Source organism: Cupressus sempervirens, chromosome 8, assembly GCF_028749045.1.
Source record: "Cupressus sempervirens isolate cs-2001-9-10 chromosome 8, ASM2874904v1, whole genome shotgun sequence".
In the NCBI taxonomy this organism is placed as follows: domain Eukaryota; kingdom Viridiplantae; phylum Streptophyta; class Pinopsida; order Cupressales; family Cupressaceae; genus Cupressus; species Cupressus sempervirens.
Genome location: NC_143125.1, coordinates 196,277,938 through 196,422,116, shown reverse-complemented (window position 1 = coordinate 196,422,116; position 144,179 = coordinate 196,277,938).

The following is a 144,179-nucleotide window of genomic DNA, read 5'->3' as shown; positions in this document are numbered from 1 at the left end:
TTCCTTCTTTCTACTATTCCATTTTGTTATGGAGTTCTAGGTGCTGAAACGTGTCTTTTGATTCCCCTTTCACTGCAAAAGTTATTGAACTCATGTGAAATGAATACGCCACCTCTGTCAGTTCTTAAGCATTTCAGTCTTTTGCATGTCTCCTTTTCTACATTGGTCAAATACCATTTGAACTTTTTAAATGCTTCTAATTTCTCTCTTAGGTACATGATAGTCATCATTCTTGAATAATCATCAACAAACAGAATGAAGATTTTTTCACCCGTATAACTTTCAATGCCAATAGGTCCACACAAATCAGTATGCACAATTTCTAGAACTTCTTCAGTCTGATAGTTCTTGCTTTTAAAACTAGTCTTTCCCATTTTACCAATTTGACAATTCTTGCATAGACCAACCTTAGGTTTCTTTATGTTAGGAATACCTCTTACTTTCCTAAATTTACTGATTTTTATTAAGTTGTCAAAGTTTACATGACACAACCTCCTATGCCATAACCAACTTTCTTCAATTTGAGCAATGAAACATGAACATTCATCAAGTTCAAGATAAAATAAGTTACCTTTTGTTTGAGTGCCTAATCTAATCAGCTTTCCTTTGCCGTCCAACAATCTTGCTTTTCCATGCATAAATTCTACTTTGAATCCATTATTGAGTAGCTGTGCCACACTCAAAATTTTTTTTTTTAGTCCTTCTACCCAGTATGCATTATCACATACAAGTTCCTTGGTCAGTGAGATTCCTTCTTTTCCTCTTATACAACAAGTTTCATTGTTACCAAATCTTACATTGCCACCATCATAGTCTTCAAAGTATTCAAACTTAGTTTTATCACCAGTCATGTGATGAGAACAACCACTATCTATGATCTAGGTATCATCTCTGCTCATATGATAAACGAGTGCCATTTCCTCATCATTATCATACTCATCTTTCACAACAATGTAGACAATTTCATCTTCTTCTTCATCATCGAAATCATTAGAATCTTTAGCCATAAAACATGTTTTCTTACCTTTATCCTTGAATGATTTGAAGTCTTTCTTGCCATTGTACTTGTGACCTTTGTTGACATCTTTTTTCTACTTATTTGGGCACCTAGCAGCAATATGTCCAATTTCTTCACAAGAAAAGTAGATTAGAGGAACCTTACCTTTGTATTTCCCTTTGCCTCTTGACTATTTTCTTGCTAGTAGAGCTTCAACCACTTCAAGATCACTGTCTGAACTTTGTTCTAATTCTTCATCACTGTCTGATTGTGGATCCTTCATCTTTTTCCTTTTTTCTTTGAGTGAAAGCTTGGCTTCAAATGCTGATTCAACATTCTTGGTAGTTGGAACATAATTTTCATAGTTGTCTAGCTCAAATGTATTCAATCTTCCACCTATGGCCTCTAAATTTATTTTATGATTTGCCTCACATCTCCTTTCTTGAATTGCAGAGACTCTGATTGCATAAATGGGAAGTAGAGTTCTAAGAAACTTTACTTATAAGTGTCTCCTCACTGATATCTCCTCTAGATGCTTTGATTGCACTAACACATGCTTTAACTCTTTCAACATACTTTGCAATGTTTTCATCCTCTCTCATCCTCGTTTGATCAAATTGTCCTCTCAAACTTTCTGCTTTTTCTCTTCTTACATTATCATCTCCTCCATAGATTTCTTAAAGCTTGTTCTACATTTCAAAGGCAATTTTGCAATCCTTGATGTCATCAAATTCTTTATAACTCAGAGCAGATTCTATACCTATCATCATGTTGTTGTGAGTCTTCTTTTTAGCAATATCATTGACAAATAATGTACCAAAAGGTTCTTCATATTTTTCATCAAGGTACTTTAGCCCTATATCACCAATAGAAGCTAGATGAAGCCTTGCCATGCTAAGAAGTTGTCTCTATTGAGTCTTGGAATTTCCCTTTAGTAAGACATCCTGATCTTTAGCTTAGATCCTTGCAATCTTTTCCTATAAGCACCAAAAGCTCTGATACCAATTATTGGGATTAAAGGTAGAGTAACTAAGAGGGGTGGTGAATTAGTTACTTACAAAAATTAATCCACAGATCCCTTAGATGTCTTAAAGATCTAGTTACCACTGATACTCGGTAAACATAACAAAAATGCTATAACTCGGTAATTTAAACTATTACTTATCTTCAAGCAAACATGCATGCAATTGAAAACAAAATGAACATAAGAGACACTAGATTTAACGTGGAAACCCAATATGGGAAAAATCACCAACTAGTCACCAATTTTTCACTCTTCTGAAGTGAGCCCTGTTAGGAGCCAACCTTGTTAAAGGTTACAATACACATTGTTAGGTGTGACCTTGTTAGAGGATTTAATCACCCTATTAGGAGTGGCCTTGCTACAGGTCTTTAGAACAATTCAACTGAACTTTCACCTTGTTAGAGGATTTACAAAATGGCTATTAAACCAACTTTGTTAAGAGATTTGAAATCACTGCTACAATGGTTAGAAAGCAACAATGAATTGACCTAAACAAGATGCAACTAAATTTTTTGGCTACAGGTCTTTGTTCAGCATCATTAGATCCTCCTTGATCAAATATGGCTCTGCTACTCCTCAATGATCTCTGATCATCCTTCAAATTTGCTTCCACAGTGATTAGTCTTCATATTAATTCCACACACTTCCACACACTTAGAATTCACAAATTGACCTCTTACTTATACCATTCAGATTATCAAGTCAACCCATTTACATGTTACATTTACCAATAAACCATACATCAATCAGCTACATATATTACTCTAAACAAATAAACGTTATTTCATAAAATAGTGAAATCCTTTACTGGCTGACCCTGCTCGAGAAATATTGCTTCTAGAAATTCCCTAAGTTAACCTTCTTGACTCGGTTAACATTGCAATATCCGTAAAATCTTTTGGCTACCAAGTTTACTTGGTAAGAACTGAATTCCTTCATGAGAGCTCGGCAAGAACTGCTTCTGCCACATTCCCTTTGATGACCGAGTTAGCTTGATAAGAACTATTTCTGCCACATTTCCTTTGATGACTGAGTGAGCTTGGTAGATTCTATCCTTTTGCCTCACTGACCATCTGAGCTCGATTAACACTGTCTTTTGCCTTGCTAACCTTCTGAGCTCGATAAACACTATCCTTTGCCTTGCTGACCTTTTGAGCTCAGTAGACACTGTCCTTTGCCTTGTTGATCTTCTGAGCTTGATAGATTCTATCCTTTGTCTTGCTGACCTTTTGAGCTCAATAGACACTATCTTATGATTGATATGACATTTGTGTGACATCAAAGACAACACACAATTAAATAATTGTATCGAACAATAGGGTATGCTATGACCGTTTATGACACATTTGAACACAACATGTATGTCATTAAGAGTCTCCTACGACCCATTATCACTCATTGGAACACAACATGCATGTCCCTATGGGTCCTAGGATCTCTGGGAACACATGTTATCATATGAATGGTCAATAGGGGTCATAGGGTAACATTTTACCCCTTTCGACCCATTGGAACACAACATGAATGTCCTTAGGGGTCCTAGGAAGCCTAAGAATACATGTTGTATGACCCATTGGAACACAACATGTATGTCCCTATGGGTCTTATGAACCCTAGGAACACATGTCATTTGAATGGTCGAAATGGGTCATAGAGCAATCTATGACCCCTTTCAACCCATTGGAACACAACATGCCTATCCTTAGGGGTCCTATGAGCCTTGGGAACACATTTTGTCATGTGAATGGCTGAAAGGAGTGATAGAGTAACCTACGACCACTTATGACCCACTAGAACACAAAATTTATGTTCCTAGGGGTCCTAGATGTTTTCATTTGAATGGTTGAAAGAGGTTAGAGGGTATCCTACGACCACTTACGACCCATTAGAACACAACATGTATGTCCCTAGGGGTCCTAGGACCCTTAGGAACATATATTTTAATGTGAATGGTTGAAAGGGGTCATAGGGTAACCTACAACTAGTTTTGATCCATTGGAACACATATATGTCACTAGGGATTTTAGGACTCCAAATAACACATGTTGTCATGTGAATGGTTTGAAAGGGGTCATAGCATAACCTATAACCCCTTTTGACCCATTGGAACACAATATTAATGTCCATAGGTGTCCTATTGCCCCTTGGAACACATGTTGTCATGTGATTGGTAGAAAGGGGTCAAAGGGTATCTTACGACCCCTTATGACCCATTGTAACACAACATGCATGACCATAGGAACACATGTTGTCATGTAAATAGTCAAAAGGGGTTGTAGGATATCCTACCATGCCTTATAACCCATTATAACACAACATGTATGTCCTTAAGGGTCTTGGGACCCCTAGGACCACATGTTGTCATGTGAATGGTTGAAATGGGTTGTAGGGTAACCTAGGACTGTTATGACTCATTAAAACAAAAAATAAATGTCCCTAGGGGTTCTAGGACCCCTAAGAATACATTTTGTCATGTGAACTATCAAAAGGGATTATAGGCTAGCCTACAACCCCTTATTACCCATTCAAACACAATATGCATGTCTTAGAGGTCCTAGGACCCCTAAGAACACATGGTGTCATGTGACTAGTCTAAAGGGATCTTAAGTTAACATACAACCCCTTTCAAACCATTAGAAAACAACACGTATGCCCCTAGGGGTCATAAGACCCCTCAAAACAAATTTTGTCATGTGATTGGTCAAAAGGGTTCATTGGGTATCCTACGACCCCTTATTACCCATTTTAACACAAAATTCATGACTTTAGGGATTCTAGGACCCTTAGGAACACATGTTGTCATGTGAATGATTAAAAGGTACCCTATGACCCCTTGTGATCCATTAGAAAATTCCATGCATGTCCCTAGGTGTACTAGGACCCCTAGGAACACGTGTTGTCATGTAAATGGTTTAAAGGGGTTGTACGATAACCTAGGACCCCTTATGACCCAATTGAACACAACATGCATATCCTTAGGAAGAGACATTTCCATGTGAATGGTTAAAAGGGTCTTCGGTAATAAGGTTAGGAAAATCCAATTAGTCATTAACAAATTAGTGTCCTTGCCAGATTATACTAGTGGCGGGCAAACCATCATCAATTTTGGCACCTAATTCAAACTTCTTCTAGACATCACTTATTTTCTGCTTAGGGAAGTATTTGTGCACCAGAATCAAGGGAATTTGAATGAGAGTCTAATAGAAGTATATGTTCATAAAAAACAATTAATTTTGATCCAAAGTCTCATTGAAAATTTTGTTTATAAATAACAAAGGATTTTGAAGGAGGGGGATGATGGTGGATTTTTTTTCAAAGGTACTTTTGATCTATGATTTCCTCAACCTGTGAATTCTAGTTTCTCGCAAGTGATTCTAATTATTCTATTATTTGATAACTATGCTCACATAAAGTTGTTGATTCAATAGTTTTTGTAATAGTTGCCTCAAAGTGTTGTTCTAGATAGGTGAAGTGTTTATTGTTTCATGTTTGGGAACTTGGATTCAGTGGGGATTGTGTGAAACATTATTGGTATTTTCATTAGCAAATTTGTATGTTGAATATGATCTTTAGAGCTCTCACATTGGATCTTCCAAGGATAATTTCCATTTTGATTGATTGAAAAGTTGGCATCAAGAATTCATGGATATTCTGAATTATTGATGATTTGGAGATTAGGTTGAATTAGATTTTGATTGCTGAATTCAGTGTGGGTAAGTACACCAAGATGGTGTGCAAAAAGGGGGGTATAACTGGGCACCATTTTTTTGAAATTTGGTATATCTAATCTTGGAGGACCCATTTGAGGGTCAGGCACTCAAAATCAAAAAGTGTGTAAAACATAAAAAATGTAGTACTATTAATCTAGATTATGTTTGGGTAAGTAGATCAAAAGTTCTCAAAAAAAAAAGAGAAATATATATATATATATAGTCAAGACACTGATATAGAAAAATCAACTTTACAATGCTGATCTTGTCCAAAAATAAATTTTTTATATGGTTAGAATGGTAAGAAATTGTGTGTGATTATGGTGGTAATTTTAGAGATACATACTTCACCATTTGCAAACCTAATGAAGTCAAAGATGAGAATTGATCTTAGAAGTTGAATACATGTCTAAACCAACAAAAATGGAGGGGAAACATGAATCCAAGCCTTTGGGTAGTTAAAAAGTCCTATTATCAAGCCTAAACGTGATCGTGCTTTTTTGTTAACAAAAAATGATCACGTTATTCTTTGTATGACTAAACTATCATACTAGACATAATGTAATAGTGTTATGTCTAGTATGACTTTACTAGACATAACATAACTCTATTATACCTATATAAAAGTATATTCAATTGTTAAGAGGCCTAATTAGGACCAACTAATGAAGAAACCACTTGAAAATGAATTAATTTAATAAAATAAATGATTGGAGGGACAATGCATAATGGATTTTATACAAAGAAAGAGTGTGGTGGAGGGACAATGCATAGTGGGTTTATACAAAGAAAGAATGTGGTGGAGAGATGATGCACAATGGGTTTTGTACGAAGAAAGAGTGGTGGAGGGATGATGCATAGTGGGTTTTATACAAAGATAAAATGCCAATCCTATCAAGGAAAGTTTTGCTTCTGAAACTCACATTGTGGGTCTTGAAATCATCTAGTTTGTTGTTCATACAATTGGTGACCCTTACAAGGTAAACCTAATTGCAATGCAACAATACAATGCAAGGTCAAGATATAGGAGAGAGATTCTTGTGGTTAAACCAACAGATAAATCATCTTCTGAAGAAATTAAGGAGAGTTCTTATGAAGGATCTAAGGTACATCAATTCATTTCACTCAACTTTCTCTTTGATTTTTATCATGAAGGAAAATTAAGTGATGTGTAAGTCAAGAATAGGAAGAAGAAGGGTCTAAAATCAAGCCAAGGGTGCATTGCCATGGAAAATAAGGAAACTTACAAAAATATTCTTCTCGAATAGCCAAAAAATTTATTGGAGCTCTTGCTGAGATGAAAGAAAAATCAATGCTTGACATTGATAGCCAATTTAGTGTAGATATTGAAACAATCAAACATGTTGATAAGCACTCTGGTGAATCTAGGTTCCATCTTCATCACAAGTTTTCCAAGATAGACTAGTAGTTGGAGGTATCATCTTCATCACAAGTTTTCCATGGCAGTCCTGTAGTTGCATGTCCCATCTTCATCACATTGTTTCTAAGTATATGTGCACTAAAGGCCTTTTGTCACTACTTGAGCTACTAGTAGATGGTGAGTATTCATCATCATCATATGGCATAGTCTCACATGCATATCATGTGTTAAGTCCAACCAAGGTGAATGTTAACTAGGTCTTCCCAGTCTCAACAATCTCAGGAATCATTAGAGCCCATCAATATGCCACCACCACTAGATTTGGAGGGAATGGAAATGAAGCCATCATGATCATATGGTATACACTTAATTTTGCATTTTGCAAAAAAAAATTCACTTGTAAAAATGAGCTTGTTTCCATTGTAAAACATTTTTGTATAAATATTTGGGTTTAAGTATGTAGTTATGAATTTGTATGTTAATGGGGTATGTAGTATGGGTTAAATACTATTATTTATGAGAAATAAAGATTTCTTCTGGATTTCTCTTGAAGCTTATTGATGTAACACCCCAACCTTGCTTCCAAACCCCAAGCTCTCTCTCAGGGCTACCTTAGGTCATTCACTAGACCCACTAGGGCTTCTTCACACCCTATAATTACTAGTACCTTGCTCAAGAGATCCTAATCCTTTAGTTGGGGGTACACCAACAAAGTAACATCAAATTTCTTACTAGCCGGCTCCAGTCCGCTATTAACCCTCAAGTCCATCTATAGCTCCAAGGGTACTAGTTCTTCATCTAGGGTTTTTTTAGACTCTTTCTAACATCCATGACCCTAAACAATGCTGATTTCATAGGCGCATTCAATCTACTAGGGAAGATACACCAAATTGCTCCAAAAAGGCTACTAGGAATTAGACCTCCTAAATAGCTGGAAACAAGATTTCTTGAAAAAATTCTTAACAACCCTACAAAAAAATTATATTTTTGGATACCCTTTTTAGAGTACTTCAAGATTCTGTAATTTTCTAGCCTCCAAAATTTCCATACAATGAAAGTACAATTTTAGGCCAAAAATGAGGATTTCAAGTGCTTTATCGCTGTTGTGATGGAAAACCACCTTAGATACCTTTCCAAGACCTCTCCTTTCGACTGGATCAAGGTTAGACCTTCTCATTACTCACTGTGTAGCCGGATTAAGGTATTTGTACACTCAATCCTCTCCATAACTCATTTTCCAACTGTGATTCCTAGCCAAGTTGCATTTGGCTTGCCTAGGGCATCACCTTAAAAATGCTTGCTGATGCTTTCAAGGGCCCTCCTTCTTGATACATAATGTACATGGATCCTAGTTCCAAATCCCAAAATACTAGAGGTTTCCAATGGTGGGAAGTGGCCCTAAGATCCCATTTTCTAAGTGCAGCCCTGTTCAGATCAGCAACTTGCCAAGAACAAAAAGATTTTTCTACACTAATGCAAACGAATTCAAATGATCAAACCAACACTAAAAAAAGATTAAAAACAATATTTTAGAACTTTTCCAACACAAAAATCAGGCCATTCAATCCTCCTCTATTAAAAATGCCTTCAAATGCATAAAATCGGCAACAAAATACTTGCTCAATTCGTACAAAATGCAAAACCAACTTGTCCAACCCCCTGAAAATGGCTGTCCTCACATTTTTAAAGGCTCCTCCATCAGTTCCATAACTGTTATAAATAGTTAGGACGTTCTAAACACACAAATGCCAAAAAGTTGCTTTTTGCAAGAAAATGTTGTCATGACAACATGACAACATTTCAGCAACTTTTGTTCTACATGGAGTTAGACCTCCAAATTTGGCACAAAAACAAAGTAGACATATAATATGCATAAAATGACTTCAAATAAACAATTCAAAGCCATTGGAACCTTTCTAGACCATTTTAGCCTTTTCTGGACCTAAGTCACCTAGTTGACAATAGTCGGCAACTTCTAGCAACTTGGTCACTTTGGGTCTTGCCAAGTCTCCTAAACACACCTAAGGACCACATAGGACCTATTATTAGAATAGTGATTTGGCTAGCATCACTACAAGCCAAAAATAAAGAAATACCTAGGTTTCACAATTAGCCTACCTAGGTGCTCCTGCACCATACTCCCCCCTCCAACAAAGAACTCAAGGTGGATCAGTTTGCAACAAATCTAGAGGTATGACAACCTTCTTGAACTCTGTATCAACAACCCATGTAGCCTATGAAATTGGTTTCTCCTTCCATTTGATGAGGTGTTCCATGTAAACCTTGTGCCTTGTAGTCTTCTTTACCCTTGAATCTAACACCTTTTCTACCTCCAACTTGTTGTTTGTAGGTGTTGAAGCAAGTTCAAGATCTTCATGAACATCGGGACTGAGCTGAGATGGGTCACCTTTGTATGCCACCAAGTCTTGCACATTAAAAATAGGGGATATGCCCAAATCGGAAGGTAAATCTACCTTATAGGCATTTGCTCCATATTTAGCCAATATTTTGCAAGGCCCTACCCTCTTCATTTGTAACTTAGTAGGAATGCCTTTTTGAAGCCTTGCTTTGTTCAAATGGACCATCACATAGTCCCCAACAGCAAACTGAACATCCTTCTTCTTTTCATCCACCTTGGCTTTGAGTTTTAGAGTGTTGTCTTGAATAGTCTTCTTGACTTACTCCTGAATCTCCTTCATGGTTTGTACAAAGTCTTCAGCTTGACCACTAATCTGATCCATGTTTCCAAGACACCTTAGTTCACACACACCTCTTGGGTGCATGCCATAAACAATTTCAAAAGGACTCTTTCCGGTAGTCCTATTCTTGCTATCATTGTAGGCATATTCTGCTTGTGAGATGATAACATCCCAAGTCTGACCATACTCCTTAGTTAGGCACCTAAGAAGGTTACCTAAAGTTCTATTAACCACCTCAGTTTGACCATCATTTTGAGGATGGTAAGCTAAACCAAAAGACATGTTAGTGCCAAGCTTCTTCCATAAAGTCTTCCAAAAGTGACTCATGAATTTCACATCTCGATCCGACACAATGCTTAATGGAAGTCCATGAATCCTTACAACCTCTTTGAAAAAAAAATGAGCTATATGACTTGCATCATTAGTTGTCTTACATGGAATGAAATGTCCCATTCTACTGAATCTATCAACAACAACATAAATGCTATCATACCCTTGCTTAGTTTTAGGCAAACCAACAATGAAATCCATACTTACACAATCCCATGGTCTGCTAGGAATTGGTAAGGGCTGGTAAAGACCTGCATTGCTCATTCCTCCTTTTGCCTTCATACACACCATACATTGCTCCACATACTTGGTTACATCTTTGACCAATTTAGGCCAATAATAGAACCTTTGCACTAGTTCTATTGTCTTGCTGATACCAAAATGCCCACTCAAGCTGCCATTATGCTTCTCTTGTATTAGGTTCTCTCTCATGGAACCTCTTGGTACACACAACTGGTTACCCTTAAATAGCAACCCATTTTGCAAAGTGTATTCTGAAAATCTGCTATGAAAGTGGTTTCCAAAATCCATGCATACCTTATAGGCTTCAGCAAAGTCCTCATCATTCTTGTAAAGATTCTGAAAACTCTCCACTCCAATGCTATGGAGCTGAATCTCTTGGACTGTTAAAACCCTTCTACTTAATGCATCAACAACCTTGTTCATTTGTCCTTTCTTATGCTTGATTGTAAAGGTGAAGGCCTGCAAATATTCCATCCACTTCAAGTGCCTGTTGCTCAACTTCTCCTGTGTGTTGATGTAGCTAAGAGCTTGATTATCTATAAACACAACAAATTCTTTTGGCAACAAATAGTTTCTCCACTTCCTAAGACACTGGACTAAGGCATACAATTCTAGATCATAGGATGAGTATTTCTTCTTGGCCTCATTTAGCTTTTCACTATAGAAGGCTACTGGTCTACCTTCTTGACTCAACACCCCACCCACTGCTAGGCCACTTGCATCACATTCTAAGGTGAACAACTTTTCAAAGCTAGGCAATTTTAGGATGGGTTGAGTAGCTACTTGTTTTTTTAACATATCAAATGACTTTTCAGCCTCTAAAGTCCACCTAAACTTGGACTTGACTCCCCCCTTTATGGTATCAAGAAATGGTGCACAAATACCACTAAAGTTCCTAATGAACTTCCTATAAAATTGAGACAAACTGTGGAAACTTCTTACCTCACTAGATGTGGTAGGTGTAGGCCAACTTAGGATAGCAGCAACTTTCTCCTTGTCCTTCTTCAAAGTTCCTTTAGACACCACAAAGCCTAGATACACCAACTCTTGCTTGAAGAAGTCACACTTCTCAAGGTTGATAGATAGCTTCTCCTCATGAAGCCTCTTCAAAACCGCTTCTACATGCTTGACATGTTCCTCTTTGGTCTTGCTGTAGATGAGGATATCATCCAAATACACCACCACAAATCTGCCTGTGAAGTCTTTGAGCACTTCATGCATGAGCCTCATGAAGGTGCTAGGGGCATTGGAAAGACAAAATGGCATCACAAGCCATTCATAAAGACCATCAGTAGTCTTAAATGCTGTCTTCCATTCATCTCCCTCCTTTATTCTAATTTGGTGATACCCACTTTTCAAGTCCAGCTTAGTGAAATACATAGCACCTCCTAGACAATCCATAAGGTCTTCAATTCTTGGAATAGGAAACCTATACCTGATTGTAATGCGGTTAATGGCCCTTGATTCAGTACAAAACCTCCATTTTCCTCCCTTCTTGGATGCCAAAACCACCGGGACTGCACAAGGGCTTATGCTCTTTTGGATCAAACCTTGGTCCATCAACTCTTGGACTTGTCTTGCCACTTCAAGGTTCTGATCTGGAGTTAACTTGTAGGCTGCCTTATTAGGTAGTGAGGCACCTGGAACAAAGTCAATTTGATGGCTGATAACTCTTCTTGGTGGTAGGGTAGCTGGTGTACCATCACTAACAATCTCCTTATACTTTACAAGCAACTCTTGTACCTCTGTTGGTAAAGGTTCTTGGACTGGCTTTTCTTCACTTGCAGCCTTTAGTATGACTGCAAATCCTTGGCTCTCCTCATGCTTGAGGTCTCTAATAAACTCTTTCTCTCCACATAGCAGCACATTAGGCACCTTGGACTGTGGTTCATCCCCTTCTAACAATGACTGAATTTTGAAGGTCTTGCTTCCTTTCTTAAATGTTATGGTATTTTCCTTGCCATCATAGACCACTTCCCTATCAAATTACCAAGGTCTCCCTAGCAAAAGATGACAAGCATCCATTGGCAAAATATCACATAATAAGCGGTCTTTATATCCTGCAATTGAGAAGTCCACCCATGCTTGTTCATTCACTAGGATGCTTTGCCCTTTGTTAAGCCATGTGACTTTGTAAGGGTTGTCATGAGGTATCTTCTTCAGTTTGAGATTTGTAACAGCCTCCTTTGATATTACATTATCAGTTGATCTAGAATCAACCACCACCTTGCATACTTTTCCTAGGATCTTGCACTTGATCCTAAACAATGCCCTTCTATGTCTAGGCTCATTAGAAGCTGGTTGCTTGATCAGCACCCTCCTAAACATGAGGTTCTCACCTTTTTTAGACTCAATATGGTCTATTTCAACATCCTTGCAACTTCTATTATCTTCTTGTGCATATGCTAGCCTTTTATCTTGGCTTGAGGAAGAGGGTTTGTCTGGGCACCTATAGGCAGGATGGCCTAGTTGACCACAATTGTAACACTTCATTGTTGCAAAGTAAGAGCTGCTCCTACCTCCTCTACCCCTACTTGATCCTCCTTGATTGCCTCTCCCTCTATTATAACCACCTCTTGAAGAGTGGTCAATAGTTTGCTCCATGGGTTTGCTTTCACTTTGGCTCTTTTGATCACTACCTTTGCCTTGGTAGCCTCCTCTTTGATTTTTCTGATTTCTGCCTTTGCCTCTATCTTTGAAGTTAGAATCTCCTTTCCTCTTGTTCTTTTCTTCTACCTTCAAAGCTAGCTGATGACATCTTTGGATAGTGGTAGGGGCCCATAAGCTAAGCTCCTCTTGAATGTTCCACTTCAAGCCACCAAGATACCTTGCCACCTTGAGTGACTCCTCTTCTTGCTTCTTGGATCTCAAACACAACCTCTGAAATTCTTCAGTGTAGGAGGTCACATAAAGATCTTTTTGCTTCAGTCCTTGCCTCTTTTTATGGAGTTGGATCTCAAAGTCTTCAGGTAGGAAGTTCTCCTTGATTTTGTTTGCCATAGCACTCCAATTTGCAATTGGATTCTTGCCCATGCTGACTCTTTCATCTTGTACATACTTCCACCATGTTAAGGCTGAGCCTCTAAGCCTTGACTTAGCAACCTTAACCTTTTGTGCCTCTGAGATACCCTCACACTCAAAGTCGTTCTCCATACCCTCTAACCAATCCATAACTGCATCAATATCCATCTTACCACTGAAAAGTGGCACTCCTTCCAAAGCTTTACCTCCTAAGGCTTTGATTGCCTTCAAGAAGGGCTCTTCTTGCAAGATAGGATCAGGTTTAGGTACAATATCTTCCTCTGCTACCTTTTTACCATTCCCATCTTCTTCTTCATCTCTTTTCTTGGCTGCCTCTACAACTGCATCTAGTTTTTGCTTCACCTCTTCTAGTGCTTCTTCAAGAAGCTGATTTCTTTGCCTTTGCTCATCAACTTCTTTAGCTAACTCCACATTTGTCACCATCATGGATTCTCCTACTGATTCTTCAGCGGCTTCCAACATTAACTACCTTTCCCAAATCTTTAACTGGCTCTGATACCACTCTGATGTAACACCCCAACCTTGCTTCCAAACCCCAAGATCTCTCTCAGGGCTACCTTAGGTCATTCACTAGACCCACTAGGGCTTCTTCACACCCTATAATTACTAGTACCTTGCTCAAGAGATCCTAATCCTTCAGTTGGGGGTACACCAACAAAGTAACATCAAATTTCTTACTAGCCGGCTCTAGTCCGCTATTAACCCTCAAGTCCATCTATAGCTCCAAGGGTACCAGTTCTTCATCTAGGGTTTTTTTAGACTCCTTCTAACATCCATGACCCTAAACAATGCTGATTTCATAGGCGCATTCAATCTACTAGGGAAGATACACCAAATTGCTCCAAAAAGGCTACTAGGAATTAGCCCTCCTAAATAGCTGGAAACAAGATTTCTTGAAAAACTTCTTAACAACCCTACAAACAAATTATATTTTTGGATACCCTTTTTAGATTACTTCAAGATTCTGTAATTTTCTAGCCTCCAAAATTTCCGTACAATGAAAGTACAATTTTAGGCCAAAAATGAGGATTTCAAGTGCTTTATCGCTGTTGTGATAGAAAACCACCTTAGATACCTTTCCAAGACCTCTCCTTTGGATTGGAGCAAGGTTAGACCTTCTCATTACTCACTGTGCAGCCAGATTAAGGTATTTGTACACTCAATCCTCTCCATAACTCATTTTCCAACTGTGATTCCTCGCATCACCTTAAAAATGCTTGCTGATGCTTTCAAGGGCCCTCCTTCTTGATACATAATGTACATGGATCCTAGTTCCAAATCCCAAAATACCAGAGGTTTCCAATGGTGCGAAGTGGCCCTAAGATCCCATTTTCTAAGTGCAGCCCTGTTCAGATCAGCAACTTGCCAAGAACAAAAAGATTTTTCTACACTAATGCAAACGAATTAAAATGATCAAACCAACACTACAAAAAGATTAAAAAAAATATTTCAGAACTTTTCCAACACAAAAATCAGGCCATTCAATCCTCCTCTATTAAAAATGCCTTCAAATGCATAAAACCGGCAACAAAATACTTGCTCAATTCGTACAAAATGCAAAACCAACTTGTCCAACCCCCTGAAAATGGTTGTCCTCACATTTTTAAAGGCTCCTCCATCAGTTCCATAACTGTTCTAAACATTTAGGATGTTCTAAATACACAAATGCCAAAAAGTTGCTTTTTGCAAGAAAATGTTGTCATGACAACATGACAACATTTCAGCAACTTTTGTTCTACATGGAGTTAGACCTCCAAATTTGGCACAAAAACAAAGTAGACATATAATATGCATAAAATGACTTCAAATAAACAATTCAAAGCCATTGGAACCTTTCTAGACCATTTTAGCCTTTTCCGAACCTAAGTCACCTAGTTGACAATAGTCGACAACTTCTAGCAACTTGGTCACTTTGGGTCTTGCCAAGTCTCCTAAACACACCTAAGGACCACATAGGACCTATTATTAGAATAGTGATGTGGCTAGCATCACTACAAGCCAAAAATAAAGAAATACCTAGGTTTCACACTTAGCCTACCTAGGTGCTCCTGCACCACTTATGTACAACCATTAAATCCTAATTCAAAACATTATTCAAGGTGGCAAGAGAAAGAACAAGAACCAACCGGTAGAGATGGACAGATGTATCAAGTCAAGATAAAAATAACATTTTTGAATCAAGCAAAGTTTGATATTGTTTCTGAGAACTAGAATACTTTATTTTTTGTCATATCTCCTATATCTTTTTATAAGATCATGTTAAGTTGTGTTTTAGTGCACCATCTTTTTCAAAGGTATATGTAGAGCTTATCACTAAACATTAGATTTCTTATTTCATGTAGGTACTATAAAAGGATAAGAAGGTCTAGTTGGGTGAAAGCTTCAAAATTGACATGATGCCAATTGAGGTGAGATATCTAAGATTATTGTAGATCCAATAGATGTATCTCCTCTATTTTTTAGAAATTTTTATAATAACTGAGAGGGAGGTGAATCAATTACTCAAGGTCAATATGTACCACTTGAAAAATTAAACATTAAAAACATCACTATTGTGTTGATCCTACTTGTCCTATTGCTGCTCAATTTCTACTATAAAATTGTCATAATGAAAACATCATCACATGTAAAACATTCATCACAGTTTGACATTAGGATTTTATGTGGAAACCCAATTTGGAAAAAACCACCATCAACTTGTCACTCTTTTTCACTCTTTCAAAGTGAGCTCTTTTAGGAGCCAACCCTATTAAAGGTTACAATACATATTGTTAAATGTGACATGGTTAGAGGATTTAATCACCCTATTAGGAGTGGCCTTGTAAGAGGAATTTGATCATTCCATTGATAATGTCACCAAGTTAAATGATTAATATAGATGATTAAGTCTTCAAATGGCTGTTAGGTCAACCTCTGTTAAAAGGATTTCAATATAAACTATTTATAATGATAAGAAAGAAAACAATAGGTTTTGATCTGTGTGATTACAACTCACTTTTGCTGGCTCAAATCTTTGTTTGGTCCTTATGTTGGTTCAATGATAAGCTTTTCTTTGTCATCTTTGATCTTGATCTTATTGGACACCCTTCAAGAAATTAGTCCACTCTTCTCATCAACACTTAAGCCTTCCAATCAAAATCACTTATCAACAACAACATCATGTTTGTAAGCTTTATCTTTCAACTTTGCATCCACTCACTTGTGTATTTCTGACCAACCTTTCTCTGCATGACTTCCTTTACATGCAAATTTGCACACACTGGCTGGGGTTGGACTGGGTACCAAGTGTTTAGTTTTATATTGCCTTAAATAGGAAATTTGTGCTTTACCATTTTTCTACATCCACCATAGATCTTAGGGTTTATGATCATATTCAACTTGATTCAATGTATCTGTACATCTTCTTGATCATCCTCTAGAAACTTCTCTAGAATCCTTCTATTAGGTCTTTACCTAATCACCAACTTGAATTTAATGATGCAACTCATCAATATAATCTTCAACACATTTTACATCTCCCAAGAAATCAACTTAGTTAGCTTGATCTTACAATTTCTTTGAATTTGATGTTTTACTATCACTCGACAATCATTGAATTGACACTCAGTTAATACTAAAATACTCGATCATTGTTTAAGCTTTCTTGCTTAGGATCAACTAAGTTTCTTAGTTGATACTAACACTCAATTAACACTAGATTTTATTGGCACTAACTGTGGCTCGGTTGCCACTAGCATTACTTGGCACTCCTTAGTATTTTACTCTTTTTCCTTGGCTTGGCTTAGCTTCTTGACATAAACAATTACTTTTCTTTATCAATGTCTATCTAATCAAATGTCGATTGTAACTTCCTTTTCATAACTTCAACCTTTCCTCTAGGTACTATAGTTATTGGTAACTTCTCAAGTCCTCTTTATCAATCAAATAGATATGACATTTAGATTAGGTAGCAAAATGTATCATCCATAGATTTGACATCAATGACAAAACAAAAATTGTTCCAATTATAAGTTTCCAACAATCTCCCTCTTTGACATTGATGGCAACATCTCAAATATCTAAAATACTAACAATAACTTAGTTACCATACAATCCAAAAGACATCTAGCTGTCTCAACTTCAAATTCTTCATACATCTTAATTATGTAAATTTTGCATGTTTGGGTAATACTTTTCATTTGGCTATGACTGATCTTTTATGATGTACTAAAGTATTCTACCTTAGGCATGTCCCAAAGTAGAGTTGCATTGCACCACTTTGTAGAATTTTATGTGTAGCACATGTGATGCAATGCACCTTGGCTTCTTAAGTAGCTTTAGTTAGGGGAATAACCCCTAATTTACCTCTAAGATATTCATGAACATTTTTGGGTAATAGTTTTGTGAATATGTCAACAATTTGTTCCTTTGTATTCACATATTCTAACTTCAATTCTTTGTCTTGAAGTAATTCTCTCAAGTAGTGATACTTGATAGAAATGTGCTTTGTCTTAGTGTCCATCACTGGATTCTTTGAAATGTTAATAACACTTATGTTATCACAACATATAACTACTAGATCTGTAATCTCTTCTTGCATGCATTTCAACAATTGGTTAATCCACATTATATTTGAATAGTTCACTGTAGCTACCACATACTTGACTTTAGTTGTTAATTTGAAAGTACAATTCTATTTCTTCATTTCCCATGACACCAATCTCTTTCCTAGAAAGAATGCACCTCCACTAATACTTTTCCTATCATCAATATTTCTTGCCCAATCTGAGTCAGTGAAAACTTTCAATTCAAATCTATCACTTCTCTAGTAGTATAATTCATAATCTTTTGTACCTTTTAGATACAACATTGTCCTTTTTATAGCCATCATGTGATTCTCTTTAGGATTTTCTAAAAATCTAAAACCTATCCCAACTGCCAATGTGATATTTGGTCTGCTATGAACAACATATTGCAATTTTCCTATCATGGATTTGTATAGGGTCTAGTTCACATTAGTAGAATCATCATTCTTAGATAACTTGTGTCCAGTAGACATAGGTGTGATCACTAGCCTTGAATCTTCCATACCAAAAGTCTTCAATAATTCCTTGATGTATTTGGTTTGTGAAATGAAAATACCAAACTTCATTTGACACAATTGTAATCCAATAAATAATTTGATTTCACCAAACATAGACATTTCAAATTCCTTTTTCATTTCATCAAAAAATGATTTACATAATACTTCTCTTCCTCCAATATGATATCATCAACAAATATATCAGATAATAGTACTTCATTATTCTTACCATTCTTCATATATAGATTTTTGTTATCATGTGTCCTCTCAAAACTAATTTTCACTAAATAGTTATGCAACCTTTCAGACCATGCTCTTGGTGCTTTCTTTAGTCCATAAAGAGTTTTGTTTAGTTTACATACCATGTTCCTCTTATATGGATTTACAAATCCTTTAGGCTATTCAATGTATACTTCTTCCTCTAGTATACCATTTAAAAATGAAGATTTGACATCCATTTGATATACGTTGAAGTTCTTGTAAGCTGAGTATGCAAGAAGAAATCTAACAAATTCAAGTCTAGCCATAGGAGCAAAAGTTTCTCCATAGTCAACTCCTTCTTCTTGTGCATAACCCTTACATACCAATCTTTCTTTGGTTCTAGTTATTTCACCATTTTCATTGAGCTTCTGCCTGAAAACTAACTTTGTCCCAATGGCATTCTTGTCTTTATGTATTGGACCTAAGGTCCAAGTATTGTTCTTCTCAATCTATTCAATTTCTTCATTCATAGCTTGTATCTAATCTTTATTTTTCTAAAGAATCTTTGATTGATTTAGGCTCAAACTAATATAATAAGAATGTATCACCTTTGATTTTTCTCCTTGTCATAACACTTGACTCAACATCACCAATTATTTGTGTTGGTCTTAGAATGGTTTTGAAATTTGAGTGTCAACACACTTAACCTCTTTCTACATTGAAGCCGAGTACACTATGTATGCTGAGCTACATAGGTGCTGAGTCACAATTGATGGTGAGCAAGTTAGAATGCTGAGTGAGCCAGAACCATACATGTGTCGAGCACCAGTAGTCCAATATGTGCCGAGTAACACATAATCAACATATGAGTTTGTGCCTTTGCAAACTCAAATTTAAACCATTTTTGGAGTCAACATAGAAAGATTTCAAAGGAGAACAAGGATAAGAATGAATCTTTTGTACTTCCTATGCAATTAGCATGCAACCAATAAGAAAATGGAGAAGGCATGCAACCAATGAGAAAAATGCAAGGAATGAGCAAGAATTCAAGATTCAATATGGATCGTAGATCCATACCTAACCCTAAGTCTACAAATTCTTTATAAGAAGGCTTAGACCCCGTGATTTTAAGCTACAAAAGAGAAGTTAAGGAAGTTGCTAAGTAGATAGCAAAATTTCAAAATAGAGTAAATGATAGGGGCATCAAAGACTTGGTAAATTGAATAGCAATTACACATCCAGTTGATTAGACCAAAGTAAGGAATACAAACACATATCAAATCAAGCAAGGATCACATCTGAGTGAGTAGATAAAGTTCTTGAAATTAGCAATTGAAGATTATAATCAATCAGGTCAAAGATTTCTAATACCCTCTAGCAATTGTATTAGATAATGAAAATCATATGTTGATAGTTTTGCTTAACAAATATTTTGTAGATCCTTTGAAGAGGTGACTAAATTCTTTAACAAGGTGACACTTCATGTAAAGTCTTTATAAATCCTTTAACCAGGTCACTATTGACACAGTGTAAAGCCTTTAATAGGCAGACCATCAGAAGTGGTCAAACAATTATTACTACAATGATTTTGTGGGTATCATCCCCACCCTAGTTTTACCATCTTATTCCTGGAGGGTTTCTGGGTTACCAAATCTAGTGTTATGTGTATTGATGCATGTGTTTACTTTGTGTTTATTTAATATGTTTACATGAATGCAACCTACTTTCAGTTATTTGTTTTAAAGGATTGTAAAAGGTTAAGTGTGGTACTTTTGATTCACCCCCACCCCCCCTCAGAAGTGGTACTTTTGATTCACCCCCCCCACCCCTCAAAAGTGCTCTTCCCATTTGAATATTCCAACAATTGGTATCAGAGTTTGGCCACTCACAAGAAAAAGCCTAACAGCCTAGAGAAAATATTTGAAGATGGAAGTCTTCAAAATTGGGAAGATCATAGACAATTAGGTGATTGATGTGCATCTCACTCTACACAAATTGAAGGAAGCCAGAGAAGAATTGAGAAAATCCTTAAAAAGAAGGAAGGATATAGCCATAGCTAAAAATGACATACACTACAAGGAGATTGATACCACACAAGTGTTTTCCAATGGAGATTCCAAGGAATTTGATGTAGCAATAGTAGAGCTGATGGAGAAAAATAGAGCACAAGCTGAAGAAATCAAAATACTCAAGCTTGAACAAGAGTCACAAGCCTTAATGCTTGGTGAAGTGACCGAACAAAAGAAGAGAGCCATTGAAGACAAGGCCATGATAGAAGATGACAAGAGAAATCTTACCAATAGACTAGAGGAGAAAAAAATTGAGTTTGAAAGAATCTCAAACATGCAGCTAGACACCTTAAGCTAGATGATGAATGCTCATCATGAACTAAACATGAATGATATTGAGATTTCCACCTTGAGAAAACAAAATAAGCAATTGCAGAATGAACTAAAAAGAGAGCAAGAGACAGCAAAAATCTTCAACAAACCCAATGAGGCTATCAAGTACTTTGAGCAACTACTAAAATCACCAATGGCTAGTAATGATACTTTAGGACTTGGTTACACCAGCACTAAACAAGGAGAATCATCCAAGACTATAGAAGAAAGGAGTAACAAAGGTAAGAACACTAAACCTACTTGTCATTTATGTGGTAAAATAGGACATACCTCTAATGTATGCAGGAGTAAGAATGGACATCAACATGATAAGCCTAAAAATGCAAGATTTTGTCACAAGTACAAAAGGCAAAGACATCAAGCACATGAATGCAGAACCAAGACTATGAGGACACCAAGCTTTGAGGGTCACTGCTACAAGTACAAAAAGTATGGACATAGAGCTTTTGAGAGCATCTCAACATCTATGTGGACACCCAATCAAACTGCAAAGGGAAACAACCATGGTCATCACTGCAACTGGGATTACAATACCATGTATATCTGTCACTACTGTCAGGAGTATGGACACATTCCTGAAAATTACATAAGAACACAATTCAAAGGAAATTATAGTAGATGGTTAAGTCAAACCACATGTTTTAGTTGCTTAAATATTGGTCATATCAGCAAGAATTTCTCAACAAAGTTAAAAGCACCCAAGTTAGAAGTCAAGAAAGGAAAAGAGAAGGTTGATGTTGAACAAATTAGAGAGAAAATGAATGAGACTTGGAAGAAGAAAGATGATTGTAGCACATCAAATGGAGAGATGACTTCACCCAAGAAGTCAAGTGATCACATCTCATCCAACTAAGCAAGAATAGGTGTATGAGATTGGTATACAAAGTTATATCATACATTAGTCCCAAGACAAAGAAGTATTGCAAAAGAAGAAATCAGCATGAGCAAAGATACCAAGTCAAAATTTGAATTTTTTACAAATACTATTGAACTGTCCTCAGATGCCAAGTATAGCTCCAATGGATGCTAAGTTGCTAAGAGAAACCAAGTTGATAGTTGATGCTGAGTGAAGTGGAAATCTAGTAGAAGCCGAGTAAACAGAATACAATGGGAGCCAAGTCATGTTGAAACCTTCAAGTACCAAGTTTATAGCCATATGAACTAAGCATTTAATGCTAGGTTTGGAAAGGTATAAGGTCAAATTTTATTCATTTTCATGCCATTCAAACATAGAGAAAAGACAAGAAGAGTGCAGAAGCAATCATTCAACAACCTTGAAGCCATTTGCATCGATTTCAACAATGATTTAACATACATTTCGTCGATTGAAGGTATTTATCAAGTGTCAAGCTATGAAGTATTAAAAGTTTTTAATACATTAAAGCCCTATTTCGGTATAATGGCTTCTAGTTGAAGAAACCCCTAAGGAAAGGAAATTCATGAGGTCTAGCTAGTCACTAATGAGGTCAAACAACCTAAGTTTAGGCCAATCCCTGAAGTCACCTACAAAAATGATCTAGTCGATGCATTGTCCATTATTCCACCAAAAGTTGTCATGGTAAAAGATGTGATAAAGGGGGGCCACTTTGATACCACTAATGTAGGTACGCTCTGATACCACTGACGAAGGGCCACACCACCCTTACCAACTCACAACCAATAATGCAACAATACGAAGACAATTTTATTATACCTAAAAATTCAATAGCAATTACAATAACATTTTTCCAAGATCTCTCAAGATCCAATCCAAACCCAAGCTAGTCCAGATCCACACTCTAGTAGAAACCTCCAAGATCTCAACTTGTGCTCGCAAGCCACCAAGCAATCTCCTTGTTTCTAAACCACAGTCACTAGCTCTTCTCACAAACCTAATCCAAGATCCAAGTGTAAACTGCCTCACATTCGGCGCTCTGTCTACACACTCACAAGTCTATCACAATCTTGCTGTAAACTGCCTCACATTCGGCGCTCTCTCTACAGACTCAGGAAAACTCACTCTTCACTTCCTCCTTCTCAAGCTACTCCTCCTCAAGCTTCCAATCCTCAAGCTACTCCTTGAGCTTCTATTTCTTGAGCTCCTTCTTGAGCTTCTACTCCTCGAGCTTCCCCTTAAGGTTGATTAGAAATGCTCATATGCGTTGCTTAAATAGGCACTTACCACCCTATGCATGACTTATCCACAACCTTCTAGAATTCCTCCTACACAATATCCACAACCTTCTAAAACTTCCATAACCTTCTAGAATTACAACTAAGCACCACCATGTGGCCCAATTAGAAAATTACATTTCCTTTATGGATCACAACAAATATTAAATGCAAGATTTAAGAAACTTTCCACAAGCTTCTAAGATGCCACCTACACACCTCGATTAATGTAATGACAACTATTTTTTTTTATTTTTCTATTTATGCCACCTATGCACCTCGAAAATAAAAATCCTCTTTTCCTTTCTTTTCTCCTTTTTGTTTTTTATTATTTCTCCTCTAATTTTCATCACTTTCTCTCTCCTCCACAATTTTTTTTTTTTTTTTTTTTCAATTTTTTTTTTTTTCCCCAATATTTTTCCCATGCAAGATGCTCCTGCATCAAGATGTGAGGAAGTGTTATAATTGCAAGATAGGAGTAGTACGAGATCTTGAAATATTTCTTAAGCCTATGAAAAACTGTGTGATAACAAGATATTGAAGGACAAATTTTAGATAGTTGACAATAAGGGTTTAACAAATGCCCTAGTTTACCCTATAGGTTTCAAAATAAAATAGATAAGGATTGTTTTGAGAAAAATTCACAATGGACATTTTTGGTTCGAAATAGGACCAATTAAGATTACCAAAAGGATAGTACATAGGGTTATGAGTTTCCCAACCCTAGATCAGCCTAATACCCTGTACATTGATTCAAAAGTGATCATTGAAAGGAATACAGGAGCCAAATGGAATAAAAGAGGTATGTCAATTGACACAATCACAGATCCCCTTCTAGACTTTGCTGTGAGAATCATTTCTCACAAGTTCTACCAATCCAACATATTAAATAGTGTGCCATGTATAGTTTTTGATGTAGCTTACAAACTTGTGAAGAAAGATCATACATATGATCTATTAGAACTAATGTTGTAGTAGATCAATGAGAACTTAGGAGCAATAAGAAGATCAAAAGGTGCTCAATGCAAGTTTGGTTCAATTTTTTTGTGCATATTCTATTATGTCATGGAAGAATTTCCTTCAATTGGAAAGGTGAACTAGAATACAAAGAAAACTGCAATCACACAAATCAACGAGTTCGCTGATTAGATGGGTGATAACTTTGAGGCCCAAATGACAAGCTATTTTGAGGATTTTAAGAAATCCATGAAGCAAAGGGTCAGAATACCAGTTTCCTTAGTGGAAAAACACATCAATGACATATGTTTTTTGGTTGACATTGACTATACCTATATCCAGGTAGCAATTCCAAGAGTAAGATGGCTAAGGCCATTGGGATATGAATTTGATGTAGAGAAAGCTTTAGCAGCAATCACAACATTGCTTGCAGAAGAGATAGATAAGGAGGCACCCTCATTTTGGCACATATCATGTTGTCAAATCCAAAGTTGAAACAAAATTGAAGACAACATCTATAATTAAAAGGAAAGATAAATTAGTGAAGAAGATAAAGAAGAAATTTGGTGTAGACATTGAAGGAGAAGTAGGTGCTAAAGAAGAAGAGGAAGGTGAGAGTGAAGAAGAAGAAGAACAAGGGCAAGATCCAATAGAAATGACTCAAGGCTTAGGAGAAGACAAGGAGGAAAGTTTCGAGGAAGAAGAAGCCAAGGAAGCACCTAAGAGAAAGGATAAAACTCAATCTCCAACTCAGCCCAAACCCAAGAAGGCTATAGGTAAAACACAAGCCAAGCCAACACCAGTAACAAGAGCTAGCACAAGGGAATCTACACAAAAAGCCAAGGAACAATCAAAAGAGAAGAAAAAGACTACTAAACAGATTGATGAAGTGCCAAAGAAAAGAAGAAAGTATGTGGCATAGCTAGACACTAATGATGAGGAGAAAATGGAATCAAAGGATATCAACCAATTCAAAGTGGTAAGGCATCCTCCCAAATTTGCCACAGATAAGATTTGTGAAAATATTAAGAATGTAGATTTGAATGATATGAAAAGTCTTGATTTCAATAAGCTAAGTAGAGAAGAGCAAGATAAAATAGATAAATCAGTATATGCCATGATGTTTGAATTAAAAAATACACCTCTAGAACTAGACAATACCATGCCTAGAGAGCTATATGAGATAATCAAAAGAAAATGGCATTACTATCTCAAAATGGAAAAGGAGATTAGAGGATCTACCTTAGCACAAGTGAAGCCTGATTTGACAGTAGGTCAAATAAAAAAGGCTAATAAGAAACATGGTGGAAAATTTGCACCTAAATATAGAGCCTTCAACATCCTACAAAATAAGATTGAGGATGAAGTAAATAAATCCACACAATTGTGGAAGACAATCTACTAGATAACTGATGACAAGGACAAAGAAGCAAACAAGGTAGAGGCTAGTGCCAAGGAAAATAAAATAGAAGAGAAGAAAGGAGAGGAAGAGAAGCAAGAGGAAGAGAAGGAGAAGGAAACAACAACAAAAGAAGATGAAGAACAAGAAAAGAAAGGGGAGGAAGATAAGAAAGATAAGGAGGACAAAGAAAAAGGTGAGGAAGAAATACAAAAGGGAGAAGACATGGCAATGACTAAATAACAGTAAGAAGAGGAACAGAGTGTGCAAGACACACGAATGCCACCTCCTAGCCCTCCTCATGTAACCATCACACATGTAGACACAATAACTATCAAGGATGTTTCTGACAATTTAGTTCAGAACATCAATCCCCTAACTGCAGAGGATCTCTCTAACATCCTTCACCAATCCACTCTGCAAGCATAGTTATGCACAAACCCTATATTAGCGAGTGTAGATGAGCTATAGAAGGTAGTAGCAGAACCAAAAAGAGACAAGGTTAAACCACAAGAACCACCTTTTACCTATACAACTACTAGCACTAAAATTTTAGTGCTTCCACCACCACCTCCAACAATTGAAATAGCAATAGGTGACACCATTCAAAAGCCAGGTGTAGAAGAAGGAAAGTCTAATGAGAAGGAGGAAACATCAAAGGAAGAGGAGTAGGCCTCTATTCAAACATTGGGAGAACTGCCAAAAATAGGCACTCCCATAAAGACTCCTTAAATATCGAGCACTGAAGCCATACCTTTGCAAATCTCCACACCAGGCTCGAGTTCAACCAAGGTGTCTAGGGTACTTCACTATGGAGACCCTAAGTTAGATGAAGAGATATTCCTTCCTTCTTATGACTCAAAGACTATCACAATGGAGCAGATTACAAAAATGCAAAATGCATTAAATAGGAGGCCAAGACAAGAAATACTCAGGAAAGAGTATAAACGTAAGCAAGCACTACATGAAATTAAGGATATCTTTATGGATGCCTTCAGCTTGTAGTCACTAGATGAGTCAAAGCCCATAGTGGAACAATTATCTAATATAGTTGACCAGGTGACTATTGAAGACTAGGACACAAGTGTTAAACTTATGGAATGGTCTGAAAGGAAGTTTCAAGGGAAGATGAATGAGAAAATATCTAGTGGTATAACACTTGAATAGGTAGAATTGACCAAGAAAATTGACAACGTCAAAACTGTACTTGAGAACATTTTCTCACTATAGAAAAAGTTGTGTGAATTTTCCAACTTCACACAAGAAACAGGTTAGAGGATAATGAGCTTGGAGAGAAATTTGAAGATTTCTAGCACACAATTACCAAGGGATCTAGCTCAAAGTGAATAGCATTTTGCCCAAACACTTCACACTCAAAGAGAATTAGCTGCATTGGCAAGTGAGGAGGCCAATATAAAGGCCAAATTAATGCAAATTCAATCCTCCATAATCCCACATTTGGAGGTCCTCCACAAAGAGCAAGTCTATGATAAAACTATCTTAAAGAAAGATCCTAATCTTTCTACATTAGATGGACTTGTACATCTTGCTATAGAGACTACATCCAACACAAGTCAATAGACATTTCTTTGGAGAATTGAGATGTGGCTTTGAAAATGATAATGGAGGTAAACAATGCATTTTTGGAAAAATATGGTATTACTCCTCAGAACCTTTTGACATAAGTGTCAGAAAAGGGGGAGAAATAATAAAGGAGATAGGGGGAGAAATAAAAATAAGGTATTTGTAAATAGTATGGGGGAGAAATAATGTTTTGAAGGAAATATAAATAAAGACCGAATAATTTAGGTACATTCAAAACAAAATTTTGGTTGCAAAGAATGTCAAGCACAATTAGCTCAAGGCAGTTGTTATAAGGTATTTTGAAATTTTTTTGAAAATTTTGTACACATACAAAATAGATTGGATAAGGTACTCATAAGGACAAATGACTAATGTCTAGTCAAGTGTTTTTGACACTCATGTCAAAGGGGGAGATTGTTGGTCTTACAATGGTTTTGACATTTGAGTGTTAACACACTTAACCTCTTTCTACATTGAAACTGAGTACACTATGTATGCTGAGCTACAAATGTGTCAAGTCACAGTTGATGCTGAGCAAGTTAGAATGTTGAGTGAACCAAAACCATACATGTGCTGAACAAGATAGAATGTAAAAGATGCCAAGAAAACCAGGAAAGTACATGTGTTGAGCACTAGTAGTCCAGTATGTGCCAAGTAACATAGAATCAACATATGAGTTTGTGCCTTCACAAACTCATATGTAAACCATTTTTGTAATTGACATAGAAAGATTTCAAAGGAGAATAAGGATAAGAATGAATCTTTTGTACTTCCTATGCAATTAGCATGCAGCCAATAAGAAAATGGAGAAGGCATGCAACAAATGAAAAAAATGTAAGGAATGAGTGGGAATTCAAGATTCAATATGGATCATAGATCCATACCTAACGCTATGTCTACAAAGTCTTTATAAGAAGGTTTAGACCCCACAATTTTAAGCTGTAGAAGAGAAGTTAAGGAAGTTGCTAAGCAAATAGCAAAATTGTAGAATAGAGTAAATGATAGGGGCATCAAAGACTTAGTAAATTGAATAGCAATTACACATCCAATTGATCAAAACAAAGTAAGGAATACCAACACATATCAGATCAAGCAAGGATCACATTTGAGTGAGTAGATCAAGTGCCTAAAATTAGCAATTGAAGATTGTAATCAATCAGGTCAAAGATTTCTAATACCCTCTAGCAATTGTATTAGATAATGAAAATCCTATGTTGATAAATTAGCTTAACAACTATTTTCTAGATCCTTTGAAGAGGTGACTAAATTCTTTAATAGGGTGACATTTCATGTAAAGTGTTTATAAATCCTTTAACCAGGTCACTATTGACATAGTGTAAAGCCTTTAACAGGGTAGGCCTTTTATAGGACAGACCATCAGAAGTGGTCAAACAATTATTACTGCAGTGATTTTGTGGGTACCATCCCCACCCAAGTTTTACCTTCTTATTCCTAGAGTGTTTTTGGGTTACCAAATTTGGTGTTATGTGTATTGATGCATGTGTTTACTTTGTGTTTATTTAATAGGTGTACATGCATGCAGTTTACTTTGAGTTATTTATTTTAAAGGATTTGAAAAGGTTAAAGTGTGGTACTTCTAATTCACCCCCCTCCCCTCCCCCCCCCACTCTCAGAAGTGCTCTTCCCATTTGAATATTCCAACAATTTGATCAGGTTTATGATGTCTTCTAACATGTTTTGCTAATATAGGTAGCTTTCTTCTTGGCTCTACTTCAATTTCATCTAGAAAAACAATCTCAGGCTCATTTTCTCTTCCATGTTTTAGTTTTGATTTAGGTTTTTAATGCTTGGAATTTACTATCTAATGGTTGACATTGTTTGTCTATGACTTGACATCTTCAATCTGTTTCCTGACACCTACTCTCTTTTGCTCAACAATTTGCATTTGCATTCCATGATTTCCTACCTGATGGGAACTTCCAACTTGACTTGTTTATTCATTTTGAGTACTAGAAGCATCATCATCCACATAGATGAACGTACTATAGTCTTTAGGTTCTTCATTACATGAAGCATCACCTTTTCTACAAACTCATCAAATCTCACCATTGCACTTTCCACAACTTTGTTAGTGTTAGAATTTGAACACTTATAAGCTTTTCTTTTTGTGGAATAACGTAGGAATACGACTTCATGACTTTTGCATCAAGTTTTCCATCCTTATTATATTTTAGTATATAGAATCTACTTCCAGATATTTTGAAATACTTAAAAATCAGAGCATAACCATACCATAGTTTATAAGCTAGTTTATAAGGTGTAGCATTTGTACCTTTCTTGACTTGAACTCTACTCAGGGTATAGATAGTAGTACTAACTACTTCTCTCCAATATTTATGTGATACACCTTTCTCCATAATTAGTGTTCTTGTATAGTCCATTATTGACCTGTTTCTTCTTTCAACTATTCCATTCTGACTAGGGGTCCTTGGTGATGACATCTATCTTTTAATTCCTCTATCATTGCAGAAAGTATTGAGCTCATGTGAAATGAATTCATCACCTCTGTCACATCTCAAATACTTTAGACTCTTCCCTATTTCTTTTTAAAATTTGGCTAAATACCACCTAAATAATGAAAAAGCATCATACTTAACTTTAAGAAACATCACAATCATCATTCTAGAGTAATCATCTAGAAATAGAATGAAATATGATCTCCATAGTAACTTTTAACACCAATGGGTCCATATAGGTCAGTATGAACCAATTCCAAAATATCACTAGCAATATATTCTTTACTCTTAAAATTAGACTTGGTCATCTTTCCTAATTGACACTATTTACACATAGCATTATTAGACATCTTTAGCTTAGGAAATCCTCTTACTTTCTTCATCTTACTGATATTCACCAAATTGTCAAAATTTACATGACATAATTTTTTGTGCCATAATGAAACATCTTCTTTTTGTGCAAACATACATGTCTCTTCTGATAGGTCTAGATAGAATAAGTTACCTCTTACCTACTCACTAGTTCTAATTAGCTTACCATCACCATGATGTATCTTGGCCTTTCCATTGTGAAATTCAAATCTGTGACTTGATTTTCTAAATTGTGAAACACTCAAAAAATTGTAGTTAAGTACTTCAACTCAGTAAACATTTTCACATGTTATGTTGTCACTTAGTTGAATAGTGCCTTTACCTTTATAACACATGGGATACCATTACCAAATTTAACACATCTATCATTGTATGGACCAATATCTTCAAGTTTTCCTTTATCACCAGTCATATTATTGGAACATCCACTATCAATTATCCATCTATCACTTTTGTTCACATAAGAAATTAATGTAGTTTTTTCATCTTCATCAGACTATTCTTTCATAGCAACATAGACAACTTCATCACTATTACTCTTAGATTCCTTATTAGTCTTTTCTTTAGAAATATAACAAGATTTCTTAGCTTTTTCATCCTTGCTTCTTTTGTAGTATTTTTCATCTCTTCTTCCTTTGTCCTTCTTTTCATCCTTATCTTCTTTGTTAGGACATCTAGCAATAATATGACCAACTTTGTTGTATGAAAGAAAAATGATAGGCAATTTACCTTTGTATTTACCTCTTCCTCTTCAAAATTTTTTTGGAATGAGGGCTTCAAGTTCATCAATCTAATCATTAAAACTATCACTTTCACTTTTCACATGTTTTCCTTTCTTCTTGCTAAGAATCAGTTGTGACTTGAAAGAAGATTCAATTGTAGTAGGTGTGTAGTTATCAAAATTAGACATCTCAAAAGTAGTAAGTCTACCAACTACACCTTCTAAGGTCAAATTGATACTTGGTGTACATCTTAGTTCTTGAATTGCAAAAACTCTAATGGCAGAGATAGGGAATAGAGTCCTTAATACCTTTCTTATCACAGTTCCATCTTTGATTGTTCCATTTTCTCCTTAAAAAGAATTAACAACCTCTTTAACTCTTGTGTAGTATTATACTATGTTCTCATCTTCCATCATTCTCATATTATCAAATTTTCCTCTCAGGCTTTCTACTTTAGTTGTTAGTACATTTTCATCACCTCCATATATATTCTTCAATTTGTCCCACATATTCTTTGTAGTATTGTAGTCTTTTAGGTCATCAAACTCAACATAACTTAGGGTTGAGGCAATCTCAAACATTGCTTGGTTGTGATCTAACTTATGTCTTAGTTCTTTACCAGTCAAAAGAGTAGTTTTTACCTCTACATATTCATTGCCCAAAAAATTGATAGTACCATCACTAATACTAGATATGTGTAGATTCATCAGGGTCTTCCATGCAAGAAAATTATCCTTATTCACCTTGGGTACATCTCTCTTGTTCATCACGATCTTTAGCTTTAAGTACCTTCAAAAAAAAAGAATTGTAAGCACTTTTCTCTGATACCAATTGTTAGAAATGTTTAGAATAACTAAGAGGTGGATGAATCCATTACTTAAGATCAATATGTACCACTTGAACAATTAAAAATTAAAAACATCATCATTCTACTGATCCTACTTATCTTGTTTTTGCTCGATCTCTACTATAAAACTACCATAAAATTAATTTGCATTGCATAATGAAAACATCATGATATGTAAAAAAATTCATAAGACATTCATCATAGTTTGACACTAGGATTTTATGTAGAAACCCAATTTGGAAAAAACCACTTGCAACTTGTCACTCTTTTTCACTCTTTTGAAGTGAGCATTGTTAGGAGCCAACCTTGTTAAAGGTTATAATACACATTGTTAAATGTGAACTAGTTAGAGGATTTAATCACCCTATTAGGAGTGACCTTGTAAGAGGACTTTGGTCATTCCATTTAGATTGTCACCTAGTTAAAGGATTTACATAGACTGTTAAGTCTTCAAATGACTATTAGGTCAAACTCAATTAAAAGGATTTCAATACAAATTTCTTACAATGATAAGAAAGAAAATAGTAGGTTTTGATCTATGTGGTTACAAGTCACTTTTGGTTGTTCATATCTCTATTGAGTCCTTATGCTGCTTCAATGATAAGTCTTTCTTTGTCATCTTTGATCTTGATCTTCTTGGACACCCTTCAAGAAATCAATCCACTCTTCTCATCAACACTTAAGCCTTCTACTCAAAATCACTTATCAACAACAACATCATATATACAAGCTTTCTCTTTCATCTTCATATCCACTCACTTGTGTTTGTTTTGATCAACCTTGCTCTATATGACTTCCTTCACATACAAAATGACACACACTGGCTGGGGTTGGACTAGGCACCAAGTGTTTGGTTCTATATTGCCTTAAAGAGTAAATTTGTGCTTTATCATTTTCTCTATCCATAATAGATCTTAGTGTTTACAATCAGATTCAACTTGATTCAATGTATATGTATATCTTCTTGATCATCCTCTAGAAAATTCTCTAGAATCATTTTGTTAGGTCTTTACCTAATCACCACCTTAAGTTTAATGATCCAACTCATCAATCTAATCTTTGTCATGTCCCCTATTCAAATAATTAAAAAAAAAATAAACTTTGTTAAGGCAGGCAGGCTCCAAAAAGGTGAAATTTTGAAAAAAAGGGTTAATCTTTGGAAACCAATGGACTAATAAATAAAAATTATTATTAAATTATATTTTATTAACCCCTCTTGGACGTGAGTTAGGTTTATGCCCTCTTTAAAAGGGGTTTGGAGGCATTTTGGGCTCATTCTACATCTTGATTCTTGATAATTTCCTTGTTGTTCTTCAGAGGCTGCCAAACCTGTGGAGAAGGAGACCCAAGAATGGGAGTTTGCAGGTTTCTAGGAAGGCTAAGGATGGGAGTTTGAAGCCATTCCATGTGCATGCTCATACAGAGTTTGCCCTTGTGCTGAATAGTGCCGATTTGGGTGTTCTCGGGGTTGTTTTTGGTTTGAATTTGGGTTTTCAGTTGAGTGTTTCATATCAGTTTGGTTTGCTATTGTATTTCAGACTTTATGATGTTAAAATAGAGCTGAATATATGTATTGGGTCGTGATTAAACTTTTGAGATAATTTATGAGTGTTTTGTGGTGTTTCTGGGCATTTTTGTGTTAATTTCGGGAGCCCGATTGAGCATAGTTTTGCCCTACATTTGTGATCTGTTGTGTAAGGGCTATACAAATCTGGAAATGTCATTTTGTAGGCTGTTATGCTGCTGAAATCTCTGTAAAAATATCCATTTTCAAATTTATTAATAATTTGTGAAGTTGTGAATTTTTTGGCACTAATTTGGACATACCCGATTTGGGTTTTATTGGAAAAATTGGCAGATCTTTGTAATATTGGTTGTTTGATTTTAAAGTTCTGATTTGAGGCTGGAAATATCATAAAAAATCAGTAAAGGGACATTACAGTGGTATCAGAGCCGTGATCTTGCCATCCTGAGGGTTTGTAGAAGTTGCATGTCAGTTTTAACAACTACCCAGATCTTGCATGTCAAGTTTTGATAACTACCCAGATCTTGCATGTCATATTTTATGATTGCATGCAACTAAGTGAAAGAGAAAAAAGATATTTGCAGCGAGAAAAGAATAAAGAAATTTTGATTAAACCCCCAGTTGAAAGCAAAAGTACAAAATCCAAGGAAGAAAAAAGTATGGCTGATCCAGATGAGATGGCAAAGAAATTCTTCCAAGACATCCAAAATACTCAGAAGCAAACAGTGGATGGTTTGGCGGAAACTAGAGAGGCTTTGCGGATATTGACAGAAAAATTATAAGGAATTGCATCTATTAATGAGAAAGGGAGCACTTCAGAGGAGCCGAGAAATGGGAGATCCACACCATCTAAATCAACCAAATCCATTTTCTTGCCTGCAGATGAGCCACCAGTACCAAATCCAGCCATTAATCCAGTGGAAGAGGTTACAGGTAATTTGATTACATTAAGAGCTACTTACAATGGCTTAGATGATGACTTTCGTAGTTCAGTTCCTTTTAGAGAATATGTGGATATGATGAACGCTTTGATGCCCAAGAAAGAGAATAGGAGGGAGCATGACGCAAGTGGAAGAGAGCTCAAAAATAAAATAAGCAAGTTTACAGCGCCTACTTTTGATGGAACAAATAAAATTTCAGCTAGAGCATGGCTACAAAAATTACAAACTTTCTTCACACTTAACCCCATGAAAGAGAGTGATGCTATTCAATTTGCAAGTCTACACTTGGAAGATGCAGCCTATGATTGGTGGTATCATGGAATGACTACTCAAGGTCATGATCAGGTAACTACATTTGAAGATTTCAGTCAAAGGGTGATAGATAGATTTGACCTCAAGGATGATGAAGAGTACTTTAAAGAATTGTCAAAGTTGAAGCAAACCAAATCAGTTAATGAGTATATAGAAGAATTTCAAAAAGTGGCTGTTATGGTACCTGATATAAGTGAAAAGAGGATCATTTATCTTTTCCTTGATGGTTTAGAAGATTCTGTTAAGGGTTTGGTTAAGGCTTTCTCACCCTCAACCTTACAGGAAGCTATCAAAAGAAGCTTGCAACTTGAAACTTGCATGCCTATGAAATCAATCACTAATCAAAAACCCCCAAATCTTTGGCAACATAAGGGAAATTTTCAGAAAAAGAATTTCCCAACACTACCACCGAAAGATGTGACAAATGTGGCAAAAAAGAAGGTAGATGAAGAGACTAGGAGTGAATTACGAAGGAAACAGCTTTGTTTTACTTGTAGAGAACCATGGGTTCCAGGACACAGATGTTTGGGGAAAGGTCAAGTGCACTATATTGAAGTTGCTTCAGAATCTGATTCAGATGAGCATGAGGAATTTCATGATACTAAGGAGGAGGTAGAAGAAGAGAAAGTAAAAGAAAACAGCAAGGATGGCTCTTTAGCAGCATTATCAGGAGTCCCAAGATACCATCCCTTCCGAATTCGAGGGGTACTAGCAGGGCAAAGGTTGACTGTTCTTCTTGATAGTGGGGCAACTCACAATTTTATTGATGAGGGATTTGTCATGAAAAGAGGGCTTAAAGCAGAAGATTTTGAGGGATTCAATGTTACTGTAGCTGATGGATTCACTATGCCTTGCACACGGGTGGTGAAACAACTCAAGATGACCTTAGGAGATTATGAGTTATGTGATGACTTCTATGTGGTTGGTATTGGGGAGACAGATCTTGTATTGGGTGTTCAATGGTTGCACTCTATCAGAGGCTATTACATGAACCATCAAACTATGAAGTTTAAATTTCATTCCAATGGGAAAGAAGTCATATTGAGAGGGTTATTGAATGGAGCACCTAAGGCGGTCTCTGTAAAGAGGATGGAGAGGACTTTTCGAAGAGGACAAGTAACATGGGCAGCAGGAGTCATAATCCAACCAACAAGCTCTCCCAAGAATCAAGGTAATTTCCATTTTGAAATTCAAAATATTCTTGATAAGCATAGTATAGTTTTCAATGACTTGCCTCGAGGATTACCACCAGATAGAGGTTTTGAGCATGTTATAGAGTTAGAATAGGGTGCCAAACCAGTTATAACAACCCCATACCGCCATCCAAGAGGTTATAAGGAAGAAATTGAAAAAACTATTAAAGAACTCCTGGACATGGGATTCATAAGGCCTAGCTCTAGTCCATTTGCATCATCTGTGGTACTTGTCAAGAAAAAGGATGGTACAATGAGAATGTGTATAGACTACAGGCCTCTAAACAAGAAGACCATAAAAAATAGGTATCCCATACCACGCATAGATGAACTCATTGATGAGTTACATGGTGCTGTATACTTCTCAAAAATTGACTTAAGATCAGGCTACCATCAAATCCAAATGAGGAGTGAAGATGTGGAAAAGACTGCTTTCAGATGTCACTATGGGCACTTTGAATTTCTTGTTATGCCATTTGGACTCACTAATGCACCAGCAACATTCCAATCTTGTATGAATAAGGTATTCAGTCAGCATCTTCAAAAATTTGTTTTGGTATTTTTTGATGATATCTTGATATACAGTAAAACATGGGAAGAGCATCTAAAGCACATAGACACTGTTTTGGGAATCTTGGAGTAGCAATCCTTCTATGCTAAGCTATCTAAATGTGAGTTTGGTTTGACAGAGATCCTATATTTGGGACATATTATAAGCTCTAAAGGAGTACAGGTTGATCAACAAAAAATCCAGGCAATTTTGGATTGGCCTCCACCCACTAATCTTACACAGTTGAGAGGTTTCTTTGGGTTGTGTAGCTACTATAGGAGATTTGCCAAGGGATTTTCTCAGCTTGCTGCCCCCTTGACTGATTTGACAAAGAAAGGAGCTTTTGTTTGGACAAAAGAGGCACAAAAAACATTTGATAAGCTTAAGGAGGTAATGAGTTCATGCCCTGTGCTTGCAATTCTAGATTTCTCTTTACCTTTTGTTGTTGAATGTGATGCTTCGGGAGAAGGTATAGGGGCTGTCCTAACTCAAAGGGGACATCCAATAGCATTTGAGAGTCAAAAATTAAATCAATCAGAGAAAGGGTACTCCATCTATGATAAGGAAATGTTGGCAATCATGCATGCACTTCATAAGTTTAGACAATATTTGGTATGTGGGAGATTCATTGTAAAGACAGACCATAATAGCCTCAGGTTCTTCTTGAACCAAAGGGATTTGAATGATCATCAACAAAAATGGGTAAGCAAATTGCAAGCTTATGATTTTGATATTGAATACATGAAAGGAAAGAATAATGTGGTTGCTGATGCTCTCTCAAGAAAGCCCACTTTGTGTTCCTTATCATCTATCTCTGCTGATTGGAAAGTCTCCATAATTTTAGAGTATGCTAAAGATTCATTTGCCACCAAGATTTTGGATAAGTTAGTGGATGATAACAGGTACAAGGTTGTTGATGAATTGATTTATTACAAGAACAGGATCTTCTTAGTGCCAGGGTCAAAAACTAAGGAGAGGATATTGAGGGCCTTTCATGACACACCTTTGGCTGGTCACCAGGGATACTTCAAGACATACAGGCAAATTCGAGAGTGGTTTTCATGGAAGGGTATGAAGGAGGATGTCCTTAAACACATTAAGGAATGTATGGTATGCCAACAAAGCAAGAGTGAGCAAAATTTTCCTGCAGGGTTGTTGCAGCCACTTCCTATTCCTGAACAAAAATGAGAAAGTATTTCCATGGATTTCATCACTGGGTTGCCCAAGGTTCAAGGTAAGGATTGCATATATGTGGTGGTAGATAGACTAACTAAGTATGCACATTTCTTTCCTATCACATCTGATTTCAAGGCATCACAAGTGGCCGAATTGTTCTTCAAGGAAATTTTTAGATTACATGGTTTGCCTAGAAACATTGTTAGTGACCGGGACAGTAGATTCCTCAGCTCTTTTTGGAAGGAGCTCTTTCATTTGGCAGGAACTGAACTCACTCCCAGTACTAGCTATCACCCTCAAACAGATGGACAAACAGAGATAGTTAATAAATGGATAGAAGGATATTTGAGGAACTATGTTTCAAATCAACAACATGCTTGGGTGAAATGGTTACACCTAGGGGAGTATTGTTACAATACATCTCATCACATGTCTATTGGTATGCCTCCTTTTCGTGCTCTTTATGGTTACGATGCCCTTTCCTTTGTTGATCTAATACTTTCTGATAGCAGAGTACCCGCAGCAAGTGATTTCATCAAACAAAGCCAAGACATAATAAGGTCCCTCAAGGATAATCTACAACATGCACAAAACCAACAAAAGATATATGCTGACAGGAAAAGGATTGAAAGATCTTTTGAGGTGGGAGATTTGGTATTTGTTAGGTTGCAGCCATATAAGCAAAGCACCTTGAAGAGAAGTGGGGCAGAGAAACTCAAGCCAAGGTTCTATGGGCCTTATAAAATCATCAAGAAGGTAGGAGAGGTAGCTTATGAATTGGAGCTCCCACCAAACAGCAAAATACATAATATTTTTCATGTATCTTGCTTAAAGAAGGTTCTAGGCCAGCAAACCATAGTATCTACAGAATTACCACCTCTTGATGATGAAGGGAAATTAGTTTTGATACCAGAAGAGATTTTGGATACAAGAGAGAAAAGGTTGAGAAACAGGAGCATCACAGAGCATTTGGTCAAATGGAAAGGATTACCACTAGAGGATGCAACTTGGGAAGGAGAACATATTCTTGAGAATTCCAACCTTCATTGCTTGAGGACAAGCAATATTTGGAAGGGGAGGACTTGTCATGTCCCCTATTCAAATAATTAAAAAAAAATAAACTTTGTTAAGGCAGGCAGGCTCCAAAAAGGTGAAATTTCGGAAAAAAGGGTTAATCTTTGGAAACCAATGGACTAATAAATAAAAATTATTATTAAATTATATTTTATTAACCCCTCTTGGACGTGAGTTAGGGTTATGCCCTCTTTAAAAGGGGTTTGGAGGCATTTTGGGCTCATTCTACATCTTGATTCTTGATAATTTTCTTGTTGTTCTTCAGAGGCTGCCAAACCTGTGGAGAAGGAGACCCAAGAATGGGAGTTTGCAGGTTTTTAGGAAGGCTAAGGATGGGAGTTTGAAGCCATTCCATGTGCATGCTCATACAGAGTTTGCCCTTGTGCTGAATAGTGCCGATTTGGGTGTTCTCGGGGTTGTTTTTGGTTTGAATTTGGGTTTTCAGTTGAGTGTTTCATATCAGTTTGGTTTGCTGTTGTATTTCAGACTTTATGATGTTAAAATAGAGCTGAATATATGTATTGGGTCGTGATTAAACTTTTGAGATAATTTATGAGTGTTTTGTGGTGTTTCCGGGCATTTTTGTGTTAATTTCGGGAGCCCGATTGAGCATAGTTTTGCCCTACATTTGTGATCTGTTGTGTAAGGGCTATACAAATATGAAAATGTCATTTTGTAGGCTATTATGCTGCTGAAATCTCTATAAAAATGTCCATTTTCAGATTTATTAATAATTTGTGAAGTTGTGAAGTTTTTGGCACTAATTTGGACATACCTGATTTGGGTTTTATTGGAAAAATTGGTAGATCTTTGTAATATTGGTTGTTTGATTTTAAAGTTCTGATTTGAGGTTGGAAATATCATAAAAAATCAGTAAAGGGACATTACAATCTTCAACATGTTTTACATCTCCCAAGAAATAAACTTAGTCAGCTTGATCTTATGATTTCTTTGAATTTGATCTTTTACTGTCACTCAACAATCACTGAATCCTGACACTTGACAATATTGAAATACTCAGTCATTGTTTAAGATTCTAGCTCACCATTAGCTAACTTTCTTGATTGATACTAATGCTTGGGCGACATTAGATTTTCTCAACACTAAATATGGCTCAATTTACAATAGCTTTACCCAACACTCCTTAGTATTTTACTCTTTTTCTCGAGTTGGCTTAGCTTCTTGACATAAATAATTACATTTCTTTATCAATGTCTATCTAATCAATGGTCCATTGTGATTTTCTTTTCATAACTTCAACCATTTCTCTAGGTGCTATAGTTATTGTAAACACCTAAAAACCTTTAGAAAATAAAGTATTTTTATTTTCTGAAAAAGTCCTGATGACATCATCATTTATTAATTATTTATTTAATTAATTAATTAATTAATTTTTATGCCATTAAATTCCTTTATCTTAATTAAAAATATTTAATTAAGGAATCCCTCCCAAAAATGTTTAAATCTTATTTAAACATTATTTCCTTATTTATTAATTATTTAATTAATAAATTGACAAAAAAACCCAAAATAAATAAAAAAATTATTTTTTTCCCAAAACTTGGCCAATTTCTTTAAGACCACTAACCTCTTCCAAAATCTTCTAATCCTTCTTTAATTTTAATTAAAGGCTAATCCCATCATTTCCTACCCCTAATCCCAACTCAAAATATTTAATTAAGATTAAATATTAATTCTCATGTTTATTAAAAAAGTTTTAATAAATATCTCCTCAACCCAAACCCTTGAAATAAATAAAACTTTATTTATTTCTTAAAAATCTAATTTATCCTCATCCTAAGAAGTTCTAGACTCTTCTAGAAAGTCTTCATCCTCATCCTAGGAAATTCTAGACTATTCTAGAAAGTCTTTATCCTCATCTAAAGTCTAGACTCTTCTAGAAGATGTCTTTAAACCTAGTCCTAATCCCCTCCTAACCTTGTCACATTCCCTAAACATGGGTTAAGAATTACTAACCCAAGCCAAAGTTAACAAATATCTCCTCCTTCACCCACCCTCATTAAATGCCATCCGCTTGCCTATCCCTAAGCTAATCCTAAACCATCCTAATCTATCCTCTAATCATTTGCACAAGCCTAAGCAAGCTTAAAACCCTCCTAATCAAGTCCAAGTCAAAATTGCTCTCATCACCCTCAAAATATCTCAACCATAAAACTTTATGAAGCCTACTAGGCCATAAATGACTCTTCCAAGCCCTTTTATTGCTCTCACAAGTCATTATGAGGGTCTTTATGAAGATTTTATCCCTTGAGCCTCCTTTTTTGACTCATCCTTCCTCTTTCCTCCATCCTCTTACCATGTGACATGTGTCACTCCCTAATTGGTTGTAAGGAAGCACAATCCATGTGCTCTCCTCTCATGCAATATGAGCCTTCTATAAGCTTTTTCACATCCTTGCATCCTAGCCCTTGATCCCTCAAGCCCTTTGCCTATTTAAAGAATCCTCTCCCAAGTCATTTTAACACAATCCATGAAGTAAAGTCATAATGCCATTTTAAGAAGCCATTTTACATCAAAACCATACACTCACACCCAAATTCCAACTCCATTTGAAGCCCTTTTTGAAGCATAAAGCTTGAGCATACATCCTATCTATTTAGACAAAGCTACTCAACAAGAGAGCTTCTCATTGAGAGAGACCATTAATGGCTCATATTCTCAATTGAGAGTTCATCTTAGTCTATCTTGAAGTTTATGAATTTTGTTTAGTTTGTAGAAGCTTTATTTAAATTGGGTTTCTATTAGCATACTAACATTGCTCATATACATTTTGGCACGCCCAGTGGAACCCTGCATGGGTCATCTTCATTAGCTTTTTTAGTCAAGTTTTGTATGTCATTTGCTAATTTTGGCTAATTTTTCTTGTTTTTGTGATTGGTAGGATTGTATAAATTGGTTTTGTAGGTCCACATGAGCATGAAGAAGACAAAGGAACTCATAGTATATCTCATAGTGTTTGCAGATTTTTCAAGCTTATAGGTGGACAAAGAACTTGGAATTCTTCTTCCTCTTCTTGTCTATATTCTTCTTATTCCATCTACTTCTTCTTCTTCTTCTTGTGGGAGATCTTGGCCATTTTTTTTAAGGAAGCAAAATCATACACACTTCTTTTTAGTGCTTAAAATGAATCCCCAAATCATACTTAAATCCATTAAAAGCTAAAAATTTGCCCAAAAAAAATCTTTTAACAAGTGAAACTAAACCAATCCAATCATTTGCATCCTTGCAACATCAAAGTTTTAGATGCATTCATGCAAAGTTAGGAACACTTCATTTTTGAGAATTTAAAAAGAACTTCAAGTTTCCATTTCAAAAGGTTCAAAATCAACACTAAGTGCACACTAAAATCTAAATCAAACTCAAAGCATCAATCAAGGATAAAATGAACCTCATTTGCAAATATTTTAAAGTTCTTTTAAAAATCTCATGAAAACTAAGAGTCCTAAATGGTTGCCAAAATTGTCCTAAAAAGCTTTTTTATTTGTTCCAAACAAATGTCTTGTTGCAAAATCTTGAATGTTTCTTAGGTTTTTCATGCATCAAAACAATCTAGGAATATCATTTTTGGGGCTTAAAATATGCAAACTATAACACAAAATCTTGAATGAAAACCAAAGTCCAAAGAGTCATTTTCACTTTTGAGTCCAAAACAATCTTGAATGATCTAAGGTTAAAACAAAGCACTTCAAAGTTCTTAAAACAACACACAAAATCTCAATCTTGAATGCTCAAAGGAAAAAATTTGAATGTTTAACCACTTGTCTTTGAATGCATGTTGCTTAAATCACTCTTGAATGCCATGGATTAAAATCAAATTTTCCTTGAATGCATGATTAAAACAACAAATCCAATCTTGAATGCCAAGGATCAATTAAACATTGCAATATCAAACACTTCATTTGGAGCTTCTAAAAATTGAACAAAACAAATCTCTTTTCCACATGCAATCTAGGTAAAGTTTGATTTTTGGACATTTAAGAAACTTTGTTAAGTTAAAATAGAAATTTGCAAAAATCAATTTGAGTAGTTCCTTGGACTCACCTCTTTTCTAATCACCCATCAAATATTAACCATTGGTTGCAATTTCAGCGCCATTTATGGGGATGGGTCTACTTGAAAAAGGTGTTAAATGTTCCACAATCTAACTCACTCACTTGGTCTTTGAATGTTTGCTTTAACTTTATCAAAATTCTTAAATGATCAAAACTCTAGATTAAATTGATCACACTTCAAGTTTGGGAAATAAAATTGAACAACAACTAACTTGGAGAGCCTCCGGGCGCGCGCTTGAAATCAAATCTCACACACTTTTGTTTTGGGCTTAAAACAAACTCACACTCAATCTTGAATGCCTTAAAGAAAATTAATCAAAACTTGACGTGGAGGGCCTCTGGGCGCGCGAGTTTTCTTTTGTTGACCCTAACTCTTCTTATTGTTTGCATTCTTTGATCGATTTACTTTTGTTGGCGCTTCAAGTTTGAATTGAACATTGTCTCTTAAACATGAGTGCTTGCAAAGTCTAGATTAGCACACATAAGAGTCAGTTGGTAAAAGAACAAGCGTGTTTTTTAGCCCAAGGTCATCCAAGTCTTCTCTCCCCTTGTTGTCTTTCGAGGCCATCTTGGGTGCATAAGATTAGGATCCAAAACCTTGTTTCTTTTTAGGAGGCCTACTTGGGGATTTCATCACCCCTTGGACGACCTCAACTCCAGCATTCTGGCGGAGTATAAGAATCGGGAGGTGAATCGAAAGACACCTCTCTTGGGATCAAGATTTTGTCACTCGAGCTAAGCCTCAAGGAACTTTATACCCTTGAGAAGTGAAAGAGGAGAAGTGGGTTACCGCTCCTCTCGGCTGTGTGACATCCTTTTGGTCTCATCTACCTTGGGTATATTGAGGACTCCTTAGCTAAACCAACTGTCAGCCTTGTAGACAACCATCTAGGATGTTAATGTGTTTGAGGTGACTGATTGAAACATTTGTAGAACATACACACTCCTTGGCGCAAGTATCACTTTCTGAGAATCAAAAACTTCTATCTGGTTGTTTCTATCTATTGCTTGATCTTTTATTTGTTGAATGAATATTTGCCAAACTTGGTCAATCCTAGCTTAGGGCATACCTAGCGTAGTCATTGCCTATTCTAGAAGTTGAACGAGTTGAAGCAAAACAACCAAGATCTCTCAAAGCCAAGCAGATTTAGGAATTGATGTCAGAGCAACCCAAACCCAAACAGAAGTTCCACAAAGTTAAACTCAAACCATCTCTAGCATACCAAGAACTTTCAGCCAAGAGAAAAGAAATAACACCAAGCCCATGAATTGCCAAACTCCACAAAGAAGAGGACAAAGCTACCGACGAAGCACTTCAAGAGGCCTAGTTAGATCGCAACATCAAATTTAGCCAACATCTAGGAGTTAATCTTGCTTATGCCTTACCAACTAGGCATGATTTCTATGATTAGACACCCTTGTTTCTCCAGATCTTCTTGGATAAGCTTCACTTTAGAGTCATCTTTGTAGAAAAGCCAGCCATCTTAGGTTATCCCCTTAAGCATTATTAGCTCATCCATCTCATTTAGAATCAAACCATCTAGCCAGCAATCAAAACTTCACATCCAAGCCTTCAAAATTGTTGTCACTTTTGCCAAAAGTTTGCCACTCCTAAAATCTTCCAAATCCATCAATCTCACCAAGGTTATCCCTTTGACAGAGCTTTGTCTAGGGTAATCCAGCTTTGTCACTTGTTATCCCTCATCACCTTGAGCTAAAGGTTGGGATCTACAAGTGGTCAATCTCGTGTTCTTCCTAAAGGATCATCAGTCTATCCTTAAGTTGACACAATCACCACCAAGCTTGCACATAGGAAAGCAGACCTTTCGTGCTTTGGCAACATATCTTTGAAGTTAGAATCTCCAACCCAATCCTCCTTAGGTTTTGTCGTATAGCTTTGCCTTAACCTAGGAAATCATTTGAATAGAGAAGCCTTCCCCCTTTTGCATCCATTAGCATTATTGCATCTCATCCCGAGGAGCATTTTTCATTCCACCCGTCACTCGCTTAGCCAAGAAGAAAGAAACAATGGAGCCCTATCATTTGGATTGAATAGCCTCACCCCCCTTGAGCACTCAGCCATCCTTCAGCCCAGAGAAAGCTATGCCATCATCTACTGACATTGAAGCTTTCATGAACCAACCAGGAAATGCAATATTGGTAAATGCCATTATAGACAAGAACAAAGAGACAATCATGGCTAATTTTCGAAGGGACAATGTAGGAACCTTTGACTTTGGAAAACCCCCTCCATTATCAAATCCATCTCACCCATTGTTTGGGTAGCTACCACCACCCATAGGCTCTTATGATCCAAATTATCCTCAATATATGCCAAAAGAAGAGCCTCCAGCCAATCCATATGATCCAACAGACCCAAACATACCATCATCCACCCAAGTTGAAATCTCCATGGCGCAAGCCAACCCAGCCACCACCACTCCATCCTTGGTTCATACCTCTCCGCTCTAAACCCCCTTTACCCAAAACACCTCACCATTCAGCCCCTTCACTATTGCTGCTGCTGCTCCCCAACCTAGCCTTCCAAATCCACCCATCTCCCAAATCAGTGTTAGCATCTTTGGCCAACCTTGGCAATATACAACAGGGATGCCACCCATGGGTTCAAGTAATCAACCTTTCATTACCCCCAGCTTGTTCACCGCAGCCCAAAGCACAATCTCATCATTTCCATTAGGTCTTGGGAGCTCAATACCATTAGCCACAAATCTACAAGCTACTACCCTCACTCCACAAAGCTATCAAATCCCACAAGCTACTACCAATTTTCTACCAAGCTCCCAAGTGACCCCAGCCCCTGCCACCACTCTACCAAGCTTCCAAATCCAACCAAAAAGCTATCAAACCCCATCAGTTCCATTCCCAAGCTTTCAATTCCCACCACCTCCACCACTAACTAATCCATTACCTCCAATTACCAACTACTTTTCAATGCCACTTTTAGGAGGTAATCCACCACCCCAGCCAACCACCAATTATTTGCAGATACCATCCCAAATGGGGGCACAACCCACATATATTGGTCAAACCCTACAAGCCCCTCGATCCTTTCCCCAAGCCTCACAACCATCTTATACCTTACCTCCACAAAGCAATCCATTTATCCCAACCCCAGCTTATGTTCCTCAATCCCAACCTCAAATCCCATATCAACAGCAAGCCTCACAACACATTCAACAATATGCGCCACCTCCCCCTCAGCAACCTGTCATCCACCATGTAGCTGCCCAAACAATGTACAATCCCTATCAGCAAATCCCTCACAGCCATCCATATTCAGTGGCCCCATCCAACACATACCTACCTCAAGGCACTCCTACATTGGGGGCACCCCAGCCATCACCTATCAATTCAGAATGGGAGCAAATGAAGATAGCTTTGAAAGCCATCCAAGAAGGGAATGATCCGAAGACATTCAAGTTTGAGAATGTGTATCCTTACCCATTTGACAGAGCCATTACCATGACACCATTTCCCGAACACTTTGAGGTACCCAAATTTGACAAATTCAGAGGAAAAGGAGACCCTGTCACACATATCAAAGAATTTTACATGCACTGCTAGGAGGTAGCATACAATGATGTCTTCCTCTTGTGCCTTTTCCCCAAAAGCTTGGCTGGACCAGCTCTTGAATAGTTTTATAGAATTCCCTATGGCACAATTAAAAACTTTGCTGAATTATCTGAGGCATTCGTAGCCCAATATGCCCATCTTGTTGAAACAGAGATATCAATAGTTGACCTTGTCCACACTAAGCAAAGAGGTGGAGAAAGCCTTGCTGAATACCTGCAAAGATGGAAAAGCCTTACCACCCGCATATCCTGCAACTTGCTAGAGCGCCATGTGGTGAAAATGTTTATTGATAATGCCCATCCTAGCTTGGCTCACCACATGACCATGAACTGTTTGCAGACCTACAAAGATATCAAAGAGAAAGGAATGATCCTTGAGCAAGGACTCATTAAAGATGGTGTGGTCAAGATTTACAAGGAAGCCAACCAAAATCAATCACATTCCAATGACAAGTCTAGGTATTGGAACAAAAACAAGCACATTGCAACAGATGGCATCACTGACACCAGACATGTGAATATTGTTGGTCCTTCTTAAAACCTGTCCAACCCACCATATCAACCAAACAATCAACAAGCTATCAATTACCAATAGCATAATCACCAAAGCTATCAAAACCACAATCCAAGACCCAACTTTCAAGGGTCTAGCAATCAAGCTAATGCCATCAATGTAGCTGCAGGACAAAAGCCTAGATTCCAACCTACACCTAGAAACTATACACCCCTTGGTGAGCCATTGGATGTCATTTTTGAGAAATTAGTCAAGGAAAACCTCATCAAATTTCCTCCTACCCAGCAAATTGACCCAAGCCAATCCAAAGCTGCATGGTACAAAGATAATGAGTACTGCAAATTTCATAGGGTAAAAGGTCACACTACCCTCAGATGCATGAAACTGAAAGACTATGTGCAGGACCTCATTGATCGGAAGGAAATCACTGTTGGTGCCCAAACCTCTCCCAATGCAGGCTTACAGATCTATCAAAATGCTTTTCCTCCACACCACAACCAAAATCCTGGAAAAGCACCTATCCAAACCAACAACAACAACACCAACAACCGTCAGCCAAACTAATAGCATGGGAAGAACAATGACCACACTTCATCCTATATAGACTATGGTAGCCTTATAGGTTGTATATCTGAGAAAGAGCCTTCTGTCAATGTTATCAATATCAAAGGACCAAACAATGAGTGTGCAGTCACCACTCGAAGAGCGCAATTTAACATCGCAGGCCCACCCATTCCACCAGCACCATCAACTCCATCAAAAAGCCAGTACAATATCTTGGAACACCTTGGGAACATGCCAACCCAAATCTCAATTTTAGACCTTCTTCGCACTAGTCCTATGTACAAGAACATCCTTGACAGTGCTCTCATAGAATCCCGTGTCCCTTCAGATATCAATGCTACTAATTTTTGTAATCTTGTTGGACACCTATCCTCCTCATGTGCCCTATCTTTCAAGCCCACCGACATACCTGTGGTCAAGCCAGATCACACCCTTCCGCTTCGCATAGCCATCATAGTATCCAACTTTGCTATGAAAAGAGTAATGATAGATAATGGATCAGCCTTGAATATTTGCACCCTAAAATTCATAAAACAAGATGGGTATACTGAGGCAGATATCATCAGTGAGGTTATCACCATCAAAGCTTATGACAACTTGGAAAGAACCATAGAAGGAACTATTTTGCTGCCAATCAAGGTTGGGCCAGTCATCCAAGAGACACTTTTCCATGTTATTGATCTAAACCTACCATTTAACATCCTCCTCAGTCGCCCATGGATTCATGCCATGAAAGCTGTTCCATCCACTTACCATTAGTGTGTCAAATTTTTGCATCAAGGAACTGAGGTAACCATCCATGCTGATCCAGAACCCTTTTCTTACTGTAATGCAGTTGAAGCTTCATATACAAACCATTACCCTGGAATTGATATCGACACATCCATCGCCAGCTCATCCCACACTTATAATGACCCAGAAACCATCCTTGCCTCTACCCTGTCTACCGTGAAGATCAATAACAAAGGTTGTGGAGAGTATGGTCTGTCAGATGCATTTGCTGTCAGGGCACTTCCACTTGATCCACATGCCCATGGATGACTGACATATCACAAAGCTAAGCAGATTCCACCTCCTCGATACAAACAGTTTGGCCCAACAACCTTTGTATCATCAAAAATCCCTCTTCATGAGGAGCTCACTCCAGATATCAACAAATGGTTACATAAGGATGTACCTCAAAGAAATCAAGCACGCATTGATCACTTCAGCCAAAAGTATCCCCAAGAACATAAGCTCATCACTGACAAATGGAACTATCAAGGTGGTGGTCTAGGACCAGAAGAAAGAGGCATGCAGTGCCCCATCGATGCACACAAGTGGGAATCAAAGTCAGGTCTTGGCTTTGGCATACCCACAACTGGGGGCACCAATGCGAACGGTCATGCTTTTTTGAACATTCACCGCAACCTTGTCGAAATCGAAGACATTCCTAAGGAAGTTGAATAGAGAGCCTACGATGATATCCTAGACCAAATCTCCCTCGAAGACTCTGTTCTCTAAGAACTATCCATCCACCTCATTGGCCTACTACTCGCCCATCCACAACTCATAGATTGGGACCAACCAAGTGTCATACACATCAATGAGTTCACATCAGATGAGGCACTTCTAAGATTCATGGGAGCTGAAACTCCTCACAAGAAAACAAAGCCAGATTCTGACTATATCTACAAGCTAGATCCCAAGGGGTATTTTGGAGAAAATCCCCAACCTAGTTCTGATACACCCAAAACTGGAACTAAGGTGAATCTGAGACTAGCTAAGGAAATGAAGAGAACCCCTCAGCAAGAAAATCCAGAGCCACAAGAAGAACATGAGGATTTAGCATTGCCTCCTCAAGATAATCAACCAGAGGTGTCTTCTATTCTAATTGAGGATACTCGAGAAGTCAACATTGGTTCTTCAGAGATCCCCAGACTTGTTCACATTGCTGCATCCCTATCACAAGACCAAGCTGATCTCCTCTTTGAAGTCTTGAGAGAAAACATTGGTCGATTTGCATGGTCATATCAGGACATGCCAGGGCTTGATCCAAAGCTTGTAGTCGATCCAAAGATCAAGCCCGTTAGACAAAAGCTTAGAAAAATGCACCCCAAGGTGGCATTATTGGTCAAAGCTAAATTAGAAAGAATGTTAGTTGCTAAGGTTATCCAACCTATCGACTATTCAGAGTGGATCTCCAACATGGTCCCCATCACTAAGCCTTCTGGTGACATCAGAATCTGCACTAATTTCAGAGATCTTAACAAAGCTTGTCCAAAAGATGATTTTCCCTTGCCCAACATAGATATGATTGTAGATCTTATAGCTGGACATGAAATTTTGTCCCTCATGGATGGATTTTTTGGGTATAATCAAATCAAGATTGCAGAAGAGGATCAACATAAGACAACATTCACTACCCCTTGGGGAACCTTTTGCTACAACATGATGCCTTTTGGCCTAAAGAATGCTGGAGCTACCTATCAAAGAGCTATGACCGCCATTTTTCATGATCTCATCCATAGCATTTTGGAGGATTATGTGGATGATATCTTGGTCAAGTCTCATACCTTCATGGATCATCTTGCTGACCTGGAGAAAGTCTTTGATAGGTTAGCCAAATATCATCTCATGCTGAATCCCAAGAAATGTGTCTTTGGGGTAAAATCTGGCAAGCTTCTAGGCTTCATAGTTTCTAAACAAGGTATAGAGATCGACCCCAAGAAGGTCAAGGCTATCTTAGACATGCCTCCTCCCCAGACACTGTGATAGCTTCGCTCTCTTCAAGGAAAGCTCCAATCTTTTCGGTGCTTCATCTCCCAGCTTGCAGATAAGTGTACACCATTTTCACATTTACTAAAGAAGGATGAGAACTTCAAGTGGGATCCTTTATGTCAGCGCAGCTTCAACCATCTCAAGCAGTATCTCATCAATCCCCCTATCTTGGTTCCACCAGTTCCTAGTCGTCCCCTAATTTTGTACATATCAGCAACACCTACTGCTCTAGGGGCACTTCTAGCACAGCTTGATGACTACAACAGAGAAAGAGCCATCTACTACATCAGTAGAACCCTAGTTGGTTATGAACTCAATTAAACTCCTATGGAAAAAGCTTGTTTGGCAGTTGTTTTCTCAAATCAAAAGCTTCACCATTACATGCTAAGTCATACCATCCAACTAGTCTCCAAGATTGACCCTCTCAATTATATGCTCTCTAGAACAACACTTACAGGCCATTTGGCCAAATGGGTTATGCTCCTTAGTGAATTTGACATCCAGTATGTGGATAGAAAGGCAATCAAAGGGCAAGCTATAGTAGATCACCTAGCTGATGCACCTCTAATAGATGCTTATCCGTTGATCACAAAATTTCCAGATGAGCATATCTGTCTAATTGAAGAACAACCCCCATGGAAACTTTATTTTGATGGCTCATACACATCTCATGGATCAGGGGCAGGAATATTGTTGGTCACACCTTAAGGAGATTACATTCCAAAAGCCTTCAAGCTACAATTCCCTAGCACCAACAATATAGCTGAATATGAGACCCTCATAGCAGGATTAAAGATAGTTGCAGAATGGAACATTGCTGATCTACAAATCTTTGGTGATTCTTAGCTCATCATCAAGCAAGCCCTAAATGAATATCAAACCAAAGATGAAAAGCTATTACCCTACAAAGAGCTAGTTGATCAGCTAACCCAACATTTTACAAAGCTTCAATTTACACAAGTGCCTCGAATACATAACAAAGCAGCAGATGCTATGGCTACTATAGGCTCACTCTTGGAAATTCCCCAAGCAGCTACACAGTATGAGTTTTTAGTGGAGCAACTCCTCACACCCACCTATGCAAATGAGGATTCAAACTGTGTTTGTATCTTGGTTGGTCCCCAATCCCCTTGGTACCATGAGATTCACGCTTACCTTTACGATGGTATCATATCCCCTACCTCACACGTACCCAATGCCAGAACCTCATCTGAAAATCATCTCGCTATGTTATTATAGCCAATACCCTATATCGTCGGTGTTATCACGATACTCTCTCTCGATGTTTAGACCAAAATGAGGCCGCGATGGTGTTAAGGGAAGTACACTCTGGACTTTGCGGTGCCCACACGAGTGGTATTGTCCTAGTGCGACAAATCCTTAGAGAAGGCTACTATTGGCCTACCATTGAAGAAGATTCCTGTGACTTTGTCAGAAAGTGTCTCCCATGTCAGCAGCATGCAAATCTTGTGCACACTCCAGCACAGGATCAACAGCCTATTACACCACCTTGGCCTTTCGCTTGTTGGGGCCTTGATCTAGTTGGAACTATCACACCCCTCTCATATGATGGACATAAATGGATAATAATAGCTACAGACTATTTCACTAAATGGGTGGAAGTAGTCCCCCTAGTCTCAGCTACAGGAGTTCAGGTCTCCAAGTTCATCTTGTACCACATTGTTTACCGCTTCGGCATCCCATCCACCATCTTCACCGACCACGGAGGTAACTTTGAAAATCTCAACATGGAAGAATTATGCACTTCCCTCCGCATCCATCATCTCTTTTCTAGCCTATATTTCCCACAAGGTAATGGCCAGGCAGAGGCAACTAACAAAACCCTCCTAAAAATCCTAAAGAAAGTTGTCAATGATTCCGGTCGTGATTGGCACCTACAAATAAATCCGGCCCTATGGGCCTATCGAACTTCCTTCCATACATCCACAGGCACAAATCCATACTCCCTAGTCTATGGTGCCAAAGCAGTACTACCTATAGAGGTTGAACTTCCCTCCTTGCACATATCTTTGCAAGGGCAAATATCAGATGAAGAATATAGAGTAGCTCGGCTCACCCAGCTAGATCTCTTAGACGAGAAGTGACAACAAGCCTATGATCATCTCATAGTCTATCAAACTTGGCTAAAAAGGAATTTCAACAAGAAGGTGCTTCCACGACACTTTCAGCTAGGTGACATGGTCTTTAAAGAAAACATGAAAGTCCAAGCAGATCGAGAAAAGAAAGGCAAGTTTGAACCTACATGGCTTGGTCCTTATGTTGTCACTGCTTCCTTTGGCTCCAGAGCCTATCAGCTATCTACACCGGAAGGAGAACTCTTGAATGATCCTACTAACATCATTCATCTCAAGAAGTTCTATGCTTGAAGATCCTTGGTATACCTAGCTTTTGAAAAATACAAAAAAAAAATAGTAAAGAGAAATAAGCATCCAATGGTGAAAACTTTGCAATTCAAGCGCCTTGGATAGGTACCTTGGTGAAAACCTGGTAATTTAGGCACCTTGTGTACTAAAGACTAATCCATTATCTATCACTATCCTATCCCTCATCCATTCACCCACCATCCCATAAGACACACTTGCTTGTTCCCTTGGTGTTCCAACCAAATATCCAAAATCTGATGAAGCTTGTAAATACCTCCTGTACAGCTTGTAAATCTTGTACCAAAGCTTGTATTATACCTTGTAAATCTTGTACCATACCTTGTCTATTCGAATCTTGTCCAAGGTTTGTACCATATTCCAACCTATAAATAATCTTGTATCCTAGCTTGTATACTATCACGTGCACACACAAAACCCCATTTTCACTTAAGCTTTTCGTAAACCATCTACCTATCCACCTATCACCTATTATAAACATCCCATCCTTCACAAACATTTCCATCTCACAAAAACCAAAACATGAACAAACTTGTACATTTGTAACATATCTTGGTCCATCAGCGTGTACATCCTCTTTAGCTTAGTACCATTGTATCTATCCAGAGTTCGTGTCAGTTCATCCTTGATCAGCATCTTGCACCCATCACACATCTTGGTTAGCTATTCCAACGCATCCTTTAGCTAGATTTCCTGTCACCAAAGTGTTATCTTTCTTAGTTCAGCTTGCCAGACGCATCACTTATCCAAATCCACCAGCTTCGGTGCTCTCCGATAGGTCCTTGCAGGATATAGCTTTCCTCATGTCTGATCTTGGTCCATTAGTACCTTGTCCTACCCATCTCATTGGCAAATGGCTCTCTTTTGGATTTTCACTTTCTTTTGATTTGGGATCTTCCCTTTTGGGTCTTGAAGTATCTTTTCCAAGCAATCTCCTTGTTCCCTCCTTAAGGTTGCCACGATCTTCCATATCATGGTATGTTGCAAATGGGGCAATTAGAGCGTAAGGTCTTGATCAGGTCTTTCGTTTGTTTTTCTTTTCTACTTGTGGGTTCTCCAGTGTCGTTTCCACGCTGCTTCCTCTAGGATTCATGTGTGATGCTGAGGCAATCCTTGCGTGTTTATTTTGAGTTAGTTTGTTAGTCCTTTGGATGGTTGGTGAAAAGGCCTTGATGTTCTTGGTAACCTTGGCAATTAACCAATAGTCCTATAGCAAATCTAGTGCTCAACTACATGGTGGTACTTCTCTTTGAAGTATCCCCCCGCTCAAGAAGCTTCAATGGTTTTCCTTCATCTCCATTATCCCCCATCCATATCCAGCATCCGTCTTTGCTACCCCAGCTTATGCATCAGTATCTCTTTGAATCACTCATCACTCTTAGCTTTAGGGATCCACAATCCTAGTCTTAGGGATCCACCAATCCAAATCAATCCACCAAGCCTCATCTTTCGAGATCCACAATCCTAGTCCTAGGGATCTCCGAAACCCATCTTCCACCAATCTGACTCTTTGAAATCCTGTTGCATCAGCTTTATAATCCACTCATCCATCTCCCTATCCTAGATTCCTTTTTATAGCGCTCTGCTCCTTCATCCTCCACCTTCCCTAAAGTCTTAAGCTTGCTTCCTCTTCTGCATCTGATTCTCTTTTATCATTCTCCCATAGTGAGAGTTTGAGCTAATTCAGCCCCTTCTCTTTACCAATCTGAGTTTCCTTGCTCATCTGAGATTCTTGTACTTTTCAAGAAGCCATCGAGCCTCGCTTTCTCTCCCCGCTACCTTCTTGAGGGGGCATCTCACAGTCCATTCTCTCCTCTTCTGCTCTAGCCTTGGGCATCTTATTTTCTTATCTTTGATGCCATGCCACTTGCGGCATCACATCAAAGAGGGGCAAAATGTAGACACCTAAAAACTTTTAGAAAATAAAGTATTTTTATTTTTTGAAAAAGTCCTGATGACATCATCATTTATTAATTAATTATTTATTTAATTAATTAATTAATTTTTATGCCATTAAATCCCTTTATCTTAATTAAAAATATTTAATTAAGGAATCCCTCCCAAAAATGTTTAAATCTTATTTAAACATTATTTCCTTATTTATTAATTATTTAATTAATAAATTGACAAAAAAACCCAAAATGAATACAAAATTTATTTTTTGCCCAAAACTTGGCCAATTTCCTTAAGACCACTAACCTCTTCCAAAATCTTCTAATCCTTCTTTAATTTTAATTAAAGGCTAATCCCATCATTTCCTACCCCTAATCCCAACTCAAAATATTTAATTAAGATTAAATATTAATCCTCATGTTTATTAAAAAAGTTTTAATAAATATCTCCTCAACCCAAACCCTTGAAATGAATAAAACTTTATTTATTTCCTAAAAATCTAATTTATCCTCATCCTAAGAAGTTCTAGACTCTTCTAGAAAGTTTTCATCCTCATCCTAGGAAATTCTAGACTATTCTAGAAAGTCTTTATCCTCATCCAAAGTCTAGACTCTTCTAGAAGATGTCTTTAAACCTAATCCTAATCCCCTCCTAACCTTGTCACATTCCCTAAACATGGGTTAAGAATTACTAACCCAAGCCAAAGTTAACAAATATCTCCTCCTTCACCCGCCCTTATTAAATGCCATCCACTTGCCTATTCCTAAGCTAATCCTAAACCATCCTAATCTATCCTCTAATCATTTGCACAAGCCTAAGCAAGCTTAAAACCCTCCTAATCAAGTCCAAGTCTAAATTGCTCTCATCACCCTCAAAATATCTCAACCATAAAACTTTATGAAGCCCACTAGGCCATAAATGACTCTTCCAAGCCCTTTTATTGCTCTTACAAGTCATTATGAGGGTCTTTATGAAAATTTTATCCCTTGAGCCTCCTTTGTTGACTCATCCTTCCCCTTTCCTCCATCCTCTCACCATGTGACATGTGTCACTCCTTGATTGGTTGTAAGGAAGCACAATCCACGTGCTCTCCTCTCATGCAATCTGAGCCTTCTATAAGCTTTTTCAAATCCTTGCATCCTAGCCCTTGATCCCTCAAGCCCTTTGCCTATTTAAGGAATCCTCTCCCAAGTCATTTTAACACAATCCATGAAGTAAAGTCATAATGCCATTTTAAGAAGCCATTTTACATCAAAACCATACACTCACACCCAAATTCCAACTCCATTTGAAGCCCTTTTTGAAGCATAAAGCTTGAGCATACATCCTATCTATTTAGACAAAGCTTCTCAACAAGAAAGCTTCTCATTGAGAGAGCCCATTAATGGCTCATATTCTCAATTGAGAGTTCATCTTAGTCTATCTTGAAGTTTATGAATTTTGTTTAGTTTGCAGAAGCTTTATTTAAATTGGGTTTCTATTAGCATACTAACATTGCTCATATATAGTTATGACTAACTTCTCAAATCCACTTCATCAATCAAATAGATATGACATTTAGATTAAGTAGAAATATGTCGCAGTCATAGATTTGACATCAATGACAAAATAACAATTGTCTCAATTGTAAGTTTCCAATAGTATTGACAAATATAAGTTTTCCCAGAGACTTTTTGACTCTAATGTATTGAAAGGGCTCATGAGGGGTCCTAGTGTGTTGAAAGAAACTTTAGGATGCCTTAAAATCTCATAAGATCTATGAATATATGCCATAACCACCAAATTTGGAGGGAATGGAAAAGCAACTGGTATGAGGTAAATAGTGTTGTTTCCATGAAATAAATATTTCTTTTGGATTTCTCTTGAAGCTTTTATAAATCTATTGAATCCTAATTCACACAATTCTTCAAAGTGGAAAGAGCAAGAACAAGAACACAATGATTGGTCCTAGTGTGTTGAAAGGGGTCATGAGAGATCATAGTGTGTCAAAAGGGGCATTAGGACCCCTTAAGATCCCTTAAAATATTTCTTCTAAGTACATGTGCACTGAAGACCTTCTATCACTACTTGAGCAACTAGTAGATGGTGAGTAGTCATCATCATTGTCTGGCATCTAGGCTCACATTCATAGCACATGTTAATTGTAATGAAGGTGAATGTTAACTAGGTCTTCCCAGCCTCAAAAATCTAAGGGATCATCAGAGCATGTGAATGTATGAGACTCTTGGAGCTCAAAAACTATCACAAGAAATAGAGAAAAAGGAGATGTCCATTTCAATTGTAATCTATTTGCACAAGATTTTAGTAGGAGAAGGTGTGTCCAAAAAATCTTAGTATATGATTATCCTTGGATATCTTGCCTATCTAACATTTAAATTATTGGAAGATAGAAGGAATCAAATTGTTAGACATCTTTTGGAGTCTATAGCTTTTGAATTTGATAAACCTTTTTTCAATTATGTACAATCTAACAATAATAACTGAAGGTGATAATAAAAATTACATTACAACAGATATGCATTCTCACGTACATTGGGAAAAATACATAAAAAGGACTTTTATACTAAAATATGACCACACAACCAAAGGGAAAATATGTGCTTAGAAACTAAATTTGTTGGTAAGAATATTATTCCCTTTATAATCATTGGATAAAGAGAAACTAGAAAGAAGTTTAGGCCTTCACCTTATAAAGATGATGGGGGATGCCTTCCTTAAAATGCTTATTGTTTCAAAATTTCTTGGTGCCAACAAAAACTATCAAATGGTGCCATTCAAACTTGAAAATTTACTAGGTGGTGAGGTTTTAAAATATAATAGTATTCTTCTACTAGATGTAGATTTCAATTATCTAAAGGCTCAATCATATGCCTAAAGGAATGGTCAAGATAAAACTATGATTATATATCAATTGATTACAAAATGTTCAATTGAGGAGAAAGTATTGTAGTAATCAAGAACAAAACTAGCTATGGAGAATCTAGTTATGAATTTTGTTAAGAATGAAACTATTAACCCATTACTTGAGATTAAGAGATAAAGCCCACTTGGTTAATGGAAACGAGTGGGAAGAGCTTCTTGGACCCATGAAAAAAGTTATAGATAATGACTCGAAGAGATAGAAAGGGAAAAGAAAAAAAGGAATGAAGTAAGATATGCATGTAACCCTATGTCAAATGATGATGATGATGATGAATAATCACTATCTACTAGTAGCACAAGTAGTGACATAAGGTCTTCAATGCACATGGACTCAAAAACAAAAATTTTAAATACATAAGTGATAAGTGGTGTGGAATTATCCATAGAGAAACATGATCTCTCTCTCTCTCTCTCTCTCTCACACACACACACACACACACACACACACACACACACACACACACACACACACACACACACACACACACACACACACACACACACACACACAAACACACACACACCCCTCTCTCTATATATCTCACTCTCATTACTTTTGGTTCTGTATAACCTTATGGGTAATGGAGAACTAGAAGCATTACTTCTAGTTCTTAAAAACACGATCATGTTTTCTTAAGCATAATGTGATTGTGTTATATAAAAGCTCAATTCGTTTATGTTTTCTCCTTGGCTCATTATCGAGCCAAGACCCACTTTGAAATTTGATAAAAAGTGTACATAATGCAATCACGTTCTATGTACTTTTGACTTTTTTCATGGTATCCACTTTTTTGCACATGATTGTGGTGCACATGGCTTGATCTGGTCTTGAATGTCAAACATGATGTACCATTATGCTTTCAAATTTCTAGATTTGATTGTATATAGTTTTATTATATCAACATTTCAAATCATACTACATGATCCATCATCAGGATGCTAGAGAGAAAAGAACATCTTAATGATGGATCATGTAGTATGATCCGAAATGTTGATGTAAAAAAGCTATACAAAATCAAATCTAGAAATTTGAAAGCACATTAGCATGGATTGTGGAAATCTAATAGATCTCATGATGTACCATTGTCTGGCTTGAAATTCTAATTATGTTGGAAACAGAAGGTGGTCATTGCTAACCTAAAGGCTTTGCAAGGTGGTTTATGATAGAAAGGAGGAAATTAAAGAAGTATTGATATTTGAATTTATTTTTTAGATTAGGCGATAAAAATAAACATGATCTTTCAAATTGTTGGTCAACTTAGTGAAGTAAAGGATTTTGAGCTCAAGAAATGTATCTTGCATGTTGCCTTTAATGCCAAATCATTTGAAAAAGTTATTGATCAATAGATTTTTAAATTTCTTGTTTGTAAGTGATAATGATTTTATCACTCATCACTAATCTAATTTTTATACTAATAGATTGGATATATTCATGTACTTTACTATAGAGTGTTTCAAAATTCACTTCATGTTTATTTTTAAGTTGTAAATTCTATTAAATTTATCTTTTAAGAAGTTTTGTTTATTTTAGAAATTAACAAGAAGCTTGATTTTGATGACCTAGTTGCATAAATTTCTTTTTTTTTTAATGTCTAGCATGTATAACTGATAAAAAATATTCAAAAAGAATTTTTTTTTGAGAATTTTAGTTTTCTTTAAACATAAAAAGAACATACATTTAAATGACTAAAGCATCATAATATTATATTGAGTAGATTTGTACAGTCTATGAGATAATTTGTATCTTGTTTCTCAATTTAATTATATGTATATCAAAAGAAAATTGGATCCCAAGATATGATTCTTTATTAAGATCGTAGAGAGTATAAGGAGAAACAAGATAAAATTGCAAATGCAAATCATTTGAAAATAGAGGAAAAAGTGAAAGAAAAGAGATAGATAAATAAGAGCATAACAAGTGACACATGAATAGACTACAACTTATTAAAAGGTGGGGGGTGGGGGGGTGGGGTGAAAAGAGAAAACTACATACCAATTCGAAAAATATTAATCAAGATCGGTAGAGAATAACAATAGAGTGCTTCTAATTGATTATGTTATCAAGTTGTCTACTAGTCTACCTAGCCAACAATAAATTTAACATCATGCAAATATATATGCCTCTCTTAAGGGACACGTTGTGAGGCTTTCACACCATTCCAAATGGGAACCCCCATCTTTTTTTCTTGTGGGATTAAGTAGTTAAATAAAGTTTTCAGTAATTCAGTTGTGAGTGGTTTCATTTAGCTCAAGAACATTGTCTAAGTGTCATGATAGGAGTAAATTCATAAAGTTTGGCTAAGTCTAAGAGATGAAAAAAATAGAAGTTGGGCTAGGAAGAGCTAAAATTTGGGGTTGAGACTTCTCTTCATTCTTGTCTAGTACTCTCATCTTTGAGTTGAGCCTCTCTTTCATTCCCATTTGTCTCATCTTTGAGTTGGGCCTCTTTTTTGTTTGCTTAAAATTACATCTTGTCTTTGAGTTCAATCTCTCCTTTGCTCCCATAAAATTTTGTCGCAACTCATGGAAATTGTAGGAAGCATTGTCTCAAACTTTGGAGTTGCAACCCAATCTTAGAACAATGAGCCTCAAACTTTGAAGGGCGAAGTTGAGCCTAGAAGTTTGTTGTAAATACAGGTGGCCTTTCTAGATTTTATAGGGCTCCAGATTCTAGGAAAAAAAAACCATTGAAAGTAATGTATGAATACAAAGGATTAAAATTCAAATGTACCATTAGAAGACAATATTTAATGTAATTAATTGCATTGGGCTTTGGATTACATATTTCAAATTAACGGGGACAAAAATTAATTTCAAATTAAGGTAAGATTCATTTTACATCAAATTTAAAAAAGTAAAAATCTAAATTAAAAAATTGAGGAGAGAGAAAATAATGAAAATTAATTAAATATAAAAAATTGCTTTTAAATTGAGATGAGATTAAAATTTACCAAAATATGGCTTAGTTCCATATATGAATTAATTAATTCATCCATTGTTGCATTAACATTATCCAAATGGCATCAATTTTAACAAATGGGAAATTGATATTAATCGAATGTACATTATAAATGGTAATAAATAAAATATTTTCTAATAAAAAAATTATTATTCAATTAAACTCTTTTTACTAGAAATTTAAAATGACATTTTTTTAATGATTTTCTAAATCTTATTGCATTTGTCACAAAAAAAATTATAATTATTTCCAAGTGATTGTTTTCCTTACAAGATAAGGAAAGATGAGGTGGTATCCATATCCTCAATTAATAAAAGAATGTCAAGTGTCACATTGAGAATATTTGTTGAGATGATGTCTAGGTTCATTAAATGAAAAAGAAGATGGGGATATGGAGCACTTATTTCAAAGTGATGTGGTGACATTGTCTACAATCTAGATCTCTTCTCATTGGTCCATGTGTCATTCATCCTTATCCAATTGTTATGGATATGAGTTTTCTTATTGGCCCATGAAGGAAACATAATTTTTCTATTGGCCTACATGGCAGTGCTTAATTATAAGGGATTTTAATATATATAGTAGGTGGTTATTGAAACTCTAATTCCCTAGCACTTATGTGATTAATCTTGGTCATTCATTATACTTGAACCCTTTATATAAAGGAATGCTCCTATCATTTGTAAAATTTAGAGGTTGGATAATTTTTTCCAAAGTACCACAAATGTTTTCTTTGTTCACTTTTGTCTTCTTGGTGAATATATATGATCATTTTGGAGTATTGCAGGTCTCTTTGCATCTCTCACATGGATTGAGATTTCTTTTCATGTTGAAGTAGTTTGTTGAATGAAATTTTTTTGTGGATTTTCACTTGGCCTCTTTTTTATGGTAGGAGTGCCTTATGTGGTGTGTTATTGATTGCTACTTAACTTCAATTAGGTCAAAAATATTTAGTTTTCATCCATTATGATGTAAATAGATTGAGAACAATGCAAATTCACATATTCTCTCTCATATTTATTCTCATATTTCATTGATTCTTGATCTTTTTCCTAAAGCAAAAGACTATCAAATTGCATTTCACTTTCACAAAAATAATTTATAAGAGGAAACTATAAATCTTCCAATATTTTCTCTTTTCATGACGTGTTTTTAATCCATTTTATCCAACATTTTATCACTACCATTGTAATTGAAATCTTTTAGAATACACCATTCTCTAATACCATTATCAAAGGGTAATGATACTAGAAAACACCAAAACCAAACCCATATTTAAACATCCAAAAAGAAGGTTGAGTTGGGTTCTTAGCAACCCATTTAACATGAATAATATAGCAGCCCCAAATCTTCATATGGAATCAGTTCAATTCCATTCTATAAAATTCCAATCCATGCATTTTACCATTTTGGTTTGGCTTTTAACTAATTCTCATGATCTAGCTAAGAAAAAGACTTTTACAAATCGTCTTTTTTCCCTCAACTATGCTTTAACTTTGAAATAAAATCTACATTTATGATTTCCAAACAAAATGATACTTTATGGAGCTCACAAAGAACCTCATTCCAAATTAAATAAAATCATTTTTTTCCCAAATATATATAACATTATGAATTGTTACACACTACTACATTTGGACTTGAATTGCGATGGTCAACCGTCACCTAAGCAACAATACCAAGAATTGGCTTCTATCGAAAGCACGTCACACTTTTGGTGTCACACATTATGATGGAAAGCTCTTTTGTCATAATTGGAACACACAATTGTCACAATTTGGCAAATGGTAATGCCAATAGGTCATCATCACATTTTCATAATTGTGACAGGTAGGCATCATAATTACAATGACTGACTATTCCATTATGTCATGCCCATAGCAACGTTTATGATTTATGGTCAAAGTTCATCCATTGGAATGTCATTTCAAGTGTGATGGTGTGCAACAATTGTGTTATGGATACAATCTTAAATATCATTGCTTGTATTTGTTGAAGAGAACTATTCATTATAGAAGGGCATTGCAATGATCTGAAGCATGACAATGCAATGGTATCTTGCACTTTAATGCATTAGCAAATGACTGAGCTATGAATATTTAGATCTTTCAAGGGAACTTGCAAAATATATTTCAATTTTGTGACTTCTTATTTGAAACAATACATGTGCTACTTCATTGCCAATACACATTCATCGAGTTTTGCCATGGACTCATAAACTATTTCTTGCACTCTCTAGACACTAGCTATGCTATTGCTCTAAGATTCTTACAACATGAACTACACCCATTAATATTGTATGATTTTCATAACTTCTATGACCCAACCACCTATCTACAGAGAATGAGAATCTTAGTAGCAAGTACAAGTCTAGATGGTGAAATGAGACTTTGGGTGACAAATTTTGTGTCCATTGGCTAACACGATAGTTGAATATCCCTATATGGATGTGGTCATCATCATATAGGACACCATAGCTCTACTTTAATAGAGATGCATGCTGTCCTCTAATATTCATTCTTTTTCATGACACCAATCCAACAATAGGGCACTATGAGCCTATTTATTCAAGGAAAAGTTCACATAGTGCCTGGCAAAACCTCCAACTAGACACAACTACTAACACTGAACTATAGAAGATACTTGGAGCACACTTGGTGAATCTTTTAACAAAATTAGCCTCACTTAGCTTAACAAATTCATTGCTCCATGTGTGGTGAGAGCATATTTTTTGCTATAGCCTTATTAGCCAATAATTGGTTCGACACAATAGCTTTATGATTATTCATAGCTCAATCATTGGCTAATGCACTAAAGTGCAAGACACCATTGCATTGTCAAGCTTTAGATCATTGCAATGCCCTTCTACAATGAATGGTTCTCTTTAACAAATATAAACAATGATATTTAAGATTGGGATTCCATATTTTTTAAGTACCATTGGAGGATATGAATATTGCTTATTGTGCTTATCCAACATATTCTAGTAAACCATATATATATGATCAATGTCCTCAGAACCGCAAACTCGCGTATATTGCAATTGCCCAAAATCAAAGAGCTAGAAGAAAAACAAGTACATCAAAGTATATTGTAATTGCCCAATCTAATTCTAAAATCAACAAAACAACAAATCTTTCCCTTCTTGTAATTACATGTAAATAAATCAAAACTAGAAGAAAAATAAGTACATCAAAGTAATGATTGAATAAATTAACTTTTCCTATTGATTCTAGGCCAAAAAATGAATGCTTTTTATATTACAATTTGTTCACTACTTGCTGATCTTGATTTTAGTGCTTGGATGAAGGAATTGTTTTTTAACTCCTTAGCTATCTTACATTCTAATAAAAAAAAATTTTTTTACACATCAAATTAAAAAATTGTTCAACATTCTAACATATTTCCAAATCAATTGAAACAACAACAAATTTAGATGTTAAAAACATAGAGTTTAAGAAGAAATGTGAAGCAAACCCATTGGGAACTTAAAAAGATAATAAAATAGGAAGCATAGAAATACAGAGAGAAAAATACTTGGTACCAAAAAAACCCTAAGATGGCATGAAATGCTTGTTTAAGTGCAAGGACATCTTATAATCAAATTGAGGTGTTTAAATTAAAGATAAGGTGATGAATGTACATTCGTACAAATAATCAGTTAAGTGTGGAAATTAATTGATATGACATGAATCATGATGAGATGTTGGTTTAAATTAACAAGCAAGCAATAATTGTTGTCAATGTCAGATCTAACAAGACATTAACAACTATTTATAAATTTATTTAAGAGTGATTTTAATATGCATACTGGAATTCTCTCTCTTTCTATAATTTATTATTATTATTATCTATATAATGTTTGAATATAGTGATGATCACATTCATTAAATTTTTACATCTATATGAATCTTGTAATAACTGTTAGGTAAAAAAAAAGTGAATAATGATTTTGTTTGGAATTTAAAAATAATTTTTCTATACTTCTATCAATTTCCTTAATGTAGGGGACTCCCCTTAATATCATAAACTCATAACAAAAACAAAGAAACAACAATGAATGTGAGCACAACATATGAACTTCTTAATCATCAATTTTATGTTAACGATTGGCATGATGGGAGTGCATGTTCAAAATTCAAATCTAGAGTCAGGCGGGAAGCCATAGGGAGGTGGATCTCAGTCACCAGGAATGTAGGAGGAGATCTAGGTAGGGAGCAAAGAGGAGTCAGGAGATGGGGACCCATGTGAGGACATTCCAAGGATTCTCCCAAAGAAATGGGCCTCACTCTTTGGTGTCAAGCCATCTGGTAAGTCCTCTTTTCCTTTGGTTAAGGTTGTGTTAGGACTGAAAAAGGGATCTTGCACGATTGCTATTCCAGACAAGATTGTTGACCATAGCATTGCCTCTATGGCCTCAATGCTCGTCAAGAATTTAATTGGCCCGAGACCAAATATTGATGTGGTTCGGGCCTACACTTTGAAAAAATGGAGCTTGAAAGGTCAGGTCAATGTCACAATGATGGCTAAGGGTTTTCTCTCTTTTGAGTTCACTTGTCAAGAGGACATGGCTAACATTCTGTCTAAAAGCCCCTAGAACTTTGGGAGGGCCACCCTGATACTTCAAAAATGGTCGTCTAAACTGGACTTAAATGAATCATTCCTTCAACAAGCTCTAGTATGGGTCAAACTCCCTGAGTTGCCATTGGAGCTCTAGAATGAGGATGTCTTTAAGGGAGTGGCCAGCTCTTTTAGAGAGCTACTCTCCATTGACCCTATTATAGCTTCTAAGAGTAGGTTGACTTATGCGAGGATCTGCGTAGGTGTGAGGCAAGGAGATGATATGCCTGAAGTGGTATGTTTTCAGTCCAAACTTGGCACTCATATCCAACAGTTGGACTTTGAGAGTGTCCCTTTTGGGTGTTTTCACTATCTAAAAATAGGTCACAAGGCATTTTAGTGCCCGAAAGCTAAGACTGCTAAGAAGAAAAATCCTTCTTCTTCTTCTCAAACGAGGATGAAGAAAGTTTGGAAAAAGAAGACCATTGAACAAAGCCAAAAGAGTCTTTCTACGAAGACCTAGAATGCAACAGATGCTCCTAAGATGTCAAACCAAGAGCCTTAGGGCAAGACAAGAAAAGAAGGAGAGTCAGTAAAGTTAGGATCGAGTTCCTCTCCACCTTTAAATGCTTCCCAACAAATTGAGGATGACTAGGTCAAGGAAAGGACCCTCATGCCTAGAGAAGAGGAAGGTAAGGTTGTCCCGCAGAAAGGTTTTTAGGAGTTTGGTATGGACATTTTCCCCAGCGAGGAAGAGCCAGATCTAGGCTCCTCAGAAGAGGTAAAGGAAAGAGAAAATAAGGAAATTATCATTTTTCAAGACCTAGAGGAAAACTTGGTTTCCACCAGAGAAGCAACAACCAGAATAGGAAAAAAAGAGGACTTGTTGAAAGATCTGGACCAAAGGGTAGATCTTCTCAGCACCCCAAGGAATGGTAATAAGGCTCCTAGATCATTGAAGTTTGAAAAGAAGGGAGAGATACCTAGGAAGAATCAAATCAGAGATCTGGCTAAGACTTCTCCTATGGTGACCAAGAGCAGTTGCAAACCAGATGTGGGCTCTACTACCAAAGCAGGCAAAAAATTAGAGAGGGAGTCCAGAGAAGAGGAGACCAAAAGATGCTTGGTGGATGGGTGCCAAAGCACTCTAAAGGATTTTTCTAAGAGTAAAAAATGAAGATCATCTCATGGAATATTAGGGGCCTAAATGGCACCCATAAATAGGAAATTATTATGAATCTGATTAGAGACCAGAGACCAGACATTTTGATGATCCAAGAAACAAAAATGATAAAGGATTCTTTGAGAAATATAAAGTTTAGTAACCTGATGAGCAGGGAGGCTTCAAACTCTGATGGAGCCTCTGGGGGCCTGCTAACATTATACAAGACAAAACTTTTCAGGGTGAAATCAATTTCCAATGAAGGTAACATTCTTTTTTGTATAGTGTTCCATATCCATTCCAATGAATTTTGATTCTTGCTCAATATTTATGCTCCTAATAACAAGAGAGATAGAAAGTCCTACTGGTCTAGAGCAAAAGGGATAGTATAGAATAGTAACATGAAAAAAAGAATCATTATGGAAGACTTCAATACCCCTCTTCTGGACAAGGAGAAGAAGGGTGGTCTACCTCAGGACTGGGATAGCAAGCATGACTCATCAATGGATTGGCTTTTCTAGATCTCGACCTAATGGGAGGTGACTTCACTTGGTCCAATAAATGCTTAGGCAAGGATTGTATTTAGGTTACACTAGATAGAGCCCTCATTTCTCCTAATTGGTTGTAGTCCTCCTCTTGCAAGTTAGCTCTTTTGCCTAGAGTTGGGTTTGACCACTCCCCCATCTCCCTCTTGATTGTTCCTTTTGATCCCTGTAGACCTCCTCCCTTCCATTTTGAGAAAATGTGGACCTCCCACCCTGACCTTTTAGAAAGAATTAAGGTCTAGTGGAGCATAGATGTGGAAGGCACTGCAATGTTCAAGGTGGCTAGAAAACTCAGTAATGTTAAAAGGATGGTAAAAGCTTGGAATAAGTTGGATTTCATTCATTTATTCTCTCTTAAAGAGGATCTCTCTACTAATCTCTCTTATATCCAAGCCTCCATTCAGGTAAATGGGTATGATGCCTCGAATAGGGAAGAAGAGTTGTCCATCTTGTCTGATTTACATGACATCATTAGCAAGGAGGAAAAGTTTTGGAGGCAAAGATCTAGAATCAATTGGCTCAAGGAAGGAGACCAGAACACAAAGCTCTTCCATTTATCCACTCTTAAACATAGAGCTAATAACAAGATTTTTGGCCTGAAGAAAGATCAAGGTGTGTTGACTAAGGAAGAAGATATTTCTCTTGAAGCTATTTCTTTTTTCTCCTCCCTACTATCTTGGGATTCTTTGCTCTCTAAAGTGGACTAGGATGACATTGTCTCTTGTATGCCTCAGATCCTCCAACCACACCATAATAATCTACTCTGGGCCATTCCTTCTGATTCTAAAGTTAGAGAAGCACTTTTTTCTCTTTCGATGGATAAATTGCCCAGACTTGATGGTTTTCCCACCTTCTTTTTCCAAATGTACTAGCTTGTCATTATGAAGGATGTCATAAAGGCGATTCAGGAGTTCTTTGGAGCTAGAAGTATTCTAAAGGAAATAAACTCTACATTCTTAGTTCTTATTGCTAAAGTTCCAAGAGCAAACACTCTAGATAAGTTCAAACCCATTAGCTTATGCAACTCATTTTATAAGATCATCTCGAAGGTGCTCACTTCAAGGCTACTTAAGCTACTCCCCTTGATTATTTTTTTAGCAACAATTTGGTTTTGTCCCGAGTGGATAGATTTTAGATTTGATTATCATGGTGCATGAAGTGATTCACTCTATGGAAGCAGGAAAGAGAGAAGGGATGTTACTCAAACTAGACATGTCCAAAGCTTATGATCGAGTGGATTGGTCTTTTTTGGATTTGGTGTTGAAGGCTTTTGGCTTTGATGTCAAATCGTGCAAGCTTATCTCCCAGCTGGTCACCATGCCCTCTCTAGCTATTTTAGTAAATAGATCCCCCTCTGATTTTTTCAAACCTACTAGAGGCCTTCGTCAACGGGATCCTCTATCACCTATACTCTTTATCATACTGGCAAAATGCATTGGCAGACTCATGGAGAAGAAAAAGAAAGAAGGGAGGATCAAAGGTTTTAAACCTTCTTCCAAATGAACCCCCTTTACGCATCATCAATTTTTTGATGATACTATTATGGGTGGAGAGGCCTCAGTCAAGGAGGCCAAGGCTATGAAAGACACTTTGGACACCTATTCTAGAGGGATGGGGCAACTCATCAATTGGGACAAAAGCTCTATTTTCTTCATCAATACTCTGAAGCAAAGATAGAAGAGAATCTCTAGAATCCTAGGATGTCAGGTGGGGAAGCTTCCTTCTACCTACCTTGGTCTCCCCTTGGGAATGACCCCATCTGAATCCTTCTGGAATGGCATCATGAAGAGGTTTAGTAAGAAGCTAGCTAGCTAGAAAGGAGCCATTCTTCACCAAGCTAGAAAATGTCAACTAGTTAAATCCATCCTCCAAAACTTGTTGATATATGCTCTCAGCCTTTTTACTATACCAGTGAAATATATCGAGAGGATGGAGAAAATCCAAAGGGATTTTTTATGGACGGGAACTAAAAGGAATAAAAGGTACCCCCTTGTTGCTTGGGACAAAGTTTGCCTCCCTAAGAAGAAAGGAGGTCTAGGAATCAGGAAGCTCACTCACCTCAATAAGACCCTCCTGGCAAAGAAAATCTAGCGCATCTTTAGGAGCACGGGGGAATGGAGAGACACTATGGTAAATAAGTATATAAAAAGGCCCTCTATTCAGTTCACTCTATTTAGTGAGGATATCCCAAGAGGCTCTATTGTTTGGAATGGTTTCTTAAAAGCCAGGGACTTGGCTAACTCTAAAGTCTCTTGGAAGCTGGGTAATGGGGAGAACATTCTATTCTATTCTGACTATTGGCTTTCTCAGGGCCCCCTTATGAATAACCCCTGCTATGGATCATGGGCTAATGATTGCATCAACCTTTTTGGGCACAAAGTCAGCAATTATAAGAATGAACAAGGATGGAAGGACCTTTCCATTATCTCAAAGGACCTCAAACCAATCATGATCATGCTTAATTCCTTATCCCTTAGCAATAATAAGGATGAACTGGTTTGGAGAGATACTGCCAAAGGGCTCTATTCGGTTGCCTCTAGGTACTCTACTTTATGGAGCTTAAATGAGTCTCCCCCTTGGTCAAGGGTTTGGCTCCTAAGCTTTATGCCAAAATTCAACATGTTTTTTTGGTTGGCTCTTCAGGACAAAACTCTCACCCAAGAAAATCTCATCAAAAGAGGTCATATCTTGCCTAGCAGATTTCTTATGTGCAAAGAAGAGTCAGAGATAGGTAATCATTTGTTCGTTCACTATTCTTACTCCAAGATAGTTTGGGGCTTCCTCACCCAAGACCTAGGCCACAGCTGGTGCTTTCCTTCTAACCTTCTGGACTTTTTCTGTCAATGGCATGGCATGTTCAATGGGTCTGCCTTGCAGGAAATTAGCTCTTGGTTCCTGCCCCATTTTTGTTGGAGCATATGGAAGGAAAGAAATAATCAAATTTTTAGAGATAGGGAGGAGCCGACTTTAGTTGTTGGTAGGAAGATCTTTAGTAACATAAAGGATAATTTTTCTGTGAGGAAGGGGGGAGTTTTTGAGATAGAAGGTAGGAAAAAGGAGAAGGCAAAAGACAGAGTGAGGAAAAGATAGGAAGCTAAGTGGCTCCTCCCCCCTAAAGGCTAGCACAAAGCCAACTTCAACGAAGCCTTGAAGGGCAACCCTGGATCCTCAAGAAGTGGAGGTGTGATAAGGAATGAAAATGGAGACACTATTGCGACTTTTTCTCTCCCACTGGGTTTCCAAACTAATCATTTTGTGGAAGCCAATGCGACGTGCAATGTAGTTAAATTGACTTTTGAAATTGGAGTAACCAATTTATGGCTCCAAGGGGACTCAAATAACATTATAAAGTGCATCAATGGCAATTTGTATCCATCATGGATGATTGAAAATCTTATTGATGAGACTAGAGTGACCCTCACCAAATTTAATAGAATCCACGTCACCCATACTTTCTAGGAAGCAAACTCGATTGCTGATAGGTTTGCGAATATAGGGGTCAGCACAGACCAAAAAATGACTTGGCTTCTCAAAACTTGTTTGCCAGAGGATGTTAAAAGTCTAATCGACTTGGATAAAATCCAAGGAAGTACGGAGAAAATCAAGCTTTAATTATGAAAATGAAGGGGTTAAGAAATAAGGGTACTTTCCATAATAGAAGCATGGGAAATCATAAATGCAGTAATCCATTATTGTTAATCAACACACTTTGTGGGTTGTTTATCTAAATCACTTCTAGGGCAATAGCAGGGTTATTTTTCTCTATTCTTTGCTTACTCTCAGAGGTCCATTTTAGTCATAGATTGAAGAGCACATGAGTAAAGTGGGTGTGCAGTGTGTGGAAATGGTAGGCGAGAGATGTAAAGAGGAGCTGGTGGGAGATTTTGAGAAATGGAGAAGTAGGCCGAAAGTGTGGGAAAAGCTTGAAGAGGGTGGGGTTACCAATTATATCATGAAGTTGCATGGATTTGATCAGGAGGTGACTAAAAGTATGGTGTGGTCTTGCAAGGATGGCAGGGTGAAGGTGAATGGTATCTACTTTTGGATAACGGATAAGGTGATTGTGGCTGTCACTAAAATCCCTATCAATGGTTTTAAATTCTTCAAACATAAGGAGCTATCCGCCAATGCGGTTAGGGACTTTGTGGAGAGTGAGGAGGAATTGAAGGCGCTAAAAAATATTGACACCTACTATGTCCCCGACTCCATGAAGAAGCGGAGGAGGTATGTTCTAAAAGCTGTTATCAAGTACATAACTTTGGACCCTAGGTTTGATAGAGCTCATACCCACCACTTTGTCATTTTGAATCATTTTCAAAATAATGCCAAAATTTCCTTTCCTTATTATCTATTAACCTCAATGAGCAAGATGGTGGACAGCTTCGAAAAGAAGCCCATCACAAACTCGGCTCTGCATGAGGGGCTACTGCTACTTATCCATGAGTACTTCATGGCTCAGACTATAAGCATCACCCCCCCCAGACAGAGAATGTAGAGTCTAGTAGTTCTAGTTACTCCTCTAACTCAGATGAAATACAGAGCCTCAGCTCTAAGAAAGGGAGGATTTCTTCTTCAGGGAAAGCAGTGACTTACCATGCTAAAAAATCACCCTCCCCCATAACCCCTAGTAGAAAAAGCCCTAGGGATCTTGGGTAGAAGCCTCCTAAGAAGGTTGAGGATGGAGACAACGATGAGGAGGAAGAATCTGAGTCTAACGAGGTGGTTAAGGAGACGCAAGAGGAAATTAAGGAGGAAAGTGGAAGGAAGAAATGGAAGAGGGAGAGTTTGGAGGAAGTGCACTCTCAACCTGAGGAGGCATCTGTGCTAACCCTTTCTCCTATCCATCTCCATCTTGAGGAGCAAAAAGAGGAGAAATCTAGGTATGCAGAAGCAGAAGTACAGACAAATGAGAAGAGGAAAGTGTGGATCAACTTCAATGTTAAGACTTCCAAGATAGGAATCCTTAGGGAGGCCATGAATCCCCAAATCCTCATGGATAATCAAGAAGAACAGTGACTGGAAGAACTCATTGATCCGATGAATGTGGCTATTTCAGACAGAGCCAGGGAGACAGGGATGAACCTCTTGACTAACACTCATAATAGTATGATTGATAATTTTAGATCAATCAAATGGCTTTTCCACAAGCTCGAGGAGGTCAAAGATCAAGTGAAACATATTGAGACAACAAGGAAAGGGATGGATGCTAGCAGGAGGACGGATTTGGCTGACAGGCTCAGTCTAGCAGAAAAAAGGATACAAGACATGAAAAACTACAATCACAACCTTGTGAATTAGATGTTCTCCTTGTTAAGCTCCATTAACAACAATATCATCTCTCTAATGGGCTGGATCAAAGACAGAGAATTACACGAAGATGAGGATGGAAAAGACAGGGATGAAGCCAGAACGGAGGATGACTCTGCAAAGGACAACTCCATTCCTGATCAGGACCAAGGGAACCAAAGGGCACAATAGATGGAAGCAGAGGAGAATCAATTGGCCTTGGTGGCTTCTTAGGTTATGCAAGATCTCGAGCGAAAGAACAAGGAGTAACTCTAGCCTGTTCTTTTATTTATCATTGTCTTTTGGCTTTTTGTTCTGGCTTTTGACCATGGCTTTGCTTGTCTTTTTTTCTTGATCTTTTCTCAAAGCTCTTCTTTCTGGCTGGGCTTAATGCTTATTATCAACCTATGAACTTAAATTTTTTTTTGCTAGGCTTTCACACTTATTATCAACCTTTTTTGTATTAACTATTGGGTTTTAGGTTCCCTGTAAAACCTGTTTATCTAATAAAAAATATATGAACTTCTTAATATCACCACAAATGTGAAATTACAGAATTCTCAATTACAATATGCTCACCCAAATGGGCATCTTCATTACAATAATATTCAAGACAATGCTGTGAACTCTAGATAATGTTTGGGCCTTTCTTAAATAGGCAATTTTATGCCGCCTGGGAAGGTTCTAGATGCTCACACTTAATATCTAGGGTTGACAGACCCTAACAATACACATAGAGTTGGCAAAATGCATTTTGAAAAATTATTCTAAAAATTTTGGTAGCCCAACTTTTGAAGGCCACAACTCATGAACCATTGCTCCGATTGGCTATTATAACCACTTTTTGGAAATGGCAGCTCCTGATCTACAGGCTCAAAATTGCACTAGTGCCCTTTTGTCAAATTTTCAAACCTCATCTAGGCACTCTAAGGCCTCCAACGATGAGCCTGATGATTTTTTTACAAATTTTTCAATCAAAAATCTATAATAACTTCTTTGATACTTAAGCTGGAGCAATGACATTTTTATGGTAGGCTTATATATCTAAAATGAATCTTCCTATAAAAAATGAGAACATTCTGAGCTCGTATGAAAAACTTACTAAAAATAGCAAGTTCCCATAAATAGTAACCACCCTATCTACTAGTCCTTATTAAAATAGAAAAGGCTGAAAATTAAATATTTTTTGGGTGATGCAAGATTGCCCTTACACCTAGGATGCTCCTGCATTAGACACCTGGCATAATTTGAGAAGTGACCCCATCACGTCTCAGGTGTTCAAAGGAAAACCAAGATGGTTGACCTCCCCCTTTACTAGCCATGATGAATCCTCAACTAGTCTCCCTTTCCATTTGACTAGATATTCCTCATAAATTTTATTTCTAGTACTTTTTCCAATGCGGCTACCTAGTATCTCCTCAATCTCCTTGGTAGCCAAACTAACTGTTGGAATGCTCCATTGCGCTTTTGCAACTTCATCTCCATCACCTCCTTCATAATACTCTATCAAATCTAAAATATTAAATACTAGTGAAATATTGAATTCAATAGGCAACTTCATTTCGTACACATTTCTAGAATCATGCCTCTTCACTATCTTGCATGGTCCAAACTTCTTCATCTTTAGCTTATTATATGTACCTACTATTGAGATAATGGGTGTTGCACACATTGCATAATATTGCTTAAATTTTATTATTTTATTTTATTATGTAATGTTATATCTAGGAACACCTAGATTGATGTGCAACATGTAAAGATTCCCATGGAATATTCTTGATGAGTTGTATTGTAACATTGTGATAATATTTTATGTAATTATTTAATATTGGGGAAAAAAAATAAATTTCTAATATTAAATGTGGGGTCAATGAGTTAAGTAGCACATGGTTTATGTAATACCACTTAGTGATTTTGTGGGACTTGCTATGTAATGGGCACCCTAGAATGCCCAAGAATTAAACCAATTGCTGAAAGAGATTGTGATGTCTTTGCATAGATTTAAACCACATAACATGAACAAAAACAAAGGAACTCATGAAAATGGAAAATTGGACTACTATTAAAATATTATTAGTTCTCAAACTAATAAAATCAAATACATATCAATGAATTCTACAGGCCAAGCCCCAAGGGAATGATGTCTAGAATGTCATAAGAGAGGATGAACATCCTCCAATGCCAAGAATAGAATGGTACATCTAAGTTACTATCAAATGAAATTAACTATCATTCAATGCTAAACAATGAAGCTCCCACCTCTATTTATACTTTCCCTACACCCTTCTAGAAGGAAATCAAAGGTTAATTAATTGTAAGTACTAGAAGCTTCTCCCTTCCAATAATTAATGCACTCTCTAGAAACTCCTCCCTTGCAATACAATAATTAATTGTGCTTCTAGAAAATTAAATTACTAGAGGCTTCCCTCTTTCCAATAATTAATACACACTCTAGAAGCTTCTCCCTTGTAATACAATAATTAATTAAATATAAAATCACTTTTTAATTTTTAATCTATTTAATGACTTTATAGGAAATTAATTTAATTTCCTCTTATGATCCACTTAGCCTTTGGAGAATGTGAAGGCTAAGAACTCCACTTAGTTGCTAAAAAGATGGGGACATTACATGCTACTATATAAGCAGCCACAAGGGTAGTTGTTGAGTGAAAAGGAGAAGACAAAAAAGAAAGAGTCGAGTAGGATAAGACTTGATAGGGTAGCCAAGGGAGTATTTGTGAAGGTTGGAAGCATGTTAGGAATGTGTGGATTCATGCTTGTTCACATGGATTGCTCAATTGTGGCTATGGCTTTGAAGGCTTCCATGGTTGTATTGCAATGGTGATTTTGCTAAATAATACATGGTGATGGATGCTTTTGGAGGGTGGGTTTTTCCCTCAATGAGGGTTTCCCAAGGTATATCTTGTGTCATTTTTTATGGGTATGTTGTCTATTCTCTTGCATGTGAATTTTAATTCAATGTTTATTTCATATCTATTATCGATTATGTAGAAAAGGTTATATTCTTTGTTGCAAGTTTCCTTACAAGTGGTATCAAAGCTATGGTTTTATTATTGTAATCCTAGATTGAATGCATGAGAATGCATGAGAGGATAAAAGAAAGGGCAACATATATGAGTTATTTATTGCTGGTCTAAGGGTTTTGGATTTACTATTATGATGGGATATTGGTAAATTTTGGGCATGTGAAATTTTTGGACAAAAGGACTTTTTGGATGTTTCATTTAAATGAGGGTTTTAGTGAGTAGCTTGTAGAAATGACCTCCTAGGTAAAAACAGACCTCACCTTTGGATCTGGGTTGACATTTTCCTAAATTTTGATATATAATATGCCCTAGTTCTGCCATGTTCAGAGGAAATGAAAGAGTTTTTTAGTTTCAGCTTATGATGGCCGTCAAATTTAATTCTGTCAAAATTTTTGTCACAATTAAAAAAAAATCGCAATGAAAGTGGTAAAAAGACTATCATAGTAAAATGGCCATAACTTTCTCTCAGGATATTAGATTTTAGAATTCTTATAGGTGTTGGAAAGTTAATTTAGAGCACAACAACTTGGTATAGGTTTGGTTCTATGATTTTGAAATTTTGTTAGGTTTTAAGAGCCCAAAAGTCATATGTTATTTATTTTGAGCACAGATTGGGGCATAATTTGGGCATACAGAGTCAAATTTTGGACTTCAAGTAGTCAAGAGAAATCTCTTTGAGAGCTTTGTACATTGGTTTAGATTTGGCGTAGGTTTGGCATGGTTTATTTGGTGATATATTGATATGAATAGTTTATAGATATATATTGACTATGGTAACATTATGAGTTTATGGCATTGGAGATTTAAGATTTCATGTCATTGTATACTCGGTTCATATTTCAAATTGGTCTCATGATGATATGGTTATCAGTATTTGATTTGGATATATATGCTGACTTATTAGGTCTACAAGTTGTGTAGTGTTGTAAGCAGTCTATATTTACATGTTACATTTATAGCTTGGTTATGGGTTGTCCTTGCCCATTGATCTTTCATTATTGATGTATATTCAGATTGGTGGATTGGATTTGGGTTGCCTATGCCCTAAGTTATATGATTTGCTAATTTTTCTTCATGTAGAAGGGATGAGATATTGTTACCAGGTACAGTCATGGCAGAGGATTGTGGTTGACTAGTTTGTGCTGATAGGTTGGACATATTGAGAGTTAGTTGCTTGATTCATGGATGTGATCATGGTGCCATGGATTTTGGTATGATATGATTGGATAGATAGGTACATCCTTGATGTTTATTGGGTTGGATTCCTGATTTGGTTATGGTGGTATATCTTCTTGGTTGAGAATCATGGTTATTTTGTTTCTTTTTGAGGAGCTCATGATGTGCACTTTGAGTTCTTTGATGGTTTGATACCTTGGTTGATTCTCATGGTTAGAGGATGTATTTTTCATCATGATGTCATGGATAGATTAGATACATAGTTTAGTGGGAGCTTATGACAGTGATGAGGTGATAGTGTAGGATTAGTTCCTAGTTTGGGTTGTATCTTCTTGGTTTGGAGATCTTGGTTTCACTTGGTGCTGACACTTTGGTTGTGTGTGTAGACCTAAAGGATCTTCATGTAGCAAATAGATTTTATGATGCCATGGGTGACTTGGTACCATAGCTGAGTGAGAGTTGTTGGCATTGATATATTTATTGAGTGTTTGTAGATGTTGGAGGTTTGTCTTAGATCTTGATGCTACAAAATCATCTTTGACATTTGCATGGTGCACTTGTTACCTTCATGGTGTGTGGAGATGGTTCTTCATGATATGTGGAGATGGTTTTCTTCATGGAGTGTGGAGATGGTTGCATCTTGAGGGCTAATGCGGTTCTTGGTAAAGGTGTGGTTTATGCTTTCATTTGGTATGTTATCCTTCGTGTGAGGATGGCTTCATTTTTATGTCACGGTACACTGTTGATATGCGTTTAGAGTTATGACATGTTATAGTATATTCATATGGAGCATGTTATCTCTATGGTTGAGATGGTAAGATCATGTTGTCATGTTTATGTTCCTAAGACCATTGTTGGAATATTGACATTGATCTAGATTTAGTTTCTTGGTATTGAGTACATTGATCATAAGTTGGATACTTTATGATATTGCTATTTTGCATTTGGAATTGGCATGGATTGATTGGTTACAGGTGCTCATGGACACTTAGAGACAGTGGTGATGCTGATTTCTCTTAGATTAGAGAAGTGTTTGTTAGGATGGTTGATGGTTTTAGAACGAAGTCTAAGGGGCATTCACCTAATATGGAATAGACAGGATATTTTTCTTAGATGAGTCTTAGTTGAAGACTTGGATATCTTGATGAGCATTCTCATTCCCCACTCTTGGTCTACTTGACGGTTTGCTAATTGAGAGGTATAGCCCATTATTTTTCTCAGGTGCATTATGTTTATTCTTGTCTTTCATGGATATGGATCTTGAGCTATGGTACATGAGTTAGTTCTATAGGGTTCATTTGAGAGATGGCTTAGCATTGGTTATCTCCATTTGGATATGTTGTTATGCTGGTTGAGTTTGGGAGATGGTTTTATATTGGTCATATTCCTTGGATTAGGAATGGTTATTCCTTGATTTAGGAATGGTTTATGAGTTTGATCTTCTTATGAGAGGCTTACATCCATGATTAGTTATATGGTATGGTTTGGTGTTGTTGAAGCTTTTTGTTGAAGTTTTATGGAGGAGATCATACTTGCACAATTTGCATCTAGATGTGTGTGTAGAAGTACATGATATAGGTTACTGGTTTATGTATTATGGATGTTCTTGATACTACATAGATTCACTTCTTTGAGATATTGTGAGTGGATTGGTTATAAATTTGACATTATCTTTTGCAGTGGGAGCTTATTCGTATATATGTGGTAGGTATTACTTTTGAGGCTTGTGATTTCAGTTTATAGATTGATATGTTGATGATGTGAGATTCACTTGGTATACCTTTGCAAGCATGGATAGTTAGATGGGCTTGGCATTTTTTGTGTGTGCTATTTTAGCTATGGATGTTTTGACAACTATGGATACATGTGATTACCTTTGGATCAAATTTTTGTGCTTGAAATTTTAGTTGGTATAGGATTTTATGATCTTCTAATGTGACAAATTGGGTGGTTTTCTCTTTGGATGGCTTCTATGTATGTCCAGTGGAAATGACATAATAGAAGGTGGCTTCATTCATATTTGAGATGTTGGATACTTTGATTTTGTTGCAAGTACTCAGATGGAGCACTTGGTCTACTTTGGTCCATGATGGTGGATGTGCTCGGAGGGATTGTTCCGTCTTTCATTTATGTGGCTATGGATTGATCCAATGCAATATATACAAGTGGGGGATTGTTGAGATAATGGTTGTTGCACACATTGCATAATATTGTTTAAATTTTATTATTTTATTTTATTATTTAATGTTGTATCTAGGAGTACCTAGATGGATGTGCAACATGTAAAGATTCCCATGAAATATTCTTGATGAGTTGTATTATAACATTTTGATAATATTTTGTGTAATTATTTAATATTGGAAAAAATAATTAAATACCCAATATTAAATGTGGGGTCAGTGGGTTAGGTAGCACATGGTTTTATCACATGGTTTATGTAATACTTCTTAATAATTTTGTAGGACTTGCTACTATATAAGCAGCCACAAGGGTAGTTGTTCAGTGACAAGGACAAGACAAAAAGGAAAGAGTCAAAGGGACAAGGCTTGAAAGGGATTTTTGAAGGTTAGAAGCATGGCATGGGATGTGTGGATTCATGCTTATTCACATGGATTGCTCAGTTGTGGCTATGGCTTTGAAGGCTTCCATGGTTGTATTGCAATGGTGTTTTTGCTGAATAAGACATGGTGAGGATGCTTTTAGAGGTTGGGTTTTACCTCAATGAAGGTTTCCCAGGGTATATCTTGTGTCACTTTTTGTGGGTATGTTGTCTATTCTCTTGCATGTGGATTTTAACCTGTATTTATTTTAGATCTATTATGGGTTATGTGGAAACAATTATATTCTTTGTTGCAAGGTTCCTTACACCTACTGGAAAATGCTCCTTTCTAAAATGAATGATGACTTCATCTCCAATTTGAAACTCCTTATATCTCCTTTTCACATCTACCTTAGCTTTATACTATGTATTTATCTTTATGATGTGCTTCCTCACCTCCTCATGGATGTTCTTCAAATGTTCAGCGAAATCTTCTACTTTAGCACTATTTATCTCTCCCTTATCCAAATTCCTCCATTCATTAACATTTATGGGACTACTCCCATATACAATCTAGAATGGTGATTTACCAGTACTCCTATTGAAAAAAATATTATATGCAAATTCTGCATGTGGTAAAATCATATCCCATCCTTTTGGTTTATCTCCAACCAAGCATCTCAAAAAATTTTCCAAATTGCGATTCACAACTTCTATTTGTCCATTAGTCTATGGATGATGTGATGAGCTAAATTTCAAATCTATCCTCAACTTCTTCCATAATGTACACCAAAAGTACCCAACAAATTTGGTATCTCAATCTAAAACTATACTCTTTGGTAGACCATGTAATCTCACCACTTCTCTGAAAAATAACTCTGCTACATGAACATCATCACTAGTCTTCTTGCAAGGAATAAAATGGGCCATCTTTGAAAACCTATCAGCCACCACAAAAATAGAATCATGCCCTCACTATTTCCTCGGTAATCCAAGAACAAAATTCATGCTAAAATCCTCCCATGACTTGTTTGGTATAGGTAATGGCTATTACAACTTTGTATTCTGCTTCCATCTAACATACTTGGCAACTTTGTACAAACTTCATCACATATTGCTATAATTGTGGCTAGCAATAATTTTCAACAACCAAAGCTATAGTTTTATCTCTGCCAAAATGTCCAGCGAATCCTCCACCATGCTTCTCCTTGATGAAGTTCCCTCTCATTGAACTTCCTGGAATGCACAAATGGCTTCCTTTGAACAACATATTATCTTGGATCAAAAAATTCAAACAATTTGTCTTGTCAAGTGTAATAGGTTCTTTGTAAGCCTTCCACGCTCCACCAAAATCAAGATCATCTAGATACAATGTACTAAGTTCCTTTAACCCAACCATCTCTATCTACATTTATGTCATTAAAAGTTGTCTTCTACTAAGAGCATCTACAATTTTGTTAGACTTCCCACTTCTGTGTTTCAAAACAAATGTATAACTCTGCAAAAACTCAACCCACTTTAAATGCCTTTGGTTCAATTTTCCTTGACTATTCAAATATTGCAAAGCTTGATGATTAGTATACAAAGAAAACTCCTTGGGAAGAAGATAGTGTCTCCACTTCTTCAATGCTTGAACTATAGCATAAAATTCTTGATCATAAACATAATATATTTTTTTTGCATCATTCAACTTCTTATCGAAATAAGCAACTGGTTTACCTTCCTAGCTCAAAATAGCTCCTATTATAGTACCACTAGTATCACAGTCTACTTGAAACACCTTGTTGAAATCAAGAAGTACTAAAATAGGTTGCTCAGTAACTTTCTGTTTCAATAGATTGAAATGCTTATCTGCTCCTACAGTCCACTTAAACTCTTTCCTATCTCCTCTTATTGTTTTAGTCAAGGGTTCACAAATACTGCTAAAACTTCTTATGAAATTTCTATAAAATATAGCCAATCCATGAAAATATCTTACCTCTATCACACTCCTTAGAGTAGGCCATTCAAGGATAGCCTTCACTTTCTCTAGGTCCATTTTCAGACCTTCTACAAAGAATACAAATCCTGAGTACACCAACTCCTTTACAAAATTTCACTTCTTCAATTTTATCAACAAATTTTATTCCCTCAACTTTTTAAACACCTTGCAAATACGAATCAAATGCTCCTTAAATGTCTTGCTAAAGATCAATATATCATCTAGGTAAATAATGAAAAACTTACCTAGAAACCCCTTCAGTACCTCATTCATGAGCTTCATGAATGTGCTCAGTGCATTTGTTAACCCAAAAGGCATGACCAACCACTCAAATAGTCCTTCCCTTGTCTTGAAAGTAGTCTTCCACTCATCACCTTCTCTAATATGAATTTGATGGTACCCACTCTTCAAATCTATCTTTGTGAAATACTAAGCTCTACTCAAACAGTCCATAATATCATCCATCTCGGTAAAGGTAATCTATACTTGATGGTGATCATTTTGATAGCACAAGAATATGTGCACATCCTCCATTCTCCATTCTTCTTTGGTGCTAACACTGCTAGAACAACACATGGACTCAGACTCTCTCGAATCAACCCCTTCTGCAATAACTCATGAACTTTCTTGTTCAAATCTTCACTTTCTACTAGTGTCATTCTATGTATTGCTTTGTTTGGAAAATTGGGTCCTGGAACCAAATCCATCTAGTGACTAATATTCCTCATTGGGGGCAATCCATCAAGTACATTATCTAATACAATATTAGAAAACTCTTCCAACATATCTGCAACTTTTGTAGATACCTCTTCTACTTCTTCTTTACTATCTTTAGGAATTATAAAAAAACATATATGCTCATGTTTCATACCTTTAAGAAACTCTTTTCCATCAACAAAACATATTTTGGTAGCACTACATATCTTTTCTTCTTTATCCTTCAATGACTTCAACTTATGTTTCACTCCATCTTTAGTTAGATTGTAGATATTTGCTTGCCCATCATGTACAACATGCCTGTCAAACTACCATAGCCTACCCAACAACATATTACATATGTCCATAGGTATGATATCACATAATACCTCATCCTAGTAGCTCCCAATCTTGAAATTCATTGAGCATTGCTCATTGACCACAACCTTGTGGTCATCTTGCACCCAAGCTACACAATTGGACACGGGTGTTTCTATCTCTTTAGCTTCAACTTGGTGACCATCATTTTTGACACCAGATTGTCAGTACTTCCACGATCAATGATCACATCACAACACTTATCTTTACATCTACACCTTGTGTGAAACAAGTTCCTTCTTTGATTAGGTTCATTCTTACCACTTAGCATGACTCTTCTATTAACTAGAACTTCTCCTCTTTCAACATCTTCAAAATGTGAGGATCTAGTATCTTCATCAACATGTGCACCTCTTGCCTAACCTTCTATTCTTTGATATGTCCTTTCTTGGCATTGGGTACATTCAAATTCTCTATGCCCTTCTTCTCTATAGTGAAAACATTTTCCATAGAAGGCTCCTCTTCCAGATCCTTGTCCTCTACATCTTCCTCTTTGATCTCTATTGTTCTAATCATGGAAATGATTGGAATTGCTTCCCCTTTAGTTCTGATTGCTACTTCTAGCCTCATCCTTGTTCTTTTGATCATCATTATGATCACCATAAGATCATCCACTATTCTTATTGTAAAACTTCTTGCTTAGTTTCTACTCAAATCTTAGGGAAAACTGGTATGCCTCCTCAATACTACTCATTCAAACTAGAATTAGCTCATCCTAAATGCTTGGCCTCAACCCATTAAGATAACAAGCAACTTTCTCCTTATCAGCTTTGGCATGCCCAGTTCTAATGAGAACTCGGTAGAACTCTTCTGTATAATCTTGAACAAATTTTCCCACTTGGTTTATTCCTTGCATCTTCTTCAACAAATCAAGCTCATAATCCATAGGAGTGAATTATTGCTTCATTTTAGCTATCATCTGATCCCATCTAGTGATTTTGTCCTTTCCCTTTCTATTTCACTCTAATTGAACCTCTTGCCACTAGATCTTTGCATGTCCCTTCAATTTTTCCTTCACAAACTTGACCCTATTTGAATCCTCAATATCTTCATACTCAAAGCACTTCTCTAGTTCATTGATCCAATTGACCAACTTTTCTTGGTTAAGATTTCCTAAAAATGTGGGAACCTCAAACTCAGGTCATTTTCCAGTCTTGGAGATGGCCTTAAAAAGCCTCTCTTCCTCTAGATTTAAAACTGCCTCTACTTTGACATTTTCTTCTTCTTTGTCCCCATCCTCACTTTCATCTCTCATAGGAAGATGTATTCTTCTTTGCATTTGTTCTTCCAACACTTGCATTTGTCTTTGGAGGGCTCAAAGACCCTCATGTGTAACTCCTGCAGCTCTTCTGCCAAAGTCTCTTTGTGGAGGCATTTTCGCACTTTTGTTGAAACCCTAGTGCAAACTACCTCACAATCAATGATCTATCCACATGCTCAACCCAAACCATTGTCCTGGTATAAACTACCTCATAGTCGACGATCTATCCACACACTCAAGAACTCTAGCTCTGGTACTACTTAATGCAGGGGACTCCCCTTAATACCATAAACTAATAACAGAAATAGAGAAACAATAGCAAATGCCAGAACAAAATATGGACTTCTTATTATCACCGCAAATGTGGAATTATAGAATTCTCAATTACAATATGCTGACCCAAATGGGTGCCTTCATTATAGTAATCTACAAGATAGTGCTACGAACTATCAGCCAGAGCTGTCCTAGATAATGTTCAAACATTTCTTAAATAGGTTGTTTTATGTCACCTGGGAAGGTTCTAGATGCTCAAACTTACTACCTAGGGTCAACAGACCCTAACAATACACATAGAGTCGGCCAAATACATCTATAACAAATTATTTTAGAAATTTTAGTAGCCTAACTTCTAAAGGCCATAACTCATGATCCATTGCTCTGATTGGCTATTATAATCACATTTTAGAAATGCCAGCTCCTGATCTATAGGCTCCAAATCACACTAGCACCCTTCCATTGAGTTTTTGAACCTCATCTAGGCACTTTAAGGCCTCCAACAGTGAGCCTAAAGATTTTTCTACAAATTTTTCCATCGAAAATCTACAATAACTTCTCTGATACTTAAGCTAGAGCAATGAAATTTTTGTGATAGGCTTATATCTCTAAAATGAATCTTCCTATAGAAAATAAGAACATTCCAAGCTTGTATGACAAACTGACTAAAAATAGCAAGTTCACATAAATAGTAACCATCCTATCTACTAGTCCTTTATAATATAGAAAAGGCTGAAAGTAAAATATTTTTTAGGTGATGCAAGATTGCCCTTACACCTAGGATGCTCCTACCTCATTCCTTATTTCAATTGTTGTCCCTTACTATCATCCCCATCCTGAAAACTTGGGGGATAAAAGGAAATATTTGATGAAGGTTTGTGTGATATTAGAGATGCAATTTGTTTTTACAATGGCAATAACACAAGGAGTTATTTCATGTTCTTGTAAACATATTACTCCACAAAATTCAAATCCTTTGTCTAACAAATGATTTCACCATGTGCCAAAAGGATGGATTCAAAATGAGAAAAAATAGACAATTAGGTAGAAACAAAGAAAGCATACTGGAAAATATAATGGTGAACAATCAATAGAAAACTAAAAATAAGTCCTAGTGAGAATGTAAATAGAAGATGAAGAATCAAGTGATCTATTTATATCAGAAGTTAATGGAAGTTGGACTAGCTTATAAGTATATTAGTAACACTTCTTTGATAACAATTTTCCTTATTTCATAAAACATAATATAAATGTTTTGACCAATAATGAAAGCATATAAAAGTCATACCATCAAGGGTATAGGATTTTTTCATTAGTAACAGAGATGTCTGATGAATATTTTCAATAGTAACTTACAGAGCAAGTCGGTACTAAATCTACAAATTAGGCCTAACCTTACTCAATCTAAGTGAAGGGAGTTAGGAGAAAAAAACCAAATTCTCATTCTTTGATACTATTTCATATCCTAAAAAGAGTTTCTAAATATGAAATTTAATTGGGGGGTCATTTAGGATTTGTAGGAGAAAAAACTCAAATACCTCATTAGGAGGGCCAATTTTATCATGTCTCTTTTAACCCTTACTACAGCAACTTGGATTGTGGGGTTTTTCATGGACAAGAACCAAAGTATCTATGGTTACATGTTCGGTCTAAGTAACATATAAACACATTCATTCTCTATGAGGAATTCTTATTTGATTATATCCTAGTTAGTAAAGCACTTGTGGAAGGCAGTCCTTGGGAAGGAATAGGATTCAAGGTTTGTTTGGTTGGAGAGTTTGTAACTCTACCAAGAATTTTTGGATTGTCTTGTTAGATACCTTAGGAATGCTACTATTGTGTAGGCTATTGGATGGTCATTAAGACCTTTTTAATAAAAAATGTGTTTGGTTAGTTAAACCACAATCCCTTCTGCATCATATTAGTATCAAATCCATTATTGTTGTGATTGGTTTAGTATATGTTAGTCACAAAAGAATCATTATTTCTAGAAATATCAGAATGCAGTACTCTTATTTCAATACTTAGCCAATGGAGAAAGTGGTATCCCAAGGGCTCAAAATGTCTAAATTATCACATGGAAAGGGCACAAGTACAATGTTGGGCATCGCTTCTTCAAGCTTATACATATATGTTGTATGATAAAGAATTAGGAAAAGTATCACTGTTTATTTAGAGTTTAGTGTTTGGTGATTTGAAACTTGATGAATAATTAGAACTCTTATCTTAAATGGGATCTTTATCATGGTATTAGAACCTAGTTAAGGGAAAGATCAGATTTATTTAGAGAGATACCTCTTCTATGATGGCAGGTTCTGTGGAGTTTGAAATACTGTATATTGATGTTTGTCGATAAAAGCTCAACTATCTCAAGAGTTTTCTACTCTTTCTTGAGTCAATGACTATACTTTAGGATCCTTTGCTTCCTCCCTATAATATTATTCAACATATCACTCAAAAGAAATAATGTGAATAGTTCATGAATCAATGTATACTTTAGAATGATCTGATATTATTTTTTTCCACTATTCAAATTCTTCTTCATGTCTCCCAATTTATAACAAAAGTTATCAAATGTAATTAAACATGATTGTAGATAAATAGAAATAGTAGTATACCTTAGAGAGTAATAATTTAAGGCAATCCCAAAGTGAGCCATTATTTTGAATACTTCATACACTACAACTAAATTTCATAAATAGTTTAATATTCTCTACTTATAGAACATTTATATTAACATTGAAACATAAGATTCATTAGAACTTTCACATGAACATAAATAAAACATTTATGCATAAACATCAATCATTATCAAATAAGTTGCATAAGTTACATGAATCATTTTTTTTTTTGTTTTTTTTTTTGTTTTTTTGTCCTTCCCTATATTTTTGTAGAGGCATACCCATGTCATCATCAATATTTATTCACACCCGTAAACATGCACTCATTGTCCTTTTCAAAGGAAAGTCCTCTACAATAAAAAATAAAATTATTAAATTTAAAAGAAATGAGATTTTAAAGATTTTAAAGAACATGGTAGTGCTCTTTGCCTTGTCCAACCACATCATCTTGCCCATCATCTTGACCTCAAAATGCTCATTAGGAACAATCTCTACATCCCCCGCAATTGCAATAAAAGATTCTTTTAATCTCAACACATATTATAGTTAATTTTTTATTACTACACCAAATTAAATTTAAAATGTTTACTTGTATTAATAATTTAGAAATCAAAAATTGAATATAAAATATATACGTTGAGTACTAGGATCCACATTCGAATCGTAGCCTCCATGGTGCTTGGCTAATGTATCAAGATTGGCAAGCAGTAATCCAATGTAAATAATTAGTGCATTTATCATCAATATATACATATAAGTACAAGAAAAATATTGAGAAATTGTAATCATTCATTTTAATACATATGTCAAATATATAATCATTGTTTCCTTACTTTAAACAAATATAACAACTTATAATTTTGGAACTTAATATCAAATACAGTAATTGGTAGAGTATTCAATTTCAAATAAAAATCAATTGAATTATTTACCTCATCAACCAATCTAGCAAAAGGACCTTGCACACTCATTGCTCGAAGTTGTTCAACTAGGGCTATATAGCCTTTTGTGTAGCCTAATTTCTTTTCCACTTTAGAGATTTCTTTTTAAAACTCCATGGCCTACATTTTTGCTTGGTATCATGATTTCTTTTTGTAATCAATTTCATCAAGACCAAATTGTTTGCAATTTATAAATATTTTTTCATATAATTTTTCATTTACATATACTCACAACTCGTGCAACAAATTTTGAATATCCACCTAAGCTAAGCTTGTGCTACCCGTGCTTCTATTTTCTTGCTTCGGTTGCCTTTGACGTGTCAAGAAACTTATGTGAAGTTTGAAATATGTTAGATCACATAAGTATTAAGATTAATTATTACATAATTTCATTCTTAATATTATGACATACCTTCTTTCCTTGGGTGGCATTGGTTCTGCATCATCTCTTTCTTTTATCTTGGTGGCATCCTTTATAGGATTATCCCACTTGATAATGGGAATATAGGGGGGTCATTAATAACAAGGGTATTTTTTCATTTGGGTCCTATAGTTGAACCTAACATACTTTAAAGCTTGTCTCTCTTTCTCAAGGAGCCTAAGTCTTTGAAAGAAGTTGGGTCCAAAAAGTGATGTCATGGCATTAATGAGTTGGTCCTTTAACTCTTTCGCTTGCAAATTCCACCTTTTAAGAAAAGAAAAAAATTGTTATATTCATAAATGAACTAAAGCTACCTTTTAATTTACTTGAGTAATTTGATCAAATTAAGGAAACATGGTCTAGCAATGAAATCAAAATATGATACCTTGTGCGTATGGTTAATCCAAATATATGCAAACATTCATCATTAAGTTTTTCATAAAATATATTATTTCTTGCAAAATAACATGTGATTAGTAGTTATTGCAAGGGACTACATGTGAGGTTAGTGCATTTGATTACAAGTATAAGATTGTATAGTAAAAGAAAGGATCAATCTTTAAAGTACCTGGAAGTTGGGGTATTTTTAGGGGAAGACCATCTCCATTGCTAACAAGCATTCTTTAATGTTCTCGTACATCTAACACAGGAACACCCAGGAAGGTCTGTATCGCCTCCTGCATAAAATGAATCCAATATTATAAAATGCCCCCTAAGAAATAATTGTTCAAGTGAAATAAATACATGAAAAATGATGCAAGAGCATCTTGGGTTGACATGTTATCCTGATCATGTTTGTTCATTCTACTAGTTGTTGCCAAGTTGTAGCAATTGCTGAGTTGAAATTCCCAAGTCATGTTAACATTTGGATTAGCATGTTATCCCATTTCACTCTACAGTGTGTGCCAAGCTATCCAATGTGTGCTGAGTTATCCAATATTTGTCGACCATTCCTTCATGTTCCTAGTGAACCTATTGATGTTGAGCATTAGTATTTTGGTTCCTCTTTTTGTTGAGTTATCTGTGTGTTGGATCTGACTTGTGTGTTTAATTTTGATCATGAGTTTAATGTTAGGATATTGTCTTGGGATGTGTGCAAACCATTTTAAGGTTGGCCTTTTTGTTATGTAATGTTCTAGAATCTTTTGTAAGCCATTTTGGAAAGTATAAATAGGGTGTTTAAGCTTAGGATAGAAGTAAGAGAGAAGTTGTAGAGATTTTAGGTGAATTGAGAGCATTGAGAAAGTTTGATGCATATGTGTCTGGAAGTTCAAATCTAAAGCTAAATCATGGATCTTGAATGTATTTTATATTTGGCCATAACCCAAAAGGTTGTACAGCTGGGCATGTATGCTGATAATTTGATGAAGCAATAAAAGTGTTTTGTTCTCTCTTTCTTGGCATTATTCTCTTTGTGTTTTTGCTTATGCAAGGTGGTTTGGATTGTTGGTTGTACCTTTGGCCCTAGTTCTTCTTTCCCTCCCTACGCTAGGTGGTATCAAAGCTTGAGGTTTGTCTTTGTGGAGATTGGATCATGTAGAACATTGATTCAAATTTGGTTATAGGGTTGTAAATCTAAGGATTTGACCTATAACTTGTAGAGGGTTACAATCTTGTAAGAACCTGATTTGTAAAGATGGTTCAAGGTAGAGGAAATGCAGATAATGTCATGTTGGATATATAGACACAAATTGAAGCTAGATTAGATGTTGTGGAGACATCATAGAGGAGAGGAGCACATTTTGATAATGTGAGTGATGATTAAGCAGTAGCACCAAAACCTAATCTAGAATCGAAAGAAGATCAAGATGAGGAAAGATTGTTGAGAGTATCATTTAGGGCACATTCAAAGCATGCTATAAAAGTTGCTCCTTATGATGGAAAATTGGACACCAATGTTGTGCTAGATTAGATCTCTAGTATGGAGAAGTTCTTTGAGTATGAAAAATTCTTGATAATAGGAAGGTGAAACTTGTAGTTACTAGGCTAAAAGGTCATGCTTCACTATGGTGGGAGTATTTACAAATTGATAGACAAAAGAGAGGAAAGGAAAAGATCAAGACTTGATCAAAGATGGTGAACAAAGTAAAGAACAAATTTCGTCCTCCTAATTATCAAATTAGCTTGTTGAGAAAGATGTAAAACTTAAGATGTGAAAGAGTATATTGAGGAATTCTATAGACTGGACATCAGATTTGGACATGTGGATGATGATGTTGAGAAATTTGCAAGATATCTAAATGGATTGAGATCTGGAATCTAGGATGAATTAAGTCTTTTAAAATTGGAAAACATGGAAGAAGCATATCAATATGCCTTGAAATTTGAGGAGATCCTAACAAAAAAGCATGAACAAAGACAAAGAGGTAGAGGTGGTAGATTCTAGAAAGGCAGAGGTAGATCTTAAGGTGAATGTGGTAGATCTGATAGTTCTGTGCAAGATAAAGGAAAATACGAATGAAAGAATGATGATAAAAGAAAGAATAGGTGAATAGGTGGTAATTCCTATTAAGGAGGTACTGGTTCTTACCAAGGAAGAGGTAATTCTTATTCTAGAGGTGGTTTCGATGGTAATTTTTTTAGATGTGGTAAAGAAGGCCATATATATTTTGAATGTAGATCCTCTAAAAGTGGAAAAGTTAACATAAATGTTGTAATTCAAGGAGACACTGAGAGTTCACCAAGTGGACCTAAGGCTGGAGAAAATTTGATGGTGAGAAGAACCTTATGTAATAAGGGAAGTGATGAGGAACCCGTTTTAACGAGAAGTCTTTTCAAGACCAGATGTAAGATGGCTGGAAAATGCTACAAGGTGATCATTGACAGTGGAAGTTCTACAAATTTGGCATCAAAAGAGTTGATTACAAAGTTGTAGTTGTAAAGGTTGAAGCATCCTGAACCCTATCATGTTTCATGGATCAAAGATGAGCATAAGTTGTGAAGTTCAAGTTTGGACATTATTTTGATGAAGTTTTGTGTGATATTATGCCTATGTATTATTTTCATATTTTGTTGGGTGAATGGGAGTGTTGGTGTTTGAAAATGTTACCCATTTCCAATTATCCCAATGAGAAACTGATGCATCTAGGGGCAGCTAACTCCCATTATCAACACATGCATTCAGACATCAGGCCAACTATAAGGCATGACCCTTCTTATTCTTCAGGCTCTGCAAAACCTAGGCAGGTGGACCTACAGATTCTATATATGGTACCAGTTGTCAAAGCATACATTGAATCTAATGTAAAGCAGATGAAACCCTTATTTCTCTTGATAACTTATGAAATAACATATATCTGTAGTAGCTAGATGCAAAACAATGAAATTCATAAGCTGAGTGAGGGCATTCTGTTTATAGCTCATCAAAATGAAAGGGGAAAAGCGTTTGATTTTTGATGTTGATTTCAAAAACCCTCAGATATGCAGCAATGAGAAAGAAATGACCCTATAGCTGATCAGTGCCCAGTCCATTGGGCAAATTCATGGATAACAAACATACATATGAATATCTGAGACATGTGTGTATCTTCAGATATAGATCTATCTATTTAACTTGTAAGTAGACATCTATGTTCAGTTTAAAATCTTGTTCTTACCTGATATCCTCCTCAATAAATCTGCAACCCTGTTGATTTCTATGAAGCATTTACACAATTCCTTGAACTATCAGCAACAATGAAACAACATACAGTCTTAGGGGACTGCAACTACGACCTAAACTCTTTGTTCAGAGATCGTAAAACATTGAAATTCAATGAGAATGGAGAAAAGATTCAACTAAAACTTAATCATCTGCTACTCTTTGCATTATTTCCTTAGAAATATACAATCATATGCATGAAATGAAAGACATGAAATAACCTAATAGATCTGAACGATCTGTATTTATCTTTCTACTGCTGTTCATACAAGAAGAATATTGCTGAAGGAAAATGGTGTCACAGTCCTGGAATCATGTCAAAATACTGGAACCAATGGTCTCACAGTGCAAAAACTGGAATCCCTAATGGTATCACAGCAATGAACTTTTTCTTCCCAGAAACTGGAACCTACTGGTTTCTCAGTAACAAAAACTGCAACCTCAAGAAAGAATGAAAGATAGAAAGATATAGCAAAAGAAAGAATCTCAGATCTGATCTTCAAGTGACAAGTGTCCATTTGAAATGCAATCCTCTGTAACTGAATAACTTCTTCCTTCCATCTCCCATTCTGATTTGATCTTGTTTCATCATTTCTATTACTGACTTGCTAAATATCTCTGTTGAAATGATGAAACCCTTCTAAGTCACCAAAGTATTTGATTTGCCTTATGAAAATGCCAGTGAAAATGAGTTTTTATTGTGTAAATTTGAACAAATTCGACCCTAACTGCATTTCCATTGCCTTTTACTGATATTCAGGTCATTACCTTGATAAAAAATCAAATCTGAACTTCCTGGTCTGAAAATGGTTGCAATTTAGGTACCTGATAAAAAACCCCCTGTAGCAAGAACACATTGCTACCTATGCAAAAATTGACTCCAGAATCGAAAAGTTCATCTTCTCCCAATTCCAGCGATATATTGGAGTCCATGTTTTGCGTACAGAAAACCCCTAGAATCTTATTTCGAGAAATGCCCCTCTATTATAACTATCAGGTCTGCATTCCTTTTTAAATTTAAAATTTGAAAATTTTAAATTTATCTAAAGTTAAAACTTTAGAATAAAATATCCCCTTTTGCAAATTTTTTAAATCTGACATGCATCCATTATAAAAATAATAATAAAATATTATTATTTTTTATTCTTCAATTGCCCTTGCCTTCCAATTTGAGTCAACAGAGTTTGACCAACCTTTCTTCCACGTGGCAGCCTCTGATTGGCCGACCACTGTTCATAGATGCCACGTCAGCATCGTCGGGACCCAGTGCCACGTGTCGAGACTGCGCTTCCTCGCATTTTTAAACCTCTGTGCAACTCTTTTTGCGGGGAAGTGTCATTCGTCAATTTTTGACAAGTGGCAACATCTAGTTCAACGACGCCACATCAGCGCAGTTGTTGATTCATTTAAAATTTTCTTTGACCCCACATCTTGCTGACGTCATCCACGGGTACAGGGCCCACACCATGGATTGTTGCCTTTACAAAAGCCCTTAGTCTTTGGACACCACATATTTGCAAAGACTTGTATTTAAAAACTTTAAAACCCTCCCACATAATCAATATGGGATAAAAATCTTGCCTTGTGGCTTCCTTGTTCTTTCCAAGGCATTTGGTGTTCTCTTTCTTGCTAGTGCTCTGTTCACAGTGTGAGGTTCCTTCTTGGTTGGCTTATGGCGTGAAGTTCTTTTATTTTAGAACTGCTCCTTTATGTGGCGTGGGAACCTTTTTCAGAGAGGTACGACTCTGTTCTTGCTTTGACCTACATTTTTCCTATGACTGCCTTCAATCTATGAGCTCTTCTGGTTTTTGTTTGCTGGGCGTTTCCTTCTGCTTCACACCGTGCAGCATAGTGGTCTTGTTCTTTCTTACTGCCTGTGGCTTTTCTTCATGTTGAACCTTTCTCCATCGCTAAAGCCCCTCTTTGCATCTTGTTTCCTCCTTTTTTTAATAGCTTCTCACTTGATTTACTGCAGATTCCATGTTGTTTTTTATGCTTCACGCCTGGGTTCTGATGCATCTTGTTGCCAACGTGGGTTTTGTTTGTTCCTCTTAAAAACATGGGCATTCTATTATTAAGACGTGGAGCCTTAATAAAGTTGTTATTAAGACATGGAAACAGCGTGGAGCCTGCTCTTTAAAACGTGGGCACTCTTTGCTAATTACTCCTCCAGTGTGGACGTTTCTTGTTGATGGCATGGAAACCATTTTAAATGCATGATCTTCTTCTTTACATACCTGCTCCACTTCCAAATGGCTCCCCACCTCAATCTACAGGTTGCGAGCTGCAATTTGCTTCATTGTTTGGTGTACTCTATTCTTTCCAAGCCGTGGCTGCTCTTTTCATCACATGGTCTACAACTGTCTATCATAAGCAGCTCCTTTTGAATGCCTGCGGCTTCGGAACCTTGACGGGGCTTACTTCATCATATGGAATGTAGACAATCTATTATTAGAGTTACTTGCAGATCAATGTGATTACATTGGGTTCCAATTTGCAAGTCAATATCTTAAACATGAGTTGGCATCCACATCAAGTGTGAAGCGAGCTATTGCCTCTGTCTAGGTGGATAGGAAACATAGAATCTACATGAAATGAAAACATTACTTCCACTCTTGATATTCTATTTTCCTCTATTTACTTTTCTTTCAAATTGCACACAATCCTCATCAGCCTGCTGGAATTAGTCGAACCCCAAAGCGGGTTCGGCTAAAAAAATTTTGTTTCTAAACAACTGACAATTCAAAATGATCCACCAACCTCCTTAAACTGACTGGAATCCACTTTGACTATTGATTGATCATTAAAACTCTTTTTAAATCAATTTCGCACCACTGCAAAATCTATGTCAGGAGGCTTGTTGCTTGGCTTTAAAAATTGTCATAATCACCTGACCGGGCTCCCAAACTCAGGATCTTTGTTCTCTCTGACATGTTTAAGAGGCCTGCCAAATCTTGTCGCATGATGACATCGAAGTCAAAAGATATTGACCTTCGAAGTTGGCCACTTCAAATTGCCTACAGAATAACATGTCAGAAAACCACAAAGTGCATTTGGTTTGATCTCTGAAAGCTAGGCAAAAGGATGTTTAAGGATCTGGAAATAGGGGCATTGGTACTCCATCATGAGGAGAATATGATTATACACTTTAGGCTCATGAAAAATCATGGGGCACGCTTAGCGAAGGCACAAAGTTGGCTACTTGGAATTGCAGGATAGGGGACAATAGTAGAAAGATTTTTTTGGCAAATGGAATGACCCTGGTAAAGTATGCAGACGAATTCGTCAGGGTTTATAAATTGGCACACTTGGAGTGTTTTTGGAGTGGAATGTAGGAGAATAAACCATTCGATCATACCAATCCTGGATTAAAAGATATAGCATCCTGAATAGGGGTACTGATCAATCTGCAAATGCTGACACCAGTATAAGTTACAAATTGCGTTTGGAATCACATTCAAAAATTGATCAAACAGATTTTTCAAGACTTAAAAATTGAAAGATAGGAGGTCTCTGATGTCTACAATGCAACGCAAAAGGAATTTCAACATTTCAATCAACTGGTCAAAAGTTATAACACGTCAAATAGGGCTTCCCAGAATTATGTGCAAAGTGCAAAATCATGAAAACAGTAACTGACCAACTTTGAGGGATTCAAAACCTAGTCAAACGAACTCAAAACGACTCGAAATCTGAAACATAGATTTTTAGGTATGGACACTAGATATTTTAAAAGTGGTGAGTAGTGACACAATTCTAGGTACGAGATATTCAAATGCAAACACAACCTCTTGTCGTTGTCTGACACTAGGGCAGAATTGCAAATTTGACAAATGCTTGAAAAAGGACTCCGCCAAATAGCTCAGAATGATGATTTAACCTCACAGAATAGGTAAACAGGCTAAATGGAGGGTGTTAGAAACATTAAACACCACTTAGGCCTTATACTGACAGTCGGGTACATAGGTACTTTAAAGCATTTATAGGCCTGATTTTTTCAAAATTTTTGAGATGTGACTAAAAACTAAGCATGCAATTTTTAGTCCCAACAGTGGCTTTGTCTCGAGATGCATGCCCCTTGCGGGCATGGCAAGGATTCAAGTCTTTGGGAGAAGCAGACCATACATCTGACAACAAAACTTTCTCTCTTGAACAACTTTATTGAAAGCAGGGAAACTACTCTAACTATGTACACACGATGACCCCGGGTCACCGAAAAGTTTACAAAACTTCTTACCTCTGTCAAAAACCTAATTCTCATTTACATCTCCCTGAGGTAAACTAAAATTCAAATTATCATTTGTTTCACCCATCATATCAACACTTTCAATTACTTCGTTAGGCAAAACAAAATAACTTCCTTCATTCTCATAGTGCATATAAAATTCAAAGACTATTTCCTCTTCATGCTCATTATGAGAAAAAACATCAGCATGCTCATGACTACAAAAACTGAATTGAGAATCAAAGTCCAACAATGATTCATGCACACTGATCAGAAACACAAAAAACTTCATAATCTACATCATTCACCAAGTTGCAAACATCAAAAACTTGCAACTCACCTTGTGTCTCCGGCTGCAAAGAGTGTTTGGAATCTAATTGTTGCCTACTAGCAGTCATATCATTCACTAAATCAGATTCAATTTTCATTGAAACCTCTTCACACTCAAACAACTGATTAGTCACCAAAAATGAAAACTCATTCTGAAAGTGTTGATCCAAACTATGCTGATCACTGTCATCTTCTTCATCAAACTGAAAATCAGAATACACCTTGAACTTATCTTTACACTACTTATCAACACATGAAGAAAATTTATAATCGAATTGACAATACTCACTATTTTCCACTTCACTACATGAAACATCAAAACAATGTTCAACAAGATCAACATGAAAAGAATCTAAAACAACATTAATGTTTCCTTCATTTACATAATCGGCATTCAACAAATCATCATGTGCAAAGACATTTGAGGAACTGTCACATACACCTCCAAAATCTGATAAGGATTGTTCGAGTTCTACCTCTTTTTCCACATCAAACTTTGGAGAATTGATTTGACTGAATGAGAAAGTATTATGAGAGAAAATATGAAGATCCTCAGAGATACTTACGTGCTTTTCAAACTCAGGAGCCAAAAAATCAAAAATTTCATCAAAACTCAAGAAGACTGCCTCACAACTCTTCTCATGGCTATGATTGTCATCTGGACAACATGAAGAACTTACAACAGGAAGATCATTAGTGTAACAATCTAGAAAATCAGAATTATTACAACATTCTTTCGTATCATGGCAATCACTAGATCTACTGTTGTTACAACTTTCTTCAACTTCATACGTACTCTAACAAAATTTATCTTCTCTTTTATATCCATCTTTTTCATGTTGATTTCTATTACCTGACTCAGTAACATTTGAATCCACCTCTTCACACTTAGAAGATAAATTATCTTGATCTACAGATTCATTATATTCATTTCTACCTTGGCTTTCAGCACATTCATTATCATTAGGAGATATTTCATGAAATCTATAATCATCACTTTCCATCTCCTCAATCAATTTTTTAGTCTACAAAATTATTTGTAACCTTATAGGTGCTGGCCAATTGACTGAATCGAGTACTAGAACATCAAGGAAAATATTTGGTAGGGAAGATTCCTCGGGTCTACAATGAAAAGGCATCTTACTGATTACTAACTTAAGCCTTAAATAACATTGTTTGACACTTAGACCTTGAGTACTGCCTACTTCAATTCTTATAAGACTGACAATCCTTTTGTAAACTAGTCTATTCAACATAGCAATGTTATTACTCACAATTTTCAAACTCTCAGAATTTGGTAAACTAATCTCAGATCTGAGATCTGACTCCATGATAGCACAAAATTTCTACCTCTTCCTTCTAGTCTAAAAATCACTTGATAGAGGCACTAATTCTAACATTTGATTTCCATTAAAAGAAAACATGAAAACCAAAATACCTCAAGTGCTGATGCTGAACTTCGATCTGCTGATTTGGCATAGGTGCAAGACTGAAATTATTTCACACCACTAATCAAACTTTGTAGAGCCACCACCTCTTTGCAAGAGGAATAAAATAATCACTGTTGTGATCTACTTTTACACTTCAATTCTTTATAATAGCAGATTGCAAACAGCACTATAAAACTTATCAAGAATTTAAAACTTCCTTTCCAAGATCTATCAACAGTCTCAGATCTGCCCATACAACTGAAATTCCTTCAAGATTTTGCAATGAAATCAACTAAGACCAACTGGTACAGAGATTTGAGAGTCGCCACTAACACTTTGTGAGAAATCAAACATAATTTGTCACTTGACAAATCTGAACTAGACCTTCAATGTAGGAGAAACTTGCAAATCACTATTATCTTGGAAAGAAAATATACTTTATAAATCAATTCTTAACTTTGAAACCTTCTCAACAGTATTTGCAGAATGGACTAATTGAAGATAGACCTATGACAGTCATATAACACAATTTTCATCCAGTTTTAAAACATACTGCTATCCATGAATAAAGCTTAACTGGGGAACATGAAAATTCAGCAAGGAGAAGTAACACATCTTGCTCTAGATTTTCTATATTCAATCTATTTCACATCAGAGACTCTTGTTCTTTCAACAAAATGGATTGCCATCTTATCTCCCCAGTAGAGTCACCATTTTGTTGGTGTTTGAAAATGTTACCCATTTCCAGTTATCCCAATGAGAAACTGATGCATCTAGGGGCAGCTAACTCCCATTATCAACACATCCATTTAGACATCAGGCCAACTATAAGGCATGACCCTTCTTGTTCTTCAGGCTCTGCAAAACCTAGGCAGGTGGACCTACAGATTCTTTATATGGTACCAGTTGTCAAAGCATACATTGAATCTAATGTAAAGCAGATGAAACCCTTATTTCTCCTGATAACTTATGAAATAACATATATCTGTAGTAGCTAGATGCAAAACAATGAAATTCATAAGCTGAGTGAGGGCATTCTGTTTATAGCTCATCAACATGAAAGGGGAAAAGTGTTTGATTTTTGATGTTGATTTCAACAACCCTCAGATATGCAACAATGAGAAAGTAATGACCCTATAGCTAATCAGTGCCTAGTCCATTGGGCAAATTCATGGATAACAAACATACATATGAATATCTGAGACATGTGTGTATCTTCAGATATAGATCTATCTATTTAACTTGTAAGTAGACATCTGTGTTTAGTTTAAAATCTCGTTCTTACCTGATATCATCCTCAATAAATCTACAACCCTGTTGATTTCTATGAAGCATTTACACAATTCCTTGAACTATCAGCAACAATGAAACAATATACAGTCTTATGGGACTGCAACTACGACCTAAACTCTTTGTTCAGAGATCGTAAAACATATAAATTCAATGAGAATGGAGACAAGATTCAACTGAAACTTAATCATCTACTGCTCTTTGCATTATTTCCTTGGAAATATACAATCATATGCATGAAATGAAAGACATGAAATAACCTAACAGATCTGAACTATCTGTATTTATCTTTCTATTGCTGTTCATACAAGAAGAATATTGCTGAAGGAAAATGGTGTCACAATCCTGGAATCATGTCCAAATACTAGAACCAATGGTCTCACAATGCAAAAACTGGAATCCCTAATGGTATCACAGCAATGAACTTTTTCTTCCTAGAAACTGGAACTTACTGGTTTCTCAGTAACAAAAACTGCAACCTCAAGAAAGAATGAAAGATAGAAAGATATAGCAAAAGAAAGAATCTCGGATCTGATCTTCAAGTGACAGTGTCCATTTGAAATGCAATCCTCTGTTACTAAATAACTTCTTCCTTCCATCTCCCATTTTGATCTGATCTTGTTTCATCATTTCTATTACTGAGTTGCAAAATATCTCTGTTGAAATGATGAAACCCTTTTGAGTCACCAAAGTATTTGATTTGCCTTATGAAAATGCCGGTGAAAATGAGTTTTTATTGAGTAAATTTGAAGAAATTCGACCCTAACTGCATTTCCATTGCCTTTTACTGATATTCAGGTCATTACCTTGAAAAAAAATCAAATCTGAACTTCCTAGTCTGAAAATGGTTGCAATTTAGGTACCTGATAGAAAACCCCTTGTAGCAAGAACATATTGCTACCTGTGCAAAAATTGACTCCGAAATCGAAAAGTTTGTCTTCTCCCAATTTTGGCGATATATTGGAGTCCATGTTTTGCTTACAGAAAACCCCTAGAATCTTATTTCGAGAAATGCCCCTCTATTATAACTATCAGGTCTACATTCCTTTTTAAATTTTAAATTTGAAAATTTTAAATTTATCTAAAGTTAAAACTTTAGAATAAAATGTCCCCTTTTGCAAATTTTTTAAATCTGACGTGCATCCATTATAAAAATAATAATAAAATATTATTATTATTTATTCTTCAATTGCCCTTGCCTTCTAATTCGAGTCAACATAGTTTGACCAACCTTTCTGCCACCTGGCGGCCTTTGATTGGCTAACCACTGTTCACAGATGCCACGTTAGCGTCACCAGGACCCAATGCCATGTGTCGAGAATGCGCTTCCTCGCATTTTTTAACCTTCGCGCCACTCTTTTTGCGGGGAAGTGTCGTTCGTCAATTTTTGACACATGGCAGCATCTAGTTCAACGACGCCACATCAGCGAAGTTGTTGATTCATTTAAAATTTTCTTTGACCCCACGTCTTGCTGACGTCATCCACGGGTATAGGGCCCACACCATGGATTACTGCCTTTACAAAAGCCCTTAGTCTTTGGACACCACATATTTGCAAAGACTTGTATTTAAAAACTTTAAAACCCTCCCACATAATCTATATGGGATAAAAATCTCGCCCTGCGGCTTCTCTGTTCTTTCCAAGGTGTTTGGTGTTCTCTTGCTTGCTAGTGCTCTGTTTACAGTGTGAGGTTCCTTCTTGGCTGGCTTATGGCATGAAGTTCTTTTATTGTATAACTGCTCCTTTATGTGGCGTGGGAACTTTTTTCAGAGAGCTACGGCTTTGCTCTTGCTTTGACCTGCATTTTTCCTATGACTGCCTTCAATCTATGAGCTCCTCTGGTTTTTGTTTGTTGGGCGTTTCCTTCTGCTTCACACCGCGCAGCACAGTGGTCTTGTTCTTTCTTATTGCTTGTGGCTTTTCTTCATGTTGAACGTTTCTCCATCGCTGAAGCCCCTCTTTGCATCTTGTTTCCTCCTTTTTTTTAACAGCTTCTCACTTGATTTATTGCAGATTCCATGTTGTTTTTTATGCTTCACGCCTGGGTTCTGATGCATCCTGTTGCCAACGTGGGTTTCGTTTGTTCCTCTTAAAAACATGGGCACTCTGTTATTAAGATGTGGAGCCTTAATAAAGCTGTTATTAAGACATGGAAACAGTGTGGAGCCTACTCTTTAAAACGTGGGCACTCTTTGTTGATTACTCCTCCAGTGTGGACGTTTCTTGTTGATGGCGTGGAAACCATTTTAAATGCATGATCTTCTTCTTTACATGCCTACTCCACTTCCAAACGGCTCCCCACCTCAATCTACAGGCTGCGAGCTACAATTTGTTTCATTGTTTGGTGTACTCTATTCTTTCCAAGCCGTGGCTGCTCTTTTCATCACATGGTCTACAACTGTCTATCATAGGCAGCTCCTTTTGAACACCTATGGCTTCAAAACCTTGATGGGGCTTAGTTTTAATCCTTTGTGAGTGGGGCTGCCTTGTTATAAGCGTGAAGTTTCTTCTTTTGTTTTTTACTAGTCTACGCATTTCTCTTATCATTGCTTTCCATAGTCTCCCACATGTGTTTTATCAATGTGAGCTCCTTGTGGGCAACAGCTTCTTCCCAAAATGTGGAGCACTCAATATTAAAACAAACAACGGGATACTTCATCATATGGAATGTAGACAATCTATTATGAGAGTTACTTGCAGATCAATGTGATTACATTGGGTTCCAATTTGCAAGTCAATAACTTAAACACGAGCTGGCATCCTCATCAAGTGTGAAGCGAGCTATTGCCGTTGTCTAGGTGGATAGGAAACATAGAATCTACATGAAATGAAAACATTGCTTCCAGTCTTGATATTCTATTTTCCTCTATTTACTTTTCTTTCAAATAGCACACAATCCTCATCAGCCTGCTGGAATCAGTCGGACCCCAAAGCAGGTCCGGCTAAAAAAATTTTGTTTCTAAACAACTGACAATTCAAACTGATCCACCAACCTGCTTAAACTGACTGGAATCCACTTTGACTACTGATTGATCATTAAAACTCTTTTTAAATCAATTTTGCACCACTGCAAAATCTGTGTCAGGAGGCCTATTGCCTGGCTTTAAAAACTATCATAATCACCTGATCGGGCTCTGAAACTCAGGATCTTTGTTCTCTCTGACATGCTTAAGAGGCTTGCCAAATCTCGTCACATGACGACATCGAATTCAAAAGATATCGACCTCCAAAGTTGGCCACTTCAAACTGCCTGCAGAATAACATGTCAGAAAACCACAAAGTGCATTTGGTTTGATCTCTGAAAACTGGGCAAAATGATGTTTAAGGATCTGGAAATAGGGGCATTGGTACTTCGTCATGAGGAGAATATGATTATACAATTTAGGCTCATGATGAATCACAGGGTACACTTGGGGAAGGCGCAAAGTTGGCTACTTGGAATTGCAGGACAGGGGACAATAGCAGAAAGATATTTTTTGGCAAATGGAATGACCCTGGTAAAGTATGTAGGCGGATTCGTCAGGGTTTATAAACTGGCACACTTGGAGTGTTTTTGGAGTGGAATGCAGGAGAACAAACCATTCGGTCCTACCAATCCTAGATCAAAAGATATAGCATCCTGAATAGGGGTACTGATCAATCTACAAATGCTGACACCAGTAAAAGTTACACATTGCGTTTGGAATCACGTTCAAAAATTGATCAAACGGATTCGTCAAGACTTAAAAATTGAAACATAGGAGGTCTCCTACATCTACAAAGCAACGCAAAAGCAATTTCAAAATTTCAATCAACTGGTCAAAAGTTATAACACATCAAACAAGGCTTCCCAGAATGATGTGCAAAGTGCAAAATCATGAAAACAGTAACTGACCAACTTTGAGGTATTCAAAACCTAGTCAAACGAACTCGAAATGACTCAAAATTTGAAACATAGATTTTCAGGTATGGACACTAGATATTTCAAAGTGGTGAGTAGTGACACAATTTTGGGTACGAGATATTCAAATGCAAACATAGCCTCTTATCGTTGTCTGACACTAGGGCAGAATTGCAAATTTGACAAATGCTTGAAAAAGGACTCCGCCAAATAGCTCAGAATGATGATTTAACCTCATGGAATAGGTAAATAGGCTAAATGGAGGGTGTTAGAAACATTAAACACCACTTAGTTCTTATACTGACAGGCGGGTACATAGGCACTTTAAAGCATTTATAGGCCTGATTTTTTCAAAATTTTCGAGATGTGACTAAAAACGAAGCATGCAATTTTTAGTCCCAACAGGGAGAAAGAAAATATTGTTTCCTTTGATTGAAAGTCTAGATGAGGTTAATTGTACTACTATTCAATTTTTCATGGTTAATAGAAAGCAATTTGAAAAAGAAGTGAAGAAGAATCAACTCTATTTTACCATAATTCCTAGAAGACTGAGTTTGGGTAGTAATGATTGAGTGACAGCAAAAAATGGTAGTGTTGAGAGAATCCTAGTGGAAATTATAGGATTATTGAATAAGTATAAAGAGATTGTTGCAGAGGATATGCTAGTAAGGAGTATAAGTCATTGTATGGATCTAATTCCTAGAGCTAGTTTGCTGAACAAAGAACCATATAGATTGATACCCACAGAGAATGAAGAACTTAATATACAAGTGCATGAATTGTTGTACAAATATTTAATCAAAGAAAGTTTGAGTCCATGTGTTGTACTTTTTGTATTAGCACCTAAAAATAATGGAGAATGGAGGATGTGCACTGATTCAAGAGCTATTAACGTGATCATAGTGAAATATAGGCTTCTTATTCCAAGGATGGATGACATAATGGATTATTTGAGTGGAGCAAAGTGTTTTACCAAGATTTATTTGAAGAGTGGTTATCATTAGATCAAAATAAAAGAAGGTGATGAATGGAAGACTTCTTTTAAGACAAAAGATGGTTTGTAGGAATGGTTGGTAATGTCATTTGGTTTGACTAGTGCACCTACTTTCATGAGGTTGATGAATGAAGTTCTCAAAAGATTTTTGGGTAAGTTTGTGATTGTTTATTTGGATGATATTATGATATTCAATAAGAATAAGGAAGGACATCTTGAGCATGTTAGAAAAGTATTGCAGAGATTGAAAGAGGATAAGTTGATGATTAATCTAAAATAGCATTCTTTTATGTAAGAGAAGATTACATATTTGGAATTTTTTATTTTATATAATGGTTTGAGCATGGATCCTAAGAAGGTTAAAGAAATTTTGGAATGGTCTACACCTGAGAATGTGGGTGAGGTAAGATCATTTCATGGTTTGGCTAGTTTTTAGAGGAAGTTTATAAAGGATTTCAGTAGTATTTGTAATGCTATGACTAAGACAATGAGAGGAGATAAAAGGGAATTCAAGCGGACACATGGATCTGATAAGAGTTTTAAGACTTTGAAATAAAAGGTTGTTGAGTTACCTGTATTGGCTTTGCTTGATTTCAATAAGGTATTTCAAGTTGAATTTGATGTAAGTGGTAGTGCAATAGGATTTGTATTAAGTCAAGAAGGTAAACCTATTGCTTTCTTTAGTGAGAAGTTGAAAGATGCTAAAAGGAACCATTCTATTTATGATCAAGAGTTTTATGCTATTATTCAAGATTTGGAGAAGTAGAGACATTATTTGATTCCTAAGGAGTTTGTGTTGTATGTTGATTATAAAGCTTTACAATACTTGTGAAGTCAACATAAATTGGATCAGAGATATATGAAGTGGGTTGAGTATTTTCAAAGTTTTACATTTGTGATTACACATAAGAGTGTAGTTACGAACAGAGTTTCTAATGCATCGAGTAGAAGACATTCTTTGTTGACTAAGAGGAAGGTTGAAGTTCTTAGTTTTGATGAAATAAAAGAGTTGTATGATACTGACCTTGATTTTTTCTTAGGCATGGAGAGAATGCAGACCACCAAGTCTATCAGATCACATCAGTAAGTATGATGAATATTTTATTCAAGAAGGAATGTTGTTCAAAGGTATTCATTTGTGTATACTAAGAATTTCTATGAGAGTTAATCTGACAAAGGAAAAGCATAGTGGTGGATTGGTTGGACATTTTGGAATTGATAGGACATTGAGTTTGTTGAAGGAGAAGAATTATTGGCCATACATGTATAAGGATGTTCAAAAGTTTGTGAAAAGTTGTGGAGTTTGTCAAGTTGCAAAAGGAGTAAGTCAAAATATTAGATTCTATACACCTATTTTTATTCCTAAGAAACCTTGGAGTGACATCAGTATGGATTTTGTTCTTGGATTGCCTAAAACAACAAAGGTGTATGATTCTATAATTGTTGCTATGGATAGATTTTCTAAAATGGATCATTTTATCCCATGTAAGTAGACATTAGATGCTAACCATTTTGTTGAACTTTTCTTCAAAGATATTTTAGATTGCATGGATTATGAAGAAGTATTATTTCTGATAGAGATAGTAAGTTTGTTGGTTATTTTTGGAGAACTTTATGGAAGAAGAAGGGTACTGAGTTGAAAATTAGTTCTACATTCCATCCACAGACTAAAGGAAATGTAGAAGTTGTGGATAGAAGCTTCGGTAATTTGTTGAGATGCTTAGATGAAGATGAACCATGAAATTGGGAGATGGTATTGGCACAAGCTAAGTTTGTATATAATAATTCTATGAATAGGAGTATAGGGAAGACACCTTTTGAGACTGTTACTAGAATGTAGCCTAGAGGAGTATCAAATTTAAGAGATGTTGCTAGTAAAGAGAAGAAAAGTACTTTAGAAGAAGAATTTTTTGATTTTATGGAGTCTTTGCATAAGAAATGAAGCGTAAGTTGAAATAAAGTAATCAGTAATACAAGGAAAATGTTGATAAGTCTAGAAGACAACACATTTTTGATGTTTGTGATGAGGTGATGGTTCATTTGAAGAAAAGAATATTTTCAATTGGAACATACAATAAGCTAAAGATGAAGAATTTTGGACCTTGTAAGATCTTGAAGAAGTTTGATAGTGGAAATGCTTATGAAGTTGAGTTACCTTATGACATGGATATATCTCTTATATTCATTGTTGATAATCTATATAAGTATTATGAGTCAGATGATGAAGTTTCTATACCTAATGATTATCCTAAGAAGGAGATTGAAGAGGTTGAACAAATATTGGATTAGAGAGTTGGTAAAAGAACAAGAGGAAAAGGCTACTATGAATATTTGGTAAAGTGAAAAAAAAGACCAGTTGAAGATGCTACATGGATTTCTTAATTTGACTTGGATTCATCTCATGTTATGTTATCTCAATGATTCATGAGAATCATTTCTTTCTACCCTGGTTGTATGATGTAGAAGCATCCTAGGTTATCATGCTATTGTACTCATTTGTGTTCATTCTACCAGTTGTTTCCAAGTTGCAGCAATTGTTGAGTGCTAGTAATTTTGTAGTATCTACCAAGTTGAAGTTATCCCAAGTCATGTTAACATTTGGATTAGCATGTTATCCCATTTCAATCTATAGTATGTGTTGAGTTCTTCAGTGTAGGCTGAGCTATCTAGTGTGTGCCAAGTTATCTAGTATTTACTGAGTGTTCCTTCATGTGCAAAGTGAACCTGTTGATGTCAAGCGTTAGCATTTTGGTTCCTTATTTTGTTGAGTTATCTACGTTTTGGGAGCTGACTTGTGTGTTTAATTATGATCATGAGTTTAATGTTAGGATCTTGTCTTGGGATGTGTGTAGACCATTTTAAGGTTGGCCTTTCTGTTATGTAATGTTTTAGAATCTTCTATAAGTCATTTTTGCAAGTATAAATAGGGTCTTTAGGTTTAGGTTAGAAGTAAGAGAGAAGTTGTGGAGATTTTAGGAGAATTAAGAGGACTGAGAAGGTTTGATGCATATGTGTTTGGAAGTGCAAATTTGAAGCTAGATCATGGATCTTGAATGTATTTTATATTTGGTCCTAACCCAAAAGGCTTTACAGCTGGGCATGTGTAGTGATAATTTGATGAATCAATAAAAGTATGTTGTTCTCTCTTTCTTGGTGTTGTGTTCTTTGTGGGTTTTCTTATGTTGTGTTAACTCTATAAAGTGGTTGTTAGGTATGCCTTTGGCCCTAGTTCTTCTTTCCCTCCTTGCACCAAAAAATGAGAGAGAAAAAGAGGAAACAACTTACCAATAGGCAATGCCATTGCATTTGTCACCAAGCTATGTGTTTCAAATTTGCACTCAATAGTGCCTCTTTGGTTTTGTTACTTGTAGCAAATGGCATAGTGAAAAAAGTATCAATGGTAGGAGCTAGAAAATGAGATTTTTATAGCACAATAAAACAAGATTGTTAGAGCTATTAAAAAAATATTGCTTGAGAAAAAAAAAAGTGTAGCATTTTACACGTGATATACTTGAACCACATGAAGTATCATCCTCTAGGGGATTTCCTATTAACATCCTTACAATCCTCTAAAAAAATAACACATGCATTTTATTTAACGACATAAATAAAAGAGTATACTATAAAAAATGTTAGTAAACTTTTGTTATAATTAACAACTACATTAATACTTACTAAATATATGCAAACTAGGGTCAACAACCTATTGATCTTATCTTGTGTTGTAGGAGTCTAAGGTTGAGTTAACACTAGTTTTGATTAAAAAAATTCCCTAAATACACTTCTTCAATGCAACAATTGGATCAAGGGCTGAATTAAAATTGATAGTAAATTCAGCCAACTCATCCTGGTGTAGCTCCTCATCCTTGTGGACTACTTTTTCCTTTCCCTTGTCTTGATTAACACTCATTTGTGAGAGAAATATTATTAGCTCTATATTTAAAATCAATCCAAAATAGTAGTGAAGAATAAAATATAATAAAAAATATACATTAACATATATTTCTTGTATCTAATTTGTACAACAATAATGAGACTTGTCAGGAAGAAGAACCACCACCATCATGTGAATCATGTGGTTGTTGATCCATATTGTAGCCCTACATTTCAGAAAACAATCATTGAGAGATGTTAAAACATGTGTTATTATTCTAAGTTAGCTAAAAAATATATAAATTTAATGGTGTGTTTATCTTCATTGCTTGGAGTTGACTTAGAATGTGCATAGTACATACCACCTTACCCATGATAGTGGCTTTTTTTGTATCTATGCAATTCAAATTTTAATAATAAGAAGCTCTTTAACTCAACATTTTCATTTGATTGCACATACAAATACAAAATTTCCCTCACATGCCTCAAATATACAATTGAGTCACTTCTTTGTTGACACAGGTCATGTACTATTTATAGAACTTGCAATATTCTCTAATGTTTTTGGCTTTCCATCAATGTATATAGCTATTGTTTTAATTTTTTCACTAACCTTTTTTTGTATATAATTTTTCGCTAGTGTATACCTACACATACATTTTTTATATCTGACAATCTACATCCAACTACTGTAATCATAGCAAGGTCTAACATACTCCATCAATTCAACAACCTTTTTGTAAGAGACCTTTATGCCATTGATGGAAAATAAGCCCAACCCATGTAATGAGGATGGTGCTATGTGATATATCCTCTCTCCAACACAAAAGTCAATGTTTATTAGAGTAAGTTCATTGGGACCCATTGTTTCTGTAGATGTTTGTACCTAAAAGGCACATCAAAGTCACCTTTACTCTCATCATCATAAGAACATGATCCCCCTTGAGAAAGGAAAAATTTCATGCACTTATTGAATTTCTTTTTGATATTTTAACCTTGAGTCAATTTCCTTGATTTAGACATACTGAATGTCTCACTTTATTCTTCCATTCCTACATTTTCCTTGCTCAAGGAAAACAAATCTAACAAATACATATTCTCTAGTACTTGGACTCCATGAAATAAGAGAGATAGGTTGTAATGAGAGAGATATTTTACAAATGGTAAAAGACATTAATCTCTATGGGGTGTACTAAATTATACCTGATGATCCATGAGATTGTGTGGGATGCTCGTGAAAGGGCTTCTTGTTTCTTAAATAGTAAATAAATTATCTTATGTTAGCTAAAAAAATACATGATATTCAACAAAAAAATTATATCAAATATTAGCATCCCTTATGAATTATAAATAGTAAAATTCATCATCTTCAATCATCATCATCCTCCTCATCATCATGATCAATAGAAGCATCATCATCATGATCAGTAGAAGCATCATTTGCATCAGGAGCATCATATGCTTAATGTTTATATCTGCACATAATGTTTTGAAAGAAAAATTTGGTGTAATTAATGTGTCTATCTACAAAAATATTGGATATGTTGTACTCAATTTTTATATCTACACATATGGTCGTAAACTAAAAAAATGGTGTAATTAATTTGTATATATACAAAAATATTGGACATGTCATACTTAATGTTTATATCTGCACATATGGTTTTGAAAGAAAAATTTGGTGTATTTATTCCTCTTCATTATGATTAGGGAATCTTATCAATGGTAATAAAAAACAAGAATTCATTTTCTAAGAGTATTATTAGCTCAATAGTAAGAGCATGTGTTGATATTAGATCTACCTTGATAACTCCTAATGGGTTGGGATATTATTATTTGTCCCCATCATATTCACTTTGATAGCGATGTTAGGGAGGTGATCTCACCTAGTTCATCCTCATGACTTTGAAGTCCTTAATCACAATCTTGGGTGCTCAAATTAATGTCCAAGACATTTATGCCTTAGGGACCTATTTGATCATCATTTGAAAGGGCCTCAATGTTGACCACAAAATGTCACTCAACTCTTTAGTGAAGTTATTCTTCAACATCCTTGGCTTCCACTGTTGGGCCAGCATATAGAGCCTTTATATCCAACCATTCGTTATAAGTTGAGGAATGCACTTCCTACCTGTCATGCAAGTGATGCATCTGCATATGCAATATTATCACCTTGAAAATTTGTATTTAATCCTGCTAGCTGGGAACAAGTAATTGTTTAAATTATTTTCACTTTAAAACTTATTTCTCCATCTTCAACTAACCTAAATCCTTGCTTTTCCTAGCTGTATTGTTTCTCTATTGTTATATATTGTAGAATAGATTTTCAATTTCTTTCTCCATATTTTTATGATGCATAGAAAAGCCCATAACATCTTAGGATAACACTAAGGAAAGTGGTTGAAAATATATGAATAAAAAACTCAAAAAGGAGTTTAATTAAATAAATAATTTGTGTGTCTGATGCTATTTAATGAAACACTAAACCAGTTAATCATCATATACTTATAACGATCAAAGTATGCACAAAGTAAGACCTTGGTACATAAAATTTCAAAAAACAATAGAGGGAACAAAATTCAAATAGGAAGTTATATTCCTAAAAAAGAAGTCATAATATGAAATATGAATTATGATGAAGAGATAACTCAAACTATATTTGTAGTATAATAGAGCTAGATATGCAAGTTATAAGTGCATGATATGCATTGTTTGCACTCAAAATCAAAGCCCCGATTTTGAGTACCATTGAAAAATCAAGCCCTATAAATGCTTTTAATGCATATGTACCCGATTGTCCATTTGAAGCATAAGAGGTGTTTAATGTTTCTAACATCTCCCATTCAGTATGTTCACTCATCCCATGATGATAAATTTCCATTCTAAGCCATTTTGTGAAGTCCCATTTCGAGCAATTGTTAATTCTGCATTTTTGCTTAAGTGTCAAACAATGACAAGAGGTTGTGTTTGTAATTGAATATCTGGAACCCAGTAATGTTTCATGACTCACCACTTTGGGAATGTTTAGTGTCCATACCAAAGAGCCTATGTTTCATATTTTGAGTCATTTTGAATGCATTTTCCTAGGTTTTGAATCCCTCAAAGTTGATTGTTTATTGATGTCATGCTGATGCAATTAGTTCTAAATTCTGGAAGGCCCTATTTGACTTGCTATAACTTTGACCTAGTTGACCAAAATGATGAAATTCCTTTTGCATTGCATTCTAGAGATTAGAGAAATTCTATGTTTCAAGTTTGAGCTTATGAAAAATCCGTTTGATCATTTTTTTAATGTGATTCCAAATGCAACTTGAAACTTTTTACAAGTGTCAAGAAGTGTAAATTTGTCAGAACCACTATTCGTGATGTCATATCTTGAAATCTATGATAGATGAGATTGAATGGATTGTACCACTATGTTGTACTCTAAAAATACTTTGTGTGTGCCAATTTTCAAATCTTGATGAATCTGTTTGCACACTTTCCTAGGTCAATTCCATTTGCAAAATCTATTTTTCTGACATTGTTTCTAGTCAACAAATTATGAGTAGCCCATTTTGACCGCTTTCCATTTGCATCCAATTATTCGTCATGAGCCCAAATCCTAGATTTATACTCTCCCCATGAGAATGAACCAACATCCTAGGTTTGTGCCCCCAAGTATCAGTTTACCTAGTTTTTCAAGCCGAATCTAAAAACATTTTATGGTTTTCTAACTTGTTTTCTTGCAAGCAATTTTAAAAGGGTAACTTCGATAGTCAATATATTTTGACTGAGAATTTTTCAAGAGACAAGATTTGACAAGGTGCAAGAGTGAAGAATATAGAATCAATGTGTCTGATTTCAAAGCCCAATTATCTGTTTTAGTCAGTTTTTAAAGCTAGCCGATAGGCCCTTTTAGTTGAAAATCACAAGTTTTCAGATTAACGATGAAATGGGTTTTTAATGGTAGAGCATTGATCAAATTTGAATCTAGTCAATGTTGGATGTTCAATAGGTTAGTTTGAGAACTTAGTTGTTTGAAAACAAAAAAAATTTAGTCGAACCCACTTTGAGGCCCGACTAATTTCATCTGATTGCAAAGATATGGACCAAGGGTTAGAGGAGTTTTTAAAGGGGTAATGTTATAATGCTTTAAGTCATCTTACAATGTGAAATATACATATAGCATTTTAACTCCATTTAAAAGTAAGGGATCAATTTATGTAGGAGATTAGAAAGCTCCAAGATTACAGGGGAGAAAGGCATTGAAATAAAGAAGCCAGTCATGTCTTGCATATTTAGGCGTAGTTGAATTCATTTATGTCATCTCCATATCCTGGGAAATTCTCTATAACCTGGTGACATGGGAATTAGCATATTGTCAGTGGTCGCTTTAAAGATTTAATGCCCAAAGACTAATGGAGCCATCCAATTACTTTTTTGGAAAAATATTTATGTTGCTTCCATGGTATACTGTGTCAGTGGGGTCCTTTATGTGGAAACTAGGAGGACAAATACAAGTTACTCGAGAATTGTAAAATACACAATCCCTTCTTCCGTGGTCAAAAATGGCGAAGTAGGGGAGGCAATCCAAAAGGAAGCTGCAACATGCAAAAGGCAGAGGAGATCTATTTGAAGAGGAGGTGGTAGACTTGGTGAAAGGTGTCACTTCCACAACAAAGAAATTATATAAACCAGTGGCAAGGGAACAAGCTTTTCTTTGATATAAAAATGGAAAAATGTGTGTGGTCCAATGAATAGAAGACCTATCTAAAAAATAGAAGAATGGAAGTCATAAAGCTAGTTTAACTTGACTGAATCATGTAAGGTTGCATTCAAGTTATAACAGATTCTTAGAAACAAAAAACTCAGAGCACATCCTCTAAAGGTTGTTGTTCATTAGCTAAGGTTTGTGTCACCCAAGGAAACTATAGCAACCAAAGAGAAGAAGCCGTTGTATGTTGAAATTGAGCATTTTCAGTAATAAGGGGAAGTATGTGGGTCTATTTTAAATAAAAGAGAGTTCCCATGTTAAGAAAGAAAGGATGGATAGAGACTCCTTGTAGCTAGTGTAAGGTGTGTGGTTTTTTGCATTGAAAGAGATCACGTACATGAACAAAAGATGAATGTAAGGGCATGTTGAGAGAAAGCCGCGGTAAGCAATGGAAGCCATTTCATTCTAAGGAAATGAGTAGAAAGTGAGGGAAGCCATAGTGCTAACAAAGCAAAGGAATCCACACTAGAAGCAGGGGACGTCAAAAGGGAACCCATGTCCAAGCTAAAAAGATGCAAGTTTAGTTACAATGATGTGCATGCCAAATTGCCAAAAATTGGGGCTATGGGTGGCATAGATCGGCTTGCAATAGGGGTTTTTTTCCCATGAACGCCTTTCTATCCAATAGTATATAAATTGCAGGGTATGAACTTATTCTTTCATGATTAGATCGATTGATTTCTACTATGGCTGTTGTGAGGAAGAGCTTATGCTAGTGGGATTTCTTGAATAGTCATTTTATTGAGTGTGGGGGGTTTACAATGTACTGAGTTCAATGATTTCTCTTACCCCAGTTGGGTAGAGGATCAGGTCATGTATGATTTCTCCTACAAAACCTGCACTTCTTGAAGAAAATTGTAGTAAAGTAGCAGCTGAAGTAGATATGATTAATGTAAAAATGCAATTGGTTTCTAATGTGGCTTCACTAAGGAGATCTGCCATGATACCTTCAACTTCTATTGCTAGACATGTGGGCAAGTTTACAGATGGAGCTATAGATCTAGACCCAGAGGAATGGAAAAACAACTGATAAAGAAAGGTTACAAAGTGATGTTGGTCAAAACACAAGGAAAAACTCAGGTTTATTATCCCACATTCACTAGGAAGTGGATCTTTTAATGGTAAATACCATTCCACTCAAATGTTAAGTTTCTTCAAAGACACACATTTTTGTAAGTTGCATAACACAAGGAAGGTCCCACCTAACATGGATGGCCAGTTGGTCCCAAAACCAAGATTTTGACCGATGGAGAAAATGGAAAAAGTTGCCAAGAAAGTTAGAACAGTTGCCAAAAAAGTGAAGAATTCTGGTGGTCACCATGTTGCCACTAGAAAATGGGAAGATTTTTAACAAGCGACATGGTAACCTATCAAAAAATAAAAAAATCTAATAAGATAGTCGTGGGTCCCATTTGGCTAATGTGGTAGCTAAGAGGTATTGGTGACATGGCAAGAGGTGGACAAAGTACAATGACAAATTGCACTATGTGGTAGTCCAAATTTTAATAATGCACCAGATCATGCCACATGGAAAATTTGACAGTGGTTGTTATGTTGCTAAGGAAAAGTTTTGCGATAGTTAACCATGCGACATGGTGATCGGCCAGCTGCAATGACATGGACAATGACATGGTGCTAATGTGGCATGCTAAGGTAGATCGATGATCGGGTGTTGAGGTGGTAGTAGGTGACACATGTCACTTTGTTGCTATGTTGCTGATGACATGGCATGGTGGCATGGCACAATGATGTGGCAAAGAGGAGGATGAATGAAATGATGCCACATGGCATCCAGGTTGGAGGGGTTAGATGATAGAGAAAAAATGAGCCAATCAGATGCTTACACATGGCAAATGGGCCAAACCTCAGTTGACTTGAGTTGCATGGGTAGGGAAAATTTCTAAAGCAATAAAAATTATTTTAAAATCATTTTCTCAAAAAAGCCTTACATACAAGCCTTTTTAATTTTTAAGGCTTTTATGCTAAAGTCTCAACATTAGAATATTTTAAATATTTGAAAAATTCAAGAGTACAGACTAGAGTCCATGCTAGGGGTAGATTTTTCAAAATGACTTTTAGGGGGTTTCTTGTAGGTGAATATAGGCATATTATATGTCACCACAACTAGGAGAAGATGAACTTTCTGATTATGGAGTTTGTTTTTGCATAGGTGCTCATTCATTTGAGTTATAGGTAGAAATGTAAATTTTGGGCCTTCTTAGTGAAATGGGCAAAAATTGAAGATGAAGTTATAGGAATTGTAAAAAGACATGGTAAAAGTTATGTTTGGTCAATTTTGAGAAATGTTAGACATAAAGCAGATCTAGGAATTCCTTTCTCTATATCATTCTCTTTCTTTCTCATTGTACAGGTTTCAGTTTTTGGAGAAAAAATGACTCATTGCCATGATACCATGTGTGTTCCAATCTAGAGTTTACTCAAATCTGTGAAACCAAGGTTCCAGTCTTGATGTGTTCCCATTATTGTGACACCACATTTTCTCTAGCAATTTCTCTTGTATGAACAACAGTAGTGAAGATAACATAGAAAGTTCAAATCTATTAGGTTCTTTTATGTTTTGATTTCATGCATTTGAATGTATTGTTTCAAAGAAATGAATACGAATGAGCCAAAATTTCTTTAATTTCATTCTAATTCTCATCTCCTATCTCAGTAATCTATAGCCTTATGTGATCTAGGAACAAACATCTAAGATCCATTTTCATCCCCTTAAAGTTTTATGTCAGATATGTTTTGCTGTTGGAACAAAGAGCCAAGTAAATGCTTAATACATTTGATAGGGTTGCTAATTATTTGAGAAGGATATTTCATGAGAATGAGGTCTAAATGAACACTGATGTCTAATTCACAAAGTGATAGGATAGATATGATGTCTTGGTGTATGAAATATATCATTGATATCACAAATGCATGCATTAGATTCATGGAATTGCCCAATAGATAAGACACTAATCAGCTACATGATCAATTTGTTCTTACTGCTGCATATTTGGTGTTTTGCTAAATTCAACATTATTAATCAAATGCTTTTCCCTTTCATGTTGAAGAGCTAAAAGGGATACCCTCACTCAGCTTATGAAGTGCATTATCTTGCACTTAGCTAATGTAGATCTATGTTATTGCATAAGTATTAGGAGAAATAAGGGCTAAATCTACTTATAGATTCATGAATATGTTTTTGCACTAGTACCATATAATTGAATCTGAGGTCCACCCACCTAGGTTTTGCAAAGCCTAAAGTAGAAGAAGAGTCAAGCATTATAGTTGGCCCAGTGTCTAAAATGATACGTTGAAGATGGGATTTAGCTACCCCTAGATGTGTCATATTCTCATTAGGGTAATTTGAAACCTATAGTGTTTCAAAACACCAACATGTACAATGTATGAACTAGAGCCCAACTAGACTAGAATATTATAAATTTAGGCTTGATTAAGTGAAATTAAGTTAGAGCATGAATGTACAAACATGTTCTTGATTATGTATGAAAATGTCTATGATGATATTCTTGAACATGTAGGCAATTAGTTAATACAATATTGTAAACTCTCTAAGCATGAAATGCATGAATAGGTCCTAACAAAAAAATACCTTATTAAATACCCTTACACAATGAAACCCTCTCAAAGTGAAGAAAAGGAGCACAACCACATGGTCAAAAAACCCTTTCCAAAAGTGAGAGATGTAACTATATGAAATATAAAATAAAGGGAGACCTTAAGAGGACCCCTCAAAGACAAATTACTTCATTTAAATAATAAAATGCAACTAAAGATAGCATGGAGATGCCAAATGCTTTACAAAGATTGCACAAAATGTGAATAGCACTCTAATTATCACACAAAAAAATAATGAGACCATTAGGAGGAAAGAGAAACTCTATCATTAACTAATTAAGCCATAAAACCTTTTGACTATTAAGAATTGGTGCTTTGTACTTAGCCTTTGTAGCTAATAATGTAATTATAGATTAGTTCTTACAAAAAAACACAATAAGGCCTAAATCAAGATAAATAAAGTTATGAAGCAATGTGATTCCTCTTTAAGAATGATGCAGTCAAATCTATCTAAACATGCTCTGAGAATTTCAAGAATCTTCCATGGTGTAGGAAAATATATAAAATCCTCACCCACAACCTCTTTTCAGTCATAAAAAATGATATCCAATTTTGTAATTCGAGCGATGAATAGTTTGTAGCAGTAATGGGTGATTCAACTGACATGCTCTTTTCAGGACTAGATTGAGCCTTAGGAGGACTAGCTATACTTCTTCTGGTAGTGTTTCTAATATTTTTACAATGTTATCTTTGTAGAATGGGTAGTGTGGCCTATATGGAGCCTAATGAATCTAACTTTAAAGAAAACCCTACAATTGTTCACATCATGAGCTTGAATAAAGAAAGTCTAGATGCTCTATTTATATTTGAGTAAAAATCAAAGAGTTGCAATCAAGGACAAGATTGTGCAGTCTATCTCTTTGAATTCCAAGAGAATGAGAAATGTAGAGTTTTGTCAAATTGTAACCACAACTTCTATAGAAAATGTACTTATATCTAGTTTTAGTCTCACTCTACTTGTCCTCTTTGTAGAATCACAATGCAACCCTATTCATCTTCAAAGGTTAAAATAGAGGAGGCATCAATTTCCCTAAGTAATATTAGAAAAATGAATGATAGTGTTTATACCCATTTTATGAGAGGTTAGACGAGTTCTACTATAGTGCACTATGAGAACCAAGCAGATATTTTTTTGTGGGTAAGAGAGAATGAGTTGGTTCAAGGACTATCCACTAGAAGACCATGACCACAAATTGCTTTTATTAGCCCTATCTTTCAAACATGGATTTCTCTATTTTTTCAAGATCTTTTGAAAATTTTGACAAGTTTTCCCTAAGAATCTCCATGAATGGAGGCTTTTAGAACCACATTAGAACAATGAGGATATTGCATTGCTTCATGTAAATAATAAAACCTCAAAATACATAAAGAAAGTCTAGTACCTCCAAATGCATTTGATAGTCTACCACTGACTCATGTGGATCATGAGAAAAGTGAGCACATAAAGGTTAACCATAAAATAAATATTAGGACAAGTATGTGTTAGGTATAAAATATTGCCAAATAAAATATCAACTAATAAAGAAGTGCTATTGGTATTCAAACAATACCCAATTGAAAGAGTGTGGTAGTAGGCTTGGAAGTAAGCATGCCAAACCTTTGGAAGCATGTCACTTTTGTTGACAAATAAAAATCACATGGAAATATTGAACAACCTCCATCCAAAGGAAACGGTGTAGATGACCAACATCTCTCATGTCAAAAATATCCATCAATGTTCATTGAACACTTTGAATCATAGAGTGAGATCTATTTGTAAGGACCAAATCATCTACATATAATACCAAGATAAAATTATACCCCTCTTGTTGTTCCCTCTTTCTATTGAGTGTAAACTATTTGATTGGAATGACAATGTGTGAAACTGGAAGAGGGAGAAAAAGAGTTCATCTTCTCCTACCAAGCCCCATGGACTTACTTGAGGCCATATAATGAATGTTAGATACTACAAGAAACATAGAACTCCTAACAAAATCCCTATAGTTGATCCATATAGATCTTCTCATGAATATTTCTATGGAATAATGCACTCTATAGCTATTTGGGAAATTTACCATCCCTATGATGTTATTGTACAATAAATAAAATGATTTAGAGGCCAATGTTATGGAATATGTATGCAGCTAGATCATTTTGGGTAAAGTTGATTGTTTTTTTTATTGTACCTAATATAATGATAGTTCTACAGGAATTTGTAATCAACCTAGCTAATAAGTAACTAGACCAATTTAACTGTGTTATGGCTCGTTTCTTTCTAAAAACATCTACTATGATATGTTTTTGTAAAATTTCTTGAGAACTCTACCCATTTTTTCTGGTCTGCATTATTTTTGTGTAGGATCTTGGGGTAAGTCACTTAGCACAACTTGAGTGATTTTTATTTTTTTATTATTTGGATTCTGGAATATGTATGTAGTTGGATCATTTTTGGTAAAGATGATTTTTCATTTTATTGTACCTAATCTGATGAAAGTTCTATAGGAATTTGTAATCAACCCAACTAATCAACAACTAGAGAAATTTAACTAGGTTATGGCTTGTGCCAACGAGACCTAAATAGTGACAATTGGAGAATTTTTGTTTTTTTTGTGAAATATCTCTCTAATTTTGTATCTTTTTAGGATTTTCTTATGGCTGAGGAAATTCCTAGTGAATCCTTCATCTGGAATGGAATTCTAAAATCTAGGAAAGTGGCATCTTTGATAGTAGGCTGGAAAATTGGTAATTTAAATTCTATCCATTTTTGGGAAGATAATTGGCTCCCACTAAGCCCTCTAGAAGATCAACAGGAGGTTAACTATCTAAAGGACTTTTGTGTCGACATTTTTGGGATCATAGTGGAAAAATATTGGAATGGGAGATGGGTGATTCATGGCTTTCCTAAAATCCAAACCCTAGCCCTCTTGCTGAACTTTGTCTTTTCTAGTACTAATTTTGGATAGTTTAATTTGGGAGGTGTCTTCTTCTAAGACCTTCTCTATGGCTTTCGCTTACCAGGTTTTATCCAATGATTCTCTTTTTCCTCCATTGTGGGTGAAGTCTTGGATTCCACCCCTTATCCCCAAGATTAACATTTTCTTTTGGATTATTTTTGTGAAAGGGGTTTCCATTTTCCAAATAGATGTGTTATGTACTACTTTGAGGTTGAGACTATCAATCACCTTTTCCTACATTGCTCCTTTGTTGTAGATATTTGCTCCAAACTCCTACGAAAATTGAATATCTTTTGGGCCCTTTGTGTTTCCATCCTTGATCATTTTTCTCAGTGGACCCCTCCTACTTTGATCTCTAAGGAATCTAAATATTTTTGGTCTCTTTCACTATCGCATTTGTTCTAGGGTATTTGGAAGGAGAAAAACAATAGAATTCTTAGGGATGGAGAAGCATCTCCTATGGTGGTTTTTTCTAAAATTGTCAATACTATCTCTAAGAACCTCAACCAGTTCCATCTTGGAGATAGTAAGAGAATACCTCTTGATAACCTTATCCCTGGTAAAAGAAGATGGATTTTTCCTCTAGAAGGATGATAGAAAGATAAATTTAATAGGGTAGCCAAGGGAAATCCTAGGTTGGTTGGATGGTATAAGAAATCGTTATGGTCAAAGCATTGTAGTGGTGGCTCTCCCATTGAGATCATAGACCAACCACATTGTTGAGGCAATTACCACTCTCCAGATAACCAAATTGGCTAAAAGCATTGTATTTCCAAGATTTGGTTAGAAGCGGACTCTATAAATATAATTAATTTCCCAGAAGAAATTACTAAACCTTCATGAAATATTGAAAACATCATCATGGAAACCAAAGATATACTCAACTATTTGGATGGCCACTACATTTCCCATGCGTATTGTGAATCCAACATAGTGGCTAGCACTATAACTAAAGAGGTTGTGAGGTATCAAGGATTTGTGACTTGACAGGATGACAAAAGCCTCCCCAACAATGTCATGTCATGCATTGATTATAAATTAATGAATGGAAAGGAAGGTGTAATTATGAAAAAGGATGGACACACTTAAAAAGGATGTTTCTTTGATTTTATAATGTAAGGATTCTCAAGTGAATGAAAATTATTTAATGAATCTATTATTTTGCATGCTTTCTGAGCATTCTTGAGAACCACTAATTTTATCTTATTTGTGTTTTCCTTGGCGAGTATTTTTTGTGAGCACTCTCTGCAAGTCAAGAATTATAGGAACCAAGATAGGAGGCTAGAGGAGAAGGCAAGAACCATCAAACTATGACAAATGGAAGAGATTCTTGAGGGTGTGCAAAATTTTGGAAAATGGTAACCTCAGCACCTTCATGGTGGAAATCCTGAGGTTACTGTTGTCACAAAATTTTGCACCCTTGTCCAAAGTTTTTACCTAAGGAAAACCTTGTGAAACATGGAAACAACCTCCAAGCTATGGGACTTGAAGAACTGTGAGGTTGAGTCTCTCAAGAAGGCCAGCTTCCTTTACTATCAGGGTGTACCTAACTACTCTTGGAGAGAAAAAGGAGAAGGAATGCATAGAAGCAAATCTACCTATTCTAACCTAAGGGGAGTGATGCACCAAAAATAGAGTGTTCAAACCAATCTCTTCCCATACATGCACTATTGAACCATCATGACACCAAAAGATATATGCATCCAGACTTGCTTTAATCTAACAATCACATACATATTAGAAAAACCCAAATAAATGACACAAGAAAAGAGAGGATTCACTTATATACCATTCATAGGCCAAAAGAGATTCAATCATGCAAGATTGCAAAAATCTACAATACATCAATGAGAGGCAAATAGTTCTTGCACTTCACATCAATGACTGAACGAGATAAGAATGTCATACAATTCAGAGGAAAAGGGGATTTATAGTGAAATTGTAGAGCAATATCAGAGAAAATAGAGAAGAGTCAACCTCAACAAAATCTACAAAAATTTCCTTTATAGCTTAGGCATAACTAAGATGTTCTCTAACTAAAGTTACTCCACAACCACTACCATTAAGTCTCTTTAGAGATCTAGAGAAAATTTGATCTGGGCATAGATTTAGATACAATGAAATTTGATATTTTTTTGAAATAGGGCCCTGATGGAAATGATGCCATTAAACCATTCTGACCAAGTAGATGGATAAACTAGGGTGGTGGAGTGTTCTCATGATGTTTACTAGGTTCAACATTCATTCAAGAGTAGTTGGAATTGATCATGATGATCAAATCGTGCAAGAAAACTCGATTTCCTTCATTTTTGGCTCATTAGTCAGCAAAGTCAAAAGTCAACTGAATCTTGCAACCAAAATGGGCTGCGCAGGCCAATAATTTCATTTCATTTTATCACCCCATAAAGTCTCCATGCGATTGACCACGTCCTCTCAATTAACTGAGCCACCTTCCCAACTTAACTGCGATGTCACATAACCATTAGCCTTAACTGTTAATGCCTTAGCTAGGCCCATAAGGACATGTGTCCTTCAGGCACTTTCCCGCATTGTTTAATTACCTTGCATCTTCATAATGCAGGCAAGCACTGATCATTGATCTCCATAAGATCAACGATCATGAAATATCTTTATTATACTGCGCCTACCCTTAATACTTCTAGGCCCACAAACTACTTAGCATACACCTCAACATGACCTGGCATCACCTTGCGGCTTATGAAATCAACCTAACCTCACAAAGACATGCGGCAGCAAGGCGCTTGCCCACATTCCTTGACATCCTTGCATCTTCATAATGTAGGAAAGCATTAATCATTGATCTTCGTAAGATCAACGATCATGAAAGATCTTCATTATACTGTGCCTACCCTTGATCTTTGCTAAATCAACAATCAAAATTTCTAAACTGTAAAGTATTAATATCATTAAAAGACCAACCAATGACATCGCAGGAAATTCAAAATGTGTTGGAGGAACACTAACAACTCTACAATAGGTCTGACTACTTCTGACAACCAAGAACTTCCACAATGCAATGAGGTATGAATGTCAATAGGGGCTACATGGCGTAAAGGTGCTTGCCCACATTAGGTAAAGGTAGTGAATTTTGAGAAAGCGAGAAAGCGCCCACCATAGATCACAAAAGATCTAACAGTGAGGGAATTACAGGCAAGTAGAAACATTAAAGTGCACAATCACTTAGAAACAAGGAAATACATTAATGTTTTATTTCATTTATTTTCATATTTCCATGGCATTTTGAATACTTAAATATTGAAAGTGACCGTTGGGTGGGCTCAAGTATTTGAATTCAATTTTTTTGTGGGAGGTAAATATGGTTAACATTTATGGCGACTTAGAGGGGATGCAAGCCAACTATGTATATGACTAGCAACCTTATGCATCCATTGGGCCGTAGAGTCATAAAAAAGGTGGATCTCATGCATTATGAAACCCTAACCCTACCTCTGTGGTAGTAAAACACTGAAAGCTCTATCTCTACTCCTCTGCAAACTCAACAAAACACATGTGCTCGTGCACTTCTTGGAAAGCCAAAAACCAATAGGAAGAAAACTAAGCTACCTATGTACATGAAACCTCAACCCCTATTAGAAACATTGTTTTAGATAGATCCCATTGATTGGCATATGCAAAATTTCACCACCAGGCTTTCTTAATTTAAAAGCATTAGCCTACTTGCAACTGACAATCACATAGGGACCACTTCATAGTGCATCAAATTTTGAGTGTCTCCCTGGCTTTGCCCTATCTGCATCCCATTTCAAAACCAAATCACCTTCTTTGAAGATTCTAACCCTAGCCTTCTTGTCAAAGCTCCCTTTCACCTACTGCTGATTTGTTTCTAGGGTCTACATGGCCTGACTTCTTTTCTCTTCTAGCTCCATCAGCTCTTCCATTCTCACTATCATGGCATCATCTTCAATTGGCTCCAGCTAATGAGCTAGTTCTAGGGATGGAAATTCTAATGAAATTGAAAGCCTTGCTTCTCTACTATATACCAATATAAATGGTGAATTTCCTATTGACCTCTTATGTGTTATTCTGTCAACCCATAGTGCAGTCCTCAACTTTTGATGCCAACACCTCCGGTTATCCCCTATAGTTCTTTTCATAATCCTAATTAGGTTTTTATTGGATGACTCAGCCAAACCATTGCTTTGAGGATAGTAGTTTGAGGATGTACTCAAGTAGATATTATGGTCAACTGCCCATGCAAAAATCTAAGCTCCTACAAAAGATTTTGCATTATCTAAAATAATGGTTCAAGGGGCACCAAACCTAGTCACAATTCAGTCAAGGAACTCAACAACTAAAATTTTGTGGCATTCTTCAACACAACTACCTCTGTCCATTTGGTGAAGTAATATGTAGCAGCTTAAATCTATTTGTGACCAGAACTAGAAGAAGGATTGATAGGGCCTATGAAATCCAATCCCCATTGAGAAAAAGGTTGGTCCACCTGAATGGGATCAAGAGGAAGAGCTGCAAGCTTTTGCTCACTAGAGAAGAAGGCACATTTTTCACACTTCCTCACATACCTATGACAATCATAGAATAGGGATGGCCAGTAGTAAATAGCCCTCATGATCTTCATTGCAGTTGTCCTTGTTGATAAGTGATCACCATCAAGACCATCATGAAGCTCTTTGATCATTCTTTCAGCTTGGTCTATGTCAATGCATCTTAATAGGGCTCCATTAAAATTTTTCTTGAAAAGGATACCATCAACTATGACATAAGGAATTGATTGTAATCTATACTATCTCCTTTTAGTTTTATCTAGTCCTTGAGGATATTTGTTGTCTAATAAGAAATTCCTCATATCATCCATCCAATTCCTTGGGTCATCATTTCTTGTCTCTTGTTGTTCTGTTAATATCAAAGAAACTTCCTCATCTGATTCCTGATATGATATCATCTATTTACACAACCCCCTCCCTCTTACCAACTTGGTGATCTGGATGTCAACATCATATTCCATTACTTTAGTAATCCAACTAGCTCTCTTCTCACTAATATCTTTGCTCAAAAGGAAATCCTTCACACTCACATGGGGTACTAACAAATGAAATTTATTATAAGACATGAGATGTCTAAATTTCTTTAAAGCTCTGATGATTGCAAGGGCTTGCTTCTCTACATAGCTTTATTTGTTTTCATACACTTTAAGCCCTTCACTAAAGAAGGCTATGGGATGCTCCTCATCGTTATCATTTGTTTGAGTCAAGATAGCGGAAATCCTAGACTCACCACCTAGGGAATTAAGGATGAAATCATTTTCAAAATTTAGATTAATGAGAGTAGGGTTTGAGGCTATGGCTACCTTGATCTCTTCAAAACTTTCCTTCCCTTCCTTGGTCCATGCAAAGACCATACTTTTCTTGAGCATAGCCGTAAGGGGTTTTACCATGGTAGCAAGATTAGGATAAATCTTCTCACAAAATTTATCATACCAAGGAAACTTTGCAACCATTCATTATGTTTAGGAAGAGGGAGAGCAAGCATTGCTTTTGTTCTTTCTAGATCAATGGTTAAACCATCCTTAGATACAATATTTCCTACTAATTTTCCTTGATTGGTAGCAAAGACACACTTTCTTGGGTTAAGGGATACCCCAAACTCTCTACACCTTAAGAAAACCTATCTCAAATGATCAAAATGATCTTCTACATTCTTTGAATACACTATGATATCATCAAGGTAAACTAATACAAACTTTTCAATCACTTATTTGAAGGCCATCTCCATTACCTTCTAAAATGTAGCACCTACATTGGTTAGTCCAAATGGCATCTTACAATAAGCATAGGTACCCCATTTGGTGGTAAATGCAATCTTGTAACTATCAGACTCTTTAACTAGCACCTAATTGTAGCCAGAAAATCCATCAAGAAATGAAAACCTCTTTGAACCACTAACCTTGGAAAAATCCTGCTCCATGGAAGGGAGAGGATGGTGATCTTTAAGGGAAGCTTGGTTAAGGTCCCTAAAGTCCACACATAATTTAATTTCTCCATTCTTCTTCCTAATAGGGACACGTTTTTCTACCCATGACGAGTGCTTGATGGGGAAAATTATATTGGCCTCAATCAATATGGATAGCTCTTTGCTCATTAAGGGTTCAATTTTGGGATTCATTGGCCTCTATTTTTGTCTTACTGGTTTGACATTATCAATTAAATCTATGGTATTCTAAAACAACCTTGGGTCAAAACCCTTCAAATCATCATACATCTAGGAAAATAAATCATTAAATTATTGACATAGATGAATAAACCTTTCTTGCTCAATCTCAAAACATACTATCCCCATGTTTAAGGATTTTCCATTACCAACTATGACTGGGGTGTGATCATCTTCGTTAGCAGCTAGGTTCATGACTCTACCTCTTGCTTGGTCATCAAGATTGAAAACACTCTCTAAGGTAATGAGACCCTTAGGCAATTTTTTGGAACTAAGATTAATGATTTGATCACCATACTAATCCTGCAGTCTTGACTAGTTTCTATCTGAAAATTCTACTTCATTGTGCAAGAAGCTTACAATTTGTTCATCAGATTCAAACACTTGCCAATGGATGTTGTTTTTAGGGATGGAAGGCCTTACTACCATTTTTATTTTTTTCTTCTTCTTCTCCTCAAGATTCCCTGGCACATCATGAGATGCACCTATTGTTGCAAGTCTATCAACATATCTATTTTCTTTTCTAGGGATGCTTTGAATATTAAATGCATCAAAACCCTCAAGAAAATCCCATACCCTATGTTTATAAGACTTGAGCAAACCATTCTTTATGATATTCTAATTTCTCACTTGATCAACCACCAACTCACTATCTCCATATACACTTAAGGCTTGAATTCCTCTTTTTTGAGCAAGTAGGAGACCCTGAATCAAGGATTCATACTCAGACACATTATTAGTACAACTAAATTGGAGCCTTATGGAGAAATAGTACCTTAATTGTGTAGGAGAAATCAACATCACACCAGCTCCTGATCCATTCTTATTCCTTGATCCATAAAAGTACATACTCCATATCTCACTCACATCTTCTTTAGTCTCCACAAGATTGGGAACTAGAGCATCCTTTTCTAATATATGACATGTACTGAGGCCTATCTCAAGGGTTTTTGACATAGGATCAAATTTATATGCATTAGCCCATTCATCTAAGAGAAAATTAGGTATCTCTGCTAGGGAAGTAGTAGGCTCATTTATTATGTCATTCTCATCCATTTGTAGGATAGTGCAATTCAAGTTGATGAGATTAGGGGTGTAGGGTTCAGTATGATGGAGGGCTAAAGGATCTACTTTGATTGAAGCTTTGGTCCCATATCTTGTTCTAAAAGACATATATGACCAATCAAAAGATATCTAACCACAACTTTGGGCAGTGAAGTCTCTTGAAAAATAAATGGCAAAATGTGGCTTGACTTCAGCAATGGATATATCTTGAGTTACAGTACAACAAGGGCATGCATGTAGGGCCATTTCCACATTCTTAATTATCCCTATAGTCTTGACAATACTACCATCCAACTATAATACATCTCTAACAATGGGCTCATATTTCATTTCCAAAACATTAGCAACACACCTAGGCATCACTAAACTACTAGCCCCTGAATCAATCATGCAATTGTGGACTAGTTTACCCCCTATAATTAGAGAAACATAAAATGGAGGGGTTCTAACCTTTTTACTTGTTTCTACCTCCTTTGATGGCTTTACCAAGCTTGTGGCACTTTCCATGCTGGGTGGCTGACCCTTTGGTTCAATACTTTCCAATTCTTGCTACAACCTCTTTTGCATGGGTATAGTAGCAACAACATCCCACATGGAAATATTCACATTTTTCTTCTTCATTTGTTCTACCCCACTAAATGGCATAGTAGATACTTTGGTAGAAGCCTTGGGAGCTACATTTGTAGGAGGTTGAGATGGAACAACTTGAGGATCACTTACATCCTTTCTACCATTATTTTGCCTTTTCTATTGAAAGGTATTTGATTGATCATTTACTACTTGTTCATGAGGTATTGCATTTGAAGTTGAGGCATGATTGGGAGCAAGAGGGGTAGTATCTTCAATAGCTCTTCTTTTGCTCCTAGTGTTGTGAGCAATGGAATCCTGGTTTAAATTACAATGTTCCTCCACCTAATGATTCGAAAAGGAGCAATCACCTTGTCCTTGCATACACGAGGAATCTTTAAATTGGTCCTCCTTGTATGATTGTCCTATTGCAGGCTCTTGTATGGTCAAAGCCAAATAAGATTCAACCTTCTGACACATGCAATGGGCATAGGAGTAGTTACAGGAGGGACAAAAATCCTGATCTTGGGCCATGTTATTTTGAGGAACTATGGCTCTACTTTGGTTTACATTTGAGGTTGAAGCATGGCTATTCTTCCTATTCTGATCAAAAGAATTGTTCCCATGATTATGATTTGGAGGCCTACCACTATTCAGAGTTTGATATTGCAATTGATGAGCCTTACTACCTTGAGCTTGCTAACTCTCTAAAGTCACCACCTTGTTGCTCACTTTCTACATCACAGAGAAGCTATCCTCCATCTTCTTCTCTTGGCCCTACAATCTTTTATCTATGTTCTCTATGTTCAACAACATAGATTACATCATCTCCTTGATTTCATCGATTCCATTTGAAGATGTGGAAGCTTGAGTGACTAGAGCAAGGGATTGTGATGTGGAAGTTGTGGGAAGAGGAACTATTGCTGGTTGGTATTTTGGAATGTCAAGGAAGAAAGGCATAGGAGGCCTTGGAGCTAGCTTACCTCCTTGTATTAGGATGTTTTCTGACTTTAATTCTATTTCATAAGCATTAGGCAAGGTATCTCCTCCCATAGTTTGGATTGTAGTGGCAATGTCACTATTAAAAGCTTTGAGTTAATGCAAGAAGGCATTACCAGGGGTAGGCTTTACGGAAGTAGGTATTCTATCCCATGTCTTTTGAATTCTATAGTTGAAATCAGTCATACATTCATGGGGGGCTCTTTTTATAATAGTCAACTATTCTAAAAGTGACAAATGGTCACTTTTTTCCTCAAAGTGTTTGCACAGTCCTACTCCTAATCCATCCCAATTTGCTATAGAACCATGAGCCAAACCTCTATACCATTGTAGTGCTTTTCCTTTCAAGGATGAGGCTAGAAGCCTAACTACAACATCATCTTCTGTAATACCATGGATATTGCAGATATTTGCAACTTCTTAATGTGTTCTAATGGAGAGATAGAAGTTTCACCAGTAAATTCTGGTATACTTTTGAGCATAGCTACTGGTATGTCATGTCTTTGGGCCAATAAAAGAGGACTTCCACCATTAAAGGTGGCAAAAGCATGAGCTCTAGGTTGCGCCATGTAGACAAGTGATCTATTGATATGTGTTGATGGCAATCTAGGTTGAGATCTAATAGCAGGAGGAGTAGAGATGGATCTTGCAGGTGTATTTTTTACTATTACACTCCTAACTGGTAATAAAGATACTCTAGTCTTCCTTCTTCTAGGATTTGAAAATGAAAACTCTTGGTACTGAAATTTACCTCTAGAAGATGCCCTTGTTTTAGCTTTGGGCATGAATTACTGCAACTTTGGTCTGGAACTAGATGTATTTGAAGCTCAGAGTCACCAAGTACTTGAAGAATGAATCCCTTGAAGGCTTGAACACTAAAGAAAGTAATATCTCCTTGATATTAATCTTGAAATCTTCCTTTTGACACCAGTAGACTTGAAATTTTCTGAATACAGTCCCATTGGGCATGCCAAAAATTGTTTTCACAAATGTTTGCACCCTTGTCCAAAGTTTTTACCTAAGGATGACCTTGTGAAACATGGAAACAACCTCCAAGATATGGGACTTGAACTGTGAGGTTGAGTCTCCAGAGAAGGTCGGCTTCCTTTACTATCAAGATGCACCTAACTACTCTTGGAGAGGAAAAGGGAGAAGGAATGCATAGAAGCAAATCTACCTATTCTAACCTAAGGGGTGTGATGCACCAAAAATAGAGTGTTCAAACCAATCTCTGCCCATACATGCACTATTGAACCACCATGACACCAAAAGATATACACATCCAGACTTTCTTTAATCTAACAATCACATGCAGATCAAAAAAACCCAAATGAATGACACAAGGAAAGAGAGGATTCACTTATATACCATTCATAGGCCAAAAGAGATACAGTCATGCAAGATTGCAGATATCTACAATATACCAATGAGAAGAAAATATTTCTTGCACTTCACATCAATGGCTAAATGAGATAAGAATCTCTTACAATTTAGAGGCAAAGGGGATTTATAGTGAAATTGCAGAGCAATATCAGAGAAAATAGAGAACAGTCAACCTCAACAAAATCTACAAAAATTGCCTTTATAGCTTAGGCATAACTAAGATGTTCTCTAACTAAAGTTACTACACAACCACTACCATTAAGTCTCTTTAGAGATCTGGAGAAAATTTGATCTGGGCACAGATTCAGATATAATGAAATCTAATATTTGGTTGAAACAGGGCCCTGACAGAAATGACACCATTAAACCATTCTGACCAAGTAGATGGATAAACTAGGGTGGTGGAGTGTTCTCAAGAGTAGTTCAAATTGATCATGAGGATTAAATCATGCAAGAAAACTTGATTTTCTTTGTTTTTGGCTCATCAGTCAGCAAAGTCAAAAGTCAACTGAATATTGTAACCAAAATGGGCCATGTGGGCCAATAATTTCATTTCATTTTGCCACCCCGTAAAGTCTCCATGTGGTTGACCACATCCTATCAATTAATTGTGCCACCTTCCCAACTTAACTGCGATGTCACATAACCATTAGCCTTAACTGTTAATGCCTTAGTTGGGCCCATAAGGACACATGCCCTTCAAGCACTTTCATGCATTGTTTAATTAGCTTGCATCTTCATAATGCAAGAAAGCATTGATCGTTGATGTCCATAAGATCAACGATCATGAAAGATCTTCATTATACTGTGCTTGCCCTTAATACTTATGGGCCCACGAACTACTCAGCATACACCTTAGCACAACTTGGCCCCTCCTAGCATCACCCTATGGCTTATGAAATCAACCTAACCTCACAAAGACATGCAGCACTGAGGCACTTGCCCACATTACTTAATATCCTTGCATCTTCATAATGCGGGAAAGCGTTGATCCTTGATCTCCGTAAGATCAACGATCATGAAAGATCTTCATTATACTGTGCCTGTCCTTGATCTTGGCTAAATCAACAATCACAACACCTGAACTATAAATTATTAATATAATTAAAAGACCAATCAATGACATTGCAGGAAATTCAAAATGTGCACGAGGAACACTGACAACTCTGCAATAGGTCTGACTACTTCTGACAACCAAAAACTTTTGCAGTACACTAAGGTTTGAACATCAATAGGGGCTATGTGGCATAAAGGTTCTTGCCCACATTAGGTAAAGGTAGTGCATTTTGAGAAAGTAGGAAAGTGCCCACTGTAGATCACAAAAGATCTAATGGTGAGGGAATTGTGGGCAAGCAAAAACATTAAAGTGTACAGTCACTTAGAAACAAGGAAATACATTAAGGTTTTATTTCATTTATTTTCATATTTCCATGGCATTTTGAATACTTAAATATGGAAAGTGATCATTGGGAGGCTTCAAGTATTTGAATTCAATTTTTTGGCAGGAAGCAAATATGGTTAATAGTTACTGAGTTTTTCTAGAAGAAGTGGAATGATAGCTTGTTGAATCTAGATGGCAGAAAATTCATCATCAATGAAGAACTCATCTCTATGGTGACCAACATTTTGATGGAGGGGAGGAAGTTCTAAAGAGACCACAAGTTCTCAAATGTGGCCATTGATGATTTCCATAAGCAGAGGGGAGAGAGAGAGGCCCTTGTGAAAGAGGAAGGTAAGACCTATTTATAGTCTAAATGTATCAAGAAACTAGGGTGGTTTATCCTATGAGATATTATCTATTATGTCACTTTGGATACAAAATTTTCAAGAATTTTCTTGCTCCACTTTGTTTTGTTGAATCATTTCAAGCATGGAATTAAGGTCTCAATTCCTTTTTACCTTTTATCTTCTTTAAATGCAAGAATTAAGGGTATCAAGGAGAAAAATGTTGTCAATCCTCGATTACATGAGGGTCTCATGTTGCTCATTTGTGAGCATATCAAAGCCCACTCCATTGGGAAATTCCATGAGCTGAAAGGTGGGGAGGAAACTATTGAAAGTGACTATGATGACTCTCAAGCTTTTTTTGATACTAAAGATAGTGAAGGGCTACACTCTAATGAGGAGGACCTAGCACCAAAGTCCAGAGGGAAGGGAAAGTACACCACTCACAACACTCATGTCAAGTCCTTGAGGAAACTAGGATTGGCTATAAAATAAAATAAAAAAAGAAGGTGGAGTTAGATGAGGAGCTATATGAAGAAGACTCTAAGGATTCACAATAGGAAGTGAAGCTAAATCAATGGAAGGGGACTTCAAAGAAGAGAAAGTTAGTTCAAAATGTCAAAACCACTAAGCTAAAAAAAGTATGTTAAAGTGATTATTTCTTCTCATGATTATGAGGAGGAAGGGGATGAGATGAACACTGATGGTCAAAAGGAAGGGTCCACCAAGGTAGTGTAGCAGAAGAAAACCATGGGAAACGCTGGAGTGAAAGGGGGACCTAATGAGGTCTCCCCTCTGGACTATATGAAGGACCACTATGGTGAATCTCTTTCCCTTGAGGACAAGGATGTTACCCCTTCATTTACTCAAATATTTGTAAGGATGAGACTCCATCTCAAGTGAAAGGAAGGAAAATTACCTAGAAAAAAATTTTATGGACTCTATGAGATTGGGGATAGTGAGGGAGAAAATTAAAGTAAAGGTTGGGGAATCTGACCCTAGTAAGGTGGACCTCTAGAGTCTCATTGATCCCTCATTCATCATACTTAGTGATAACAACAAGGAGGAAGACATTGACCTTCTCAACAATGCTAGGAACAACCTTCTTGATAATTTTAGGTTAATAAAATGGATGTTTCATCAGATTATGGACCTAAAAGAAAAGGTGACAATTTTTAAGGAGCGGGATAGTGGTAACAACATTCAAAATGCATAAAACTTTAATATTACCTCCACTAGATCTTTGATTTATTTGGCCACTTTCTACAGGCTAGAAGCTCAAGTGATAGAGTTGGAAGATAAAGTCAATGGTATTGAAGGTACCCTCAAAAGTATAGTTGAATAGAGCTATAAATTTATCAAAGCCTCCAATGATCACATAAAGATTATGATCACTGAGATGGAGAGTAGCCTAGGGGAGAAATCCATTGTCATGGTCACTGAGGATCATGGACCTATGGTTGAGAATAAAGAAGGTATGAGAAGAAGGACTAAGGCCACTATAAAGAAAATGTTGTCTAGGGCCTCTTCTAAAATTAAATAGATCAAAGATTTTACTGAGAAGATGGATGACCTGGAGGAACAAGCACCTAAGATGATATAGACAATGGGTTAATGCCTAATTGATGCCTTTCCTCTATGATCTTTTCTCTATGTTTTTAGTTTTCTAGTTGTTTTGTGTTATCTTTTGGTTGTTGTCTTTCTTGTGTTGGCCCTGCCTTTTATGTGTTGTCATCGACTAGGATTTAATGCTCAATCTCTAGATCTTTTGTATAGGGTTTCAAGGTCCCTTCAAAAACTATTTTCTTAATAAAAAACAATTTCACAATTTTGCTTCCTCTACTGCATGTTCTTGACTACTCATAAGCCTATTTAATATATTTTTGAGTAGTTACAAACTCTAATCGATTCACATTCCTTTTCATTTTATGTGTTTTTAATACATTCAATGTGTCTGAAGATTGGACTTAATTCATTCAAAATGTATTGGCATGGGTATTTTATCAACATTGGACTTTATGCTTAAATTGATTATCAAACTCTTGGTGGCTCTACACCACATTCAATGGGATTGAAGAGGAGATAATAATGTGAGAATAATTTGAGTATCCCTTAGAAGCTTGTACTATATGGGGGCTTGTTGATTAAGCTATATCTAGTAGAGTCCAAGTTCATAAATGATTCCTAGCATTTAGAGTTAGAAGTTGAAGTTGAAGTGGATGTTGAAAAATCAAATTACTTTTTCATTGCACATAGTGAAGCCAAATCTTCATAAGTGCAAGAGTTGATATTCATTGAATGAATAATGCAAGTCCTTGTGTTCTATCCATCATATCACAACATAAAATTGAGTGGGGTCCAAAATTGAAGGAACCTTGAAGTCATTTCATGATCATAAATTGAAAGCTTAACATGATAGATAACCTTATATCAAAGAGAGGAATCTTGAGTAGTTGATGTTTCATTTTGAAACCTTGAATATTTGATTTTTCATGTTGTAGTGAAATAAAAATCACATCAACATTTATTGGAACTAAAGGGAGTGCTGAATTAAAATTCATTCTTTGAACAACTTAAAAAAATAGAAATTTGTTCGGTATGCATAGCCTCCTTTGCCATACTAATAAAAATATCAACAAGGAGGGTGTGAACAATGTTCATTTGTGAACTTATTAACAAGTGAGATTTTAAGTTGTATTAGAGATACAATATCTCTTCAAAAGTGAAAAAATATAGAAAAATGGTGAAAAGGTTGAAAATCCACACAAAATAGTGGAAAAAAAATAAAAATAAAGGTTCCCTAATGGATAGGTTGGTTAATTTTTGTCCAATCTAGTCTGATTTAAGAAAATAGTTACATCCACAAGAGCTACCTCAACTTGTAGCATCAAGGTAGTGTAGTATACATAGCACCATTGAAACTTAGGAGATGTCTTGTTTGATATTTCTTTTGATGGTGGACTTAGTATTACAAGGAAGGATTTATTTTTCAAATGTGTATAAACTAGTGATGTTTGTCAATTCAAAAGTAGAGTTCCTTGAGTTCAAAGAAGATATTGGTAGAAAAAAAAAGTGAAAAATGAGGAAATTCTTGGTGTGGTGTGTACAACCTTTCACATTCAAAATTTTCTTTCTCATATTGTTAAGAAGTCATTGACTTAATTGAGTTCCATATGGGTTAGTATGAGGAGATATTGGTGGGGGTTGGAAAGGATTTCTTTCAATATCTAAGTTGGATGTCAAATAAACAGGTTGCCTATCACTACTCAATTTGGGAACCTAATAATAAACTTAGTTGCATCAAGGTAAAAAGGTTGAGTTTACTGATCAAGATAATCAAGTCAAAGATCAACTTTCATGTTTTACATCACAAGGAGAGAAAGCTTATAAGAAAATCAAGGGAGCAATAGATTTCATTCAAGGAAAAGGAAGCATAAACTATAAGTATCATGAAGAGATAAAAAAGGATCATAAAAAGTTTGATGTAATTCATGGAGAGCTTTGACCCATGATTTAGGGAGATGTTCTTTAGGCTAAATTGCAAGAAATTTGAAACACCCTTGGACAAGAAAACAATCAAGTAGAAAAGTTTAATAAAGAACTCTAAGTAATTACAAATTGATCTAAATATATAAAGAGTAATTTAACAAGGTACTATAAGATTTCATCAATACCATGTTCTTTTGGGGGGGTGCTAAATCTCAAGGAGAAAAATAAAAATGAAGTCATTTCCAAAGGAATCTCAAGATATGCAAGTTACTTTAAGTGGCTTGCTTCACCATCAACATTGACCTCCACATATTCTACCACCTAAAATGGAATTTGATTAATCCTTGAAGATGTTGGGTGATTTCAATGTCATCTATAAGAATCCTATGTTTTATGGGTATACACATGGAAAATAGTAAGATATTCCTAACTAAAAATATAAATACAACCCCATGGGAGAATAAAATAAAGAACACTTTGGGTTGGTGTCATTTTTGGGCATTGCACTTGAAAAAATTGGGGAGATATTAGAAGGAAAAATTATCAATCCTAAATCTTTTACTTTTTAGGATGCACATAGGGATTCTTAAAAGGATGCATGGTTCATGTTGTGTAAGGACAAGCCACCTAAAGAAATATTCCATAGGCTTGATCCTGCCTTGGACACTTACAATTTTGATATTGAAACTAGTGGGAGAACCATCATCAACTACGACTTCCTAAATATTTGGATGATCAATAAATATTCAAACAATAACTTCTACTTAAGATACACTAGGTTGTATCTACCCCTCTTTTACTTTTGAAAGCCATAATTTTTTTTTGATTATGGAGGTTTAGGAAAGACAACTTGTACTTGCATTGACCACACAAAATGACTTACCTCAATTATTAATCTTACATGATATATATCCCAAATTTAAATGAAATTTGATCAAATTTATTTTAGGATACAAGGATAAGTTTGGTAGAGTGAGAACCATCACACAAGTCCCACTATTGTTAACCATTATGACAAACCATGTTAAGTCAAGTGTCTATATCAATGTAGTTATTGTGTAATTAGGATCACTGTAAATGTAATGACACTACTAGTTGGGTATGTGTTTTTGAAAGGTAGCAAGACCTCTAATATGTATATTGTAGATGATTCATGGAGAGATGCATCCCTCCATGGGACATGTCTCTTCATTAACACATACTCATTTAATTAATAAAATCACACACACACACACACACACACACATGTACGTATATGTGCATGTGTGTGTGTGTGTAATCATAGATTTATCCGACTAAAGATACTAAACATCAACACTCCCTAATGAGTCTTGATAGTGCCATGTTTTTGTTAACCTTTTGCGTCATACATTTCCCACTTCTTTTGCATAAAATTCCCTTTTTGTTAAACTATTGATAGGAAATTAGAATATTTAGTACTTCTTTAAAGAGGGAAAAATATTTCCTAAAAAGTTATTGATTTTATGAAAATGATATATTGTGATTGATGCTACTACAGAAACTAAGGAAACTAAGGATGCATAAATGTGGAGCTAGCTATTTGACTGGAGGAACAGTTTTGAAAATTATAGTTCTGCTATGTTATTTTTAGTAAATAGTTTGAATGTTTAAAATAGATTAGTTTCTAGCCATATGTTATTTTGGGCCAAGATCATTTTGTAAATAGTTATATGGCCAAAGGCCAAAACAAATTATCATCTACATTTAGGGAATAGGTCGTTGGTCATTCTAGCTTAGTTATTGATTTGGTTAAAACATCTTAAGTCTATATAAGTGAATGTTAATTGCAAGACATATAATGTATGATATAAGAAAAATACTCTCTTTTATATTATCTTGGAAAACCTATGATATTAAGAATGTGAAGCTTCTATAGTGGCTGGTTTTTAGACATCTCTCACCCTGTGAAATGGAGGAGGGCCCCCTCTCGGGAAACTTGGTGAGATCACTTTAGTTTATTTTGTGAGTACTCAGCATTGATTGATTTTATGCATCTTTCTATGGATTAAATTGAATGTGTGTATTTACATATTTCTCAATTATCTGAGTTCATTGCATATATGTTTGTTAATCTATATAATGCCTATTATTGTTAATCAAGGATTTAATTGTTTGATGAAGTAGTTGCCTGAAGCATTCATATCTGTTTCGCTTATTATATATCATTGTTTTGCTACTGAACCATTCATATCTATTTTCGCTACTTAAACCTCCATTCATCACTAAACCATTTCCTATTTCTAATTATCATATTTCTTGTCACACTAAGCATACTCCCTGCCACTCTCACCATACGTCCGACTGCACTCTGTGTTGGAACCAGTTTGTTGTAAACAACCTCCAACCACCACTATGCCTCCTGTTGTAATTCAAGTAAAATCAAACCAACCTTTTAATTAGATAAAATTTTGTGATAGCATTCGTAAAAACATTGTGATTAATTATTTAGAGTGTTAATAACATTCATAGAATTTATAAAGATATTGTGTTCAATTGTTTAAGTGTGAACTTTAGATTAGAAACCATTTGTAAATCTTGGATGCCTGGTAATTTGAATAGTTCAATTTATTAGCAAATAGTAATTGCATTCATAAGCCCCTTGATTTATTATCTTCATCCCTTGTGAAAATAACCATTATATCTCTCATGAGTTTACGAAACCCAAATTGACATTTTTAGGGTATTGTTGATTCAATCATATACTATCAAGCTGAACCTTAGTTCTACCCAACATTTTTGGCATTGTTTCTAGGAAGAGATATTAAAGGCATGAAACTATAATAAGTCAAGATAGGAATAGTGAGCCCTTGAGAAATCTTGAGAAATTGTCGATCTTGCTTAGGATAGTACCTTTGGTTTCCACTGCAGTAAATCATTTAGGTGCATGAATAGGCTTAGAGATAGTCAAGGTAGATTTGTTAAGAAGGAATCTGTAGGTAGCTCAAAGAATCAAAAACCACAAAAAGAGAAAAATCCATCAACTATTGAAATCAAACCAAGTTGTGAATTTAAAATCTAGCCATCTTTTCAATTTACCTCTCCTACTACACCATCTAAAATTGCTGAACAGTTTGCAAAGTCATACGAAATTAGGTGTACTAAGCCTCCAGAGCCTCAAGAACAACCCTTTAAAACATATTTTACACCTTGGGCAACCAAATTTTTGGAAGAAGTCATGGCTGAAAATGTTGAAAACAACAATGTAAGAGGAAATAATGTTGGAAACAATAGGAATGAAATTGTTCAACACAATGTGACCTTTGAGTTACATATTTAGCCTCCTATGGATGATGCCCTATGAAAAACATCCCTCACACTTCCCATATTTAGAGGGTCAACCTCTAAAGATCCTAATATATTCCTTTTTGAATTTGATTTCCTTTGTAATAGCTATGATTATCAAAGTGATGCACAAAAATTAAAGCTATTTCTAGCTACTTTGAAGAATGCTACAATACAATGGTTTATGAGTCTTAGGGACATTAGAACATGGAACCAAATGAAAGATGCAAGTTTCTATCCAAATATTAGGAGTATTGTAAGACCAAGGAATTATGGGATGAAATCTTTCACATGACTCAATGAGAAGAAGAGTTAGTTGAAGATTTCTTGGAATGTTTTTCCTTTAGTTTACAATGCTCACAGTGTCCTGATTTAACTTCAGAAACCATCAAGATGCTTTGAAGTTATTTGTGATATATATAGGAACTATTTGTAGTCTCATCGATCTATTCATGGGAATTCAAGTAAGTTTCCCACTATGGGTAATAAATTAGGTATTTCCAAACGTGAAAATGGTAATTTACTTGAAGATCTTAAAACTAACTTATTAAATCATATGGGCAAAGAAATTGACACGTTGTATTCTCATAGGAAACATGAGGAAGCTAAAAAGGCCTTGGTAGTATATTGTCCAATGTGTTGCAAGAACCATGGACTGGAAGATTGCCCTTATAATTGAACTCATGTAGCATCACTTGAGGAAGGTAGTAAGACTTCAATGCTACGACCCCTTCCTGAAGGGATGATTCCTATGGAGTATACCAAAGAACCAGTTTATTATATGGGTCCATGACATTAGTTTTTACCTAGAGGGTTCTCTACTAAATATTTTTCTGGACAACCCCAGCAATTCCCTAACCAAGGATCATGGTATGGAGGTTATCAACAACCTCAACCTTATTTGCAATGGCCCCAAAGTTTTCAACCTAGTACACAACCATGGCATCAAACATGGAGGCCACAACCTCCGTATCCACCTCCATAATCATCATATCTACCTTCACAACCTTATATGCAACCCTATCTTCCATAATAGTGTTTTCCTCCAACACCAATAATAAGCCCCTATCAACAACCTGAACAATTTCTTCCTCCCATAGCTCCATCTTCTACGAATCCACCCTCAAATCCACCACAACTACCTAAACCCACATCCATGCCAACTCAACCAAATCCAAATCCCAATAATAAACCTCCTCAACCAATCTATCATAGTGAAGTGACTAATTTTCCCACCTATCCTATTAACTCGGTTGAGTTGGATGGTGTACACCTTAGATCTGGAAAATATCTTAAAGGACCTACTATCACAGAGGTCCTAGATGAACCTAAAGAGGAGCCAAAAAAAGAACCACCCTTTCCTGATTGATTCATTCATAAGCCAGAGCCTAAAGAACCAACACATTCTGAGTTTGATATTTATATGAATTTTGAAATGTTACTATTAAAATTCCACTTTTGTAGGCTCTTAAGGATGTGCCAGTCTACAACAAGACAATATGGGAATTATGTACCCGACACTAGAAAAAGAAGGATCCAAAAACTGTTCAAGTTATCAAACAACTTGCAGAACTAATGTTGGGAAATATCAGCATTCTAAAATATATAGATCCTAGTAGTCCTGTCATCCAAGTAAGTATTGGTACAATTGTTATTCCTAATACACTTGTGGATTTAGGTGCTACTATAAACATAATGACAAATGAAACAAAACTAAACTTATCCTTAGAGGGGCTTAGACCTACTCCTATAGTGCTTCAAATGGTTGATTGATCCCTAGTCAGATCAGAAGGGGTTATAGAAGATGTCATTCTTTCCATTGATAGTTGGGATTATCCAAAAAATGTCATGATCCTTAAGCCCAAAGCTAAGTTGAGGGGATATCCTCTCATCCTTGGAAGACCATGGTTAGTAGTTGCTAATGCCTACATTAATTTTCAGTTAGGTAAAATGATTATTTCTAATGGTGAGCAAGCAAAAGAGTTGACTTTATATCCTCTTGCTCAACCATTATTAGACACCGAGGACCCAACTTGGGTCAGTAGTGATTCAAATGATTATGTTCCAATCCTTACCATTGAGCAAGTATAGTATTCCAAAGATCAAATTGATGAGGCCATCCTAGTGAACTTTCTTCCAAATAGGTATGAGTCTAATGATATCCTAGAAACTATGGTTTTCCCCTCTCATGCAACTGTTGACTGTCCTATTGGGAATTTTCCTTTAGTTGGCAATTCCAAATCTATTCAACATTTCCTCACATTACATCATCTCTTGCCACATTAGTGTTTGTATAGCCCATTATTGTCCTTGGAAAAACTAGAAACATCATCCAAACCTACATCATCAAAACCTATGGAAATCCTACTTGGGCGTACCTTCAATATCAATCCATAGTTAACACCAACTTAGGTCAATGATCTCATAAGTATGCTTAAAGAACATAAAGATGCATTTACATGGGAGTATCAATACATGTGAGGTATTCATCAGGACACTTGTACCCATCACATTTACATTAAAGAAGGAAGTCACCCAGTTTGACAACCACAATGCTGACTCAATCCTACCTTGCGTGATACTGCCAAAGAGGAACTCCAAAAAAATTTTAATGTTGGTTTCATTTATCCAATTTTGGATAGTAGGTGGGTATCTCCTTTGGTTGTCATTCCAAAGAAAAATGGTAAGTAGCATATTTGTGTTGATTATCGAGCTTTAAATAAGGCTACAAAGAAAGATCATTTTCCATTACCCTTTATTGATCAAGTCTTGGATACTCTTGCAGGAAAGGTATTCTTTTCCTTCTTGGATGGATTTAGTGGGTACAACCAGATCTACATTTCCCCAAAAGATCAAGACAAAACTACCTTTACTTGCCCATGGGGAACCTTTGCATACAATGTTCTTCCTTTAGGGTTATGTAATGCCCCTACAACATTTCAATGGGCAGTATTAAATATCTTTTCTGATCTAGTTAATGATTGTGTAGAAGTTTATATGAATGATTTTACTATTCATGGAAATACCTTTGATGAAGCTAAAGATAACTTAGAGAAAGCGTTTAAGTGATGCATTGACACTAATTTTTCTTTAAGCCATGACAAATGCCATATGTTGATGATAGAGGGAATTTTTTTAGGTCATTTAATCTCATCAAAAAGTATAGAAGTTGATCCCAAAAAGATCCAAATAATTAAAGACCTCCCCACACCTTCAACCCAAAAAGATGTTCGAAGTTTCCTTGTTTATACTAGATATTACAAGAGATTCATTCAAAACTTTAGTAAGATTGCTTCTCCTCTATTTGCCTTGTTAGCTAAAGATGTTGTTTTCACTTGGACCCCTAAATGTCAAGAGGCCATTGAAACCATTAAGACCAAGTTGGTAACTACTCCTGTTCTTAGAGGTCCTAATTGGGAATTACCATTCCATATCCACACTGATGGTTCTGACTTCTCAATGGGAGTAGTACTTGGACAAAAGGAGGACAACCTCTTCTATTCAAACTACTACATTAGTAAGAACTTCACTAGCACTGAGGTAAATTATATGGTAATTAAAAAAGAATTTTTAGCTATCGTTTATGCCATTAATAAATTTTGGCACTACATTACTGGTTATAAGGTGTTTGTTCATACTAATCATTCAGTAATTCAATTTTCGATGAATAAACCTGCAGTAACTAGTAGGGTTATTAGAGGGTTGCTTTTATTATAAGAATTTGATGTCACTATACTTGATAAGCTTGGTCAAGAAAATGCAGTTGTAGATTTCTTGTCCCAGATACTATAGTTATATAATGAAGTTATTCTTATTGATGACTCATTCCCTGATGAACACCTCTTTGCAATCTCTACCAAAATTCCATGGTATGCCAATATTGCCAACTATTTGGTCACATGCAAATTTTCACCACACTTCTCTCCTCATGAGCATCATAAGTTAGTGGGCCTCAGTTGACAGTATACTTGGATCAATAGTCTTCTATTTCATACTAGTATTGATAACATGATGTGCCGATGCATTCCTGAGGACAACATCTTTGATATTCTTTGTGCCTGTCATACTGAACCTTGTGGAGGACACTTTGTTGCTCAATAGACTACTCACAAGATTCTGATTGTAGGTTATTACTGGCCTATGCTCCATAAGGATTGCAAACGTTCTGTTCAACATTGTGACCAATGCTAGCGCATGGGTCATCCCACATGATTAGATGAGATGCCACTTCACCCTCAACTTTCTATTGAACCTTTTGAAAAATGGGGTCTTGATTTCATTGGACCTATTAACCCACCTTCCAAAAAAAAGGAATATATTCTTGTTTGTATAGATTATGTCACAAAGTGGGTTGAGGTGGTCTCACTTAAGCATGTTAGAGACACCACAGTTGCTGAATTTCTATATTCTGAAATCTTCACTCACTTTGGTGTTCCACATGAGATTACTACTGATCAATTACCTTAATTCACTTCAAATCTCATTGCTACATTAATCAAAGAATATGAGATCCATCACAGGAAATCATCACCTTATCATCCTCAAGTGAATGGACAAGTTGAGGTCACTAATCGGGAACTAGAGAATATTCTTACCAAAAGTGTTGCACTTCATAAGTGTGATTGGGCCACATGACTTCTTGAAGCTATGTGGGCCTATCATATTATGTAGAAGACCATCACTGGTCTAACCCCTTATGAATAAGTTTATGGTAAGAAGGTTGTACTTCCCATTGAGTTTGAGATTAAAACTCTTTGAACTACATTTGAACTCAGATTGAGTCTCTCTGATGGTTAAAAGGAATGGCTAACAAAACTCCACTCCCTTGATGAGTTACATCAAGAAGCACTTCTTCATACTAAACTTGTTCAAAATCAACGAGCACTATGGCATGAAAAACACATTCATCAGCATCCTTTTCAACCTGGTGATTGGGAACTTTTATACGACTCCAGATTCTAGGATTTTAAAGGAAAATTTCATAAAAGATGGCTTGGACCTTAAAAAATGAGCATGTATATGACAATGGTGCAATCTAGCTGTGCACTATGGACTCTGAATGTTGCAAGCTCCTTGTTAATGGTCACCTGTTGAAGCTATATAAGAAGCCTCTCTCAAAGGAAGCTTTCTTTCTAGAAATTGCCAAGGAACTCACCATGGTTCCCTTTGGTCCCCTTCAACATTGATAATATATATATATATATATATATATATATATATATATAAAATCCAATAATGAAAACTAGTCTTTGGCATTGTTGGCCAACTATTGGTTGAAAATTGGGTAATCGAGCGATCAATAGTTGTCAAACTATCTGGTAGTCAAAATTGGTTTGCCAGCACTTCCAAGTGGCACTTGATTGAAAACTGATTTCTCAGCAATCTTGTGTCATATATACATAAATAAATTTATTAAAAAAAGAAAAAGAAAAGAGAAAATCTCTCTGCAACAAGAGGTTTCCTTGTTCCTGTTGCCCTTCTCTTGTCATCACAACAGCAACCACCCTTCCATACTCATCTCTGATAGCTACGATAGGAGGTTTCTTTGTTCCTGTTGCCCTTTTCTCGATGTTTAGTGACTCTCCTATCACTCTGGCTTTTTCAAATGGACTCCACAACTATTTTTGCCACATGTCTCTGCTTGCAATCTTCTCTTTTGATGACTGTCCTTTTTAAATCTTTCTGCTACAGATTTCTTTCTTTTTCACATGCTACCTACATTTTCAAAGGCATTCCTTCGATTTTTTGGCATTATTACTTCTTACTTGGCTCATGCGGCATGGATAGTTCTCAATCATCATTTCATCATCGTCAATGGATCCTTCTTCTACTTTTAGGAAGTTTTCTTACCCTCCTTTTAGTTGTACTTTGTTTTCTATTTTTTTATCTTTAGTTTTAGCAAAAACATGACATTTTCTTGCCAAAGTTGGGGGTTGTCATGTGTCTACATTTCCTCTCCCATTAATAATTATTATTCCTACCACTTTACCTCTGTATTTCCCATTAATTATTCCCACTCTTGCCACTTTCTCCTTATGATTTCTTCACACAGGTTGAAGTCCTATCAGCATTATTTCTTTGTTTCACCCTTAAAATAAATTTTTCTAGTCAGCTCTCCATTCCTCTCTATTTACATTTTGGATTCAACATTTCTCTGTTGTCATGGGAGGAAAATGCAAACAATTTGAACCAAACTCCATGGACAAGTTACTGGAAAACAATGAAGGTTACAATTTTTTTTTGTCATGCAAGATGGCATCGATTCTTCCATTGACTGTAGGTTTATGACCTTGCCATCACTAAAGAATTCACCCATGCCTTTGTTCAAGACTCTGTGACAATACAGGGCATTACCTTTCCCATGACAGTGTAGATGGTGGCCGCTATAATTGATCTCCCCCAAATTGGTGAATTATATTTTCCCACTGCTAGTACGTGGGTTACAGAAATAAAGATTGGTAGAACCAATTTTCTACAATGCAATGAGTCTGTGGAGGTTTTTAAGGGACAAGAAGCTCGACGGAAAACCCTTCCTTAACCATGGGATTCAGTAACCCAATTTATAGGTTAGTATATTACTTGTAAGGGCCACTTCAATTTCATTCATGCACATCATTTACAGCTTATGCTTCATTTGAGGTTAGAGCAACTTGTTAATCTTCCCTATTATATATATTATTCCTTCAAGAGAGCTTGCACTCAGTTTAGGGAAGGTCATGAAAAATCCCTAGCACATCATGGTTTGATTAAGCTCCAGGAAACCCCCATAGCATGGGATGCATTTGTTCACCCTACATATAATACCCTTCAACCCCAACAAAAAGAAATTGAAACTCTGATTGAGGAACAACCCTCTCCAAGCCATGACCCAGAGAAAACCCTTGTTAATGAACCCTCACAAACACCCAAAAAAGGCCTACGCACTTCCTCTAGTACAAAAACACCTAGCCCCTTTTTAGTATGCCATAAACTACCATGGTTTGCTAGCCATTTAGAAAACCTAGCCAATGCTACTTAAGCTGCTACAAATGTTGAAGTTGAAATTCTAACCAGTAGCTCTAATAAGAAATGGAAGGAAAAAGTGGGTAGAGAATCTCATCGTCAAACCAGACATATGAAAAATAGAGGAAGGCACCATTCATATGAAGTTTACTAAACTCTTCCAATAAAGAAGACAATTTTAATGAAGGTGACACTACTGTAGACTAGTGTGATCCTCTAGATGAATTAACAAATCTAGAAGCAAAAGAGGAGGGAGAAACCCTTGAAGTCCAAACTTTAAATTCTAATAAAGAACCTAAATTTCCATCTATGGAAGAAACAAGCCCTAATAAAGCTATGGAATCTCTGAAGAATAATCCTGATCAAGAAGACAGGGTCAACAAACATTGGATGTAGGAGATGAATTTTAGGTTTTGCAAGAAAATGATACATTGCAAAGTACCCCCTAGAGGACCCATGGATAGGATGAAGATCATTTAAGGAAAAATTTGGAAGAAACTATTGAAACACCCT